This window comes from Hylobates moloch, unplaced genomic scaffold, assembly GCF_009828535.3.
Source record: "Hylobates moloch isolate HMO894 unplaced genomic scaffold, HMol_V3 SCAFFOLD_2, whole genome shotgun sequence".
In the NCBI taxonomy this organism is placed as follows: Eukaryota; Metazoa; Chordata; class Mammalia; order Primates; family Hylobatidae; genus Hylobates; species Hylobates moloch.
In genome coordinates this window covers 2,340,489-2,484,667 of record NW_026652277.1, presented here as the reverse complement: position 1 = coordinate 2,484,667, position 144,179 = coordinate 2,340,489, and the positions used below count along the sequence as shown (strand labels likewise).

Sequence of the window (144,179 nt, the reverse complement as noted above, 5' to 3'; positions counted from 1 at the left end):
ATTGTTGAGAACAGGTCTCAGGGACAACGGTGCAGCCACTGCTGAGCCCATGGCTCCCCTATTGCTCTTTAATGCTGAGCCAATGGTGGGCCTTAGAGGAGAGGTGTCCTACATATCCATGGTTTTGCTTTCTGTGGTTTTAGTTGCCTGCAATCAACTGGAATCCAAAAATATTAAATGAAAAATTTCAGAAACAAACAATGCACAAGTTTTAAATTGAGCTCCATTCTGACTAGTGTGATATAATCTGCCCCCATCCTGCTCTGTCCCACCCAGAACAGGAATCATTGCTTTTTCCAGCGTATCATGCTGCAGACACTACCCGCCCATTAATCACTTAGCAGCTGTCATGGTGATTAGATTGACTGTGCTGATATTGCAGCTGGTGTTCAAGTGACCCTTCTTCTACTTAATAGTGGCCCCATGCGCAAGAGTAGTGAGGCTGACGATTTGGAGATGCCAAAGAGGAGTTATTAAATGCTTCCTTTAAGTGAAACTGCAGAAGTTCTCTTAACTTGAGGAAAGAAAATATATATATATATATATACTGAGGTTGCTAAGATTTCCTGTAAGAATGAATCTTCTGTCCGTGAAATTGTGTAGAAGGAAAAAGAAATTCATGCCAGTTTTGTTGTTACACCTCAGATTGCACAATGTACAGGCACAGTGTGTGATAAACGCTTAGTTAACATAGAAAGGGCATTACATTTGTGGGTGGAAGCCATGAACAGCAATGTATTTCAATTGATGGCAATCCGGGGTTTCAGGCGTCCCCTGGTGGTCCTGGAATATATGCCTGTGGATAAGGGGAGGGAGTGACTGTAGTTACCGGTGCGGACCTCAAATTTGTAATTAATGGATTAACTGAGGAGCTTTCCCCACACTCCTCTGAAGAGTGGCTGCTCATTGGTGCTTTCGGGGACCATGATCCTACGATTCCAGTAGTCACCCCAAACTTCCATTTTATGCCCATGGAAATAGAAATTCCAATGAAAACCGAAATAACCAGAAAACATTATTTAGCGTACTCCGTGATGACTGGTAACAATGAAAGCTTAAATAGAATGTCTCTTCCCCGTTTGATTACAAAATATTGTTATCGGGACACATTAATTAAATATCATTCTGGACTATAATCTCTGCTTATTTTATCAGGGGGTTTATACGAACACTGAAGAGAAAAATTATAACTATAAGATTATCCTTTATTATATTTCTTAAAAAGACAGTTTTTTAAAAAACTAAAAACAATTTTTAACGGAAAACTTGTCAATGTGTTTTCTGACTCATGACACACATTGTTATAAAACATCATCCTAGAGCCTCTGCCAAATTCTAGCACCTGAATTGAGACACTGCTTTGACAAATGCATTGCTAATTACTTTTGGCACCACTCAGCTCTTAGAATGAATGGCTGCTGTAGACAGTATTACCCTGAAACAGAGTGATGCCAAACACTTATTGTAAGAAGGGGCAGGTGGAACACCCAGCCGTCGCCTCCTTTAGTCAGGACAATATGTGATTGCACCTCCTTGTCCTGTAGCTGCAATCCCATCACAGTTCAGTAGTTCAGTCCACGTGCTCCACAATTACGCCACCACTCCCAAGTGTGCACACACATACACCACACACGCACACACACACACACACTCAACCAATAGCAAATTACCACTACCTGGGTGGCTTAAAACAACAGAAATTTATTCTCTCCCAGATCTGCAGACGAGAAGTCCAAAATCACACCTTCTGGAAGCTCAGAGAGAGAGTCTGTTCCATATCTCTCTCCCACCTGTCTCTCTCTGCTCCCTGGAATTCCTTAGCTTCATGGATTTGATCTCTGGGTCCATCTTCACATCACCCTCCTCTTTGTCTCTTTGTCTCTCTGTGTCTCCTTTGTCTCTGCAAAGACTCTTATTTCAAGCACAATCACATTCTGAGGCTTTTGGGGGCACCATTTGACCCACCACACTCACTGAGGACGGACCCCTTGCCTCCGCTCCAGGTTGCAGGAGCTGACTCTTCCATAGCACACTTGAGTTTGTCACTGGCAAATTCGAAAGCTGTTTATGAGGTCCTACACAATTCTCTTCCTTTGCACGTATAAACATTTTCTCAGCATGGCCTCCCCATTCTCTCCCTGACACTGCTATCCAGTGAATTTTGTCATAATTTAAAATATCACTGCTTCCCAAATTGGAATGTACAAAAATTTAATTAAAGTTATTTTTAAAGTGTAGTCTATTTCACATGGGAAAGACACATTGGATGACAATTTCAATGAGTGTCATATTTTCATCACATTTGGCCTGCAAGGCACTAACCACCCTTTGTTCTGGACTATCTTTTCAAGGATGTCTGTGCAGTTAACAGTGTTGGAAGATACAGATGTTGTTTTCCCCGGGAGCCAAGGGCAGCGATGCTCACTGCTCACAATAACATATTTGGGTTCCTAAGTCTCTGAGATTTTCTCCTCTAATGCAACCCACTGTGTACACGTTTCATCGAGGGCGTTCCGCATTATTTTTGTGGGCAAGGAGAACAAATACAAATGTGGGATGCCCAGGCACTGCCATGGTTGATACGGTCCTTTGTCTCTGACCCAGGAATCTTGTGTCTTCTGACAGCATCCTTGAACTTGTGACAGGCTGGTTTGTTAGCTCCACATGGAGTAGAATCTCAGACCATTTACAGCTCTCAACAAGGTATGGTGTGTTTCTTCCTCACTTTTTTCCTTCTTCTTACTAGCGATTTGCAATGAGGTGAAGGGGGCAATGAAAAAAACATGTTAGAATCACTTAGACAAAATTATTAAAATACCTATTTTCATCTCTGTTTGGAGGGCATACTTGTATCTACTTGGTTAGAGTGAGCAGACTGGCCAGGATTATTCAATCAATCACTGATTCATACTTCTTTTTTTTTTTTTTTTTTGAGACGGAGTCTCGCTCTGTCTCCTAGGCTGGAGTGCAGTGGCGCAGTCTCGGCTCACTGCAAGCTCCGCCTCCCGGGTTCACACCATTCTCCTGCCTCAGCCTCTCCGAGTAGCTGGGACTACAGGCGCCCGCCACCACGCCCGGCTAATTTTTTGTATTTTTAGTAGAGACGGGGTTTCACCGTGGTCTCGATCTCCTGACCTCGTGATTCGCCCCCCTCGGCCTCCCAAAGTGCTGGGATTACAAGCGTGAGCCACCACGCCCGGCCCATACTTCTTTCTTTATAATACCTCTATATTCTCAGAGCCTCAAACATCGTTTCTAGGCACAACTATATTTCAAGAAATGGCATCTCCTTAGCACTAGAACTTCTGCCTACCCAAACGTCCATCACAAGCTATATATCTTTTGAGCTCTGTGAACCAAACATGTGATCATCATGGCTTTTACCTCTTTTGTTTTCCCCCCAAACAATTTATTTCGTGTTTCTCATTTATTTCACTGGCATCGTTGTTCTTTTGGTTATGGATAGAACTCTTACATTTATTAATATTTTGGGTCTAGCCATAAATTGAGTGAATGGAATTTGTAATTATAATTTATATTCACACTCATAAATTGAGTGTGAATCCTACACTCCCATTATCTAGGTGAAGAATTAAGCGTTAGAGATGAAGTTGCTTATATAAAGTTACATGAAAACTGCCAGGAGTATGTTACTTCCACTCAGCACTTTGACTCTTATTTTAATATTTTCTGCATTGCAACCCATTTATTTTTGCCATCAGATCCGAAAAGATGACAGATTGATTCTATATTAATGAATCCCCCTAAATTTATCTCTTTCTCTTTGTTCATATATATATTTACATATGTGTATATATATATACACATATATATATATTTTAACAAGGAATGTCATTCGTTATTTATAGTTTGCCTTTTATACTTTTATTATTAGAGTTTTTGCAAGAAATTTTGAATACAATTTCTAAGAAAATATTTGATTTGTGAAAGAGAGTTCCCATTAACTCTGGCACAGTTCTATTTTCTGGCATAAAATGGAACTCCAGAAATTTCAGACTTGTTTTGCAATCCTCTGTCTGATTATGCTGATCTTTCTCCTTATAGATCTTACCTGTGTGGGGTCTAGGCTCACACAGCTTCTTTGAGAATGGATCATGGGGAGGTCTGGGGTCTGCACACACTTAGGCTTGAGATAGCCATAGCTCGGTGGAATGTCCGGGTGGTCTCTGCAGATGCTTTCTGCACAGGACCTGCAGTCCATCTTGTCGCATGAAGAACAGGGCTGCCCGGGTGTCCCATAGCCACCCCTGCCCCACCAGCAGTGGTGGCCTCCAGGTGGCCCTAGAGGGATGCTCACCTGCGGATCCTCACATGTGGACTGCAGATGTATTATTCCCTTGACTAAGCAGCTTCCAAAGCATGTGCTTTGTCGTTTAATGACTACTTGTTTTATGAATTTTTATTAGCACCAGCTGCATTGTGATGGTGTCAATTGCCGTACCTCTGTCTTGATCTTTCTTTCTATCTCCCTCATATTTCTGTCTCCTACCTGGGATTTACTGCAGTGGCCTCTCTGGACTACATTGTAGATCAAGAACAGCTGCCAATATCTGTCTCTAACAGTGGGACCTAACGCTGAGAACCTAAACCAATGTAAGTTACTGTCCCTGTGTTAAGCAGTTCCAGTCTAACCATACATTCATGCTCTTGTAATAAACAACTCTGGGATGAAGGATACTCCCGGACTTTGTGCTAAACACTTCCATGATGAGGCAAATATACCTGGGTTATGGCTTCCAGGAAATACTACTTCTAGAAGATAAGGCTGAGAAGCAACTAAAATAGCGACAGCAGCTTAGTTACCAGAACTGACATCTTCCTCATCACCACTCACCCACAGTCCCTGCCTTGCTCTGCTCACCAACCCAGAGTTATTGCCATAAACTCTCTGAAACCTGAATCAGTTCTTGACCTTGGATAATCTACTTTTAAATCACCATCCTAGGCCTTAAATACCTATAAATATCTTGGTATGATTTTCCCTTTTCCAGGTACTACTAAGACTCTGTTAAGATGTTCGTTTCCCTTATAGCAGTAAGTCTCATTCTTGCTTTATGTGATCCGTGGTCTTTCATGGTGTTCTTTCTGAGGGAGTCAACAGCAAGTGCCTTTCTGGGCTTTCTTACTTGGAGTCATCTTTCTTATATTCACCACTGTGATTAATACTCTCGGCTTCGGCTTCTCCTTGAGATCAGCATTTGTGTTTCCCCTACCATGAAGATATTTTTGAATTATTTAACAGGGGAAAGGTCAAGCGCAGAGATCTGTGCTGCACTGATGTTGTTCTATTCCTGTTGCCATATGCTATGGTCTGAAATGTGTGTGTCCCTCCAAATTTCTATGTTGACATCCTAACCCCAAAGTAGTGGTTTTTCAAGGTGGGGTGTTTGAGAAGTGAGAAGGTCCTGAGGGTGGAGCTCTCATGAATAGGATTAATGCTGTAATAAAAGGGGGTCAAGAGATTTGCCTCACCTCTTTCCCTATGTAAGGGTGAAGTGAGAACTTCCATCTATGAACCAGGAAGTGAACCCTCACCTCACACCAAATCTGCAGGCATCATGATCTTGGACTTCCAGCCTCCAGAACGATAAGCTGTAAATGTCTGTTGTTTAAGCTACCTAGTCCTTGGTGTTTTGTTATGGCAGCCCAGACAGACTGAGACATCCAGCACCAGCACCCCAGTAGACAGTTGCTGATGTATATAAATATATTCCAACTCTAATTTAGTTCTATAAACTATGAAGTATGCTTTGAAAACTTCTCAGATGCCACAGTTCCTTGGCATTGGTTTTAAGTGCTAATTTAAACTGATACGATGTAATTTTTTCTCTACTAAAAATACTGTGAAAATGAAGGTGAGCAAATATATATTAATAGAATTTACTACATTAACCTCCTTATTTTCTCTTTCGGGTTCTTGGCATTTGTTTTAGCAGACTATGGATATCATCTGGTGTCATTTCCTTCTATTACAATACATCTGTGCTATCTTTATGCTGTTAGTGTCAAATACATTGCATTTCTCTTTGTGATAGGCTCAGCAATACAATTACATGCATATTGTTTTATATAACTGATTTTCTATCAGTTAAGAGACAAAATGTGCTTATACAGTCTTTGAAATTACATAGTTACTTATACCAGTTCTCTTAGTTTTATTTTAAATGTGAATTCAGATGCTTATTTTGAATCACTTATTTTTAACCTAAAAAATTTTAAAATATTTACTGTAAGAATGGTCAACGAGCAACAAATTCTTTCAATTTTTACTTATCTTGGAATGTATTTATTTTATCTTATTTTTTAAATGATAGTTTTGCTGGGTATAGATTCTAATATTTTGTTTGTTTGTTTGATTGTTTTTGTTTTTCATTTTTTGTTTCCACCACAGTGAATGTGTCATCCTACTGCCTTCTGGCTTTCATTGTTTCTAATGAGAAGGCAATTCCTAATCTCCTTGGAGGTTTCTTGTTGTTTTATTTTCTTGCTGCTTTCAAATTTTTCCCTTTGTCTTTGCCTTTCAGCAGTTTTTAAATATTGTGGCTGGCTGGGATTTCTTTCATTTATTATACTTGGAGTTCACTGATCTTCTTGGATGTACAGATTAATGCTTTTCCACATTTGGGAAGTTTTTTAACATTATTTTTTCAAAGAAGCTCTCTGTTCTCCTTGTAGGAGCCCCACGATGTGTATATTAAACCACTTGGTCATGCCCCAAAATTCCCTTAGGCTTCATTTCTTTCTCCTCATTCTTTTTTATTTTTGCTTCTCTGACTTGCTATTTGTAAGTGGCCTATCTTCAAGTTTGTTGGGTCTTTCTTCTGCCTGTTCAAATCTGCTATGGATCCCTTCTAATAAATATTTCATTGCAATTATTCTATTTCGTAGCTCCAGTATTTTTGTTTCATACCTTTAAAAAATAATTTATGTCTCCTATTTGATATACTCATTGTGTCTATTTATTGTCTTTCTGATATCTTTGATTTTTTTGTCTATATTTTTCTTTAGCTCTTTGGTTATATTTAAGAGTTTTATTTTAAGTACTTTTTGAGTAAGACTGATATTTGAGTTTCCTGAGGGATGATTTCTGTCAACTTACTTTTTTTCTCTGAAAGCTGATTTTTTTCCCGTTTTTTCTCTATGCTTTGGAATTTCGTGGTTGTTATTGTTGTTGGAGAATGGGCATGTGAAAAACAAAAGCCCTTTCTACATTTTGCACACTGACTTTGTCATTGGCCGGCAGTTCTTCAATTAGCTGGATTTGCTCTGGTCCTGGGGATCTGCTGAAGGAAAAAGCTTAAAGTCTTTTCAGGACTTTTTTGGAACAGGTATCTTTCCTTGGCCTGTGTGTGTGGCTTTCTCAATTCTCCTGTACATGTGGCTGCTTTTGAATGTCTTTTTTCTCCTTAAAGAGTTTCACCCAGTGTTTCCTTAAGCCTTGAGTGTTCTACTGTTTATATCCAGCAGTTATCTCTTGCCCCAGCAATGTTAATCTCACTGCAGCTTCCACAGTAGCACTCAGTACTTTTCCTAACTAGGATTTGAGTTAGGCTATACCAAGATCCATTCTTCAGGTAGCGCCTAGACAGCTTAGAATGTGGGAAATAAGACTGTTTTTCCACATCCTGTAGACCAAGATCACTCTGCACCAGGTAGAGGGTGAGGCAAGAATAAGTAAAATGCTCCAACATTCTTCCTAGCATTTTGATGATGGCTTTTTCTTGATTAGGATTCACCTGGTTGCTCTAAACCCTAGGCTGCTTTCCAGAGCTCCTGTGTATTAGTTTGGTCATTCTCTTGTTGTATTTTGATGTTTTCAAAGGGGAATAAGAGTTGGGACTTCACATCTCCTGCACTGTTGATGTTACTCTCAGGCAAAGGTAGTTTTGAGGACAGTATTTTTTTTTTTTTACTAGTTCTTAATAGTTATATTAGTTATCTCTGATAAACTAGGCAGCATATGCATACTTTATTGCTTTTATTTGCTATAATTATCCACTTAATTGTTTAACACCAAAATATTCTTTGTTTTTAAGACTACCCTTAGGCTGGAACTTCCCCAGATTTTTTCAAATCAAGTCAGTTGCTGTAGGGAGAACACTAGTGCTGCCTGTTCTTATGGATTGCCTCCCCTCTTCTGAGCCACTTTTGTGGGATACAGGGAGCAGGCTCTCGTTCCGTGGAGGGAAGTGGATTCTGGCTCTCTTCACTTGTTTTACTGGCATAGAAAATCTTTCCTGCAGGTGCTGGATCAAGGGCTATCAGGACCCCAGCCCTTTTGCCTGCTGTGCCTGTACAGCCTCCACACTCTACTGGGGGCTGGGTAGAGGAAGGGAACTCCTAACCTCTCAGCCACGAGCACCAGTAATTTAGACTCTGAAACTCAGGGGTTGAGTAGATGAGGCGTGCTGGTGGCATGCCCTTTTTGGTGGGATACTGTAGCCCTTAATTGGGATCTGAGCAAAAGGAGATCCTTATCTCATTGGTCCCAGCCACTGTGAGTGCAGCACTGCCCAGCTGAGTGAGGGAAGGATGGCTGGGGAGCAATCATGGCCCAAGTAGAATAGACTCCTGCCATTCTTACTGAGTCTTCGTAGATTTTCTCAAATAAATGCTTCCTCATTTACTACAATTCAAAAAACTTTATTATTACTATTTTTTAAATAATTTTCATTAGTGATGAGTGGCTCCTCATGCCACCCTCCTATAAGTGGGAGTTCCTTTTATTCTAATAACACAAGTAAACCCTAAGTCTACGCAGTTTTCAGTGAGATCTCATAGAAGTTATGATATAAGCAAGGCCTTTCTCTCGGATGGAAGGGTTACTATTTCCAGTGAAGGAGAGTCCTCAAAACAATATGAAGCTCAGGGAAATGAGCTGAACTTATTTTTGCAGATGGGAGGAATAAAAACGCGTTAGTGTTGTGTTGTTGGCAACCACCATAAAGTGCCTATCTTAATATATCAGTGTTAACAATGACATAATGCACCCAAGGGAGGTACAGCAGCAAAGAAACAATTAACTTACCATTTAGTGCCTTCATTTTGCCTGCAGTGAAAGACTAATGAAATCAGAAGTGGCAGCCCTGTGCAGGCCTGTTCTGCTCTCCCGGCTCATTATCAGCTCACAATGGCTGAGGATAAGGGCAGAGCAGATTACTTCTGTAAAACAGGTATTAGAACAGCTCCGAGTACTCGGGAGCCATCTGCCAGCATTAATGTCTTTTCATTAATTTGTATCAGATTTTCTCCAGTCTGTAAAATAGCTAGACCTGAGACAGATCAGATAGGCTACAGCAAAACTTTGTCTAGGAGGAGCCACGTGTCTGTGCTCAGGACACAGTCCAGGGGTTCCTCATCTTCAGCTCAGAGAAAGGTGGGGAATTCGGTTGAAGGTTCCTTCAAAGTTATTCCATTTTAGAGACGAGGGGACCATAACAAAAAGGGACTGACATAAATGTTTTCTTGATGTTATAGTTACCATTTTCTTTTGTTAATTTCTTTTGTTGTCTGGGCTATTCCAGGAGCAAGGTAATTTTCCTTTCTGGTTATAGAGAATTTATTTTAGTAAATAGTTCACAAGCCCTATCATGACAGGTGAATTCACTTTGTGTTGGGTTCACTCTGATAACTAGTATTCTAAACTCATTGTTGTATTTTGATGTTCTATTCTTGTTTTTGTTTGGAGTGCTTGTTTTGCTTTGAGTGCTTAAATCTTTCCCTTGCTGAAAGTTCTTTTTTTTTTAATCTAGCAAAACTATTTTTTCTGATTCCTTTTTCTGTCATTTGCTCCTGTTTTATCTCGCATGTTTTGTATCCATGCCACCCAAGGTATCAGTGCAGGAAAATTCACTTTCTTTATCTGTGGGTTATATACTGCACGCTGCCACATGACTCTCTTTTTTCTGCTTAATCATGTTGTTTCCAATTTTATTTGTTCATGATTAAGTGGAAAGAACATACTTTTCCTTCTTTTGTACTTTCATCTTTTTTTTTTACTTCATTCACATAATACAGTTAGTGTTCATCACATTACTCTAATTTGTCAACTCTGTCCTTGCTTTCAATGTGTCATATTGAGACAGCATAGAGTTTGGTTTTGTTTGTTGAGTTAATCTCTAATTTTTCTTCTATTGAAAGCATTTATATCATTTAAGGTTTTTGGTGTTTTCTTGCTGTTTGTATTGTTTTCCATTTGCTGCTAGTGAGACAGATTGTGTTTGCTTTTCTTTCCTTTAGTGAATTTAAGGCATACAGCTAACTTTTTATATCATTTATTGATTTTTAAAATTATATTCTACTTTCAAGTGCAATGAAACAGAGAAACTGGATCACAGAATTCTCTTCCCTTCTCTTCATCCCAACCAATCCCTAAGGGAATGAACATGACATAAATTTTAGAACCAATAGAATCAAAGAATGGAGCACCGAGGGTTCAATGCCATTCATCTCCAAAGTTCAAGACCCAGGCAAAAATCAAGTAAGAGTGTGGAGCTGGGAGACATGGCTCACGACTTGCTGTGAGCTCACAGAGCCAAGGTCCTTAACCAAACAGGTTCCAACAATTACTGTGGTTTTCCTCATCGTATTCCTCTTTGCATTGGTCTAGTAGTAGGAGCTGCTGAGAAAAAGCAGGCAAAATTGATCGAAAAACACAAGTTGCTGACTAGGGACATACTCCCGAGTAGTGGCATAGGCCGTGGCTATCGACATGTAACAGAACTTCAAAAGTCAGAAATATACTATTTTTAATTCGTCAAGTTCTGTAACATGGTTTTCTTTCTATGGGTATAATTTTGTCCTTTTTCACCTTAGAACTTGATTTAAATGTGTTGAATGCTCACACAGGGGAATACCTTTTTTGTTTTTGCCGGTCAAAGGAGACTTGTTTATTGCTTTAATACTAAAATATGTGGATGGGTTTAACTGCTCTACCTTTTAAGGATGTGTAGCTATCGGTTTAGTTTAGCAACAATTGCTGCTGCAGAGAACAGGAAGTCTCCCTGAAGTGTCTCTAGAAACGGGTTTTGGCGGGGCGCAGTGGCTCACGCCTGTAATCCCAGCACTTTAGGAGGCCGAGGCAGGTGGATCACGAGGTCAGGAGATCGAGACCATCCTGGCTAACATGGTGAAACCCCGTCTCTACTAAAAATACAAAAAAATTAACCTGGCGTGGTGGCGGGAGCCTGTAGTCCCACCTATTCGCGAGGCTGAGGCAGGAGAATGGCGTGAACTTGGGAGGTGGAGCTTGCAGTGAGCCGAGATCGCGCCACTGCACTCCAACCTGGGCGACAGAGCCAGACTCCGTTTCAAAAAAAAAAAAGAAAGAAAGAAATGGGGTTAGAATGGCCAACAGAATATTATCCCTTGTAGGTATTTTTTTTTCTTTACTTCCAGGAATTCTACATAAATCCATGTTTATTTATAAGTTCAGCTCATTCTGCCCTTCCCAGCTGAAGCTTGGGAATGGGAGGTTGACGTCCTAGCGTGCAGCCTTGGGCTGTGTGAGGCTGATGCTACACATGGCAGGGGGTAAGTTGTGGCTATGACATGTCACCACCTTCCCACTGGAAGGTTAGTTACAAATATCTGGATGTCCATTGGCATTGGGTCTGCAAGTGCAAGAAACTCTTCAACCTCTGTAATTTGGTTTCTTGCAATTTCTGTCTCATTATGAAAAACTAAAATAATATCATGGTATGATGTAGTCCAATGAAAATAAGAATTTCTGAGTTTGTCACATCCTACAGTAACCGGCTAATTCTCCTCTACTGTCTCTTCTAGTAATTATAAAGGCATCTCAATTTTGACTAGATTGTAACCATATGAAGATTAAAACACACTTCTTATTTTCTTTCAGGCTGTCCCTGACAGCCTAATACCTGTCAGGGACTTGGAAAATATTTGTTTGAAAATGACAGAATAGTCCTGTTTTATAATTTCTGAAAGTTTAAGTGACACATTTTACTACATCATATGTTATCATACAGTCATTATTGATCACTCCCTATTTGGAATAACTTCTCAATTAAGGTCAGTGGATAATCTTAATGTTTACAGTAAAAAGCATCTCCACATTTTCAGAGGTGAATCAGTGGAGGCTAAATCAGCCTCTAAGCAGATTTTCACCTTTGTGATGTCTCCATTAATAGGATCAGAAGAATGGAACTCAGAAACAAGCTGACCATCAAATTTACTGCTAGGGGCAAGCAGCTAGTGAGTGCTCTTTGCGGAGTTGATTAGGATCTTGATTACAGCAAATGCATGGTCTTTCAAGCATGAAGAGTAATTCCACTACCTCATTATAAGTAGATGCTCCCTGAAGGCAGGGGAGTCTCACATTTCTTTATGCTTTGCACTCATAGAACTTGAATTAGTGGTAGGCATTTGGTAAACATAAGTTTTTTTTTTGAGGTGGAATCTCACTCTAATGCCCAGGCTGGAGCAACTCTCGGCTCACTGCAACCTCCGTCTCCCATGTTCAAGCGATTCTCCTGCCTCAGCCTCCTGAGTAGCTGGGATTACAGGTGCGTGCCACCATGCCAGTTTAATTTTTGTACTTTTAGTAGAGAGGGGGTTTTGCCATGTTGACCAGGCTGGTCTTGACCTCCTGACCTCAGGTGATAAACAAGTGTTTGGACTAACCTTCAAATAATAATTGAGAGTGTGATAAGTCTTTATAATAATTAGATTACTAGGTTGCTTGTTTGAAATATTTTTTGTGTTTTGGAAGTTTGCCACTATACTTTTTCAATTTCTTGACATTGACCCACTGCTGGGAAGTACCCGTTGAAGAAAAAGCATAAAAAAAAGGTGTGCTGATTATCTCCTACTTTCTCTGGGATCTACGTTTTTAAATCTGTAAATAATTTTTAATCTCAATGTGCATTTCTCATCTGTTACTAATGTGTTAGTTCTGATTGAATAATAATATATTTACTTAATAACACTAAATTTCCTAAATACACTTTTCTTTGAAATAAATACATTATTTCAAATTTAATCATGACTCAAGTTTTAAAGTTTTGTCTTAAAGGAAACAATCAATATTCAATATTTTCTATTCAGTCCTTTAAATAAAATATCACCCTATACATATTAACTCCAACCTTTTCACTCTGCAGGCATGCACAACAGCTCATTGTTTGTGGGGTCTCTGTAACAAGTAGACCTACATGGATGTGTCTCCAGGAATTTATCTGCAAAAAGAATGGAAGGCTCTTCTAGGAAAACACTCTTCAGAAAGCATGAGAAAGAGATTGCAATGTAGAATGGTTTGAAGATCACGAGCCAGTTTTCTGAGAGAATGGGCATTGGATTTGTGTGCATTGTGTCTTCCCTCAGATTCATCCTCAAGCCCAGCTCTTGACAAATACTGGATCCTACATAGAGACAGGCTGTCTTCACAACATGAAAGAATGGCTTCATTAAATGTCCTAGAGAGCCCTGTAAATGCAGAACAGTGGTGCTTTGAGACCCACTTGGCACTGTACAAAGTAGCTATGAGGGCAGAATTCTCCAGGCGTTAGTGGGAAATGAGTGTAATTTTGTTTTGTGTTGCTTTAAAGGAATACCTGAGGCTGGATAATTTATAAAAAAAAGAGGTTTATTTGGCTCACAGTTCTGTAGGCTGTACAGGAAGCATGGCGCCAGCATCTGCTTCTGGTGAGGGCCTCAGGAAGCTTCCAACCATGGTGGAAGCAAGAGGGGAGCTGCATGTACAGAGATCATGTGGCCAGAGAGGATCCGAGATGGTGGGGAAGGCACCAGGCTCTTTTTAATCAATGAGTTCTCAGGGGAGCCCACAGAGCAAGAACTCTCTCATCACGGCCAGGATGGCACCAAACCATTCAAGAGGGATCCACTCCCATAACCTGAACACCTCCCACTAGGCCCCAACTTCAACCTTGGAGACAAAATTTCAACATGAGGTTTAGGGGACAAACATCCAAACTATAGCAGGCCCCAAAGCTTTTAAAGCTTCAGTGATCCCAGCAAGCCTTGGGTGGCTGAAGGCTTCAGTTCATGACTGGCAGCCCTTCTGTGTTCTTGAGAAGAGGGCAGGCTCCGGTGTGGTCTTGGGGGCTGATAGAGGAAGCTCACCTGATTTCAAGGGGGTGGAGGCCTCAGGTGTAGACCACACATTGCAGGGCAGAGCCAGAGAGAAGTCACCTGCAGGTGCTGCTTTGTTGGTGAGATGTCATGCTTGTAAGCATGAGGATAACACCTCCCACCACCATAAAACCCAGATATTTTGGGGGAGAGCTTTGCCCCCAAATGGAAGTTGATTTTTGATTATTTTAATTTTAAAACTATACTGACTATATGGTTTGGCTGTGTCCCCACCCAAATCTCATCTGGAATTATGGTTCCTATAATCTGCACATGTTATGGGAGGGACCCAGTGGAAGGTAATTGAATCAGGGGGTGGTTATTTCCATGCTGTTCTGGTGGTATGAGTGAGTTCTCATGAGATTTGATGGTTTTATAAAGGGCCTCCGCCTCTTCACTCTGCACATCTCCTTGCTGCTGCCATGTGAAGAAGGACATGTTTGCTTCCACTTCCACCATGACTGTAAGTTTCCTGAGGCCTCTCAAGTCCTGTGAAACTGTGAGTCAATTAAACCTCTTTCCTTTATAAATTACCCAGTCTCAGGTATTTCTTTATTAGCAGCATGAGAACAGACTAATACACTGAGAGATCTGTATGTTAATATTGTCACCTCTGCTGTCGATCAAATGTTCTGAAATTGCAGACCTTGTAGTCTATTTCAAGGCATGCCATCAGTCAGTGAGATATTTCAAGACAATTTTCCTTCGATGTAACACTTTGGAGGAAATTATTTAGTGCTCCCTCAATAAGCAAACAAAAATAAATAAATAAATAAAAATCAGTAGAAACCATGAAAACATGAGGAAAATTAAGCCCCTAGATGACAGTTGTGCCTCTGACATGTGATGGACCAGAGGAATGAGCCAGGGACCTACGGAGAAGCCGATGGAATTGATTCAATAAAACAGAAGTGGAAAAATATTGGTGATGTCCTCAATCAAACAATCCCTTTTTCAAGTTCAACAAATGTTACAGAAACTTTATGATTACCATGTAAAGGAAAACACATCTCAAGAGAAGTTTAGTCTATGTGAACAAGAACTAAGTGGGCACAGTTTTGAGAAAATGATGGATTTTAAAATGCTGGCAACGTTTACCCTGGAGTTTGCAGGGTTCTTGACAAATAATTCATGGACAAAGGAGTAATGGTCCCAGCATGGAACTCGACCCTGCACTGAATGATACTCATGTAATTACCATACTGTAATGCACTCTTACATTTTTAATCGTTTAGACTTAAAAGATAAAACCAAAATGTATTGTATTTGTTATCAATAAAACAATGCAAAATGAATATGAAAATGTATATAAATAATATGTTTGACAATATGGGGACAAAATCATAATTGGCAGAAAAAAGGTAATTAAAAAAACCAACTAAGCTAAATCAAATTGAGGAAAAAGGGCTCAAAAATAACATAACTGAATTTAATGCTTATATTTTATAGCAAGATATCTATCTATCTATCTATCTATCTATCTATCTATCTATCTATCTATCTATAGTGGTATGTGTTCATTATTTACTGTTGGGAGAAAATTCTGGAGAAACTGAGTCAGAAACACTTGAAGCGTTTACCCCAGCACAACAGCAAAGGGAGTGAGGTGGTGTTCTATCGCCTTCATATCATTTTTCCTGTATTATTTTTTAGCACAATAACAAAAATAAAACATGACAACCTGTTGGTACAATCTATTCCCTGTTTTTTTTTTGTTTGTTTGTTTTTTAATGATCTTGGCTGTCCAGAAACAACAATAAGGAGACAGTTCCTTCATCACCCCAGCTTTCCACGCAATGAGTGTAGACACGGAGCCATGAAGAGAAGCCTCCCAGCACCTGGACTTGGGGCGCCTGCACCGAGACGGGGACCATACGCCCTGTCTGACTGACTCCGCTCCAAGTAGGCCAGGGCCTGGGGCACCTCACTTCACTTTTCTGCGCCTGATTTATTCTTATTATGAATAAAACTCAGAGTTTAATGAGATTTGTGGTTTCCAAAATATTTTTGCATGCAGAAACATTTCTTTAAAAGGAATTATGAAGTCTACAGGCTGTTTTCCACTAATGCTGCTACCCACCACAGCGATCAGCGCAAGCCTTACGATCAAAATTGTTAAATTTAACTTAGCTCATGGTTTATGTGTTGAACAAATATTACATCCTTTTTATGTAGAGGTCATTTTCTTACTGAACATAATAAATAGTAAAGAAAAGGTTTTACAGAAATTGCTATTGCACCTGGGAAGCTCTGTTCAGATAGAGGTTTTTATTTCCTTCCTATAAGCGATTCAACTGCTGAAAAAATTAGCTACAAATTTATTGAAGACATGTTTTAAATAGCATCACATAAAAGGCATGATGGACATCAGACTTCGTAACTGTCATTAAAATTGTTGTTCATATATTTATTTTCTAAAGTATGTATATTTTTATTAAAATGTTGATTATTAATTTCATCTGTGTAGGTCATATTCATCTGAATTATTAAGCTATATATAGTTTAATTCAGCTATGGACTGTTATACTGGATCTTACTAATAGCCGGTTAATAGGAAAATGTGAAAATTCCATTACAAACAAGTTAATGAGAAAGTGAGAATTCTGCTACAAAGCTAGCTCTGAATGTTTGGAAGCACTGAATAGTTGTAATGACTTGACTTTATTCTTCAAGTGTAGGAAATTATCTCTCATGCATTCATTCTTTTTTCTTTAAACAACAAATAAAACCAACTACTCTTCAAATGTCTTCGTATTCCAGGAACCCTCTATTTACCATACATAAAGAACTGCTGTAGGTGATTATCCCGGTTACTGTGACTGTATGTTTTCAAATCAAGCTACATTTAATTAATAATAAATTACACACCTACAGTAGATATGTTTTCTCACATGATGCACAACTGGTTTAAAGCTATTTTAAATTCTATGTTATATATAATATGTATATATAATATATATATTACTATCTTCAAAACTAAGTTGGTGATGAACCACTTTAATTTCCTTAATTTCTGCCCTGTCATCATTTCGGTTTGTCTACCATTATCCCAGGAGGTTGCCTCTGTCTTTCCTTCTTGGTTTTGCACTGACTTTTTTCCTTTGTTTGTGTCATGTCTAATTTCTACCCCTGGATGACCTATCTAAATGGCAATGACATTCCTTACCTAGCTGGATAAGCCTTCTTCCTGCACAACGTCAGTTCTTCAAATAATCAACAGTAATTCCAAGTTGTAGAAAGCTGGTAGCTTTACCAAAGTTTGTTACCTCATGGAAGGGCAATCTCTGAAACATGTGGGCAACAGAGAGATAGAAATTGATCTTCACTCTGATCTTGAGTGTGAGACAAGTGAGTGGGGGGCTAGGAGCTCCTGGTTCAGGAGATGACAGTTTCTTAATCACCGATTTTGAAAGGTTGGAGCTCTTTATAATTTCACACCCTTGTCTCACCTCCCAACATATATGTCATTTACTACTTTCTCTGCTACCATAGGTTCAATTTTTTTCACTCAAATCCAAATACAGATTACTTTTCTTCTAATGAATGGGAATATTTAAGCAAGAATATGATATTATGCCAATTAAATTTTACTTTATTCAGTTGAAACCACTCTCACATAGAAAGAAAGAAAGAAGGAAAGAAAGGAGAAAAAGAAAGAAAGAGAAAGAAAGAAAGTAAGAAAGAAAGAAGAGAGAGAGGGAGGGAGGGAAGGAAGGAAGGAAGAAGGAAGGAAGGAAGGAAAGGAGAAGGAAGGAAGGAAGGAAGGAAGGAAGGAAGGAAAGAAACATTTCTCCTTGGCTGGGGATGTCTGTACTCATGCTTTCAGGCTGTGGTTTAGACAGTCACTTAGAGTCCTGACAGAAGCACAGCAAACTGAAAATGTTTAAGGGAGAGGCTGAGGGCTGATTCTGAGAAAGAGTAAGGTAGCTTCCTCCCGATAACAATCTTGGTGGAAGCAGTGTTATCAACTGAATTATAAAAATGTTTCTGGCATTTATTGGTTTTTACTTTCCAATTTGATGGAAATATTACTTTTTATATTTTTGCAGAAGCACCAGAACTGTGATCCGTGTTTCAACAGTTTTGTAGCTGACTTCATGTATATTTATAATTTTATCACTTTTAGACAGTTAATATTTTTTCTAATCTCAGATGTTTAAAAATGTTCTGTCTTCTTCCTATCTCATATTAAACTTATGATCTCAGGACCATGTATAAATCATCTGACAATGTTCCCAACTGAGCCTATTAATTGGGAGGTTGGTAAGAAATTGAGACAATAATCAAGCTATCTGCTTAACATCTAAAATATTGGGATATATCGTAGTTAGATGAGCAGGACTAACACGAATGAAACTGTATTGCTTTCATTTTTCCCCAAGCCAGTATTTATAACACTTGGCCTCCTTCGAAAGCAAAGTCATCCAAACAAGGACGTGGGTTTAGGCTGAATAATGGGCCGTTCCTTTGCTATGCCAGAGTGAGTGATGAGAGGGAGATGGCCAGCAAATGTTTAAAACAGGGATGCATTTAAAGGTAGCTGTTCTTGGGGAAAGTGAGTCCACTCCAGGTGAACTCTGAGAAGCACACAGAACACCCTCTCAGAACAGTCTGCACATGGGCACAGCCTGGCTCACTTACACACCAGCTCCACCCTCCAGTGCTCACTTACACACCAGCTCCACCCTCCAGTGCTCACTTACACACCAGCTCCATCCTCCAGTGCCCACTTATACACCAGCTCCACCCTCCAGTGCTCACTTACACACCAGCTCCACCCTCCAGTGCTCACTTACACACCAGCTCCACCCTCCAGTGCCCACTTACACACCAGCTCCCACCCTCCAGTGTTCACTTACACACCAACTCCACTCTTCGGTGCTCACTTACACACCAGCTCCACCCTCCAGTGCTCACTTACACACTAGCTCCCACCCTCCAGTGCTCACTTACACACCAGCTCCACCCTCCAGTACTCACTTGCACACCAGCTCCCATCCTCCAGTACTTATGGCTGCACCACAAACACGTAGCCTCCTGTCCTGTGGGCAGAGCTTGCGTGAGGGTTGAACAGGGTCCCTGTGTCTGGAGAAGGCTATAAGAAAAAGTGGAAAAGCATGAAGTGGAATTTTGTCACTCTAACTCTGAAATTGGACGAAACTGTGTGGTCCAAAACTGGCTGCAGAATCACTCAGGTCATCAGGTCACGTGTGCTAGACTTAGCCTCTCACATCTGTTTCAAGGTGGTATCTGGTCTCAGGTCTATGAAAAGGCTTCAGCCAGGTGCAGTGGCTTACGCCTGTAATCCCAGCACGTTGGGAGGCCAAGGCACGTGACCACTTGTGGTCAGGAGTTCGAGACCAGCCTGACCAATAAGGTGAAACCCCGTCTCTACTAAAAATACAAAAAGTAGCTGAGTATGGTGGTGCACACCTGTAGTCCCAGCTACTTGGGAAGCTGAAGCAGGAGAATTGTTTGAACCCAGGAGGCGGAGGTTGCAGTGAGCCGAGATTGCACCACTGCACTCCAGCTTGGGCGACAGAGTGAGACTCTGTCTCTAAATAAATAAATAAATGGCTTCACATGGGAATGTAATATCTTTCTATATTGCTACTCTTCAGTGATGATATAAATTCTTATAGGTCTGATGACTCTGTTAGATTGATTTCAGAATTTTTCTTCACTGAAGTTAAATAATTCAAATTTTCCCTCACTTTTATATTTTAAAACATTTGGCTACTCTCTTTATTACTCTGTCATCTTTGAAGGGATCATGAAATAAATAATACTTCCCGCTGGCTTTTGAATCAACCAGCATGAACCTGTGATGGAGAGGATGCTTTACCATGTTCCAAATGTATTCAAAAGGGTTTATCAAATACCTTCTGGATGGACCACACTTCATGTGACTGGCACAAGAGTTAAATACGTATTCTGAACTGGTGCTGCCTGGAATTTTAGTATTCTACTCTCCTTAAGTGTATTTTTGTGAAATTCTAAAAATTATCCAAGGTAGTCTATACACGTTTTCAATCTTTAACATAATCTCGTAAATAGAAGATGCACATATAAGTAACAATAAATGCTAATGCTGGGCGCCGTGGCTCACGCCTGTAATCCCAGCACTTTGGGAGGCCGAGGCGAGCGGATTACCTGAGGTCAGGAGTTTGAAACCAGCCTGGCCAACATAGTGAAACCCCATCACTACGAAAAATACAAAAACATTAGCTGGGCGTGGTGATGTGCATCTGTAATCCCAGCTACTCAGGAGGCTGAGGCAGGAGAATCGCTTGAACCGGAGAGGCAGAAGTTGCAGTGAGCCGAGATTGCGCCATTGCACTCCAGTCTGGGTGACAGAGGAAGACTCTATCTCTCAGAAATAAATAAATAACAATAAATAAAATAAATGAATGCTCCTAAAAAGAGTAAGTGATTTTCTTAGCCAAGGACAATGTCGTCTTTTGGAATAATGGCAAACTCTGAAAAACAAAGAGGAGTGCACGGGACGAGGAGAAAGTGTATACAAATGTGGCATCATCTCTGGCTGTAGCCACGTGTAGAGCTGATCAGAAATCAGCACAGTGAAATTCTCCGGGGATTAGCTGGAGGCGTCTCAAATGAGGTAAGTCCTAGGGGTCATTTTTGGTCAGTTATAACAGAGCAAAATGGGGCAGTACCCCAGAGAGGAAAATAGATGCCACCATTCCTAGGTTTCTTGTCTTATTGCTGTATTTTTATATTGGGAGATGTCTTTCCATGTCATCTTTATGCCAAAAATGCCTTAAACAGGCTTTTATAGTATATCCGGATGTTGATAAGGCCGCCATAAAAATCACTCAGACTATCTCCATCATGTTACACCCTCTCCCACCAGTTTGTTCTGATTTGAGATTGAAATCCATTGTCATTTGAAGTTGCGGTCTCTTCAAGTAAAATGTCCTATTTCTGTGGCTGCTTTCAATATTTATTTCCCTTTTTTCGCCTTTGGTTTTCGGAAGTTTAATTATGATGTGTTTGTCGCGGGATCTGGGGTTTTTCCTCTCTAGGTTCACTTAGCCTCTTGAATTGCAGGAGTGTATGTTTCTCCAAATTTGAGATGGCTTCAGGCATTATTTTTTCTAATACTTTTTAGTCTCCTTTTTTGTCAGAAATTCCCATTATATAAATGTTAGCTATCCTGTTACTTTTCTTTAAATTGACACAAAGGTCCTAGATACTGTTCATTTTTGTGGTCGTTGTTCTCCTTTCTCTGCCATGCAGCTTGTTTGATAACTTATCTCAATGTGTCCTCAGAGTCGCTGATTCCATCTTTGTTGTCTCTGCTCTGCTAGCGAGACCATCGAGTGAGGCAATTTTCTGCTTTTTAGGTTTTTTTGTTTGCTTTTGTCCTTTTAATTTTGGTTAATGTAACTTTCAGTTCTATATGATTTCATTGTGGGTTTTTCTGGTTATAATTTCTATGTTTTGCTGAGATTTTCTATTTTTTAGTGTATTTTAAGTAGACACATCTTCTGTTTTGGCAGGTGCTGCTCTGTTGAGGTGGAGGCAGGTCCCGTTGGGCGAGTGTGTGTAGCTTCCCACTGGGGCCCTGACATCTCTCTCCCATGGGGGGCCTTGACTCCCAGCATCTCCTTGCCAGCCTCCCTCGGCCGGGTTGACTCTTTCCCAGGGAAAGTGGGCAGTGACTTGGTTGCCTCGAGTGGGTGGAGGCTCTCCACCTCACTGTACCCTGCTGTGATCGGGGTGGTACAGTCAAGTGCAACCAGCCCTGCTGGCTGCAGAGGGGTGTGGAGGTTCGGAGCTCGCTGGACCCATCTGGAACCTGCTATACCCACCTTGGTAGGGACTCGGAGCTCCCTGCCTTGCCCACCCCCCCCAGTTGTGACTGTGCTGCCACTACCTGCTGTAGCAAGCAGAGATGGCTGGGAGGCCCGCTCCCTGCTGGGCACCCCGACACAGGAGTTGGGTTGTTGTTCTGTTGCAGTTTGGCTGAAGCGGGCTGGGCATTGCCTTCCTTCCGGAAGTGCTCCTTTTCCCCGTGACCTGTTTGGGAGCAGGCTCTCCTTGGAGCTCTTGTGGTCCACGCCTGTTGAAAGTTCTGGGTGGAGGCTTCTGAAGCACCTTGTCCGGGATACGTGAGAAGCCCCCGGAAGCCCAGGGACCCATTGCAGCTTGTTCCTCAGCCCCAAGACCCCCAGGTGCCTCCTGCTTCCACCCTTCAGGGGCCCGCATGTGTGCTGTGCTGCTGCTTGTCCTGTGTGTATGGAGGGCCCGACAGGAGTGGGGCTGCTCCGTCTTGGCTGCAAACCAAAGTCAGCTGATTTTATCTGTAGTCGTGATTTATATGGAGATACCATGGTCAAAAAAAGTGCTTTCTCCTCAGGTTTCCTATCAATACAATTAAAATGAAATAAAAATAAATGTCACACTAGAGAAAGGGATTTCTCTAGAGAAAGGGCTCCTTTTGACATGCAATTTTGTTTTTTACACTCTATTTTCAATATCATACTTTTAAATCTGAAAATCTTATTCTGTGAAAATCATCTCTTCTTTTATTTCGACCTTTATTAAAATGAGGCAGCAATCTATTGCTTAAAAGATGGTTACAGAGCATCAAATAATCCTAAATAACCCAATTTTTGTGCCTTCTCTGAGACCCTACAAGATAAGACAGCTCATGTAAATACTCAGCTATCAATTGCATAGGCTAACTGGGAAAGCCTGTGTCCCCACGCTGACCACGGTCTCTAGGAAGGTCCTGATTTTGACTCCATGGAGCCAAGTCTCCATGGACCACTGTGGGCTGCCATGTCATGTTTTACCTGGAAGTCATGAAAATAGATCGACATACATAAAAATGTAGTTGGTGCTATTATTTCTCAGTGTAATCTGAGCTGCAGATCTCCAGTTCAGATTTGAAAGAGCAATTCCTCTTGTGATTATTCTGAATTCCTTTAAATCACTGTTCTTGAAGAATGAGTGATGGGTAGGAGGAACTTTAAACTTTAAAACACACATAGAAACTAAATTTGACAAACATTTGTATTAGAGGATTGAAGATGATTTACATAGAATTGCAGCTTCAAATATAGATAATATAGAAATGGCTTCTGGATGCTATTTTCCATTAAATAATGACATTTTTTTCCTACCTTTGAATGGGAAAAACAGATATATGCTGATAATCTCTAAAAGACAATATGCTTTATTACCAATGAAATAAAAAGAGTATGCTTATATTAAAATAGTTCCTCTACCACACAAATATAGCATTTCCCAATAATTTATTTTATGCCACTGAAAACTTTATTTTTTTTTTTTTAGATTAAAAGCATTCTACAATTCAAAATTGAAACTTACTGTTTGATATGATGCTTTTTTGGTCAACTTTTAAAAATAGCTCTTAAAATAAAAAGCAACTTTGACATACGTTCTCAAGTCAATAAAATAATTTTTTTCTTCTCCTTTTATTTGTGGTCAGAGACTATGTCCTGAATTAAAGAATCTTAGTTACCGCGAGTCTCTCCTTGCGGCGCTACACTAGAGCAGAGCACGAGTCTGAGGCGGGGGGAGTCACGGCAGGACAAGCGTTTAGAAAGTTTCTTCCACTCTTTGACCGAGTATTGGTTGAAAGGAGTGCTGCTGAAACTGTAACCAAAGGAGGCATTATGCTTCCAGAAAAATCTCAAGGAAAAGTATTGCAAGCAACAGTAGTCGCGGTTGGATCAGGTTCTAAAGGAAAGGGTGGAGAGATTCAACCGGTTAGCGTGAAAGTTGGAGATAAAGTTCTTCTCCCAGAATATGGAGGCACCAAAGTAGTTCTAGATGACAAGGATTATTTCCTATTTAGAGATGGTGACATTCTTGGAAAGTACGTAGACTGAAATAAGTCACTATTGAAATGGCATCAACACGAAGCTGCCCATTCCACTGAAGTTCTGAAATCTTTCGTCATGTAAATAATTTTCATATTTCTCTTTTATAATAAACTAATGATAACTAACGACATCCAGTGTTTCCAAAATTGTTTCCTTGTACTGATATAAACATTTCCAAATAAAAAAAAGAATGTTAGTTAATGAGAACGTGAATAATCCCTGTTTCATGTGTCTCTTTCACCTGTTGTTATGTGTTTGGAATCCAACTTCTCACACTAAGGAAGCCCTCCTGTAGTTTTCATTTTAGCTGTTCTTCATGCTCTGTTCAATCTTTTCCTGAGCAGGTTCATCCCAGGATAGTGTGCAATTCAGTTCAGCAAGTATTCACTGAACAGAGACGCACCATTGTGAGGGGTACGGAACTGAGGACTGTCTTCAGAAACGCTAGGGGAATACTGGAGACATGCATACTAAATCTGACTTGATATTAGAGAGCTTTTGGAGAAAGTTTAAAATTGAGCTGGGCTTTGAAGGACAGTTGGAGCTGAGGTAAATGGAAGTGAAAATCAATGTATTCAAGATAGAAGGTAATACAGGAGAAAGACAAAGTGTGGTAAATCCTGGATCAAAAGTCATTTTCAGTGGAATAGAGATGAATAGCAAGTAGTCTCAAAATACGAGCTTGTGAGGTTGAGCCTGTGTACAGACGACTTCAGATAGAAGAATAATGACTCTGTAATTTATTTAATGGACACTGAAGAATTATGAAAGCTTTGTGAAAGACAGAAACAGATGTTATTTCAAAATATCATCTGAGACATGTTTTAAATAAAACCACAGTGATTATTGGGCACTGACTCAGCTCTCGTCCACACCAACAATAGAAAACCAGAAATGCTAGTCAAATTCAAGATCATGTCTTTCAAACTGTAAGCAGATAACTAGAAATCAGTAAAATGAAAAACAATAAGAAGTGACTATTTTAAGCATTTTACTTTTACAAAAGAAGTATTTCAAAATCAATTTGTTAATTTCTGCCAAAAAAACTCTTTTAGGATTTTTATTGGAATTGCCTTGGGTTTATGAATCAACTCAGGGAGAACTGAATTGTTAATAATGTGAATTTTTTCAATTAATGAATCGTTCATCTATTAATTTAGGTCTTTTAAAAGTACTTTCATAAATCCTTTATAGTTTCCCATATGCAAATCCACAAATATTTTCTTAGAAAAGACCCTCAATATTTTATGTTTTTATGTTTTTAAATTACTATAAATGTTATTCTTTAAATTTTAATTTCCACTGGTTCTTTGCTAACATATAGGAATACATTATTTCTAAACATTGACGTTGTATCCAGTGATTATTTATATTCATTGAGATTTTTATATGGGTGATCATGTATTCTGCAAATAAAAACAATTTTAAAACACTTTAAATCTATATTCCTATTTTTAATTTTAGTCTTATTACGTTGACTAAATGCACCTGTACAATGTTGAATAGAAACCGTGAGAGCAGGAAGGTGTGTTTTCTCCGTCTTTCAGGGGAAAGCATTTGGTCCTATCCCGTCAGGTGTGATGGTAGCTGCTGGTTTTTCGTGGATGCAGGGCAAGGGGCCAGGTTGTCTTTCTGGTATGTGGAGGTTCACTTTCTCCAGAAACATTTGTTGGAAAGTTTATCCCCTTCCCACAGATTCATCTTGGTCTTATTGTTGAAAATGAAGTAACCCTGTATGCACGACTTTAAAATGAATATTGATTTCAGCTTGTCAAGGAAATTTATCATTTCTGAAATAGTGCTTTTCTATTCCAATAATTCATTTGCATGCCCCTTTTGAAAATAATTTTTATAACTATGTTGACAGTCCCCATATGTTCATGCAACACTGTTTCCATTGGATCTCTGACATATTAACTATCGGTTTTACAGTTCTGATTTCATAGTTCTAGTATCTGGGCCATTCTTGCATATGTGTCCACTGATTGATTTTTATCTTGAAAATTAGCAGTTTTTATTCTTTCTGTGTGTGGGAAGATCGCTTGATATTTAATTGAATTCTGGACATCGTGTATGGAAGAACAGTAAAAACTGTGGAAACTAGCCTTTGGGCCTAGAAGAGCGAGCCTTGCTTCCTATCAGGCCTTTAGTAGGAGGCAGGGCTGTGCCAATCCAGTGGGCATTGTATTAGTCCATTTTCACACTGCTGTTAAAGTTGCTGGGCCCAGAGGTTTCCTACCAAGCCCTCAGGTCAGAGTAAATACCTGAGACTGGGTAATTTATAAAGAAAAAGAGGTTTAATAAACTCACAGTTCCACGTGGCTGGGGAGACCTCACAGTCATGGCAGAAAGCAAAAGGAATGTCTTCTTTTTCTTTTTTGAGACTGAGTTTTGCTCTATCACCCAGGCTGGAGTGCAGTGGCACAATATCACCTCACTGCAACCTCCTCCTTCCAGAGTCAAGCAATTATCATGCCTCAGCCTCCCGAGTAGCTGCGATTACAGGCGTGCACCACCACGCATGGCTAATCTTTTGTATTTTTAGTAGAGACGGGGTTTCACCATGTTGGCAAGGCTGGTCTCAAACTCCTGACCTCATGCAATCTGTCTGCCTCGGCCTCCCAAAGTGCTGGGATTACAGGTGTGAGCCACCACACCTGGCCGAAAGTCATGTCTTACATGGCGACAGGCAAGAGGGAGAATGAGACCAAGTGAAACGGGTTTCCCCTTATAAAACCATCAGACCTGGTGAGACTTAGTCACTACCATGAGAAGAGTATGCAAGAAACTGCCACCATGATTCAATGATCTCCCACCAGGTCCCTCTCATAATATGTGGGAATTATAGGAGCTACAATTCATGATGAGATTTGGGTGGGGACACAGCCAAACCATATGAGGCATTGAGCGGGAGCGGAGTTGGGTTTTACTGCTGCAGTCACTTCATCCTTGAGGGGCCGTCCTGTGACTCCCCCTGTGTGTGAGTGGCTCTCGCCTCATGGTCATCCTTGAGCCTGGGATGTGGAAAGGTTGTTCTCATGCCTCCTCTTCTGCCTTGAGCTCACTGTGGTGGCTGTGTTGCCCACCATGGGGTCTGTCTGCACCCACTCCTGAGCTGTGTGTGCAGTGGCCCATGCAGGAGCTGTCTCTGCTCTACTGACACAGCCTTAGCTGTGGCCTCGAGCTCATGGGTCTCAGGAAGAGCCTCCTCAGCATCTCTGTCCTTTGTCCCATCAAAGCCAGACTTCCACTGTGTCTGAGGCTGGTCATGGGCAGCCTTGTTCCTTTGGCTGGGCTCAGAGGATTCGTTCTGTGTGGTGGTTGCCAGGAAAGTGAGGAAAAGCTGGCTGGTGCCATGGTGGGCACTTGTTGGGATCCCATGAAGATGGCACCCACGAGGAGCAGAGAGCAGGCACAGCTGCCGGCCAGCCCTGAGGCTCCTGGCCATAGCTCCCATTACCATTCCCCAGGCTCTCAGTGAAGTCTGCTCCACGGAGAGCTGTGTGGTGGTGCTGGTCTGAACCCATGGACAACGGGGAGGCCCAGGACCAGAGCCTGCTGAGGCTGGAGGTTCAGTCTTTCTCCTCCTCCAAGAGATCCCTCCTTCACTTCTGCTGCCCCCACATGGAAGCTTTTCTGTTAAAGAAGCCAGAGTTTCCTCAAATATGACCATGGAGCATTTTGGATAAACATAAAGTGTGGCTGGAAACTCAGAGTCCACAGGGCCCCTGAGCGTTGGTGCAAAGAGGTGGAAGAGGGCCGTGCGTGGTGGGTCACACCTGTAATCCCAGCACTTTGGGAGGCCGAGGCGGGCAGATCACAAGGTCAGGAGATCGAGACCATTCTGGCTAACACAGTGAAACCCCATCTCTACTAAAAATACAAAAAATTAGCCGGGCGTGGTGGCGGGTGCCTGTAGTCCCAGCTACTCGGGAGGCAGAGGCAGGAGAATGCCCTGAACCCGGGAGGCGGAGCTTGCAGTGAGCCGAGATCGCGCCACTGCAGTCCAGCCTGGGCGACAGAGCCAGACTCTGTCAAAAAAAAAAAAAAAAAAAAGAGGTGGAAGAGGTGCTGTGGCAGGAAATAGGGTGTAGGCACACGAGGCAGGAAATTCACATGGAAAATGCAACGCACAGCACTGGCTATTGCTGTCCTCTGGTCATTTGTGTCTTTGTTGGCTGTGGTCCTGTGCTGAGACAGCAGAACCCAGGATTGGGGAAGGAGGGGGATTTCTTGGAGGGAAGAGTTACCGTTCAGAGATTGAGCCTTCCCAATGGCGATGAGGACTAAAAACAGAGTGAAAGATGTCGTCGCTCTCTTTCTTCATCTGAAGAAGCTCAGGACATGTTTTTGCATGACAATGATTATTCTTCCACGATTTTGCAGAGTTCTCCTCCTGCGCTCTGTCCATCTTTACTGGAGAATGAAACACTGTCGGTGAGTCTCTGCTGCTTGGAAATACCAGCCATGATCTGGGGAAATACTGGATATCCACATGTGTAAAGACACGTTACATCGAAACTGGAGGTGGAGTCAGGATGCAGTTTTGCTAAAAACATAAGGTTACACGGACGCAGCAAAAAGTCTGGCAAGAAGCTAACAAATAGTGACGCTGTTGTTGGTACTTTCCGTACTTCATGTATTTCCCGCAGTGAATGTGAATTACCTTTCTAATCAGAAAAACAAACAGCTGCAAAAGCAAGCTGACTGGTGATCTCTGTGTTTTTACACCATGAGGTTTAAAGTGAGCTAATCTCATATTAGTCCTCATTGTTTATTAATGATGAAGAGACATTTATCTGATATCTCTTTCACAGGAAAATGTTTGCATTTTTAAAAGGAATTTCTGCTGTCTCTCTTCTTAACCTAAGATCCTGGTTGAAATTTCAATGTAAGAAGTGTTTGGCTCAATCGTCACGTTTTTTGTTTTTTTTTTTTTTACAGGACTTCTTTAAAGAACAGTAGTTATTATTCTCTCATTTGATGGTTATAGATTTGAAAGCACAAACAGCAGAAGCATCACTGAAAATGAGATTTAGATTTCCCAACTTTTAGCTCCATCTTGCCAACTCTTAGGAGTGTCACCCCTCATCAATTTTGTTATGATTTAAGAATCACAGAACAATCTGGCGGTCCCTTCCGACAAACATAATCCCCAAATGCCGGCAGACTTTCTTTATCATTAGCTTTCCCCATTAAAGATGTAGACACTGTCAGTGTTTTCCGCTTAACACAGGCATCAAGTGAGCAGGGAACTGAATGTGGCTGCCTTTATGAATCTGCCTGTCTAGATGTGGGCCTGGCTCTCATTCTTCTTCCTAAACTAGGAGCAACGCAGAGCTCTCTGCAACCTACAGAAGCAGGATCTGGAAGAAAGGGAGGGCAGACATATTAACTACTGCCTACCTCTCTCCGTATCAGTGCTCTAGAGAAAACCCAAGCTGAACTTTAGCTCATTCTTAGGGCAGAATTCCCAGAATTACAAAAGCCGTGTGGAGAGGTAATTGAATATATTTAGATTTAGGTCTTAATTACCTTTTGGATGGGAGGTTTATCTTTAGCATGGTATTTTGATAATGTAGGCTGACTAATTATTTTCTGTGATCTCCCACCATGTTAAGGAAATACAGACTGTAATTTTGAGATAAGTGAGTCCTGTGGGAATAATGTTCTAAAAGTGTACCAATGACGGCAGGGTTTTAGTTATATTTTCACCGGTATTGAAGCACTCTCAGATGACTGGCTTTGAACAATGCCTTGCTCATCTTTTGCTTCTGTGTCTGTTGGATGTAAGAGACAGTCACGTGATGTGGGAGGCTAGGGAAGGCTTTAGCACTTAAATGTACGAAAACTGTGCATTAAAGCCTTTAGCACTGAAATTTATGGAAACTGTACTTGAAAACTTTTTTTTTTTTAAGAAAAAAAATTGAACTAATACCACCCATCTTTAGTTAGACACACAGAGCATTAAGGTGGAAATAGAATGCATACAGAAGACGTTCACAGGCTGGAAAAATACAAAAAAAATTCTCCTGCAAGCAAGTGTTAAAAGCCAAGGCTGAGCCCTGAAGTGCCCAGGTCTCCTGCCGCACTCCCCTCGGATGGTGAGAGTGTCCACTCTTACAGATATGCAATGCATCAGACATCCAGTGTGTCCTTGCGAGGCTCAGCAGACCAGAAAGGAGGCCCTCCCAGGCTTCAGAGAGTCCAGAACCATGTCTAGGACATTCTTTGGCCAGGTGAGAAACCTCTATCACGGGAGCAATGCAGGAGAATTTCCACACTTCAGATGAAAGTAGAAACACAATCATATTAGCCTGCCGACAGTTTCCAACAGAGTGCTTCATGCGCTGGGCTGGTGAGGTCCAGGCCACATTCTCCTTTCCTCTGTCCCTGCAGTGCACCTTCCTGCCTGACTCAGCACTCTCTGGTCACCGGGTTTGGCTGCTGCAGTCTGTGATGCACCATGTCAGAGTGGGAGGATCAAAGGGTCGTGGTGTGAAGTCAGGTCCTGTGACCCAGCAGAGTGACAGCCTGGCACCCACCCTTCCCTCCAGAAGTGAGTGGAGATTATATTAGTCCATTCTCACACTGCTAAGACATACCTGAGATGAGTCATTTATAAAGAAGAGGTTTAATGGACTCAGTTCCACATGGCTGGGGAAGACTCACAATCAAGGTGAAAGGCGAAGGAGGAGCAAAGGCAGGTCTTCCGTGGCAGCAGACAAGAGAGTGTGTGCAGGGGAACTGCCTTTTAAAAAACCATCAGATCTCGTGAGACTCACTCATTATCAAGAGAACAGCACAGGAAAGGCCCGCCCCCATGATTCAATTACCCCCTACAGGGTTCCTCCCCCAACACATGGGGATTATGGGAGCTACAGTTCAAGATGAGATTTGGGTGGGGACACAGCCAAACCGGATCAGAGGCGATGGCTCCTCACATGACCCTTGCTTCACCCTGAGTGGGGTCCTCTAAGGAGAAGTTGTGCCCTGATGGGGGCAGGTGCTCCACCTTCTGCAGGGGCGTCCCTGAGCTTTTGGTGCTCCAGAAACGTCATCAGGGATTATATTTTATGGCACATTCAATGCACGGGTTTTGTGTAGTTTCATCTGTGATCTGATTCCCTTTCCTCTTTTAGTGATTTTGGGGAATGTTTACTGTCTCAGGTCCTCACCACATTTGAGTTTGTTTGATAAGCGTGATGAAGCTTTACGTGTATGGCCCTGAAATAACAAACTTGCTGAATCATGTTTCTTCCAGGGCTGTTTCATTGGAAGGAGATTCTATCACCTGTTCCATGATCCCCACGACTGGGTCTGGAGATGGGTGAGGTGAAGTAGCTGGTGAGGGGCAGCCTCCCACAAAAGGCAACTTTATTCTGAGTGTTGAAGGATGAATAGAGGTTGGAAAGGTAAAGAAAGAGGCGTCGGAGGTGGAAAAATCCTCCAGTGAAAGGAAGAATATCTTGCAGTGAGTTCCGGAGGTGGGAGATGGTCCTGAAGTGGCATGCGAGTGTCAGATTCAGAAAGGTTTTCCCGTCTCCTTAGGAATTGGGAGATGGTCCTGAAGAGGCATGGAAGGGTCAGATCCGGAAAGATTTGCCCACCTCCTTAGGAATTGGGAGATGGTTCTGAAGAGGCATGCGAGGGTCAGATCCAGAAAGGTTTGCCCACCTCCTTAGGAATTTGGACTTGCACCTGAAAGCATGCATTGTGTATTATAATCGGTTTCTTCTGTGTTCCTCTCCCCAACAAGATACAGAATTCCCTGAGAGGATGGGAGGTTTCTGCTTTATTTCTGTACTAATTGCAGGTAGTGGAGAGCTGGCCCACATTAGCTTGCCAGTTTTTCTGTTATTTAAACAAATATTTGTTTGATTCAAAGGTATCAGCAATAAGATTATTAGTTCTTCATATAAACACTGTAAATATGGGGTGAAGAAGAACTTGTAGGGGAATGGGTTTCCCCCAAACACTAATCTACAGCAGTTTTCAGAGATGTTGTAACAATCTCAAATTTGATGGGCAAACATTGAGATTTTAAGACAAAATCTGTGTTAGGTTTTTGTGTTAGGTATTAAAATGTCTTTATTCATTGCTTCCACTTACTACCTATATAGCTTATGTTACATTTCTGGAGAACGTGAACCATAAAAGTTCTGATTGTTCTAAAATTTGCATTGTTAATTTGTTCATTTGCTCCAGGCACTGTTGAGGTTCTATCTGCTCAGTGTTTGACTGTGACGTGTGTGTACAAACTGAACATCTTCCTGGTGTGCAGCTGGAAAAACAACACCCAGGGAATCCCCAAATGTGGTTTTCTTGTTGACTGATGTTAAAAAAATACGAGAGAAAAACAAAAGTCAGAGTAAGCTGTATAAATCTGTTTTCATATCTTAGAATGTTCCATCTCAACCTAAAGAATCTTTAGAATTCCCATTCATCCTACATTTATACCTTTTATAAAATATTTGTTATATTTCATACAAGGCAAAATAACTTCAAGTTAAATTTATTTGAAAAAAATTTATTACATACATCACAAAACCCCAGGTTACTTTAAAATCTAAATGGATAATGGAAATGAAACTGACTCAGTAAGGTTATTTTAACAGAAACATCTGTTCTTCATTTACTATTTTTACCATGTTTCTTCACGTAGAAATGCTTTCTGGGTTTGAAGAATGTTGTGCGTCGGTTCACTTCATGTTCTTGCTCCTTACTTCCATGCAATCACTGATGTGCTATTCCAGGTAAAGCGTAGCTACCTCCATGAACACCGTCTGTGGGTGTAAAGCGTCTGGGCTTTGGTGATTATCAGACAATCCAATTTGGTCGTGAATCCACTGAGCTCACTGTTCATACAGAATGACTTTTCTTGCAAAATGAAAACTCTCCCAAAATTATGTTCATAAGAAAAATTTAGAATCCCCAGAACTTTCACTGGAAAGACCCCAAGAGATTATCTGTCAGTTGTCCCAATTAATCAAGGAATTCCCATAACAGCCTTAGGAAACCAGCTACTTCTAGACAATGACTTTGGGAGACACCCTGTTTATTTGTCAACAGTCTTAACTATTCATCATATCACAGGGTCTTAACTATTGACCACTGAAATGTGGTTTCTCCCTTAAAGTTCACCAGAAGCAACAGGGAATATGCTTGGCAGAGCAAAATTGTAGGAATTTAGTCCTTGGAATTAACTTTTCGCACACGGTTATGCAAATTACTTCACGAAATGAAGCCTTTGCCTATGGGAAAAAGATGTCTTCATAGGAATTACTTGAAAGAAAAAGGGCTTCCAAGAGTGAGTTTTTCCAACTTCTTCCGTCCTCCTCTTCTCTCCCCACAAATACACTCACATCGCTGGGTGGGACCCAGACTTGAAATTATTTTCTCTTCCCTTGTGTATTTACATATCGTGAACACTGTTCACACAAATAGTATGTAAAGAAATAAAAGGACCAGGCGCAGTGGCTCATGCCTGTAATCCCAGCACTTTGGGAGGCCGAGGCAGGTGAATCACCTGAGGTCAGGAGTTTGAGACCAGCCTGGCTAACATGGTGAAACCCCATCTCTACTAAAAAATATAAAAAAATTAGCCGGGCGTAGTGGTGGGCTCCTGTAATCCCAGCTACTCATTAGGCTGAGGCAGGAGAGTTGCTTGAACCAAGGAGAGAGAGGTTGCAGTGAACTGACACGGTGCCACTGCACTCCAGCCTGGGTGACAGAGTGAGACTGTCTCAAAACAACAGCAGCAACAACAACAACAACAACAACAACAACAACAACAACATCAGAAACAGTACTTGCAGCTTATTGTCTGTGCTTTTCTTCAGTTTTTAATCAAGACAGAAAGCTATTCATTTCTTCTAAGACTTCAAATCATGGCCATCATTCTTTACATTCTATGCAGAATATGAACACTGCAAGACTAAGAGTTTTAATATGAATTTGATATCCAAGAAAGCAGAAAATATAAAGTATTAAATAGAGGCAGGGAGATCAACAATGATAATATTCCAAATATACTGTGTGAATTTACACCAAGGTCTTGACTTAAGTCAAAATCTTGAAAGAAATTATGTATTTTAAGACATTTTATTTCAAATTAAGTTTTGAAAACACAAGGGAACATATGAGTGAAATTCTAAGAAATAATCAAGCATCACTTAAATCTGATAATAATCCTGCTAGTATTGATTGTGATCATCTCACCCACAGAGAGACTGCTGGGCTCTAGCTACTCCTCTATGGAGGAAATTTTGTGCTATAAAAAAATGAAGCTAACTGTAAGTTATATAATCTTTTATTTACAAAGAGTTGTGGGTTTTTTTTTTTGGTTTTGTAAAATGTAGTTTGTTCAGTAAAGTAAATATCAAAGGTTTATCTTGTATTTTTAATGGTGAAGTGTCCATAATGTAGGGATGGTTCCAGGTATTTAAACCCTGATGGGTCTAAGGAGAATTAAGTTATCCTTATGGATTACAGCCCAGAAAAATAATGCAAGGAGAAAAAACAGAAAGAGGAGAAATAAACATGAGAATAGTACTAGACAAAAAGAAAGAAGTGACCAGGCCTGGCACAGTGGCTGACGCCTGTAATCTCAGCACTTTGGGAGGCTGAGGTGGGTGGATCACTTGAGGTCAGGAGTTTGAGACGAGCCTGGCCAACATGGTGAAACCCTGTCTCTACTAAAAATACAAAAATTAGCTGGGTGTGGTGGCACGCACCTGTAATCCCAGCTACTCAGGAGGCTGAGACAGGAGAATCACTTGAACCCAGGAGGCAGGTTGCAATGAGCCGAGATCACGCCACTGCACTCCAGCTTGAGCAAAAGAGCAACACTCCATCTCAAAAAATAAATAAATAAATAAATAAAAATAAAAATAAATAAAATAGAAGTGACCAAAGCTGGGGCTGTTCTTCAGGAAAACAATTTATCCAGAATAGTTCTTGCGTATTTTGGATGTCTATTATTTTTCATTTAATAAAAGCTTATTTATCATATTAAATTGCGACAGTTTGGTTTTTAAGATGAAGTGTTTACTAATGTGGGAAGCATTTTCAACATGAGGGCTCCTCCATCATGGTCCACTTGAGTCTTCCGGAACATAATTTGGTACCCATAGGTCATCTATTCTTTTAAAAAAGCCATATAAACAAACTTTTCACTTTCTTTTAAACTTGCCATGAGAGTTTTCACTTAAGAACATGCTATTGTGTGGTTTAAAAAATCATTTTGTTCTGGTCAACTGTAATGGAATTTGTCTACAAAAATGTAGGCAAGTTGAAGTGGGATTGTTTCTGAAGGAAATTCCTGGATTTCTCTGCATCTGTCATGAGCTTCATTCTCTTCTTTTATAGGAGCCTTCATAGGAAAAAGTGTATTTCACTACCCCCATCAGCTTTGCATTTCATGTGTGTGTCATAGTGTGACTGAGGTGACTGACTCCACAAATAGCATAAAAAGTACATAATGGAATGATTCTCTTCAATGCTAAAATTGTGTGGCTTGCGAAATTTCTAAGTCATTTTCTAGCTTGCTTATTGACCATCAAAGATAAAAGAACACTCAACTTAATGTTATTATGGATGTCTTTTACTTTATTTTATTTCTTCCACAGACTTTAAAGAATGTAGCCTTTTAAGTTTTGCATGGACATGTGTATATACACACATACACACCACATACACACATACATATACATATATAATATATGTAAAATCAATTTTAGATGGAAATCAGGATAGTTCAGACTTGGGACTTTGGCATCCCTGATAAACTTTTATGAAACGGAATCATATAGCCATTTCACATCGCCATTAGTAATGACAAGATAATTGGAATAGAAGTATCTAAAGGAGCTCCTTTTCTTTTGAATGGGAGAATTCTGAGTAGTAACTTACTAAAGGGTTTGGCTAAACATCTATATGCAGGTAGAAAAATCCATACATGGATATAGAATTATTGATAATATTGATTATAACTTGTAAAAGCTGATACTTATAGAGTATATATAATACACCAAGCATTCCCAATGTCTCTTCAAAATGATCACCTAAGTCACACATTATTAAGTCCCCCTTAGAAATAAAGGTTGTGAGACTTAGGATGAGTAAGTCCAATGCTTTACTGTGTAGCTACTAAGTGGTATATCTGGGATTCCAGCCATGGTGTGTTTAACTAGAAATCCCATATTCCTTTCTTACTGATGAAAATAAGAAACCTTCTAGGTGGACTGTGGAAAAAGAGAAGTAATCTGAGATAGTAAGAATCTATTCCACAACAGGGAGAGAAGGCACCACATTCCTAGTTTAATTCTCACTCCTTCTCAGGGGATGATATGACTCCTACCCCATTTCTTCTGCAATTTTTCACTTGTCTACGAATATTAATTAATTTACAGTAGTTTTAGCAACTGATGAGTAATTTACTTGTTAGTATTTGTTTTTTAAAAGCCACAATAATGGCAATAATAACAAAGGTAAGAAAACAGGCATTGGTCATTGGACGGGGAGACAGATGGTAGCAGCAGTTTCTCTGACTCTCTTCTACTTGTTATTTGACAATGAATAAACCTCCATAAGCATTCCACTGCTAGAATATATGGCTCCTGGTGTAGGAAGATGCACACAAAAGACTCAGCACTGTGTTTGGCATGGAGGAAGCGTTCAATCAAGGTTAGCTGGATGCAAGCGCTTCCATGTCAGACAAGCTAACCAATCATCCACTATTGGAAAATCCTTAAATGCCTAGCATCAGGCAGTCCTCTTGATTTGGACGTCAGAGTTTTATGAAAGCACCTCTCAGGTTGCATCATCTTTCGATTTTTTTACATGCTATGAGCTTACAATATGATTTATTGTTCCTATCAAAATTTCTAGAAAACTCTTGCACATAAATTGCTGTTTGACTGAGTCTTCCCTGACTCTACATGGGTAGTATTTTTAGTTTCTGTCTAAATTATGGATTTCATTTTAGTTTTTCCATTGTCAATTGAAATGCTTATTACACAAAGGACACATATGCCAATACGTTTTCCTTGAGAGAAACAGCAGAAAATGTCCTATGTGCCCTCCATTCCCCATTGTGCCCCCATGTACACTGACATGGACTCCTGTTCCTTCCCATTGCCTTTTCTGGCTGGGTATTCTCTGCCCATCTTGTACAGGGACTCACATAAAGATGACCTCCCAGAGAATTTATGGAAATTACCTCTTTAATATTAAGAACCATACACTGGCTTGTGTGTTGTTTCGCTTTTTGGATTTGCTTTAACTAATAGACTAATTTTTAGAGACGTCTTAGATTTACAAAACAATTGAGCAGAAAATACAGAGTTCCCACCTACTCCTTAACCACCCCCCACCTCATCTTCACACAGGTTCCCCTATTCATCACATCTGCAATGCAGTGCATTTGTTACCATTGATGAGCCAGTGTTGATACATTGTAGTAAAGTCCATATTGTATGTTAGCGTTCACTTTTGTGCTGTACACTCTATAGGTTTTGACAAGTATGTACTGACATGTTCTCAGTATTGTACAGAATAGGTTCACGATCCTAAAAATCCACTGTGCTCTGTTGATCCATTCTTTGCCCTTCCCCCACTTTCCTGGCAACCTCTAATCTTTTTACTACCTCTACAGTTTTTCATTTTCCAGAATGTCATATTGTTGGAAATCGACTGTATGTAGCCTTTTCAGATGCACTTCTTTCACTTAGTAATGTACATGTGTATATATTTATATAATATTTATTTTATTTATATAATGTATATTCAAGGTTCTTCCATGTCTTTTCATGGCTTGATAGCTTATTTCTTTTTTGCTGAATAATATTCTGCTGTAATATTATTTTTAGTATTACAAAACGCTACAGTTTGTTTATCCATTCACCTACTGAAGGGCATCTTGGTTGCTTCCAAATTTGAACAATTATCAATAAAGCTGTTGTAAACATTTGAATGCAGGTTTTGGTGTACACATAAGTCTTCAGCTCCTTTAGGTAAGTAACAAGCACTGTGAATCCTGGTCTGACCAGGAATTCTAGCATGTCATGTCTCAGTCTTCTTTTGAGGCTTACTCTGTCTCTTCAACTTGTGGTTGTGTGTGTGTGTTTGTCTTTTAGTATGCCTTAGAAATTTTTTAAAGCTGAGTAAACATTAAATGTGAAATGTGTCTCCCTCCTAACTCCTCACCCCCAGTTCAGCAAGGCTCTCTAAAATAGTAGGAGAATATGACTGACAAAACTGCATGTCTCAGACATTATTTAAGAAGAAGTCTCTAGGGAAACCCAAAGGCAATGGAGGAGACAAAAACAAGGACATCATAGGGAATTCTAGCCTCTAACACATACAGCTATAGCAAGAAGTAAGCACAGCCTCACCCCTAGTCAGATCAACACAAAACCTCATGCTAAAGGCCTGTTTACCTCAGTTCTTGTTACCAAGTACAACTTATTCAGCTTTTAAAAATTTCTAAGGCATACTAAATACTAAATGTTCATGAAAGGAAATTATTTTATTAGAGTTTAGCAGATTGGAGATTTACAACAGTCTAACTGATACCAAGAAAGGAAAACACATTTTCATGTTCTAAATAGATCTGCTGACCTATTTGTCTGTTCCAAACAAATACTACCCCCTTAAATTAAAAAAAAGTTTTCTTATACTGTACTGTGATATCTGTTAGGATGAATCTCAACTATTTGTTATATTTGCTGTATATTATGGTGTCTGTGCACATTTATTCCTCTATATTAATTTTAGAAGCAGCTTGTCAAGTCCCTTAATGAAAAGGGCTTGATTGGGAGTAAATAAGGAAACATTTTGGATTTTTAAAAATCAAGAAAATGGATATTTTACAAAATTGAATCTTCCAATGAAGGTGGCATGTATCTCCAGGTACTCAGCTTTGTTTTTAAGCTTCCTAAACTTAGATTGTTTTCGGAATCTGGTATCCATGTTTGATGGCCAAAAACTAACAAATTTCTACTACATTTGCTTCTTTAAATGTTCTAGGTCTTTTACAAAAATGTTCTTTCTTCATGAGACAATATTGCTATAAATATATATTTTCCAAGAATCACTTATCAAATAATAAATAATTACTTACATATTATAATAATAAACTAGACTTTTATTCTTGTCATTACTTATTGAACCTCACACAGTGCTTCTTGCTACAGCCTTCCCTTTAGTAATATTCTCAGAGAAGGTCTGGGTTGTTTAAGCATCTTTATCATTTTGCTCTCAATTTAAGTGATAATTATTTTCAGTATGGGAAATGAATCCCAAATTTCTCCCCATACAGATAGCTTTTATACTTTTAATCAGAATACTTAAAATTATTAAGATAATACAGTCTTCAAAATATTTAACATACTTCTTATAACTCTCATATTTGATCTAAAAACCTATCTTACAATAATTTTATCAAGGTCTGAATGCAGAGCAGCCTTGGAACAAAGACTTCACTGCAGCCCTCCCCTGGAAACCTACACTCCACTTAAAAATGTTTTATTCACTAAAATTCTGGCCAACTGTGTTCTAACATAGAATATTTTGCTTAAATATAGGCAAATTTTTCCCCGGTTGCCCATAAAGGTACAATACATTTTTAAGGTACTCAATGTCTACAGAATTTTCTTGTGCTTCAGTCTAGGCATTCTACTAAAAAGTAAGGTGATTTTAGGATAGGGTGATTATTTTCCTGTGATACAGTAATGATTATTTATTGCTTTTTCCCCATGCCTCTTAATATAAAGTTTCAGAAATATTCTGATCATTTAAAGTTCATTTAAAGTTCTAAATGATCATTCTCATCATTTAGAGTTCATGTGGTCAACTCTATTTCTGCCCTTTGAAAATCAGAATATATATATTTTTGTTTTCCATTTTACAAATGATTTTAAATTGATCATTAAAATTATTTTTCTAGTATCATCTGTACCTTTTTAGTGTTATAAGAATATAACATATTAAATCTACATTAATTTAAATTATCATTTTTTCTCTAGCTCCTCATCTAAGCTAGAATTCAGTATCCCTTTAATAATGTAAAGTCTGGCCTGGCGTGGTGGCTCACGCCTGTGGTCCCAGCATCTTGGGAGGCCGAGGCAGGCGAATCACCTGAGGTCAGGAGTTCAAGACCAGTCTGACCATCATGGGGAAACCCTGTCTCTACTAAAAAATGCAAAAATTAGCCAGGTGTAGTGGCGGGTGCCTGTAATCCCAGCTACTTGGGAGGCTGAGGCAGGAGAATCACTTGAACCCTGGAGGCGGAGGTTGCGGTGAGCCGAGATCATGCCATTGCACTCCAGCCTGGGCAACAAGAGCGAAACTCGGTCTCAAAAAAAAATAGTTAATAATAATAATAATAATGTAAGGTCTACTGTGAAAAACCTAAAGAACATTCTTCTATATAAAGATGGAAGAAGGATAGTATTGATAATCAAACATTGTTTATTTTTGCCAATATTTCATTTTTTTTACAACAACCTCTTGGAATAACCATGGAAAAAAAAAACAGCTATCTATCTATCTATCTATCTATCATCTATCTATCTATCTATCTATCATCTATCTATCTGAGGTAGAGAAGTTAACCAGCTTGATTCAGGTCATATAAAGCTTAGAGCATCACATCATGAACTCAAATCCATGCCACACTTACAATATTGTTTTATTGTTTGGATAACTAAAAAAATATTGGTTGTAGAAAAAGATATATAAACTTCATATTCTATTAATCAAATTTTTTCCCATTCGGTTAAGTTATATAAACCCCAATAAATGGAATCACTTTTTCTTTTCTCTTTCTTTTTAATGTCTCTTTAAAAGCTTTAGTTCTTTTTTTAAAACCACACTTGGGTCATTATCAGTGCTTTTTGCAAGCATCAGCTCTTTCTGGGTTTTAATTTGATGTAATTCATTAGTCTTTTTGACACATCTTACAGGTTTGCACCACCCTTTGAAACTGCCCTTGATTGCGTAACCTCCTTGTTCACTTTTTTGACTTACTTTTCTAAAACCTGAGCTCTCCAGTGATTTGGGAGATTTACCCTCATTGGTGACTTGAAGTTTCTTCTTCTTATCTTCTTTGCTAGAATAACTTCTTATTAAAAAATCAGAGCTCATTGTGTTTCCTCACTTCTTCCTGAATCCTATTGCCTTTTATACATTTTAAGAGCAGAATTGAACTAAAGAATAAAAACATGTATTTTTCATGAGAAATTTTCTCTTGATCCTTTCATTGCCTTTGGAAATGGGAAGAAAAGAATGAGAAAGAAAAGAAAAGAATAGCAAAGTAAAGAAAAAATTCTTTTAAAAAGCCCATAGTTAATGATTATGAATATACTGTAAATTTCTTATTAAGTTCTCTTTAAGCTCTACTGTAGATACATGATCCCATTTTGGTTTTTCATATTTGAGTCAGTAGACCATAACATTAAATGTGTAATTTACCCCAGAGTAGTGGAAAGCTCAATTCCATATTACCAGTATTATTTTGCAATCAGACTTCTAGATTTAAGTTGCACCGGGGTGAAATTAGGATGTAAGATTTAGCAAGCAGAAGTGAAGTGCAGGGCACCAACTTTTGTTCCAAATGGAAGGAAGTTTGGAGGCCTAAGTACAATTATTATATTCTGTCTGGATTAACTTCTTATGTCTAGTTTCCAGCTTTTAAAATGGAAAGATCACCGTGATTGTAGCAGCAGTTTAATTACCAGGGACCGTGGTACAGCAAACACAACATCATGTTTCATGCCTACATCTCAGTAATTCCAAGTGCAGTGAACTTGGGCCGAATGAATTGAGTGATCAGTGTTCTCTCCTTCTCATCCTGCAGTTATCCTGCCCATTCATAAGCATCTAATTTCCAATATTCAATTCATTTGTACTTAAAATCTTAGTTTCTACGATCTACTCTGAACACTGGCATTCAATGAGTTTTCAAACTCAGCAATGATTACTACTTATTTCTAGAAACTCTGTTTGTTATTTTGAAATTCATCCTTTTCCCAAATGTTCTGTTCTTTTCTTAGGAATTCTTTTTATATTGACATACATAGTCATTTTTAAAACGTATTTTGTTGTATTACCATCTAAAATAGTTTTATGTATTTTATAGGTAGCATGCTCTTTCATTTCTGCTGCTGCTTTCTCTGGCTTACCTTCTGGATGTGCTGAGAGGGAGAGCAGCGGAGTGGACAGTGACACGCGTCTCTACCGCACCTAATCCTGTTGAGTGTCTCCATCAGTGGCACGTCCCTGTGGCCCTCAGGAGGTCATGGGTGAGTTCTCAGGCCCACTCAGGAGCCTCTCACTGCACAATTCCGTAACTGGTGGGTCTGCTCGGGCGCCATGGCTCCTAGTTCCCCTCAGCTCCAGCCTCCCCTCTGTGGTTGGAAGCCCACTCACTACAGGCTCCTTTGTTACATGCTGGTTCTAGCAACGTGGTTCAGGTCTCCTGGTTCACGGGAAATCTCTGCTTGGTCATGTGGAAATAGCCCAGGTCACTCTATGACTGTCCCATTGACATCTTGCAATCTTGCTCCAGCTCTGGTGTCCGTCTGCTCACACCGGCACCAGGGGTGAGTCAGCGAAACTGAGAGGCCAGCAGATGCTGACAATGGCAGGAGACCCTGGACTTCTCATCGTGCAGACATGGTGACTTTTCTGGAATTCCACTTGCGTGGTTTTTTTTGTTTGTTTGTTTGTTTTGAGACGGAGTCTTGCTCTGTCACCCAGGCTGGAGTGCAGTGGCGCCATCTCGGCTCACTGCAAGCTCCGCCTCCCGGGTTCACGCCATTCTCCTGCCTCAGCCTCTCCGAGTAGCTGGGACTACAGGCGCCCGCCAGCACGCCCGGCTAATTTTTTGTATTTTCAGTAGAGACGGGGTTTCACCGTGTTAGCCAGGATGGTCTCGATCTCCTGACCTTGTGATCCGCCCGCTTCGGCCTCCCAAAGTGCTGGGATTACAGGCGTGAGCCCCCGCGCCCGCGTTTTGAGGAGGAAGGTCAGGGCAAGGCGCCTCTCCAGATAGAAGAAGTGCAGGACGCAGCCTCTCCCCGCAGCAGGTGGCAGCTCTGCCCGGATTCTTCCTGCCTCTGCTCTGCTGCGCACAGCGGCTGTGGTGGGAGGACGCCCAGGCCACTCTCATTATACGCTTTAGCACTGTTTAGAATTGTCGTTACAGAATGACTTTTACCCTCTGTTTTGCACTTTGTAGTTGTTTTCATAGAGTTCATCTTCACCGAGTTGGGTGTTTCTTCCACGTAAATCCCATGGGAATTTAGGTAATTTAGCTATTTAGAATTTGGAATTTACCTATATGCAAATCAAAGGGCGGGTTGTGAGAACCCAGGCAGGTTTTGCATTTTGCATCTGTTTTGTTAGGTACATTGCCCACTGCTAATTTTTTACATTAATCGGAGTCTTGCCTCACAAGGATACATATTTAGATTCTCCCCTTGAGGGAAGTTCAAGCCTGTGATTTTCTTAAAAGCAGTTTACTAATTTTTCATTTCTTTTCACGCAGAGCCTAGGCAGTCAGACACACTTTCTTGTTTGACTCCTGTACTGATAGGGAGATTAGTTTTTCCCTGTCACCATTTTGCTAAAAGTATAGCCTTCTATAGTCCTGGGTTAATACAGGTACTGCAGGACAGGCCAGCCCCCAGATTGAGGCTTAGTCCTGAGGGTTCTTGGCTTAGCCCCAAAAAGAATTCAAAGGCGCGGCAGTGGTGGTCAACAGGAGCTTTGACTGACGTGGCTGTGCTCAGCCCCAGCAGAGGTTCGCTCCTGGCAGAGCAGGGCTGCCCCACAGGCCGTGTGTCCAGAGAGCAGCTCAGAGGCGGGTCTGCACTCATATTTACGCCCACTTTTACCTATATGCAAATCAAAGGGCGGGCTATGACAAATGTCTAGAACCCCAGTAGTAGGGTTGTGTCCGTGGAAGCGGGTGGTAACTTTCTGGTGTTGCCACGGCAATGGTAAACTGACATGACACCGTGGTGGGTGTGTTTTACGGAAAGCTGCTTCATCTGGGACCTGTTCTAGCTAGTCCTCAATTTGGTCCAGTGTCCCAGCCCCATCTCCAGAGTCAAGTCCTGCCTCCTACCTCATAGGGTCTTGGGCTTCAGTTCCAATCCCACCACCACATCTTCAGAAATATTGATATATACGGAATGGCTCTTCTGTGCCAGGCATAGTTCTCCCTCTGGCCCCAGGGCTCTGTTCTTGTCCCTCAGACAATAAAACACCAGCGCTTGAATTTGTATTCCCAGCAATCTACCCTGTCCATCCAGGTACCTTTCCCTCTCAGAGCATCTGCAGCATTTTACCTTTACTTATGAAACATTAGGAATTTCTACCTTTGTCTTTTGTGCTCATCTGAACATTAAAAATGTTTTATTTGGGGGTATTTAAAAGCTACAGGAAGGTTTCAGGTAACTTAGCCTGGCATTTTATGATCCAGAAATCATTATTTCTTTGCAATTACATTCTCATAAGCATATTTTAAATGAAAGATCTGCATCCATGATGTAATTAGCAAATGTTAATGTGATAAATTCTTATTAATTTTGATTTGTAAATTCCGATACAGAGTTAATTCAGAAATTCAAACTCAGAGGGATTGCTGTTCTTCCATGTGTGAATAAAGATTTTACTCTGAGAATTAATGACATAAACAAGTCTATATTAATACACTTACCTAAATAAAGAAAACAACTGTTTGTAGAAGCACTTAGAAAGCTCCATTTATGTAAAAATAGTGGTATGTTAATTACTTATCATTCTTATTAAAGCTTGTCTAAAAATTAGGAATTAGGCCGGGCGCGGTGGCTCACGCTTGTAATCCCAGCACTTTGGGAGGCCGAGGGGGGCGGATCACGAGGTCAGGAGATCGAGACCACGGTGAAACCCCGTCTCTACTAAAAATACCAAAAAAATTAGCCAGGCGTGGTGGCGGGCGCCTGTAGTCCCAGCTACTCGGAGAGGCTGAGGCAGGAGAATGGCGTGAACCCGGGAGGCAGAGCTTGCAGTGAGCCGAGATCGCGCCACTGCACTCCAACCTGGGTGATAGAGCAAGACTCCGTCTCAAAAAAAAAAAAAAAAAAAAAAAAAAATTAGGAATTAGGAAAACCTTTTATTTTATTATGTCTTAATTTTATACATAATAATATTACAGATCTTTGAAAAATTATCTAACTCAAAGGTTCAATGATTCTATTCTCTTCTTCAATTAATCTGAATTTATAGGTTATTATAAGAAAATTGAAATACAAACTCTTAATTATACGTATATACAGACACATGTATCTATGTATGTAAATATATTTTTTACGTAAGAAAGATTCTTTTCTCCATCCTAAATTGTATTTAAAAAGAAATATTTTGAATCACAAGCTATGTTCTCCCTAAGGTGCCCTTCCTCCTCCTGACTCTGTCTCTCTACCGCCCATCCTTTGTCACCCGTTATCTCCCTAAATTCAGTTGGGAACATTTCGGAAAGCTATTAACTAACTTTCTAAACTTTGATATTATGTAATATTGATTGAGTTAAATAAGATTTATGCAGACCTTTCTATAGGATTTTAGATTCCTGACCCCAGCATTAATTTGAAGTTCCTTATCATGGAAAGAGCCTCAGTATTGATATGGAAATAGGAACGCCAAGTTCCGATGTCTTCTGCCTCCTGCTGTCCTTCTTTCAAAAGCCTGACCATGGCTGCAGTTCTGCTTTGCAAGCAAAGATAAAGTTTGTCCAAGGTCACACGGAAGCATGTGGCCTGGTTTGCACCTTAGTAGTTACAGCTCACTGATTCATTGATAAGGTGAAATATATTATTAGTAAAATAAGAACCAAGACTACCTCTCCCACTCCCACAAACAAAGTATATGATGAGTGTAATATTATTTTTTAAGTTGTTGCAAAAGAGAATTTTAATTTTAGTAGTACCAGTTAATATTTCAATACCTCCATTTTGTGGATGAGAAAAAAAATTTTGTGAAGTTGAGTAATCTCATCAATTTATAGTGATAGAATTCACAGAACTGAGGTCACTGCACTCCTAAGTGAATGTTCAATCTTGTCATTCTGGCTCAATGAGTGAATATGTTCAGACATTCACTCCATTCAAGATATGAAAAAAAAAAAACATACACAAGCATCTCTCTCCTGAAATATTTAAATTCTAGCTAGAATATACTTACATAAAATAACCAATGATATACACCTGTATTTGTTGGACTCTTTGGTGCAAGTGTGATTATGGAAGATTTCAGCAAGAAGATGGGAGTTTTGATATGCTTACATTAACAAGTGATGAAGAAAGGAAAATGGAGCTACAAATTCAGCAGCTGGAAAACTGAAGTATTAAAAGATGTATCAGCTATTGCACCACAGTGAAAAGCCAGGCTTTAACATTGTTGCAGATCCAGACACTCAGACTTATGTCCTAGAACATAGAGAGAATTGGCAGCTCATCGCTGCAATCCTATTTACTGTCTCTAGGTCCTAGAACATAGAGAGAATTGACAGCTCATCACTGCAATACTATTTAATGTCTCTTTACACCGAATGCTTTGCTGTAGTTTTCTGGAATCCAAGCACTTTCTAATGACAAATTTATACAAATGTTACTGTTGTTACACCCACTATGAATAAAAAGAAATGTTTCTAAAGTCCTAACCACCACCACCACACACACACACACACACACATACACACACACACATACACACACACAGATAAGAATTGAATTGCTGGTTCAGGAAGGCAGATTGAACTATGCTTAAGCATAAACCTAACACAGGGAAAAGAAGGTAGGCATCAAACATATGTAGGATGTAAACCGATTTCTGTAGCTTAAGATGTTGGTAAAGGATTCTAGACTGAAGCCACGCCTCTCAAAGTATTCATGGAGAAAGACTACTTTTGTTTCAATGTATGTTTTATTTCATTTTTACTTTACAATCTCTTGCAGATCAATACTTTTGTACAATATAATAAAATGGAAATAGTGGAAAAATAAAATGACATAAAAACTCAGGAACAGCATTTTTGCTATTACGTCCAATAGACATAAAATTACTCGTGAAATTGCTGTAGAAAATTCTCAATTGTTTCCCTGAATATCTGGTCTCATCCCATCCTAGAGCAATAACTCACGGTTTGCGAACCTGTGGACATTATTTGAGCATCACCGGTTGTAAGTACGTGGAGGAGGAGAAGATGCAAAAAGAAAAATTGTCTACTTGCAGAGACACAGAGTGCCTGGGACTCAGGAATGCCAGGGAAGACAGAGGGCGTGCGGCTCACAGTGCTCCCAAATGGATAAAACTATAGAAGCCCACCATCCTTTCCTTCCTCGCTTTCAAAATGCCCCCTACAAAACCTACTGTGCATCACAGTGACCCGGCAAGCCAAGAAAAAAATGACTTACAATCCCTGCACATTGTCTAGGAAGGCAGGGAGGCTGCTGATACACAGTTCTGAGGGTTCCTTCCAAAATCATTAGCACACATACTATTTATTATAAGCACATAGCATCTGGGCACGGGGAGACTCCAACATCCAGAGAAGCCCAAGCTGAGATTTTTTTTTCTGCTATTGTTGATTATTCTGGTTGGAGATTTATTAATTTTATGGATGTTTTCAAAGAATCAGCTTTTGTTTTCATTGATTTTCAATATTATACTTTTTTTCCACTTACTTCTGCTCTAATTTGTATATTCATTTTCTTCTGCTTAATTCAGAGTTGCAGTTCTCTTCTTTCTCTAGTTCCAGAGTGAAAGTTTAATTTCTTGATTTTAGGCCTTTCTTCTCTTCAAATATGTGCATTTAATTTCATAAACTTTCCTCTAAGCAGTGCTTTAACTGTATTCCACTAATTCTGATATGTAGTAATTTCATTTTTACTTAGACTGGATATTTCTAGAATTTACCTTGAGATTTTTCTTGACCCAAGTATTACTTAGTAGCGCGTTGTTTAGTTTCCTAATATTTAAATATTTTATGTCTATATTTCTGTTACTGATCTCTAGGTTAATTTTATTATGATCTGAGCATATACTTTGTAAGCTTTATATTATTTTAAATTTGTTTAGTTGAGTGCTGTGACTCATAATGTGGTCTGTCTATCTTGCTGTATGTTCCATGTGAGCTTGGAAGGATGTGTACTATGTTTTGGTGGATGAAATATTCTATAAATGTCAGTTAGATAAAGTTAATTTAAGTGGTGTTATTGGTGATAGATTCCTTCAGTTTTTGTTTTTCTGAGAAAAAAATCATGGTTTATTTTTCAAGTGTAATTTCAATGGACATAAAATTCTAGCTCGAAGATGTTTTTCTTTCAATACTTAACTATTTAAATATCCCACATCACTGTATTTTTGTTTGCATGATATCTGATGAAAAGTCCACTGTAGTTCTTATCAAAGTTTGCTCTCCATATATGAAACACTTACCAATTCAGGAATATATACTATAGGTGCTGTTCTAAAGCAAAACTATATTATCACTATTCCCTTAAGGATATGAATATTTTATTTGGAAACCATTATGAGATGGCAAGAAAATTGATAAAATTTGTAAGGATATGTCTCCAAATACAGACATAAGTGAAAATCAAACTGACTCAAGACTGTCTCTGTCACACATAATGAAATATTACAAATGTTGAGAATGTCGAAACCCTCACGTGTGAGGCTAGCTCAGCTGACCAGGCTGATTTTGCCTTGTCAGATCCTGAGCAGGGAACCCAGTTGAGCCCTTGGGTATCTGAACTCTGTGGCTTAGTAAATGGATGCTGCTGTAAGTAGTAAGTGTGTGGTGATGTGTGATGCAGCAATGGATACAAACAGAGTTTGTTGAAACCACATTCTTCCTACTGTTTCCAGTTGTATCAAGGCACGCTATTCCTGGGACAATACACTTCATGCTAACTCACAATTTTGACTAATTGATCATCTTATGTATCAGTATTAGAACATTTTAAACATAATCATGGTAACTTAATTTCATCCAAAATATTAATACTGTATAAATATCGATTTTTCTGAATTTATAGTTTTGTGATTAAATAATGGTTAATTCATATTTTGGGAATTTTGATTTTATAAGTCAGACAGAAGATGGGCAGAATTTTGTCAGTTTCGTTTTTAAGCTTTCTATAGTTAAGAGTATCAGCTAATCCAACCTGAAACTCTCTTACTGAGTAAACATTGTCAAGCTCATTAGATAATATGCAAAGCAGAACTTAGACTGTTAGATTACACATTCGATGTCCCTTTAATGTAAATTGGATGGTCATATGCAACTACTTGCATCTATACTGTATGTCAAATATGGTATTCCCTTGAGGTCACGTCAATCAAATAAGTCAAATCATATACCTCAATTAAAATATTTTTTCAACTTTCATATTATTTTGTGACACTTAATATTCAATTACAAGTCTGGGCACGGTGGCTCATGCCTGTAATCCCAGCACTTTGGGAGGTCGAGGTGGGTGGATCCTGAGGTCAGGAGATCGAGACCATCCTGGCTAACACAGTGAAACCCCGTCTCTACTAAAAATACAAAAAATTAGCCGGGTGTGGTGGCTACTGCCTGTAATCCCAGCTACTCAGGAGGCTGAGGCAGGAGAATGGCCTGAACCCAGGAGGCGGAGCTTGCAGTGAGCCGAGATTATGCCACTGCACTCCAGCCTGGGGCAAAGAGCGAGACTCCGTCTCAAAAAAAAAAAAAAAAAGTGTATATATATATATATATATATATATTCGATTATGAATTTTAAATTATTTATTTTTATAATGTGGAGCCATTTTATACTCCATAATATCTCGAAGTTTCTTGTCAAACGATTTTAAGTGGTGTTGGGAATAATCTAAATTTAAAGCAAAGGCAATATGTATATAAACATCTATAAAACACTCTGGACCCCCACAGCACATGCACACACACACACACTCAGAATAATGAGTTTGGGAATTCTTGCTGTAATATATCAGTGGTGAGATCAGGCTCCTTTCTGCATTGTGACACTGGAAGGTCTATAATAACTATAGAATAAAATACAGAGCTGGTTATTTGGTGTTAATAGGATTCTACTTTTGGGAAACATGCCGGGAGATTTAGAATAGGCCACAAAGAAAGACTGATACAAATTGGATTTAGCTACTAGTTACATATGAATTTATGGGAGCAATAAAGCAGGTTAAGTTATTTTTGACAGGTTTAGAGGATTGAAACAAGGAAGATCCAAGGCAAAGACTTACGAAACACTAACTTAGAGGCCCAGCAATCACAAACAGCAACAGAAAAATGGGAACTTACTAAAGAAAATGGCAGTCATTTGGGGTATTGCATTTTTCTAAAAGACATCTGAATAAGGAGTTTCGCAAACTGGCATTCCAGGAAAATTAACATTTTACATGAAGGAAACTCTACACACATTTTTACATGAAGGAAACTATTTGTTTCACTGTGGTTTTTATTCTTGCTTAATTCACTGACTACATAATTATATTTGATAATAAGTTTTAAAAAGACACACATATGATTTTGGCATCATCTGAGCAAAACTACATCTTTTAATCTAAATTCTTATGGAAATCGAAGAATTAAGAACTACTAAAACAGGAAACACATTAATTAAGGGTCTACTGTGCTCTTATCAGTTTGCATGACTTGTCTTAGGGAAAGAAGCAAAACTCACATATCATCCCTAGTTTGCAGATGCAGAAACTCAAGCTCAGAGAATGAGTGACTCACATAATTACTTATTTTCAGAAACAGAATTCAAATCCGGTTTGGTCAGCTCACAAATTTCCTGGTTTTTCCGCTAGAATGAACAAGCACAGAAAACTTTTTGTGACTTAATTTTGTAAGTTGTTTACACAAAAATTAGGAACATAAAGTGATCCTTAAGAAAGTCAATCATTTTTAATTAGCACAGAGAAAGCCTCGTGAAGGATTCCAGCCTTAGCAGTGAGGCTCACCAACCCATCCCGCTGAAGAGGGCAGGGCGTTCGTGCTGGCAGTTATGGAGCACTCGTAAGATAACCTTTATGAATGTATCCCCTTGCTTTCATTTCGTTTTTTTTTTTTTTTTTCTAGATCAAATTTTCTAGCACTGGCAACACAGTCCAGCCTTATAGCTGGCAATTTCTTTGTGACGCCAAGTTCTGGAGTCAAAAATCACTGAACATATAATACCATCAGACAGAATAAACTAGAGTCACTGCCCAGACTACCTCTAATTCCAGAAAATTCATTTAAAAATGTCCTATTGATTGAGTTTATTTTCTAGAGTATACAATTTGCATAAATAACAGGCCAGCCCTCTAAGTAGGTTTCATCATTCCTTATGGATTAGGAATCAGGAATCAGGATGGAAGTAAATTTCCCAAAGTTCAAACCGTTTCTCGGTAATGTTGTTGGGCATTATAGCCAAATGTGTCTCTCTTTTTTTTTTTTTTTTTTTTTTTTAGACTGAGTCTCACTCTGTCGCCCAGGCAGGAGTGCAGTGGTGCGCGATCTTGGCTCACTGCAAGCTCAGTCTCCCGGGTTCACGCCATTCTCCTGCCTCAGCCTCCTGAGTAGCTGGGACTACAGGTGCCTGCCACCACGCCCGGCTAATTTTTTTTTGTTGTTGTTGTATTTTTAGTAGAGACGGGGTTTCACCGTGTTAGCCAGGATGGTCTCGATCTCCTGACCTCATAATCTGCCTGCCTCGGCCTCTCGAGGTGCTGGGATTAAAGGCGTGAGCCACCACACCCGGCCAAATGTGTCTCATTTTCAAAGGAATTTTCCAGTGCTCTGTGCTGCTTCCTAAAGGTCACTCTAAACATTAATCAGTTGTTTCATGCTGGAGCTCTTCAAGCAAATATCGAGAGCCTCTGTAGATTCAAACCCACTTCCTGGCACCTTTCCAATGGCCAGTAGGCTCCTTAGGCTGCATGAGAGGATTAATCAACGCTCATCTTCAAATGCTTCAACACAGCTTGGTCTCAAAATACAGACCTCTGATAGCTAAATGCATGTTCTATTATTCAATAACTGACAGCCATAGCCACATCTCTGCCTTATTTTTTTAAAGCAAGTTGCGTGAAAAAGACATTGTTTGAATTCATACAGCACCAACATTTTACTTTTTTATTATTATTATTATACTTTAAGTTTTAGGGTACATGTGCACAACGTGCAGGTTTGTTACATATGTATACATGTGCCATGATTGTGTGCTGCACCCATTAACTCGTCATTTAGCATTAGGTATCATGCATTAAGAAAATGATATTCTCATTTTATGAAAACTGCAAGTAATGGAAATAGACCATGATATGAAAAGACTACAAACATAAGATCCCACCATATAAATTTTAGACAACAAAAGTTTTTCTGGAAAAGCAATTTGAATAGAATTTTGCCACCTCAATTGCATGTGTTAATGATTGGTAAAATCAATATGAAAAATAATGTGTATATTGGTAAAATAGTTCTTCATTGCTAAGTTTGAATCAAAGATATTCTGACCTGGCCAGGGATGCTGAGACCTGTTTGTAGCTATTTTTTATAATATACCAGAGAAATAGATATTTGCAATTGCTAGTGGTTGCTAGGGAAGAAAAATATCTTTTAGTTCAGTGGTGTGAAATTGAATTCTCCATCCACTTCTTTTGCTGTACTAGGCTATTTGAGTTTTGGAAGTGTCTTCCCTATCCAGTGTGTAAATTAAAATAATGCCTTTATTTTTAAGCCACATCATGGTTAATATACATGGTATTTTCTTACACAGTTAAGGCATTTAGAATCTCCTCTTCCTCTCCCCATTTATTCAAGACATTGACCAGCATACAAGGTTGACTTCCATGACAGATTCCACAGAGACACTGCCATTGGAGTGCTTCATTCCAGAGCACTGAGGAGCACCGAGGGTCTGCTTGTAGCTTGTTTGGCTTAGGATGGTACACTGCACTGAAAGTCACAGCTGTTTTCCTTATGAAACTCTGTGATAGATGATGCGAATGACCCCAATTTCTCACCCTCGCTCCCACTTGCACATTCTTGCTCAGGCCAAGATTTGTGACATTGTATCCAAGGAGCTATTAGGAGAGATAAAGGAAGTGGAGGCCTTGAAACGTACTCGAGAAATCCTCCTGTCTCTGTTGACCTTTCCCGTGATTCCAAGAATATATCTGGGTTATCAAGGTGGACGACAGAGTCAATTTCTCCACTCTCCCAGCTCTGGCCCTTCTAGACTGGCTTCCAGCCAGCCCCTGACATGCAGAGGTGCAGATGGGTGCACAGAACAATCCGCAACTCACTGCAGGGGCATGAGTCTCCAGCCAGACCAGCCCCTCACTGGCCCACTCAGCCAGCCACAGGCTGTGAGCCGAGACCACCATTCACTTAATATGCCTCTGACGCTTTTTGACGGTTGTTGTGAAGAATTACTGCGTGAAGAACTGATGCTCAGTACACTCTGCAGTTTTATTACCATGCACGTGACCAATATATTTTTTTCTAACTGTGAGTAGTAATCAACTGAATGCTTATAAACACTTTCTGCAAAAGTTAAAAAGAGCTGGGATTAAAATGTGATAGAAGTAGCATAGTTAATAAAGTGTTGCTTTTTGAAGTGCTCTGTGTGTGTGCACGTGTGTAAGTGTGTCGTTTGCATTGCTAGTTAAGATGAGCTTCCCACGGTGGGTCACGGTCAAAAAGCTGGAAACAACCAGCTGAACCAGCGGGACTCTATGGATGGACTCTGTTGACCGGGTTGCACGCAGGTGCTTTGTGGGGTGACAGGATAACATGGGGAGATGGAGACGCAGGGAAACAAATGAATTGAGTGCCCCTGGAGCTGCGATCACAGGCTCTGCCATCCCGGGTCAGTGGGACCATCTCTGAGCGCGAAGGACAGCAAAACCTTCAGGAATAATGATTCTATAAATTCAAAGCTACATAGTTTATAGGTTTTTCTAATCAGAAAAGACATCTGGGAAATTGGAATGAAAGTGCTCATAAAATGACCTTACCTTTTTTGACAAGTAAATCTAAGGTCGGTCTATTGATAGAAAATAATTAAAAGGCCAATGACACCCAAGAGTGAAATCTGAGTAAGTGTCCCATGTTTTCAGGATATGCATTCAGAATTAGCTTTGATTCCAGAACACAAGACATATGTCCAGGTAACTGAGGAGGGGCAGGCGGCTGTGAGTAATTGGCCTAAGCTACTTCATAGACTCTAAATAAAACGTCAGATACAGAACAGTCAGCTTCTACATTAAACGTAGATCAGAAATCTGCACGTCGGCGATCACTCTCTGGCAGTTCTTCAACCCAGTAGCCTGAGCTGGGCTATTTCTTCCCCATCCTGCGGTCTCGGGTCTCTCACTGCCCGTCCCACTCCAGAGCGTGACTGTCAATGGGACATGTTGCCCCTGGTCTGCAGTGTCGAGATCTGAGGAAAGGAAAAAGAGCCAGTGATCGCTATCATGTAATTAAATACATCAAACCAAATAAGTAGAGCTCAAATCATAATGAAAAGGAAATTGATAGGAGAGGCAAAGGTTGCTTGAAATGTTTGACAAGGCGGTACAATGATCACAACTTACGTTAACGTAGTACTTGAAAGTTTACAGAACCCTTGCATGTAAATAGATATAAGTGCACAACTGCATGGAATAACGTGGTACATTATACTTCTTCTGTGTGTGATTTTGTTACTGTCATTTTACAAGTGAGGCAAATACAGCTGAGATAATTTTATTGAGTTGGGTGATAACTAAGAAGCTGGGATTCCAAATCAGAGTCTCTTTAGTTGCCAATACATTTGTTGCCACTACAGTGAAAGTCTCTATATGCCTCATACATACTAAATGATTGTCCTTTTCAAAGAGATTGGAGACTGATTGATAAACTCTCAGTTCTAGGCATTTCTTTTCTGTAAGGCTAACAACAAAAAAAACACATGCAAAATATGGCCATTTATGTCTCGACATATGCTGTGAATGGTCTTGTCAAAAAGGAAAGAAAATATTTATGAAAGCCTATTCTTAATAATTGGAAAATGTTAGGTGCATATACATTTAAAACACCCATATGATTTCTATTCATAAAAATGATTAAAACCATCAACTCTGATTAGGTTATAAGCTTTGAGACTTGGCCATTGAAGCCTGTTTAAAGCTTTCATTTATGCAAAGAGTCATTTATCCTGTGTTTCAAAATTCAGACTCACTAACATTACCCTGATATATCAATAATCTTTTCCTTCATGAGGCTGTGTAACAAACAGCCAGGAATCTTCAGTGCTAAACAACATCAAGCATGAATTGTGCTTGTGTCTGGGGACAGCGGCTGGGGGAGCCCTGCTGAATGTGTACAGTTCCCTCACCGGCCTGAGTGTCAGCTGGCTGTTGGCTCATTGAGGAGGGCATTCCCTAGGAGACCATGTGGATGCTCGCACCTCTCATTCTTCAGGGCTGGGCATTTTCCCGTAGTGATGGCAGAACGGGGTGCAAGAGAGAGCAAGGGAAATACCAAGGCTTGGACTGACTCACTGCTATTTAGACCACATTCATCATCCAATGACAGACAGGGTGAGCCAGTTTCAAAGAACTGGAAAATAGAATCCACGTCCTCAGAGGAAATGTGGGGTTATCTGGCATTGTGGTTCCACGTTAGGGTAAGGAATGAGGTCTTCAATGTCGTCGTCCACTCCTTTGAGCATTGCTTAGTTAAGGATATAGAAATGAGAACATCCTAGTATATAAGAAGCATGCATAGTGCTTTATGCAGATAAGTTAAAAAACAGACAAGTCTAGACAGGTGTTATAAGCATTCAGGAAGTCAAACCTGACTTTCTGTGTGTGATTAGGTAAGAAGATTTAACACATGATTAAGCAGGAAGATGTGCATGGGTAGGAACTTATGAAGCACATTAAATTGCTTTATTCTCCTTTGATATTTTACAGCATCATATTCTCAGGAGAAGTGCTACAAGTTCCCTTTTAGGAATACATATGAGATCTGCTTTGTCAAGATTCAAGGATGAAAAGAGAAGAAGAAAAAAGTATCATAGTAGATTTTTCTTTTATATATATATATCATAGTAGATTTTTCTAAAATTTTTCATAGTTCATTTATTCATTCCAAGAAGGGAGAAAAAGAAAAAGGAAAAAGAGCAAAAGACTAATGACTTCTTAGCCCCGCATTTTCCACTTGATTGATAAACCAAATTTTCTATTTGAGTTAATTCTGCAAAATGTTAACTCAATAACACTGCAGCCTGATTTAGATAAGACTAATCATTCAAGGAAAGTCCAGTCAACTGACCATTTCTTCTAGTGAATCTCCCATTATTTGGATTCTAATCTTTTAGAGACCCCATTCTGAAGTAGAATTTATGCTTCTCGATGAACCAGCCAGTCAGTGAGACTCACTTTTGTTTTTTAGGTTAGAGAAGAATTTCTTACCTATAAGTGCCACTTGCTGACAGGCAACATTAATTAAGATAAGCATGAATTAAAGGCAATTAAATGTCTGACCAGCTGTATTACAGAACAAGCCAATGAAGTATTTTATTTATTTAGTAGAAATTCGGAATCCATATCATTTCCTCCTGGTCATGTAACTGTAGATCTTAGAGAGGAGGGTAGAATGATGTTCCTGTCCTGACACTGTCTGCAGATGAGTTCCATGTAGCCTGCATAGCCCTAATCATAATACGAGCCTTTGACACCAGTGAAAGATGGAGGACCCAGGAACCTCCTCTTGTGTGAGTTTTCAACACCACATGGTAGCAAACTCACTTTTTCCAATTATAAATTAAGTAAGCATATTTTAATTAAAGTTTCACACCTCATGTAAGGCAATTGTTGTATTTTATTAATGTTTCTGAAGTTACAACCCTTCATTGAGAAACTCAGATGGGAGTATGTCAAATAAATCCCATTTCACATGGGGAACATAAAAAAGGATAACACTCCGGCCCTTGCAAGAATCAAGAAAACTAATTGTTAAAATGATACAATTACAGGATTTGTTTTTGTTTTTGAGATGGAGTCTCACTCTGTCATCCAGGTTGGAGTGCAGTGATGCGATCTCCGCTCACTGCAACCTCTGTCTCCCAGGTTCAAGTGATTCTCCACCCTCAGCCTCCTGAGCAGCTGGGACTACAGGTGGGTGTGTGCCACAACACCAGCTAAATTTTTATATTTTTAGTAGAAATTTTTATATTTTTAGTAGCCATGTTGGCCAGGCTGGTCTTGAACTCCTGACCTCAAGTGATCTGCCCAACTTGGCCTCCCAAAGTGCTGGGATTACAGGCGTGAGCAACTGTCCCCAGCCAATTACAGGATTTTTATAATTGATATCCTGATACAAAATGACCTATTAATCTGCTATTTATGGTGTTGGGATTGAGCATCATGGTTGAAGAAAGGAAGTCTGAAAATGCTAAAAATCAATGAGAAATTGGCTGATATTTCACTACCTGATTTCTTCTTTCCTAAGTGGCAGCTATAGCAACAATGCCCAACTCCCGGGCCTTCCTTTTCTCATTTGCCCAGAAATAGTCTGGATTGTTGAGGACCAAATCCTTCATTTTGGTGATGAGCTCATCAGCAATCTCCTGGGCATTGAAGTGGACAAATGAGAAATCCCTGAACCAATTTCATGGTACAGTCTCTTCCAGGGCAGTCTTCTCCAGGGTAGAAAATGGATGACAAAATGCCTTGAAGTCAATGCATTTGTACAGTTTACAAATGAAGGCATCTTTAATTTCAACACTTTTCCCAGAAGAAGTCTCACTATTACATTGTCTATATTGACATTCACTTTGCAAGAAATATTTAATTAAAATATAACAAAAACCATTTGATTGTTGTCTCTCTCATTGCTAGCTAAAATAATCAATTAGAAAGCTGGATCAAAGAAAATATACATTTCTGACAAGGGCAAAGTTTAGAAACACATGTCTTATTTTTACACAAATTATCATATAATTTAACTCAATTTAAAAAAGTCTTTTTTTCTTGTCTTAGACAAGCTATTCCTAAAGTTAATATGAGAAAAGGAAAATGCATAGTCAAAAAGTTTCTGACAAATATGAATAATGAAAATATTTTAACTGTGTAGGAGGTAAAAACATGTTATAAAGAGACTGTGATTAAAAGAGTTTGGTGCTAGAATGGACACACGAGTAGAGTCCACAGATAGCCACACATGTGCCATGAGATGAAAACTGCTTTAGGTAGAAACAGCTCATTATTTAAACAATGGCATGTGTACAATTGACACTGTAGTGTATTATCTCACTAAATAAAGTTAGGGTATTGTCTCATATCTTTGGTAAAAAATTTCTAGATGAGTAAAAGATTAAAAATAGAATTAAAACAACAAAATAGTATGTAAAATGTGGATTTATTTTAAATAAAAACAAAACCCAGAAGTTACAGATTAAAGGTACACAACAATATGTATAACGTGCGACTCTTAAAAAATGATGATTTAATATACAGATATGCTTCTGTGTTCATAAAATAATCCTGGAAAGACCTATGAGAGTAGGACCAGTTGTCGCTTTGCTGGATGGAATAGGGTGAAGGACAAGTGATAATGAGGAAATGTAAATTCACTACATGACACTTTTGTGCATCTTAGGTGTTTAATCCCGTGTGTATACTGCGTTAGCAAGTAAATAAAAGACAGTTTGCAAATTTCAAAGGGAGACTTTGTTTCCTGTAGGACACGGAATAAACTTGGAAGTGTTCACTCCCTTCTTCACAACAAGAAAAAAGCTTAACAGACTGAAAAACCAACAGCTCTTCTTAGATCTTGGAGAAAACTGACATCATAGGGCAAACGCTTCCCCTGACCTTGGAGAGACAGGCAGGTGAGCACAGATAACTGCAGCTTACTGAAGTGGAATCCTCCGTGGGAACCACAGCTATGGCAGGGAGACCTAAACTGCAATTGCTGAGTTTCTGGAGACTGAGTGGACAAGTCTGATGGTTAAAATCTCGAGGGGGAAACTGCATTGGGGTGGAGATCCCAGGGGGATATACTGTATAGTGGGGTGGAGATCCCAGGGGGATATACTGTGAATCTGGGTGGAGATCCCAGGCGGATATACTGTGAATCTGGGTGGAGATCCCAGGGGGATATACTGTGAATCTGGGTGGAGATCCCAGGGGGATATACTGTGAATCTGGGTGGAGATCCCAGGGGGATATACTGTATAGTGGGGTGGAGATCCCAGGGGGATATACTGTATATTGGGGTGGAGATCCCAGGGGGATATACTATATATTGGGGTGGAGATCCCAGGGGGATATACTGTATAGTGGGGTGGAGATCCCAGGGGGATATACTGTGTAGTGGGGTGGAGATCCCAGGGGGATATACTGTGAATCTGGGTGGAGATCCCAGGGGGACATACTGTGAATCTGGGTGGAGATCCCAGGGGGATATACTGTGAATCTGGGTGGAAATCCCAGGGGGATATATTTTATATTGGCGTGGAGATCCCACAGTTTTGCAAGGTTTACCCCCAGAAACTCAACCAGGTTCTGACAGTGAAAACCAGAGAAAAATCCCTGGAGAAAAAGGAAACATTTGGAAATATGCCATGGTACTCTCTTTTTCTTAACTAATCTGCTCTCAGGAGAAACTCTTAAATCAAGCCTAACCTGCTGGGGTATTATCAGAGCCCACCTGACCTGGGAGAAGAGAAATAAATTCCCAACTCCAGCCCACTGTAGGCAACGTGCCCCAGCTAAGGGGGGAAAAATGGAAACCTTGACAAATACTTGCGAAGGTCACAGGCTCTCTAGTGACGGGGACCTACTCACATGCCAATAGACAGCTTCCTCTCCCTCCACAGCCTACCACCTCATCAGTGGGGTCCCCTCCTTCTACAAGTGCCCTCCCTATCTTTTTTGCTATACCACTCATGTATTGGTCAAAGTGGTTTATTACAATACCATGTTCATCTAAGCGTGGGGCACTAGGACGTTTGTCCACCTTCACATTTATTATTTGGCTGAGGGTTTTCCCAGCCCTTTTCTATATTCTAGTATTAAGAGCAAATGTCTTGCTTAGATTCAGGATTAATTGTTTGAACACAAAAGGATTCACAGGCAAGGCTACGAGCTTTCCCATTCATCACATTATTTGCCACAGTTTCTGATTGTCCCACTTTACTGATACCAAAGTTAAATCAGTGTGCTCAGCCTCATATTCCCAGCGGAAAGTTTCACATCAAAGTTTTGGTTAATGGTTTTAGCAGCTATTTTTGATAGTTTCTTTTAAAAAAGATTTCATCAGGAATTGTAAAATTGTGATGTTCTAATACTGTTAGTCCTTCTATAATTAATTGGAATTTGTCTATAATGAAGGATTTCTTTCCCATCAACTACTTGCATGCACCAAAGTAATAGCTCAGAGAAGGCAGGATACCTACTAGCTTTTCTCTCTATTTGTCAACTGTAAGAATAATGATTCAGTACCCTTGGGTCCACCACAACATCTTATACCTCATATAAACTAAAAATGCTTGTTCAAAATTATATTAAATTTTTATTTTTTGCTAAATTGTTTGCTAAGCCTCTTAAGTATTTTTTGAATTTCTGTCTTCTTCCTACTTAATGATTTCATTTTCACATGAATCAGTATATTCAAGATTTTTCTATGTGATTATATTTTATAAAGAACCAGACTTCTTTTTTATTTTCTTACAACTTTAACTTTACATTTTCTAATATATTATTTGTTTTTAAAATTTTATTTTCCTTTTTTCTTATGCAACTTTTTAATTTTAGAACAATTTTTAAGAAAAAAAACAGTAGATTCCTATATACCCCACGTTCTCTTTTCTTACATTAGTATAATTCTTTACATTAGTATGGTATTTTGATATAAATAATAAATCAATATTGACATATTATTGTTAACTAAAGTGCATACTGCATTGAGATTACTTTATTGCACACCTAAGGGCCTTTTTCTTCTCTAGGATTGTATCTATAACTGTGATGCTGTCTTAAGCTCACCTTGTCTGAGACAGATTCTCAAACTTGTCTTTGATGACCTTGTCATATTTGAGGAGTACTGTCCAGGTGTTTAATACAATGTCCCTCACCTGGTATTAGTCTGCTGTTTTTCTTATGACTAGATTGGGGTTGTGTGTTTTGGAGAGAGAAACTAGAGTTAAAATACCATTTTTTTAACATCACATTAACAGTACAGACTATAAATATCGTGTTTTCCTTGATTTGTTTTTCTGTTGCTGTTGTTTTGAGAACTTCCTTATTTTCTGACACCACAAGATGCTCTGGAATTATCTTATATTTTTTTTCTGCTTCAGTCCTAGAATCTACCATTTCTTGAAAGTGTGCTGGTTCATTTTATTGGACAATGGTCTTAGAAACCAAGATGGGTGTTATGTGTGTTTGCTGCCACTGGGGTATTGTTGCCACTGGGTGCTTTGGTTTTTATTTAACATATTTTTGAACTTAAGAAATATAAGGTGAAGACTTAGATTGTTTTTATTGCATAAAAATATTTGAACAAGTTTCTTATTGCTGCGTAACAAATTACTGTAACCTTATGGCTTAAAACAGCATAAACTTTATTGTCCTACCATTTTAGAGCTCAGAAGTCCTAAATAGGTATCACTGGGATGAAATCAGAGTATCAGCAAGGCTGTGTTCCTCCTGCAGGTGATAGGCAAGAATCTGTTGACATGCCTTCTCCAGCTTCTGTTAGGTTGGTGCAAAAGTAATTGTGCTTTTTGATGTATTAAAATGGCAAGAAGTGCAGTTACTTTTGTACCAATCTGATAGAAGTCACCTGTATTCCTGGACTCGCAGCCCCTTCTCCAGCCTTCAAAGCTAGCCATGTCTGTTCAAGTCCTTCTCAAGACCCCATCTCTCTGGTTCTGTCTTTTGGTTTTCTCCTCCACTTTAAGGACCCTGTTCCTGACATTAGGCCCACCTGGATGATACAGAACAATTTCCCCTTCTTACGGTCAGAGGCTTAGCAAACAATTTCATCTGCAACCCGGATTTCCATTTGCCATGTTTCCTAACCTAGAAGTAGGTTTTAAGAATCCTTTCATTAAACATATTTTTGGTAGCCATAACATGCCTGCCATAACTATGTTGGGTATATATTGATACACAGAGGTTTTTTTCATTGTTTTTCAAATACTTTGATATTATTTTTCTGATTTCTTTGACCAAACAATGATTTTGGATCTTTTTAAAAACTTACTTGTATTTGTAGAAAACTCTCTTATTAAAGAGCTGCAATTAATTTCCAGATATATTAAAATATGATCAGCAAGAATTGATTTTTCAGTTTGTGAACATTTGGATAGATTTTGTTAGAGCCTAGTACAGAATGAATTATTGGTGGTTGCTTTAAACAAACTTTCTACCTAGGAACAACTTTTAATAGCTTTAAAAATATTTTTATTGTTTATTCGTATTACCTCTGTTTTGTCTGCATGATGATTATTTGTGTGGATATCCAGGGAACTCACATGAAGCTTAGGATAAGCTCAAAATAATTGGACAACACTGTGCCAGAAGAAAGATAGGCAGGCATCAGTGAGCTCCTCTGCTGCTAAACTAAATCCCTGCTTTTAGGTTTGTGGATTGCAACAAAATGCAGTTATTATTATATAAACAAGCTCATAAAAGTTTTGGTGTTACCTTTAAATACTATGCCTTGTGTGATGAATTTGATACTGAATAGAGAAATAACTGACTTGAGGGGCAAATGCATCTCAGTCGGGATTGAGAGAGCTGCCATATATCTATGTGCTTATTTTCAGTGGCATAACATCAGCAGTATTTTCCTTAAACATGCCTACTCCTACCAAAGCTCAGAGACAGAATAATACAAGAAATGTTGTTTCTAAAAAGTGGCATTAATATTTATGATAAATAATTAGTCCAAGTCAGTACTTTTTTTTTTTTTTTTTTTTGAGACGGAGTCTTGCTCTGTCACCCAGGCTGGAGTGCAATGGCATGCTTTTGGTTCAGTGTAAACTCCACCTGCTGGGTTAGAGCAATTCTCCCACCTCAGCCTCCTGAGAAGCTGGGACTACAGGTGCCCACCACCACATCCAGCTAATGTTTGTATTTTTAGTAGAAATGGGGTTTCACCATGTTGACCAGGCTGGTCTCGAACTCCTGACCTCAGGTGATCCTCCTGCCTCGCCCGCCCAAAGTGCTGGGATTACAGGCGTGAGCCACCACACCCAGCCCAGCACATTTTTATAAATGTACTTAAAGGAAAAATCTCTTTTGATTCTAATTTTGTTTCACAAACATTGATATTAAAGGTTATTTTATTATTTTGTTGGCATTCCTGTCTTTTGGGACATATTTCTATTTTTGGAAATAAAAAAGGAATAAAGTTAATGGAGTTACAGCTTCAAGTTAATAAAGTTTCTGGAAAACTGAAATATACTATATATATAATTTACACAGATAATATGTGACTAAAATACTAAAGCATATATGCTAAATGTTTTTTATCTATGTTGTCGATTGCCTTTTAAAAAGTGAGGACCATATACCTTAATTACCTTGGCATTTTTTTGTTAACTAAATACACACAGAAATAAAAAATAGGGCCAAAGGAGGAAAAAGAATAAGAGAGAAGGAAGGAGGCTTAGTTCAGACATCTTATTTCACTGAAAGTAGTTGCTGCTGTTTCATACGATAATACCCATCAATTTCTATAACATTTTTTGCCAAAAAGTCTTGATGAAAGTTGAGTTTACTTTCATCTTAGGGTATAAAGTCTGTGTGGCATATTTGTTTTTTAAAAAACTGCTGAAAAGTATCCATTTTTTTTTTTTAACTAATATTAGGGGCTAAATGCTCATGTTATTATTCTCACTCAAACCTAAGCACAGACACACACACATGTGTGCACACACACCCCACTGTTAATGGTTTCTGGCCATGTTCTTTCACTTCCCTGTATACATAACCAATAAACAGAATGCACAGTGCACCTTTGTGTTAAATTATGAGCCTGGGCTGATTTGATTGAAAAATGGTCCATTTCCTATAACTTAATTTTGTTTAAGTAAGCATATTATTTCATAAAAATCAGTGACTAGTAAGGCTTAAACTCTGGAAAGGGTCAAAATATTCAGGGAAAAAATTAATTGACATTTTATTTGAAGAGAAACAATTAAACAACAGTTTACATTAATATGCTCATGTGTTTTTAGTGAATTAACATTCAAATATTAAAACAAGGACTCTCAAAATTTCTCATAATACACATTCATTGCTATCACTGTAACAAAACATCTGGCAGATGGATGAATATATAATTTCATGATTTTTTTCAAATTAAACATTATTGGGCAACTAATCATCTCTAACTTCAGCATAATTTTAAATTATTGCTACTTATTGAAGAGTTCTGAATTTTCTCTTATTTTATACATAGCTTCATATAGTGAAAAATAAGTTTAATCTGTTGGAAAGAAAGAAATAAAATTGTCTTTGCTCACAGGTGAAATGACTAAGTAGAAAATCTGAAAGAATTGACAAAAATCTTCTGGAACTACATAAGCAATTATAACAAGGTTACAGGATACAAGGTTAAAGTACAAGTCAATCCTTTTTACCAGCAATGAACAAGTGAAATTTGAAATAAAAAAAAAGCACTAATACTTAATTAACACCCCTCCAAAATGAAATATTTATGTATAAATCTATCAAAATATGCACAAGATCTATGTTAGGAAAACTACAAAACTCAGATGAAATATATTAAAGAATAACTAAATAAATGGAACGATATTCCATGTTTATGGATAGGATGACTCAATGTTGTCAAGATGTCAGTTTTTCCCAACCTCATATATACATTCATCACAATCCCGAACAAAATCTCAGCAAGTTATTTTGTAGATATTACCAAACTCATTCTAAACATTATAGAGAGAGTGGTAAAAGATCCAGAATAGCCAGTACATCACTGAAAGAGAAGAACAAAGTTGAAAGCTAACACTATCTGACTTCAAGGCTTACTAAAAGGCTCTGATAATCAAGACAGTGTGGTATTGGTAAATAATAGAAAAAGAGATAATTAAAACATAATATAATGTAGAAACAAGTATAAACTCAACCAACCAAATAAATAAAACAATGAAATTCAAGACATTGGTGTCTGGCAAGGAAGGACAGTAATTCTTGAGAAACTAGAAATAAACTAGCTGGCCCAGGAAGAGCACAACATCTCCCAGCCAGGAGAGAAATGACCTGGGAATCCAGAGAAGCCACAGAACCCAGAGTTTCCAGGGCAATGTACTGAGGAGGAGAGTTCTGCAGAGAAAGAATGACTTACATCTAAAGGGAACCCATGTTGAGCTGAGTGCCAATCACACACGCATGTGAGAAGATACCAGACTCCAGAGAAATAACCTGGGAGACTAAGGCAGACTTGTTCACTCTCAACATCTTTAGCCTCTTACACCCTAATCTCCTAAAAAATACTTAATAAAATCACAGGTAAGAAATGATACCTAACTCATTAGCCAAGATTTTAAGAAATACTTGGAAATTTGATATTTGAAATTAGCATTATGTTGATACATGGCATTAAAAAAGCTCTGATTGGCCTTTAACTTACATCAAAAGTTAGCTTTTCTTTTGCAATATGTTATTGTAAATTTAATAAGAAGCCACCAAACATGACTTTTATCTCAGTGAATTAATAAACATACATAATTTCTTTCTTTGAGGATAATATTTTGTGCAGTGTTACCGGTACTTACGAAATCATGAAATACTTCCCTAAGTTTTTCATTCTATTTGCAACATCGTAATTATCTATTTCTATTAATCAATACATCTGTGAGGGAAGAAAGCCAAAAACTTCTATAGAATATTATTTTCCTCAAGCTTCAAACAAAATTCCTATAAGAAAAAATAATAAAAGACATTACATCCAACAAAGTATTAGTGTACTTAAGAGGCAGGCCTGCCAATAAACATTAGCTGGTTAAATAAACACACTAAACAGCCACAATTTTGTCATTACAAAGATATATCGAACAGCATTGCCCTTTAGGGGTTATAGAGAATAGAACTGAACTACTAAAAATGGAAATTTATTCTTCAACATATTGCTGCTTAAATGGGGGAATATTCTGATGTCTCTAAGGCTTTTCTGGATAATTTTATCAGTTTATGACCCTAATACTTCAAGGCCACAGAATAGCTTTTCTTTTATTTCTTCTTTAGAATAAGTTAGAGTATGTCATCTTTCCTATGATTACCACATCTTTATGTCATGCAGGTTGTTGTCCCTTGATCTAATAAAAATCATATCACATTATTTAGTAGCGTTTTCTATTATTTGATGGCATCTGCTAACAAATACATAATAAAGTAATGTACAAATAAAGTTCAATAATAAAGTCACCATAAATTGTTATGCAATTTTCTTTACTGACATTTTTTTTAATATAAGCATATTGAAAAAGGATTTCTTGGCACTTCTCTGGTCTCTTGTGTATTAAATGGCTAGCACAGTGTTTAATTAAATGTGCCCAGGGCTATGAAAGCACGATTGCTGTAACAGCAACACATTCATAACAAAATCAAAAGATGGCAACATTCACACCAGAGGCGGCAATACTGAGCCCTGTTAATTTTCTTTATCCTTAGGTTGAAACATTTATTTAGATCAAGAGAAGCTTATGATTTTATGTATATCATTTAATAATTTAAAAAATTGATTATAACTCTTAAATTTCTTTTATACCTATGTCTTTATTCAAATGACTTTTCATTTTGGAGCTTCTCTGAATGTCATAGAGGTTCTGTGGTGAAGATAATTTTGTTTAGCAAGCATGTCTGATATTCTTTTATGTTTTTAAAAACATAATGGAAATACACTATGTCTAATTTGATCTTCCTATCATTTAGTTACAAATAATGCTATTTGTAGCATTAATTATCATCCCTTCAATGACTGCATTACTAATTTTACCCAATGACTTGTAGGTTTTGTAGCTATGAGAACTTAAAATTCTATGTGCAGATTCTAGGAAAAAGAATTTTAAGAAGACTGGAGAAGTACTAGTCTCTGTTTAACCAGACATAACTTTTAAAAAACTTAAAATACATGTCATGCTTTTAGCTGATTTCTGAATGTAAGAGTTAATTCTCTTTGATATCTGTAAAGTTTAAGAACTCCTAGTTCACAGGAAGATCTAGAAAATTATTCTTCAGCAAGGACAGACGATGTCAGCATCATATACACAGGACATTCCCTTCAGAGCAAAATGAGGGGCTGTTACTTATCTATAATTGTCCTAGAGATATGCAAATATTAATAAAACTTCTCATATGTAATTTGCTCAATCCTTATCCAACTGGCATCTCCTCGTTTCTCTCTCAGCCCTGGATGACCATAGCATTCAAATAAGCAAATCCTGTTCCTGCCACATTTCTCTGGATGAAATGGCTTCAGTGAAGCCTGGTATGGAGGCCCTTCTGAAATGACAAGTGGCTCCACAGGGCTGATCAGCTTGAGGGCAGCATGCCGTGGGAGGCGGTCAGTGCATCCGGCCTCACTGGCATTGGGCTCCACTAATGGTCTCTAAGGTCCTCTCAGGAAAAGCACATGTTCCTGACTATTCAGACCTAGGTCATGGGAACGGGCCATCAGACCGAATCATTCCCACTGGGCTCACTTCCCTCTCCATACAAGCCACTGCCTCACCGTCCACTCTTCAGGTATGAGTGGAAACCGTTGTGGGCCTGTCCAGGTGTTCACAGTGGCCCAGGTACAATGCAGGGAGCCCCAGACAGGGATTGCATTGGCAAGGATTGGAAAGGAGCCCAGGCAGAGACTGTGAGAACAGAAATCTGGGCAATTCCACACAGACAGCAGCATCTGAATCAGTGCCAGAAAAGTGGACGTACATTTCTTCCCAGCTCAGCAGGCATCCTGCTGTCTATGATCATGGTATATGATCCGAATTCTTCAACACCGCCAATCCAATGAGTGTGGAATGCAATTTCTCTTTGATCTCCCTTTGCACACACCTCATTGCTGCCTACGTGGTGCCTTTAACAGGATAATAGATTGATGGGCTTCTTCGTTTCCTACAAAAAATTGGTCATCATTTTTTGTCCATTTGTCAGTGAACTCTTTTGCATGTCATCTTTCAGTTTGTCATTTGTCTTTTCACTTTTGATGGTACTTATTTATTAATAAATAGTTGTTCATTTATTCTTTAATTAACAAATGTTACTGACTACTTGCTACGTCCCATCACTGTACTAAGTGTCTACCACTTAGTAAACGCATTACACTGAAGAGTCAGAAGCTTGTGCTCTTGAAGAACTTACATTCTTTTGAGGCTATACCAACAATAAAAAGACAGAGAAGTGGCCGGATGTGGTGTCTCACACCTGTAATCCCAGCATTTTGGGAGGCCGAGGCAGGCGGATCACCTGAGGTCAGGAGTTTGAGACCAGCCTGGCCAATATGGCGAAACCCCATCTCTACTGAAAAAAAAATACAAAAAATTAGCCAAGCGTGGTGGTAGGCACCTGTAATCCCAGCTACTCAGGAGGCTGAGGCAGGAGAATCACTGATGTTTGTCAAGGAGTGGTCAAATTCTGGATATGCTTCCAAGGTAAAGACCACAGCTTTTGCTGAAAGAGATTGGATGCACTACTATATAAGATCAATAAACAAATCAAAGATGAGGCTGGATTTGGGTCCCAATTTATTTTTTGTAATTGAGAATTTAACATTCTGAAGTTCTATAGGGAGAGACGTCTTAATCTATGGCTTATTTTAATGGCTGTATCTCACTGATGATGGCTTTGTGTGCATGTGCTTGTTGACTCTCCAGCTCCTATTTGTTTGTTTTCCATCTGTGCTAATCCAGCACATCTAAATTGAAGAGTCTCCTCCAGAGATAATGTGTGATTCCCAACGCGGGAAGCCAAGGGTGGTCATGAATTGAGACCATGGCCGTCCATGTGCCAAATGCCTACAGGTGCCCATCCCAGCACCCTCTCTATTCTTTCACCAGTAGCAACACCTCATCCCGGCTTCCTGACTGTACTCTTGGATTCTGTGCCCAAGGTGTCTGGGACACTAAGGTTTGGGGCTCATCCATGCTCAACTTGAAAGGGTGTGGGATGTAACCTCTCATGATCAAAACCTTGACCCTTGGGAGCTAGGATCCACTGGATGAATTCATTTCTCTTCCATCCTTTGGGCAGAGGATTTTGATCCACCATTTATCAGCACCTTAATGGGCCCTAGATGATTGGCATTCAGTTCCTGATGGTGATGGCCATTTCAATAACATGACTTACCTAGTATTTCCTGTTTTTGGAATTTTTTCTTAAATTATACCACTTGGATGAAAACCTTTGTTTTACCCCTGCTTTCTGGAAGGTACTTCAGCTAAAAGATTTCACCTCCAGTTTCCTAGACATAATGTGGGAATGTCAGACTCAGCTCTTCCATGCATGCTCAAAGACCTCGTCTATTGATCATATTGATTATATTGGCATTGGCCTTCAGTGCAGTGCCACCTGTTGGGTTTAGTTGCTATTTTGTGGCCTCCACTCTTGTTTTGGTCATTAGCTTCTTTATTCATTTTTGAAGGTAGAAATTTTCAGGGATTACATTTCTTGTGAGTTTACCAATATATTGATAAAGTATGTTTTATTGATAATCAATTAGTGTTATAGTGGGAATATCTTCTAAATTATCTAGTCTACCATACTAGTTGTATGTCTTTAGTGAGTGATTAAATCTTTGTGCTTTAATTTATTCAACTGTAAAATAAAGGTATTAATTACATTCACTTTCCAATACTAGTTTGATAATTAATTGTGTTTGTATGTGTAAAGCCCTTAAACGGTGCTTGACATATAGTAAGAAATAAATAAGTATGAGCTATCCTTGTTGTCATTCTTATTATTGTTAAGCATTCATGGAATGAATGATGGGTATGGAGTAGACTTCATATTTGCAGTGATCAAAGGTTTTCAGTGGAAGGGTTGTTAAGAAGTTTAATAGCAGCAGGAAGAAAAGGGAATGGTAAAAAATGTGTTAAAAGATACAAGTAATGTCATGCAAAACACTGCTCCTTTAAATATATGTAAAAATAGTTATAGTAACTGAATGAATTTAAGTAAGACAACCAAAGAATTAAAACAAAAAAATAGAAGGTGCATTCGAAAGCAGACTGTATTATTTAAAGATTCTTGGCAGTTCTTGGAAATATTTGATCTGGTATACATTAAGCTATCAAATAATCTCTTAAAAAACTTTTATTTTAAGTTCAGAGGTACATGTGCAGGTTTGTTACATAGGTGAACATGGGTCATGGGGGTTCGTTGTACAGATTATTTCATCACCCAGGTATTAAGCCTAAGACTCATTAGTTATTTTTCCTGAACTTCTCCCTCCTTCCGCCTTCCACTCTCCAATAGGCTGCAGTGTGTGTGAAGCTGTGGTAAACACTAGCTCTGAACATTTCCAGGAAGAAATTTCTCAGGGGAAGATGCCTAAGCTTTCCTTTGATAAGGATGGTGACAGCAGCTCCTGGAGGCAAGGGTCTTTTTTCTGTCCGTGGTATAACTCCAACACTAGGAGGAGTGCTGGGCCCAGAGCAGGTGTGCACGGGTGATGGTGAATCAATGAACAAACTCCAACACTAGAAGCAGTGCTTGGCCCAGAGCAGGTGTGCAAGGGTGATGTTGAATCAATGAGCAAACTCCAACACTAGGAGAAGTGCTGGGCCCAGAGCAGGTGTGCACGGGTGATGTTGAATCAATGAACAAACTAATGAGGAAATCCCATGACTTTGTGAGTGCCCTGAAATTTATTTATTGGTTTATTTGAACCAATGAGTACTGTGCTAATCCACCAGTGTATTGATATTTGGTCTCTTAAGGAACTCCCCAACACTGTCTCTCACTCTCTCTGTTTCTCTCTCTGACTTTCTCTCTGCCCCTCTCTCTGCCCCCTCTTTATCTTTGCTCCTCTCTCTCTCTTCTCTCTTTCTCTCTCTCCCTCTCTGTCTCTTTGTTTCTCTCTCCCTCTCTGTTTTTCTCTCTCTTTCTCTGTCTCTTTCTCTCCCTTTCTCTGTTTCTGTCTCTGTCTCTCTGTCTTCATCTGGGTTTGTGAGCCATCCGTTACCACACAGCAGACATTGCTCCTTCAACCTCATTCTATCTGGTCACTTCAGAAAGTTTCAGCACAATTCTGAGCCATCTGATCAAAGGACAGGGGTCTAGTCAATCAAATTACTTCTAATTTTATTCAATCTTCCTTCTCATGGATCGAGAGGCACTTTAGACAGAAATTTGAGTTATCACTGGATAGTTAATTTCCTCCTGCCTACTGGTTGTGAATTATAGTGTTTGGTTTATTTCAAATCAAACGGGAAACCTTGCTCCACTGACTGAATTCAAGATTTTTACATTTTCATTTAACATAAAATTCTGATCAAGTATTAAGTTAGTAAAAATATATGTCAGGTGCTTTTTTTAATTGTGCAGTCAAAATAATTTTCCTGACGATTTCATCTGCAACAACTTATTTGCTATTCCACAGACTCTCCCTGTGTTTGGGCATGAAAGGAATAGAGGCGGCTGTAAGTCACAGAAGAGCCAGGAAAGCCGTCTTCAACCTTAGCGTTTTCCACACAGAGGGCAAGTCCGTATTCAAAATCCCCTGCCGTCCTAATGGATTCATTCTTATGAAATTTGCAGATAAACTTTATGACCACAACTTTCTGCTTATCTCTTCCATTGTACTTCTTTGTGCTATATTTATGAGTGACATTTGAATAGCTAAGGATTTTCTTTGAAATTATTTTTCCATTAAGATCAGCAATCACTTGCAAACTGAATTCATTAAAACTTATTTTGAAAGAGAGTGGTTATATTAATGCAGAAATACTGACAAGAGTGGAGTGTGATTGAACCTGAGTGCTTCTAGATTCCTTTGGAGAATTTTCAATAAAATTTATTTCAGTTAGTTTCAGATTCAAATTCAAACCTGAATTGAAATGCTAATCACCAATTCTACTTCTTCAGGGGTTAAAGTAATTACATGAAAAATATAGACAATCAACATGAAAGATTATTAATCCTTTTGAGAAGGGCATAAAAGTGTATGCAATTTTGTTTTCATGACCCTGTATTTCACAGATTTAATTTTTTATGTGAATAATAAAATTATGTAGGTATTTTATTAAAATATGCCAATACTCTTTTTATTTATTTTAGTTTCTCTTTATTATTTCTGCTTAAGAAAGCAACACAAGCTTGTAGCTCGAATTACAAGAGATTATATTTTGTTAAAATGCTCATCTATTTTGTTATTTATTTGTTAGGACATGCAGATTGATTTCCTAGTGTTAATAATAAAACTTGGTGGACTATTTTATTAGCATATTCGCTTTTTTATGTACAGTATTTGGTATAATTTTAACTCATTGCTTTAAATAAGAGGAACACTTTATGTTTTTAAATGTGTCCTTTAAAGAATAAATAAATATATGGTTGCTTCTTAATGTATTTCTATGTGAACCCTACATGTTCTAAAATTTGAAACTTACTTATCTCTTTGTAAGTAGTCATTTTTCAGAGGTAGTCAAGTTTGCTAAAATATCTCCAGGTCTCTAGAGTATATGGCTAAATTCTATCATACAATCCATAGAGAAATGCCTTGCTTTGGCAATAGGTTTTTCAGTTTTAGAAAACCCAAAACCTCTGTTCAATAGATGCAATTTATGAAATGTCATGGATGGGGTCATATGACCAGCAGCATAAGCAAAGAATTCCTTTCACATGATCAGGAGGCTGAAAGGTTAATGCCTGACAGATACTACATGGAAGAAAGCTATTACAAAGTGCTTTTCAATCAATGAGATGTTATTATCAGCCATAGATCCAATTTCTTTTAATCAATGGATGTTTTTACTACATTTACTAAGAGATATTCTATGGAATTCTTATAGGATATTCTTCCCCAGGCTAAAGGTCATGCTTCCCTTTTTATTCAGATTTTATCCTAACATCAGGTTTTACTCCTATTAAAGTATACTTTTTACTTTTAACAATTTTTTATCTAAAGATTTATTGAACACTATGCTTTAAGAAATTATTTGAATACCAACTATATGCTAGGAAGTGAACTAGGATGGGGCATTAAAATTCCAGACTCTCGAAGATGTTACAGAGTTACGGAGAAACAAACATTCTTAACTAGTGTCATTCTATACCACACTTTGATTATCTTTTCTCTGGAGGTGAGTAATTCATTCTTCTGGGACAAGGATGGGTGCAATCTACAGGAAGCCAGGAGACGTCGAGAGCCAGGAATACCTCAAGAGAAGGCAAACTTTGCCAGATTTTGTCAGGTTTAAAAATGACAAAAACATCCCACACAGGGCACCCCTGTGAATGATAGAAAGGCATACATTTCTTTATCTTGGTTTCCCAGGTCTGCAAGATTGATATCCTTTGAGGTCTTCTGATAATGCATCATTGACTTTCCTTTGCCTAAGCTTCAAATACATAAAGTAATCTTGAAGTTACTAATTTACTCTTCAAACTGTTATTAAGCTATTACTTTGGACTGGATGTTATTATGGGTGTTGGGGATACATCAACAATTATAGGTTGGTCTTCACCTTGAAGGCTTTTCCGATTCTTGGGGCAAACAGACAACTACAGTTACAGTTACATACAAAGGGATAAGTTGAATCTCCACTTTGTCTTTATTGAAGTACATAAATGCCCATCATACTATAATTCAATTAGGATATTTACTTATAATAATAAAGCAGATCGTGTGCTTGTTGGTAAAATAAGAGGAATGTATCTCAGGGTATGAACTCTTAACAAGACTGCCTGGGTTTGCACCACGGCTCTGAAACTTACCAGCTATTTCACCTTTATCATGTTGCCTGATATTTTCTTTTCTTGAAATATGGGGGATAATATTAGCATATACCCCACTCTCCACACCACACAGACACACAGAGCCATAAACACCACTGATATAAACACATGGGTGATTTTACCATCAAGAAACTCTTTGTTAATTCCTTATTATTTATTTATTTATTTATTTATTTTGAGACAGAGTCTCTCTCTGTCACCGAGGCTGGAGTTCAGTGGTACAATCTAGGCTCACTGCAGCCTCTGCCTCCCGGGTTCATGTGATTCTCGTTTTTCAGCCTCCCGAGGAGCTAGGACTACAGGCATGAGCCAATATGCCCAGCTAAGTTTTGGGACTTAGTAGAGACAGGTTTTCACCATGTTGGCCAGGCTGGTCTTAAACTTCTGACTTCAGGTGGTCCACCTGTCTCAGCCTCCCAAAGTACTGGGATTACAAGTGTGAGTCACTGCCCTGCACTCGTTAACTCTTTTTAATGTAATGTATAATTATTATCAATTCCATTATTATCTTTAGCTTCTTGAAAGGCATCAATGTCTGCAAAAATCAAACTTAGAGATACTCTGCAGCTCCAGCATTATTAGACTATATAACACCTGATCATGTAACATGTAACAGCTATTGACCAAAAATCAACAGCAAACTGAGAAACAGCCCACTGCTAATAGCACAGGAAGATCCTAAAAATAATTGTATCCTAAAGTTACGAAAATGATTATCTTAAATACTCTCCACTAGCAGTGGACAGCTGTAGTTGAACTATCCCCGTCTTCCTTGGGTTTTTTTGCAGACATTCTGTGAGGGTTTGGCTCATGTGAAACTAATTAATGGAGTTACTGACATCTCATGCCCATCTTCATGCATGCATTGTCTTTAAATCTCCTCCAACTGCTGTTGAAGATTCATTTTGAAGTAGTTGCCATTTCTCATCTCCAAAATGAGGGTATCAAGATTATATTTTCTATAAAATTTAAACAAAGGAAATGCAAAGGACAATAGATTTTGCAGGTCTGAAAAGGAAAAACGAGTCTGGCATATCAAACTGAATTAAAATATGAAGGCATAGAAGAAAAATAAGTGGGGTTTGCTGTATTCTATTGAAGGGTTATCAAAAAGGCATTATAAACATTTTCCCAAGATTATTCATTCATAAAGCAAAGCCAAGGCAACCTATCTATATAAGTTAGTTCTGACATTAGGATAATAAAATAGAATATGTGGCAGAAGTCAGATCACAGCGACTGTGCACACTATTCCAATAAGAATACATTTGAATAGGTTTTCTTATGTGGGCCAGGGGAAGCCCCTGAAAGGTTTGAAATAGAGGACTGAGGATCTCTCCTTCTCGCTCTCACACACACACTCTCTCTCTCTGTCTTTTTCTCTCTCTCCCTCCACCCCTTTCTGGCCAGTGAGCTCTATGGCAATCTAGGAATTGGTAATTAGGGCCTGAAATGAGGTGGGGGTGGCGCACATTAGCTTTCGTGTGCATCATCCTTAAGGCATACATGGAAGACAAAAGTGGAGGCCAGGAGCGGTGGCTCACGCCTGTAATCCCAGCACTTTGGAAGGCCTAGGCGGGCGGATCACGAGGTCAGGAGATCGAGACCATCATGTCTAACACGGTGAAACCCCGTCTCTATTAAAAATACAAAAAATTAGCCAGGCGTGGTGGCAGGCACCTGTAGTCCCAGCTACTCAGGAGGCTGAGGCAGGAGAATGGCATGAACCCGAGAGGCGGAGCTTGCAGTGAGCTGAGATAGTGCCACTGCAGTCCAGCCTGGGCAAAAGAGAGAGACTCCATCTCAAAAAAAAAAAAGTGGAAATAGTTGGTTTCCTTATTGAATAAGTGAGTATTGCTGTGGCTGGGAAAGTTTAGACAAGTCAATACCATCACCTGAACCCAAATTTGTCAAGTAATAAAATGCTAGAGAGAAATAAGTACATTTTTAAGTCAGGAAGATATTTTGTCACCAGAACTAGGACTTGTGTTTCCCATTGAAGTAGCTGTGATTTTTTGGATTCCTGGGACAATTTAAAGGACCCCAGAGATAACTGAGCAGAAATTTGTAAGGAGATTTCGTTGGATGTGTATCTTCCAGCATGCCATATAAAATATTAATGAAAAAAACACAGAGATTTATCAGATATTGATAGTACAGTCTTAGCTGTTATTCCCCAAAAATGTTTTCCTCACAACACCATTGCAATCCATTTAACAAAAGAGACAAAAAAATAGATATACTGTCCAATATTTTCAAGAATCATTGTATCTGTGTTTCTGTGTGTGCATGCGTGGTTTTTTGTTTTGTTTTGTTTTTTTTTTTTTTTTTTGACAGATTCTGGCTCTGATGCCCAGGCTGGAGTGCAGTAGCATGATCTCGGCTCACTGTAACCTCCACCTCCCAGGTTCAAGTGATTCTCCTGCCTCAGCCTCCAGAGTAGCTGGAATTACAGGCACTTACCACCATGCCCAGCTAATTTTTGTATTTTCAGTAAAGATGGGATTTCACCATGTTGGCCAGGCTGGTCTGGAACTCCTGAGGTCAAGTGATCTGCCCACCTTGGCCTCCCAAAGCACTGGCGTTACAGGCTTGAACCTCCACGCCTGACCTGTATCTCTTTGCTGGTCCCAAATTTTGCCCCATGATCAATAGTTAGACCACTGTACTTTGAAGATCCTGTATGATGAAATGCAACATGTCAGCTTATTGGAATCATGTAGTAATAGTCATCATGTTTGAAGAAAAATAATTGGCAAGTTTGCATATGTACTGAGATGGTTGCCTAGAATAGCTCTTTCAACCAACTCATCGGAAGAACTGGTGAGCTTCTGATTCTGTTTAGAATGTAAGCTGGAATGAGTGTTGTTCCCACACTAAGCACAATAAAATAGCAGAAGAACTTACAAAAACATCACTTTTTCAACCATCAGAGAGCCAAGTTCTCAATGAAACCAAGCAGGCTGAATTCCAGGAAGAAACAAGACACTGAATGTGCACAGATCCACACATGGTGGAGCACAGGACACAGATATGCCACCGCACAGGGAGGAAGAAGTCATAAAATGTACAGCTCAACAGCAGATGCCCAGCCTAGGTTGGGGTAAAGTATAAAACCCCTGGGAATTCAGACAAAAGCAAGTTTGCATTTATTTGTAAATTATCTCAAATGGACCCCACCAGGAACTCACAAGAGTGATTGGAGGCGGCACAGTGGATTGGAGAGAGTCTCCTAGAGGTGCAGGTGCAGAGAAGGCAGGAAAGGCATGAACACAGCCTGGATTCATCTCTCATTTGGAACAAAGATTTTAGGCTGCTAAGGGAAAGACTACGAATCCTGTAGCTCATCGAACACAGCAGACCATTGTTACTGAGGAAAAAATAAAAGTCAAAATCCTCCACCCACGGTGAAGGGACTGGAAGTCATCTCAACCTCAGGCTGAGGGTAGTGCCCTCAGAGGTCGCCTACCACATGGGGAACAGCAGGGACCACTCTCCTAAAAAAGCCCCACAGATAGAGGAACCACGGGGCTGCCACGATGAGAAGGGGCAAGAGCATTGGGAAAGTTCCATTGAGGAGACCCAGAGGCGCAGCCAACTTAAAGGGACAGCTGGACTAGGGAGCTAGAGAGCACGCTGGACACCTGACTCCGGCCGGCACACACCTGCTAGGCAGAGGTGCTCCACTGCGGGAGGAGGGCAGCAAAGGAGAGGCCCCGTGTGGTGAAACAGCTTAAAGGAAAGGTCGGACAAAACATTCAAAAAATACAAACACAGCAAAGTCACCCAAGTAACCTCTCAGGGTGAGGTGAATGTGCATCACGCCCTAGTTTCATACTGAGTACGTAGCACTATGAGAGAAATTAGTCTTTCATGCTCTGGCAATTAGCATAGAAATCAGACAATACAAACTAGACTTAACTACCACCCAGGCTGACTTCAACCCACACCAGCGACCTGGTAGAAGGGGTATCATCATTCCCAAGTGTGCATGCTATTTATTAATATTATAGATTTTAGTGTGCTGAGTATGATGTTCAGAATGCAAGAAAAAATTATAACATACACCTAAGAAGGACAAAAAGGGGCAAAAATCAAGTAGGTGAGATTCAGAGCAGACTCAACTGCTGCAAAAATTTTATTGTAATTTTTAAAAATAACCAAATCATTATGTTGAAGGCTTTAATGAAAAAGGTGAATAATATGAATGTGTGGTTGGAGGATGTTACTACATAAAGGGAAATGTAAGCATGAGTTGAATAGAAAGGTAGGTTAAGAATATATGCTTTCAAAGATGAAGAATCCCCTCAATGAACTCATCAGTAGAATGGACACAGCAAGGAGAAAATCAGTGAACTTGAAAATAGGTCAATAAAAATTAGACCAATTAAAACAAAAATAATTAAAGAATGGTGTAAAAATACTAAGCATCCAAGGTCTGTGATAAAATATAAAGTGAGCTAAAATGCATTTGGAATCTAAAAAGAGAGATAAAATGAAATATAAGAAATATTTGTGGAGTTAATAGCCAATAATTTTTTAAAAATAATGGAAGACATCAAACCACAAAACCAAGAGGTAAAGTCCAACCCAAATAAATACAATACACACACACACACACACACACACACACACACACACACACACACACAAAGACACACACACACAGAGAGAGAGAGAGAGAGAGAAATGATACTCAAACTATTGAAAATGAAGAGTACAGATAAAATTTAAGAGCAGCCAAAAAATCACATGTAGAATTGAGAGTGAAGATTTACAAATATAAGAATTTAATATATAACAATTACAGCGTACTTCTCATTAAAATTTATGTAATCAAAAAGAAAATGGTGTAACACCTCTGGAAGACTGAAAAGGAGATTCTCTAGATGGAATTCAATACCTCTGAATATGTTTTCAAATTGCATGGTGGAATAAAGGTGCTTCCAGATGAAGAAAATCTGACAGAATTCACTGGAACATGTCTGAGCTACAAGTAAATTAAATAAAGTTTTTTAGGCTGAAGAATTATGATCCCTTAAAGAACCAGAATTAAAACGATGAAAGCAAATACCCCAGAATTGATATAAACAAAGAAAAATGTACAAGATGCATGTTTTTGCAAATGTTATGGCTGTAGATCAAAGTCAGCCCACCAGCCCCAGCTCCCCTAAACTCTCCACATCTCCAGACCAGAGTTAAGTAACAGAATCCTCAAAGTCCCAGAGAGAACACTGGGTTTGTAATGAGAGTCCTGCGTATAAAGTCCTCCCCAGTGTAAAACCCCTGGTGCAGTCTAACCCTGTTTGCTCAGATGTACTGTGTAAAATCACCATCTCACCCGCCTGTTGTGAAGATCAAATACTACAATACTGAAGGCTTCACGTTCCTTTCTGAAGGTAATTGCCATTATAATTAAGTCAAGAAAAGCCCCATGAGCACTGCAGAGGACTTGTTGAAGAGCCGTGCCAGACATGCGTTATTGAGCAACAACAAAAAAGAAATCAAAGTTTTACTTCTCAGAACAATGATACTTCTAGAGTTATCATAATAAAGAAAATTCAAAGTTAAATTTTGCTGATTCTTCTATGTTAGACAGCAAAGATGTAAAAATATATTTTAGAACTGAAATTCATGCAAGCTTAGAGGGTAAAAAGAACTAGGTTCAAATGTTACTCTCACAACCTACCAACTGTGTCTGTCGCTTTGGAAAATACTTGAGCACTAAGTCTGAGTTTGCTTTCCCTCACCATGGGGTTAAGACAGGTGAAATACTCTGTACCTGGCTAGACGCCCCGTACCACATCCTGACTACTGACAGCAGGAGGTTGTGAATTTATCTACCACATTGCTGAAGCACAGGAAATGCTTAATTATTGTCTATCAAAGGGACTGAGAGATTGCTGTTAAATATTGTTTAATGTAGTGAATACTTAGCAGTAAGCTTTATTTCAGGAAAACGCAGCATTGTGTTCCTAAGCGATGTTAAATCCTGAAGGTCCCAAAAACCACAGTTAGAACTAGCCAGGTAATGAAGTCTGCCTATTTGGCAAAATAAATTCATAATCCATGGTAGAATTTCTGAAAGCTCTTTGTGTAATGAGGCATTGGTAGCTAAGTCACTCTGTGTCTTGTTTTCTCTTTTGTTCAAGCTTTCCTGGAAATGCAGTTATTAGGTGATCTAGTGGTTTAGTCTCTCTCCTTACAATGGCTATTCTGATGCCTACCTGCTACAAGGTTGATATTTTTAGGATATTTGCAGAGAGGAAATCTTGACTCTTTTTTCAATGGAGAGTGAGCTTGGAGGATGTCATTTCTCTGGTTGTAAAAGACTGCAGCGATTCTAAATACATGCTGTGAAACTCAAATGAAAAGTCCCTCTGATAGAATAGGAAGAAAGTGTCGTTGCAGTTGGCAGCTTTACTCTTGTTTCTTTTAGAAATTTGTTCAGTAATTAAAAATAATTTTTAAAATGATAAAGCTCGGTTTCATTCCACTTAGTTTTTGTGTAACTTCTTTGGCCTCACTGTACAATCACGATGTTTTATTTACTGTTAATCTCGACATTGTTAACAACTTACATACGTGTGTGTGCACACGGGTGTGTGTGTACATATGAAAAACCTAAGACCCAGATAAATTGTGATCATATATACACTTCCCTGATAATGTAGTCTCTATCAGAATTTTACTTGGACTGTCTTATGCTTATTAATAATCATGATTAGTCAACAGTCACTTTTACTTTGTGTCTGTAAAAAGTGGGTTTCCTTGTATCACCCAACTGGTGTCAGAGGACCAAAATTGTTGGGAGAGGTTTTGATCACTTCACCCAGGGTTGGGAGGGGCACCCACTCCGGGGTTAGGGAGGAGGCTGGCTTCATCTTTGGAGTGAGTCAATGCTGGTGCTGTTTCTGTCAAATGCCCCCAGGTTGGCCGCTCATTGGAAGGCCCTCCTAGAGAGCATCAGGAAGCATGGGACACATCTCTCTGTGCCCAGAAGGCCCATGCTGTTTGCTTCTTCTGTGTCCCCTCTCTTCTTCTGCAAATCTCTATAAGAAATGCCTTTTAAAAATTGTCCTTTTTTTTTTTTTTATGGAGTCTCGCTCTGTCACCCAGGCTGGAGTGCAGTGGCGTGATCTCAGCTCACTACAACCTCCACCTCCCGGGTTCCAGCAGTTCTCCTGCCTCAGCCTCCCAAGTAGCTGGGACTATAGGTGCATGCCACCACGCCTGGCTAATTTTTACATTTTTTTAGTAGAGATGAGGTTTTACCATATTGGCCAGGCTGGTCTTGAACTCCTGACCTCGTGATCCATCTGCTTCAGCCTCCCAAAGTGCTGAGATTACAGGCGTCAGCCACCACGCCCGGCCCTGATTTTTACATTTGCTCAAGAAACAGTTGAAAAGATGCTGAAGTATTTGAACTTGGAAAACTGACAATACAAAAGTAAAGACAATCTGACGTTGGGATCACCACAGTAATGAAAGCCCGAAGGTTCCACTGATTTTAGATCAGGGCTTTGTGCCTTTGGCAACTCCTCTCAGTCATTTTAGTATTAGAGATTCTGCGAGTAAATCCACAGCTGGTTGCTGGGAGAAGGATGCTCTGTCTTCTGTTACTTAAACTCTTATCGTGTTGGGAACTCGATTTGCCTCCAAATGTATTTTACTTCACGGGGGGCACCTAAGGAATACTTGGTGAGCTTCCCAGGCATCCACCACAAACATTTCAGTCTCCTGAATAATTCACTGTGGTTAATGTGCCCATAAAAGGATCACAATGTTTGGAAATATATTTCCATTTTTAGCTGTAACATTTTCTTCTTTAGCTTTTCTTTTTCTGTTTTCTGTAATTTTGTAGCTATGAGATGAGAGACCATCTATAGTTTACTTGCCTTTTTCTTTATGATTGTGCAGATTTAAACTCTATTATTCTTTGACTTCAGCCTTCCTTGGAAATCTTCTAAGCCTTTTCTTATGTGGCAGCCCTTCTTGTTGTTTTGATTATTTCAATTATTTCTTTTCTTTTCTTTCTTTCTTTTTTGAGACAGAGTCTTACTCTGTCACTCAGGCTGGAGTGCAGTGGCGCAATCTCGGCTCACTGCAACCTCCGCCTCCCAGGTTCAAGCAATTCTGTGCCTCAGCCTCCCAAGTAGCTGGGATTACAGGCGCCCACCACCACACCTGGTTAATTTTTGTATTTTTTTTTTTTGTTTTGAGATGGAGTCTTGCTCTGTCGCCTAGGCTGGAGTGCAGTGGCGCGATCTCGGCTCACTGCAAGCTCCACCTCCCAGGTTCACGCCAGTCTCCTGACTCAGCCTCCTGAGTAGCTGGGACTACAGGCGCCCGCCACCATGCCCGGCTAATTATTTTGTATTTTTTTAGTAGAGATGGGGTTTCACCGTGTTTGCCAGGATGGTCTTGATCTCCTGACCTCGTGATCAGCCCACCTCGGACTCTCAAAGTGCTGGGATTACAGGCGTGAGCCACAGCATCTGGTCTAATGTTTGTATTTTTAGAAGAGACATGGTTTCACCATCTTGGCTAGGCTGGTCTCAAACTCCTGACCTCAAGTAATCCACCCGCCTCGGCCTCCCAAACTGTTGGGATTACAGGCGTGAGCCACTGCCCCTGGCCTATTATTTCTCTTTTTAACCATCTTGTGTTTTCTATGGATTGGCATAATCACAAGCCTTGAATAGGCACGACCCCCAGGACAACCTCAACTATTTATTTAACTCCAATTATATATCAGGGTCCACATCAGCTGGGGATGCAGTGATGAGAAAGAGAGAGAGGCTTTCTTCTTTGTGCAGATTATGTAGGTCAGAAATGCCCATTGTCCTGGAGATGTGGAAAGTGTCAAGGCTATTTGTTCATGTGAAATGTGGGATGCCTTGGAATTCAGGGGAACCTGTGGGATAAATAGGGACTGCTATGACTGCAGCGCCATGATGGTACCAATGTGACCATCGTCTATCTCACTGCTACAGTGAGATGAAAAAGGAAGAAGGGGAAACTGTGTAGTGTTTCCATTCTCCCAAGCACAGGAGTGATTGATTAGATGTAGCTGAATGCCCTAGAATAAGCAGGGCTCATCTGCTCTAAAGAGGTTAGCTTTGAGTCACGGCACTCCAAATCCGCTGCTTCTCCTCTTGACCCTGGATGAGAAGTCTCACGTGTCTACACACAATGCCTCACCTGGTCCATTCTTTGTTGTCACTGCTTGGAGGGACCAGGGACTGGGAAGGACAGCTGCTCACTTCTCTGGCCCCCAAAGATGACAATCAGAGGCACGGGGGCTCACTGCTGCCTATAGTCAGAGAGAGGAATAAAACAGGATTCAGTCCTTCCTGCTCTCAGGAGCTGTGGGCTAGTGGAGAAGAGTGCCACAAAGAATTCAGCGAACAACTTCAAATCAATGCACCCTCCTGCTCTTCCACTGGATTCCAAAGCCCACCTCCTCCACGAAGCCTGCTTTGATTTCTCTAATCACTCTATGCCACCTCTGAACCTTCTAATTCTTGCTTATATTACTTTTACAGAATTTACCATACTGTCTTATATTCTTGTGTTATGTCTTCTATTAGTCTAGAAACTCTGTTCTTATGTCTTCTATTCATCTAAAAACTCATGGAATATAGGAATCTGTATTACTTATTTTTTCATTTATTGCAATATCTACTTAATGTGCTTTTGTAGTGAGGAACCTAATTATCTATGCAACTGTCTGTCTATCTAGCTATCTATCTGTGTGTATACCCATCTAAAGAAGACATTCCTCCACATATATTTATTGCAACTTGTCTTTTTGTTTTGTTTTGTTTTTTGAGATGGAGTCTTGCTCTGTCACCTGGGCTGGAGTGTAGTGGCATGATCTCAGGTGACTGCAACCTCCTCCTCCCAGGTTCAAGCGATTCTGCTGCCTCAGCCTCCTGACTATCTGGGACTACAGGCGTGTGCCACCACACCTGGCTAATTTTTGTATTTTTAGTGGAGACAGGGTTTCACCACGTTGGCCAGGTTGGTTTCGAATCCCTGACCTCAGGCGATCCGCCCTAATCTTAGCACTCAGCTTCCCAAAGTGCTGGGGTTACAGGCTGAACCACTGTGCCCAACCTATTTATTGCAACTTTTCTGATGATAGCTCTGTAATTTCCATTTTTAAGGCAAAGCTACACATCAGACTGGTATCAGCAGGAAACTTCCTAATCTTTTTTTTTCAAACACTGACAAATCACCATTTTCAACTTTTTTTTCCTTAAATGTACAGCTTTTACGATTTATTGATATAATTTTATTTAAAAATTATTTTAAACTATTAATAGATGCAAATGAATATTCATGATGTAGGCAGCGTATAAAGGACACTCAGAGGCTCTGTACCCACTGTGTGGCTTAAGGGATACAGAACTGGAAAAATGGAATTTCCTTTGTAGGCTTTTCCTTCTGCACCTGCTACCATCTCTTCCCTGAATGGGAGCCCCAATTCCCACTCTTGTGTTGGTTGTTCTCTGGTTTTCTCCACGAGTTTTACAGTGCACATCTATTTTCCTAAGCAATTCACTGTGTAGCTACTCATGTTCTTCATATCATGTAAAGAAAAAACATTGTGTAGGATCTTTGGGAATATTTTTGTTTGCTGTTGTTCCAATCGAGTGTCTATTGTTTTATTTTCTCCTTCATCTACTCATAGAAAAATTTGTGTTAAATATTTCATTATGTTAGACTTGTCTATTTTTATTAACAGTAGGTTGAGCCATATGTAATTACTGTTCCTGGAGGTCAAAAGCATTGGGTATCTCCAGTTTAGCGTAATTATCTTGTCAATTCTAGGTATTTCTGTTCCAAGGCTGTGTTAAAAGCCCAGGAGTCAATAACTGTTAGGTTTCCTGAAGAACTGAAACTCTTATTATGTGAGAGCTCTTTTAACCCTAGCCAAGATTCTGCCTTGAAGTCTCTTTTTGAGATATTAAAAAGGCCACGAAATGCCCCTGGGCCCTTTCAGCAGAGGTGTTACTCCAGACCCTGACCTCCTGCCTTCCCTTCTTGGGTTTCAGCCACCTCTGGTGACAACACACACGCTGGCCTGCTCTCCACTCCTGGGGACCTGGATCCACCTTCACTGTTTTATTTCTGGTTACACAGGTTCAGCACCTTGCATGTCTTTTTCTTTTCTTTTTTTTCTTTTCTTCTCTTTTCTTCCCTCCCCTCCCCTCCCCTTCCCTTCTTTTTTTCTTTAGATGGAGTCTCTCTCTGCCACCCTGGCCAGAGTGCAGTGGCGTGATCTTGGCTCATTACAACCTCTGCCTCCCCGGTTCAAGCAATTCTCCTGCCTCAGCCTCACGAGTAGCTGGGATTACAGGTGTGCGCCACCATACCTGGCTAATTTTTATATTTTTAGTAGAGACAAGGTTTCACCGTGTTGCCCAGGCTGGTCTCGAACTCCTGACCTCAGGTGATCCACCTGCCTCAGTATCCCAAAGTGCTTGGATTACAGGTGTTAGCCACTGCGTCGGCCCCGTGGCTTTCTGCTCTCCTTTTGGATTTATTTAGTAAATTTTCTTCAGTATTTTTCTTATACTAATTTGGAAAGTAGCTGCTTTAGTTCTCATTTTATTCGTGTTCATCTGCATATTTTGGTTTGAAATTTGATGCAAGGAAATTAAGAACGCTTCTACTCCATGACACCTTCCCAACCTGGAAAAAATTCACAGGGGGTGTGTTTTTCATCCTAGAGGAGCTTCTCAACCTTGAAGAACACATTGGCAATGTTTGTTTAAGTTCCCAAAACTGTAGCCTCTGCTGGACATGCCTCTTGCACCTCACACTCAGCTTCTGTGATGTAGCTTTTCCTATGTCGGAAACGGAATTTAGAAGTTCCTTTCATTAGGGGACAGTGACGGCAAAAACAGTTTGTTTGTTTCATTAATTTCCTGAGAAGCCTTGATTTTTGCCCTCACTCCTGAAACATACTTTCCCATGGCACACGGTCCCGAGCTGACATTTATTATTCCACCAACGTATTGAAGATGCTTACTGATTCACGGCTTCCACTATTGTCATTGAAAAACCAACCTCAGCACAAGTTTATTTCATTTGTAGGTCATCTATCTATCTAGCCGCTTTTATGACATGTTGCCTTGCTTTGGTTATGGTATTCTTTAGTTTCTCTATGATGCAGTGGATTTTTTTTTTTTTTGTATATTTAAGTTGGGGTCTTTTTGTAATTCCTGACTTTGAAGAGCAATTTCTTTTACCAATTTATACACACACACACACACACACCTCAAGACACACACAGATATTAGTGCTTTATGTTTTGTTTATCTTTCTTTTCTTTTTATGACTCCAATTCTATGCATGATCATTTCTTTCAAACTAGAATTTTTGCCCTTAATTTCTCAACGTTTTCCCAATGTTGTCCCTCTATGTTGAATTTTGGATGTTTTTGTAATTACTTCCACTTTAAATATTCTCTCTTCAAATACCTCTAATCTGTGGTTAGATTCATGTAATAAGATTTTAATTTTAATTTTTTTAAATTTATATATATTTTATTTGATACTTTACTTTTTTCAAATCTACCTGATGATTTTTGATAGACTCATGGCCTTTGCTAATATTTAATACTTTCTTTTTGTTAAACATTTTAGCATCCATTTTATATTCTGCCAGTGTTATAATATTTGGAGGCTTTTCAGTTTTGATTCTGTTTTTTATTGTTCCTTCTGGCTCTTGTTCCTAGTATGCTGTTTTTGTTTGGTTACCTTGACTATTAACTATGAACTTGCACTGTTTATGGAAGTTTTTCTCTGAGAAGTGATTGAGGTTAAAAGTAGAATCTTGTAGGGAAAATCACAGTTGATTTTGCAATTTCACTGTGCATATTGCCAGTTGGGTTTTCTGAATTAAATTTCCAGGTGAGTTTTCATTTTACCCACCCAGGTATGGAGTAGGCAAGTGGCAGACCCGTGTGCGGCTCCACAGTGCGTGCGAGTTCTTGGCATGACAGAGCGACCTCTCCACCCAGTGATAAAACTGATTTACACACATTTCTTTCCTCTTTTCCCAGAGTGGTAAGTCTTAGTTCAACATGACCCTTACAAGTGTTTCCCTGGGTTCCAGTTTATTATAAGGTGTCCTATCCGATGTATCATTTTTAGGGGCTGGTAGACTTAATCTCCTGTCTCTAGCTTCCTTCAAAGCTCTGAAAAAGGTTAAATTCACTTGGGTTTGGAAAATGTCTTCAGGGTGAAAGACAAGTCAGAGCTTTGTCTCTTTTCCTCCTGTTTTTACTCAGTGTTCACCTCTGCAGAATCCTCTTGGTATTAAAAAAATATTGGCGCAATAAAAATAATATTAAAGTGTATTTTATTAATATTCTGTCCATTTAGTTTCCAATTGGAGGGTCAGTTTCCATATTGAGTTGGCTATGCAGCTGGAAACAGAATTCCTGCATTGCCACTGCAGCTGGTCGTAGAGAAGGCCACGAGGCACCTGCCCCATCCCTGTCAGGCTGAGGATTTATTCGCCAAGCTGCTGTGACTGTAGCCAGAAGAAGCTCAGCTTTCAGCCACCTTCAGGGATTGCTTGGCTGAAGAAAGTCAGCTGCTCCCAGACAGACTCCATCAATTGCTTGTGGATGCAGGGGTAACCTAGGCTGTCCAGCCTCTGCATCTTGCAGGCTCTCCTGAAGCACTGGTGGAGAAGGCATCAGAGGCCAACTTTTCTCCTGCGACGTTACTCCCTTCCAGCTTCTTCCCTTCCAGAATGGCTATGCCCAGAGCACACACTGGGGAGCACAGTGCAGGCCAATCTCCATATCAGAGAAGCTGCACATGCAGCTAGGGGCTGCTGCTTTGTGAGACCCTCCACCACATTGAAAAACTCAAAAAACTTGGTGGCATCCATTAACACCTCATTTCCTAGCTAAATAATAATAATAAAAAAGATATCTGCCTACTCTTTCCTACTGTTCACAGCCAGAAAGTTACTTCTTTATCTCACCCTTGGCTTGATTTACACTGACAATTTCTAATTCATGCAAAATTACTTGTATTCTCAGTCCATATTGGCTAAGGTATATTTTAAAATCTTCATTGCTTTCTTTGCATTAATTTGTTTTTATAGAAGGCTTTTTAGAAGGACACAACTTCTAACATATGGTGTCACTCACTTCAGAGTCAGAGTGGTAAGCTGTTTCATCTCCAACCAATTTTGCTCAGAAAAGAGATTGTCCCAGCCAAGCATGGTGGCTCATACCTATAATCCCAGCACTTTGAGAGGCTGAGGTGGGCTGTAGTCTCACTTGAGACTAGGAGTTCGAGATCAGCCTGGCCAACATGGTGAAACTCTGTCTCTACTAAAAATATAAAAATTAACTGGGCATTGTGGTGTGTACCTGTAATCCCAGCTACTCCAGAGGCTTAGGTGGGAGGATGGCTTGAACCCCAGAAGTGGAGGTTTCAGTGAGCTGATATCAAACCACTGCACTCCAGCCTGGGTGACAGAGCAAGACTCCATGTCAAAAAAAAAAAAAAAAAAAAAAGAAAAGAAAAGAGTGATTGTCTGTGCTCACAATGCAATTCTCCACAACACTGGGGCAGGAGGCTGTGGCCATCTGGGTCCCACTGCTGCCCCCACCCTCCCCCAGAAGCTGTTTACCCCATCTAACAAAATGGCAACCTCCTTGCAATTGCAAATACATCAACACATCCACTAACACTTCAGCACAATCAGCGGCAGTTTTGCAAATAATCGAGCAGTATTTATTAATCCTGCACATGCTTCACATTACTCTTGAGGCACCTTTGTAGTATCATCATTAATTAGGATAATCAAATTTCTCTTTTATCTTCATTCTGTGATTACTAAGCCATTTTGTCAGGCATACACAATTCATTCATTATTATGAAAAAATTTATTTCTTACAAACTTCAAACAACATCTTCCTTATCTTCAATAGCACATAGTCTATTAGGAAACAGATACCATTTTCCACACTGAATAAGTATAATTCAGAAGGACATTTCTAAATAATACCTCATCTGGTTTTATGTTCAGTCTATCCTATTTCAATGCTTCATTTGACTGGAATCTACAAAGTGATATAATTCATCTTTAAAGTTAGGATAATTTTCCTCTTCTCCTTTGGAAAGGCCTTTTGATGGATATATTCTTGTCTGAAAGTCATTTGGCACTTTTGAAAAATTCAGTGTTAGTTAAGTCTTAGTTAACATTACATATGCATATTTTTCTTATTAAGAAATTAGTGATAATGAGTGTGAACGATTAGACTAAAGGAAAAAACTGCCTCTGATAAGGAGATCCCTTTCACCTCATTTAAATTTTACTTATAAAGTTAATTGTACAGTTTTAATATTTTATTGTGAAGCACCTATTTTTTTTTTTTGTTTAATATGGTTTAGTGCCTTGTAATTTGTGGACCTTGCATGAGAATCACCCTGAGGAATTTTTTTTTTTTTTTTTTTTGAGATGGAGTCTCGCTCTGTCCCCCAGGCTGGAGTGCAGTGGTGCGATCTCGGCTCACTGCAAGCTCTGCCTCCCGGGTTCACGCCATTCTGCTTCAGCCTCCCGAGTAGCTGGGACTACAGGCGTCTGCCACCATGCCCGGCTAATTATTTGTAGTTTTAGTAGAGACAGGGTTTCACTGTGTTAGCCAGGATGGTCTCGGTCTCTTGACCTCGTGATCTGCCCCCGCTCGGCCTCCCAAAGTGCTGGGATTACAGGGGTGAGCCACCGTGTGCCCAGCTGAGGAACTTATGGTGATTCTCATTCCCAGCCTCAATTCAGTTAGAAGTTTGTTGGACATTTTTCTAATTTGCATTTAGTGTGCTTTGCATGTGATATTCTGCACATTAAGATTCTGAAAACTATGAGTTTGGTGGTCAGGAGTCACGTAGTTCTAAAACTCACCTACTGTCCACTTCTTTGAATAAGGAAAACTGCGTCATCTCTGGAGTCCTCAGTCCCATTGTCTACAGAATATGGACCATACTGGGACCCACCACACAGTCTTGCTTTCTGTCCAGGCAGTTTTGTGCCTCAAAAGCTTTTTATTCCTAATGTGTGGTTTCCTTGGTAAGTGGAAGAAGACCCACTTGCTTTCAGTCAGCCCCATGTGCCAGGATACATTCTGTATTTTCTACCAACTGGAATTCTAATGTCTTCTGTATTTATTGCCTCTTTGCAACTGAGATATTACATTGAGACCATTTGAACCAGGATGTGGGAAGGCCACAGCCTTAATCAGATTCAGTGTTTTTGTTCATTTGAGAAGTCTTTCTGGGTGTCTGTTACTTTAAGTCTTTTTGAGTCTTATTCCTTAATATTTAAGGTCCAAGAATATTCAGTATTTCCTACCCCGTCAGGCTCCTGCTGTCTGAACTTAGTTGCTGTTGATCTCTTTTTGAGATAACGGTTTTGCAATACTTTCTAGGAGAAACCAAATAATATCCAATACACATAAACATGTTATTTCCAGCTGTTGGTTTATAACTACACTCTGGAATTGTGTGGTCTGTTTTCTTGGTCTATGCAAGAGATGGGTTTATTACCTGTTTTGCATAACTTGAGCCTACAACTTTCTCGATTCCTACATCAGATGTTTTGTCATCCATTTCCTTATCGGTAAGTTAACACCACGTGGTTTAGGTTTTCCATTATGGCAACACTCATCATGGTACAATTTTATATGCTAGACGGGAATGCTAGATATGTTCTCAGGTAAGTCTCCAAGCCTCAGGAGTTTACAGTAACAGAAATGTGAATCGCCCTCAGCTGAAATTGAAAACACATGCTCCTGGTTGTGTGGGGTGACCCTTCTCTAAGGGGTGGTTCAGGGACATGGTGCCCTTCTACCCTACGGCCCTGTGTCCCTCGTAACCAGCTTTCCAGCTGCCCTGTGGAGCCTCACTAAATCAGCCACGGGGTGACAAGTATGTTCAGAAGGCTAATTGCTAATTGCTCCCCAAGCCTCTGGGCTGGGAAGTGGCAGAGCTCAGACCTCATTTCCATTTGTGTTCCATCTGGGAGAACAACCACTAACGCCCACTTAGGTGTGTGCTGGGAGAGAAATGTGGTTCCTGGGTGCCTCTTCTCGGAAGAAACACTTTGATACAAAGAAAAGTAGAGAGATAGGTGGGCAGCTGTTTGTGCCAAGAGGCCTTCCAAGAGCTCTCCAAACGAAAAGGGATGACACAGCAAAAACTTGGAGCGTGTCCTCGGTTGAATTCTTTTGTGAGTTATAATGGAATAAATGGACTGCAGGGTAAGTTTTCCAGAGGCCCAGTGGAAGACAGAACCTAAACTGTAAGCCGTCATTCAATGCCTGTTAAATTAGGCTACAGTGTGAGGAAAGGAATGCGGAGACGTTGCCTTAAGGGACATCCCTCCAAAATTCACATATGGAACCCTAAACCACAGTGCAATTATACCAAGCGGTGAGGCCTTTGCAAGGTGATCCAATCATGAGGGTTGAGCCCTCATAAATGGGATTAGTGCTCTTATAAAGAGACTCCCAAAAGGAATTTGCCTTCTTTCCCCTACCTGAGGAGCCAGAAAGAAGTGAGCAGGCTGGCCCGGGCACGGTGGCTCACGCCTGTAATCCCAGCACTTTTGGAGGCTGAGGTGGGTGGATTGCCAGAGGTTGAGAATTCTAGACCAGTCTGGCCAGCACGGTGAAACCTCATCTCTACTAAAAATACAAAAAAAAAAAAAAAAAATTAGATGGGCATGGTGACATACACCTGTAATCCCAGCCTACTTGGGAGGCTGAGGCAAGGAAATTACTTGAACCAGGGAGGTGGAGGTTGCAGTGAGCCAAGATCACACCACTGCAGTCCAGCCTGGGTGACAGAGCAAGACTCTGTTTCAAGAAAGAAAAAAAAAAGGGAGCAGACTGCCACTTGGAAGTCAGCCTCACCAGGACCCAACCACGCCGGCTCCCTGACCTCAGACTCCCAGCCTTCTGAGCTGGGAAAAATCCATGTGTGCTGTTTACAGGCCTCCTTGACACATGGAACACAACACATATGTCAGTGTTTCTAGCAAATTCAAAGTGGTACTTTGCCATAGCAGCTGGAACTGACTGAGAGAGCTGTTTTGTAACCTGAGGTCCTAAAGCAGCCTTGATATGGAATTTGATTTCTGTGCATGTGCATTTTTTTTCTTTTTCTGGGAGAATTCCCATTGTTTTCTTTAGCTCAAAATCTCAGTGAGTCTCTGTGCTAGGTATTTGGAATAAGGGGCAGTGGTTAAGATTGCCTGTTGTAACTCACCCTGACTGAGTTCAGGTCTCGGTTCTGTTTCTCTCTGGTGGAGTGACTGCAAACAAGTTACTTATCCTAAGTATCTCGTTTGGTATTTACAAATTGGAGGTAATACCTGCGTCACCTTCACTCAGTGGCTGGGAGAATTAAATGGATATGGATCAATATGAGCTGTCCTTGTAGCAGTGGCCAGCATATAGTATGCTCAGTAAATGTTAGCTATTATTACCATCAAATGTAAATGTATCCATTTCACAGATGCCTGTATGAATGAGGAAAGAAACGAAACATAAGAGGTTGCTGCCACTGAGAGAGAATAGAACAGAAGAGACAGATGCAGAAGAGATAGTAAAGTGGCCTGCAATTTTGTAGAAGCCCTCGGTTGAAATATATTTGTGGCATTATGAAGTGAGTCTTTTTATAGCACCAGTTTTCCAGTAATTTGCATAACATTAACTATAATTATCACCGCTATTACTATTACAATGACTATTATTGTTTGGCTGTCTTCTAAACTAAATGAGTATCTGTTCTAGGAGGGCCTGACAGTTCCGATTACTGAGTTATCAGCTGGAGCAGAGTTTGAAATTCCAGCATATACAAAAATAACAAGGTGCTATTTTCATGTATACTGCTTGGAGCTAATAGGTGGATGCTGTGGGGAGTCCAGTTTTCTTTGCTACATCAAAGAACTTATCAGGCATATTGTAAAAGGAAAAGCCGTGACAGGCACTGTCCAAAAGCACTTTTGTAGGAGAAATGCCCGAACCTGTCCGTCCGCCAGCAACAGGTGGTGACCGAACCCGTGAAATGTGGCTGGTGGGGCTGAAACCCTGGGTTTTTAATTGTATTTAATTTGAATTAATTCCACTTAGATTTAAATGGCCACATGTTGCCTGTGGACGCAGGATTTGCCAGCACAGCTATGGTGCATGAAATTTGCTGTAGGAAGTCGATGCTCGAACAGTTTCCACGGAGTAAGTGAAGCTGAATGAGGGGCACAGAGGTGGGTTGTCATGCGAGGAAACTCACGCTGGGAGGGGTCAGCTGGGAACAACCAAATGCCATCTTGGTGAATCCAGGCTTCCTTCTTACGGACGTCCTCTGAAAACATCACCTTTCTCTGTCACATTTATAGGAGTATTTGGCTTGTATTTATGTACTTTGGTGGAATGGATTTTAAAATGCCAGTTACAAAAAATGAGACACCATTATTGACAATTTGATAGAACTCAACTTTTTTTTTTTAAGAGATGGAGTCTTGCTCTGTTGCCCAGGCTGGAGTACAGTGGCTTGATCTTGGCTCAAGTATATTTGTGGCATTATGAAGCACTAGTTTTCCAGTAATTTTCATAACATTATTATTATCACCGCTATTACTATTACAATGACTATTATTGTTTGGCTGTCTTCTAAACTAAATGAGTACCTGTTCTAGGAGGGCCTGACAGTTCTGATTACTGAGTTAACAGCTAGACCAGAGTTTGAAACCCTCATGAATGCCTCCCGGGTTCAAGCAATTCTCCTGCCTCAGCCTCCCAAGTAGCTAGGATTACAGGCGTGCTGCCACATGCAGCTAATTTCTGTTTTCGTATTTTAGTAGAGACGGGGTTTCACCATCTTGCCCAGGCTGGTCTGGAACTTCTGAGCTCAGTCAATCCGCCTGCCTCGGCCTCCCAAAGTGCTAGGATTATAGGCATGAGCCAACCGTGCCCAGCCGCAATTGTATGTTGTTTGTTTTAAAGAGCTGACCTGTAATTGCAATTTGAGGGATTCAAAACACCTGAGAAATCCAACTTAGTCACTAGTTTAGTCTCTTCAAAGTGATGTTCTTCTGCAAATATCGTCAATAAGTAATATTATACTAAGGTGTGGCTTAGCCATCCGTTTTAATCAGACCTCCTTTTACATATCCGAGGATGTTTCTGCCCGAAGAGTTCATTTCCTAACTCTTCTGTCTCTGGAAAAACACAAGTCTGCAGTTTCCTCACCAGAACAGGTTTGTTCGGATGTTTAGACAGTTGTGTTGGCTTTGGACTTTAATTATTAAAGTCTCATGAATTTCTTCCTCATGCCAAGACGAGCAAAAACGGTAGAAGTCTTTTTAACAAATTGAAAGACAGATGAACGAGAATGACTGTGATTCCTGGAGGAAATGTTTCCCCATGTGACTGGGGCGGAGGGGGCTACAGAGGGCATGGGGTACCTCCCACTGGAAGTACTTGGGATTTGAACACATGTTCCAAGAGCAGTGGGGAACCCATGGCATCTGTCCAGCATGGGGCGTCATCCTTACATTTCACTGGAGGCTGTTGAGCTTGAATTGACAGTGGGTCCTGCCTGCCCTGTGTGGGGCTTCTCCTCACAGTGTCAAAACATGAAGACCCTTGATCCACTGAAGCCGCCTTTCGTGCCATGGGGGGATGAAAGGAGGAGTGTCAGGGACTCCTGAGGGTGCTGTGGAAATGCTGGAACCCGGACACTGAACTACACTAAAAGGAAATGAAGACACGAAAAATCTGAACTTCAAAGCTGGCAGCTTGTAAACCACAGAGCAAGGATTTGAATACTTGGGTAAGACAGGTCTACACACTGCCTTCGGTGGCTCTGCCTCCTGAGAGGCTATTCTAGAATCCATGGCCTCCTGCAAGCACCATTAGGAGTAACTTGGGTACCCACCCCAGCATTTTTTTTTTTTTTTTTGGCCTGAAAGCACCATCCTGTCAAACTCTAGAAATGTATTGTAAACAGTAAATGCGAGGCAGAAGCCGCTTTCTTCAGTGGAAAAACCCAGGCTTGTTTCTTCATCTTCCGCTATATTCCTCTCAATCAAACTTCTGCAGCCTCCCCTGCCTTTCTTGTGCCCTTGAAATAACCTGGCACGGCATGAGCAGCACCTGGTTCCTTCAGGAAATTGATTATTCTTTGATTTCACACTCTCTTAGCTTCCTTTCTAGTTAGTGTGATACTGGCTGAATATTCCTGCCTTCCTGGCTTTTTTGTTTCATAATTCTCATTTGTACCGAGTTACAATAGTGAGACATCGTTCAGTAATATTTGGAAGTCTTTTACAACAAGCTCCTTTTGATAATAGAATGCAAGGAAAATGACAACTAAAATGTCCTTATTTTAAAGTGGGTATTTTCTACTTTTGGTATTTGGTACAAGAATTTGATGCCAGAATGAGAACAATAAAATTACATGGAAAATTGTTATTATGAATCATTGAATATTTAACGAGTTATGGAAATAAAACTGTCAAACACCAGAACTGGGATGAGAAGCTGTGAAGGGAAATTGATAAAACCAGAAACCTGAAACGTTGCAATTCTGCTGAACGCCGCAGCAGCAAGAGGCACAGCCCTGAGTTTCTGTGGGTTCTCACCCTTGCAAGAGAATGCCACAGTGCATTTGGTTTGGTGACTTTGTTGGAAACAGCTTCACTAAAGAGAGGAATAAGACCTTCCCTCTTAAGGTTTTTGTTGGCCCTTCTTGTGAACTTGGGTTTGGTGTTCAAGCTTAATACCAGGGAATTAATTTTTTATTAATTTTTATTGCATCCTTTGCTACAATCAAAGCTATGTGAAGGGCACTGACAGGATCCACTGCATCTCACGGCATCTTCTCTTCCTTTCAGAGCCGAATGCCCTGCATCTTGCGGAAAGTATATTCTAAATTCTTTGTTTCTGATAATCCAACGTCCTTTCCTATATTCGACTGGGTAACTAGTGTTGAAGGGACTTCAGTTCTCTCAGAATTTCAGCCTAAGTCACCTAAGTTGAAGACAATGTGTATCATTAATGTGTATCATTACCCTGGGAGTCTAAAGAGAGTGAAATGCTTTCCACTAAGAACTGACCCTCATCTGTCCCCTGCCCAAACAAATGATGACCGGGGTCCCAGGAGCTGGAGCGGCTGTCTTTGCCAGTTCAGGTGCTATAAGAGAATACTGTAGATGGGGGGTTACAAATCTAAATGTAGCTCTCTGAGTTCAGGATGCTGAAAGTCCGGGATCAAGATGCCGGTGGTTCCGTGTCTGATCTGGGCCTGCACCCGGGTTTGCCACCTTCTCACTTGGACGTCGGAGACGAAGCTGCTGGTAGTTCCGTGTCTGATCTGGGCCTGCACTTGGGTTTGCCACCTTTTGACCTGGAAGTCTGAGATGATGCTGCGGTGGTTCCATGTCTGATCTTCTCACCTGGAGGGAAGCAGGGGAGGAAGTACACTCTCTCCCCGTGTCCCTGCTTAGAAGGACACTGAGCCCATCACAGGGCGCCACCTTATGACCTCGTCACCTCCCAAAGGCCCCACCTCCTCATTGGGGATTGGGGTTCCAACACATGAGTTTGGGGGGACACAGACCTGCAGTCCATAGCATTTGTCATCCAGTAATGAGTTGCTGGCTGAGGCAGAGTGTGCTTTTTCCCTTCCCCTAGCATTGGAGCCAAGTGAAGGGTCACCCAGCTGGAGATTCCGGGTGCCAGGCAGAAGGAGAGCCCGGAGCTGTCTCCATGGCTGAAGGCAGCTGAGTTGCAGAAGCCCTCAGGGCTATGAGTCCTGGAGCCACGGACTCTCCATCCTTGCAGTGGGGCAGGAGGTGGGGGAGATCTTGCAGACGTGGAAGTGGGAGCAGCTGGGATGGGGGACAATAGGCAGGGTCCCCTGCTGCTCCTGGTGCTTTAGGATGCAGGATTCCAAGGAAGCGTGGGTGCTGCAGTCGCAGCGGGGCTGGCCTCAGCTTGGCTGTCCCTCCCTGGGGAGCAAGGGGGCTGGTAGTGGCTTCCCAGCAAGTCATAGTAAGTAGTTGAGGGGCAGGTGCCCATGGGATTCTTAAAGTATCTTCCACTCGTGAGGCCTGCTGTGCTGAGGTCCCTGGGGTCTTGAGAAGAGCCTGCCTCATTCCCAGCGCGTGAGCCTGAGCATGGGTCTCAGATGGGGTGGGGCACCAGTCTGGTGGACGCTGATCTCCAGGAGGGCCCAGGATCTTCCTCTGTCAGGTACTTCAGCACAGCGCAGCCTGGTCACCCACTGTAGGAAGTGGTTCTCATTCCTGTCCCCGCGACTGTGGGTGGGGCTCTAGCTATTTTAACAGGTAGAGAAGAGTGGGAGTGAGCTATGGGACCCTGGAGGCTAAGTCATGAAGGCAGTACCGTATCCACTCTTTCTGCTAAGCTGCTCTAACTTGGAGCTCAGATCCCCCCACCCGCAGAAGGAGTCTGAGGACCTCCAGGACCCAGCTGTAGGGAAGCCCAGCCCCACAGAGAGGCCGCAGGAGGCATGGGGAACCATCCCCATCTTGAAGCCACCCCCAGCCCAGACACTGAGCCTGGGAGGGATGAAGGCTCCAAGGTCCCCAGCTCTGCATTGAAGTCATCCTCAGTCACCAAGTCTTCCCAGCCGAAGTCCGAGACAAAGCAGAGACCACTCTCACTCTGCTCTTCCTGATGCCTCCCTTGCTGCGTGGATGCCTGGACACCAACACCTGCCCTCAGGTCATGAGGTCTGGGGGAGCTCCTTGCAGAGCTAGAGTCACCTTGTTAACGCCTTTACTCCATTTCTGCTAAACGCCCTCTTCTCCTCCCTGACTTGGAAGAATTAAAAGCAGCAACGGAAAACTGTAAAGCTGGGAGTGAAATGGCAGAGCAAACCAGGAGCAGGCCTCCCCCTCAGCGGATCTTCAACAGATTTGGAGCTGAACTGGGGATGAGAGGGTGGGGAGGAAATAGGAGATGCTTTGGCTGGCTTTGAGAATGATATTTTAAATGATTTAAATTACTAAAGTAGGACTCACATTTTTACTGAAAGATGATCAGAAAGCTGTAAGTTTTATCCCAGATGAACTCAGGGAACAGGAAGAGAAGATACAAAAAGCCACTTTGCCAACAGGATACTTTCTTTTTTTTTTTTTTTTTGAGACGGAATCTCGATCTGTCGCCCAGGCTGGAGTGCAGTGGCGCAATCTCGGCTCACTGCAAGCTCCGCCTCCCGGGTTCACGACATTCTCCTGCCTCAGCCTCTCCGAGTAGCTGGGACTACAGGCGCCCACCACCACGCCCGGCTAATTTTTTTGTATTTTTAGTAGAGACGGGGTTTCACCATGGTCTCGATCTCCTGACCTCGTGATCCGCCCGCCTCGGCCTCCCAAAGTGCTGGGATTACAAGCGTGAGCCACCACGCCCAGCCGCCAACAGGATACTTTCTGAATGCATCCCACAGAACTCATAGAACTGGATACACTTCAAGCTGTTTTAGTTTCCTAGTGTGTTAATTACTTTTATCAGTTAGGTTAGCCCAGGTTCTTACGCATTAACATAACAATGCCCACCTTTTAGTGGATTAAAGAACTAAGCTGTATTTTTCATCCCTACTGCAAATGCACAGCAAGCTAGCTGGGGGCTCTGTTTATTGGAGTTTCTCAAGAACCCAAGCTGTCAGTGCAGCTACCACCTTAGACACTGAAGGTCACTTTGCCAGAAGGAAATAGAACTCTGGAGAGCTTCACACCAGCACCTAAATGCTTCATGCTCAAAATGACATGCAATTATTTCTGCTCACAATTTGTTAGGTAAGATTAATCACGTGGCACCTCCCAATTGCAAGAGATCACAGAGTGCAATTATGGCATGGCCAGGAAGGCCAAAATTTATAAATACTTGGTGAGCCACAGTGACCACCATAGCTATTCTAGGTTGGAGAGTTACAGCAAAAATAAAGTAAGCATGTTTTGTGGTGATTCTGAGCAAAGTGATGAGGCTTAAATGGAAAAGAAGAACGACAATTGTTTTAAATGCTAAAATAAGAAAGTTGGAACCTGGAAGAATACCCAGGGAGTTGCAGTGATTCAGGAAAATAAAAAACACACTGAGGAAAACGAGTAAGTGTTGACATCAGTCCTGGGAGCAAAGCGAGGAGAGGGAGGAGGGGACAAAGGAGAGGGATAGACTTAAAATCTATTACTGGTACAAAGTTATCTGTGATTATTGATACTTTGCATGTCCACTGTTAGAATAATTTATTTCATTTAAAAAATGTAGCTCAATACATTGTAATGATAGTGGGAAAATACCAGTTGAATTCTTTTGCCACATTCTCCTAATGGCGAAAGAGTATGCGTCTATACAATGGAAGATCAGGTTTTGGGCATGATATTTTCATTTAGAGCACAGTTAGCATCTGCTTGTGAAAATGGGGCTGAATCTATGGTGCATTAGTTGTGAGGAATCAAGTTCATTACTTTTCAGATTTTTTTTTTTAGCAAGATCACTTCTTTAAGAAAATCTAGCCCACAGAAAAGCAGAAGACTTGGCAAAGAACTCACCTGGATAAGGTGTGGATGTGAGTGTCACCCAGATAAGGTGTGGAGGTGGGTGTCGCCTGGATAAGGTGTGGGTGTGGGTGTCGTCTGGATAAGGTGTGGACGTGGGTGTCACCTGGATAAGGCGTGGGTGTGGATGTCACCCAGATAAGGTGTGGACGTGGGTGTCACCCGGAAAAGGTGTGGGTGTGGGTGTCGCCGGATAAGGTGGGGGTGTGGGTGTCACCTGGATAAGGTGTTGGTGTGGGTGTCACTCAGATAAGGTGTGGGTGTCACCTGGATAAGGTGTGGACGTGTCACCTGGATAAGGTGTGGATGTGGGTGTCACCTGGATAAGGTGTGGATGCGGGTGTCACCTGGATAAGACGTGGGCATGGGCGTCGCCTGGATAAGGTGTGAGTGTGGGTGTCACCCGGATAAGGTGTGGACCTGGGTGTTGCCCGGATAAGGTGTGGACCTGGGTGTCGCCGGGATAAGGTGTGGGTGTGGGTGTCACCTGGGTAAGGTATGGATGTGGGTGTCACCTGGGTAAGGTGTGGATGTGGGTGTCGCCTGGATAAGGTGTGGATGTGGGTGTCGCCTGGATAAGGTGTGGGTGTGGGTGTCACCTGGATAAGGTGTGGATGTGGTTGTTGGTGAGTGTGGGTGGGGGTTCTGCATCCCCCTTTAGTGCTAATTCTGCCTCCAGTTTCCCCCTGCGCTTGGGCATCATGGGCAGTTCCCTAGAGGTCAGGTTGAAAATTGCCAGACACCTTTTATACAGGGGAAAGCTAATGCCAAGAAATATTAAGTATTTTACTTAAGGCCAGACAGGTAATTAGTGGCTGATCTTGGACTATTGATTCCCAGCCCAGGGATTTTTTTCCCTAATCAAATATTAATAATAACTAGAGAATTGTTCTTTACTTTTCTATCATTATTATACTTAAGCAAAGATTTTTCCTTCAGCCCCTTTGACATAGTTAAATAACTAATGACTTAATTCCAGATGTGAAATCTTGGGGGGCATTCTTGGTGTCTCTAGCGGCTTCCTGACACTCACCAGCAATTCCTTCAGGCGGCTTTTGATGTTTTCTGGCTTCATTACCTCTTTGCTATCTGCTGCTTTGATGAAAGGGCCACAGAGAGAGAGTGACTTCGCACGTTTTCTGACAGCGCTGGAGATTTCTTTTCTAACACCTTCCTAGTACATTCTGCTCCTCTGATTATGCCAGCTCCTTTATTCAGGCATCCGTCCTTGTCTCGCCCAATCAATGGAATTTCTCAATCAACGTTAGCAGGCTCACATCATTCGTTTCCATTGGACTGTCTCCTGATTTCCATACTCATCTTCCCTCCACGGTGCTGAATGTTTCATGCATCGTCCACGGCTCTGTCCTGGGACACAGTCATGCAGTCCATTCTATTCTGCAGATCATTCTTCTGGAAACTTCTCAGAGCCTCACTTGCAGCTTTATCCTCTATTGAAATGAATTCTGCTTTTCTGATAACTCTGAAACACTTACAATAAGGAGTCATCATTGATCTTCCTCAAAATAAATTTTCTATATGGATTTTTTTGACTGTGCACTACTTGAGATGCAATTATTCATTTGACCGTACATGAATAGACTTTACCAATGGCACTAAAGAGTTTCTGAAGACACTATTCGAACTTTAGGAAGGTATAGTTGATGACTGAGACAGTCATATATTTTCCCTGATCTCAGCCCTGTGTCTTCTTTGATGAGCCTTTATGTTCTCAGACGTTGGGCAGCATTAAACTGTGAATGTTAGAATTATCTCAGGCCTATTCAAGTGGTTTAGTGGAGGTGAACTTATGATCCAGAACCTGATACTTTTGTCTAAGGACAACAGCCCCCATGGCCTAGGAGAACCAAGTTCTCTGTTTACGTGAACTGCTAGAAGCCACTTCTAAGTCAAGTGATGCCATGATGGTGCAATGAGGGCTATTTTAATGAGACATATCTTGCTGACTCTTTCAGCAACCTTGGTATTTTAAAGGTCATTTGTATTCTCTTTTCTGGTAGAATTATCAGATCATTACCACATGACAGACATGTAGATAAAACACCTCTGCCAACAATGCATACAATACATCAGGGTACATTTTCCTGTACCTGTTGGCCGTGTATATGTCTTCTTTAGAGAAATGTCTATTCAAGCCCTTTGCCTTTTTTCAAGTCCAGTTTATTATTATTATCATTATTATTATGTTGCTATTGAGTTTTAGGAGACCCTTGTATGTTTGGATATTAGGTGACTGGATATTAAGCTCTTCAAAGCTGACAGAATGAGCAAGGTCCTCCAGGCCCCACCGTTGCTAAGGAAACCTCTGCCCCTGGCAATCACCACGATCCAAGCACTGGGCAAGAGATCTAAGGTGGGCGTCACTAATTCGCTATCAGCCCTAGAGTGTGCTCTGTGATGAGCTGCACTACAACCAGCAAGTGTTTAAGCTCTGCCATAACTGGTACGAATCTATCTGCACATGTAGGTTAAGCTGAAAAGCATACAGCATAGTTTAACTCATGCCCCAAATCTTAATTATTAATATATTTAATATTCTAGTTAAAACTGAATTACCCAGAGCTGCGTCTCACTTCATGAACACGCACACGGAGATGAAAGTGTCCTTAATCATCAACTTCAATTTGTCTAGATTTGAATTTTTAAGGACATTTTCTTTGGTAGCAGCACATTTCTTCTCCTCCCCACCCCTTCTTCTTCCTCCTCTTCCTCTTCCTCTTCCACATGAAAACTCAAGTACAAGCTGGAGATGTAAGGTCAGGACATCTGACACTGATTGGTTAAAAGCAGAGACTGGGCTCAGAGTCCTGCGGCCGTTACCTCCTCACCATGTTCCACCCTTTTCTGCAGCAGTTCCTAAGGTACTCTGAGAACTTTCACATGCCCAGGAAACCAGTTTCCAAAATCTTTGCTCTCAATCACAAACTGCTTAGGTGACTTAATGTGTGCCTGCAATGAATCATGATTAAATCATGCAACTCATGAAATAACAAAGCACAAGACAGCAATTCCAATCTCCCATTCTCTCATGTGGGCTACAAAATTGTGGGCTACATTAGTCTTAAAAAGCATATATTTAGCACCTGCTGTGTATGAGAAAGAGTGTCAGGGCTGTGGACACAATGTGAACAGGAAAGACACAGTCCCTGTTCTCAGAGGTCTTATAGTCCAGTGGAAGATTAGTGTGATATGAGGAAAATCAATTTAAAAATGTATTTTTAAAATGAGTGTTATGAAAGAATAAAATCAGGGGTAAAAATAAAACCATAGACTAAGAGGTTAGGAAAAGCCAGGACATGAAAGCTAAACAGAGACTTACAGGAAGAGAAAGAACTGGTCAGTCATGGGGGTTGGGGAGGATGGGCCTGGGGTGAGGAGGCCTCTCAGAGGAGACCAAGCACTGGTGCCACTGAGAGGAAGGAGCCCTGCTGTGTTTGAGAAGCTGTGGGGGTGTCCTGATTGCGGCTGTGATTTGCATTTCCCTGACGATGAGTGATGTTGAGCCACTTTTCTTATACCTGCTGGACATGTGTATGTCTTCTTTGGAGACATGTCTGTTCAGGCCATTTGCCCATTTTCAAGTAAGATGATGATGATAATGATGATGATGACAATGATTCTGCTATTGAGTTTTAGGAGATCCTCATGTGTTTGGACATTGACCCCTTATCAGCTGTATGGTTTGCAAATATTTTCTGCCATTTTGTAGGCTTTTCACTCTATGAATTGTTTTCTCTGGTGTGCAGAAACTTTGTAGTTTGATGTAGTTTCACTTTGCTTTTGTGTTTGCTTTTGTTGCCTGTGCTTTTGGTATCATATTCAAGAAACTGTCAAGACCAATGTCATGAAGCTTTTCTCCTATATTTTTCTAGGAATAATGGCTATTATCAGAAAACAAAAGATAACAAATGTCGATGACGAGGATGCAGAGAAATTGGAAACTTGTGGACAAAATGACTCAGTCACTGTGAAAAACAGTAAGGCAGTGCCTCAAAAAATTAAAAATAGAACTATTATACGATTCAGCAATCTCACTTCATTTCTGGGAGTGTATCCAGAAGAACTGAAGTCAGGATCTTGAAGAAATATCTGTTCTTCCTTATTTATTGCAGCATTATCCATAATAGCCAAGATATGGAAACAACTTAAGTGTCCATTGATGGATGAAGAAAATGCAGTGTGTGTGTGTGTGTGTGTGTGTATGTGTGTATGTGTGTGTGTGTGTGTGTGTGTGTATGTATATATATATATATATATGCAATGGAATATTATTCAGCTTTAAAAAAGAAGGGAATCCTGTCACGTGGGACAACATGGATAAACCTGCAAGATGTGACTCAGCAAGACATAGAAAGACAAATACTGCATAATCTCACTTATATGAGGTTTCTAAAGACGTTAGATTCAGAGAGTAGCATGGTGCTTAGCAGTGACTGAGGGCAGGTGGACTGAGGCATTTCTGTTCAAAGGTATAAAGTTTCAGGAATGGAAGATGCGTAAGTTCTAGAGATCTGCTGTGCACCATGCCCACAGCTAATAATACTGTACACTTAAAAATCTGTTAATAGGGCAGACTTCAAGTTTAGTGTTCTTACCAGAATAAAAGAAGCAGGATAAGGAAGAAGGCAGGGGGAGGGACAATGGAAAGAAGGAGGGGGAGGGGAGGAGGAGGAGGAAGAGGGGAGAAGAAGGAGGAAGAGAGGAGGAGATAAGCAGTGTGTGTGTAGCTTCCTGAACAAAGAGTGCAGGATTGAAGATAAATTTAGAGAGACTGACAAGGAAGGAGTCTCAGGCAGCTAGAATGGAAAGGTTTCAGGTATGGGAATGTTGCTGTTTAATGTATTCTTAAAAGATGTGCTCCGATTCTGCATGGTAAATAGATTAGATGATGGGAACCATCAAAAATAAAAGTAGAGGAGCCAGAAGTGCATCGTTTTAATCAGCAGAGCAGTGGCCATATGATGTGGCCTGTTTTAGGGAGGGATTCTACCCCTAGACTTGTAGACATGGTGCAGAGACAAGAGAACTTTGCTTTCTCCTCTCTGGAAAACTAAATATTAATGAACTTAAGTTGAATAAATAAAAACAAAAATACTCTTTCAGAAAGCATATGGGAGGGAAGACACCTGTGACAAAGCCCTGTGACACCAGCCAGAGTATTATTTAAGGAAACATTGTTTGTCATACGTTGGAGAAGGACATGGCCTCTTTGACGCAGAAGGAGAAAACCAAGGTGAGAGATGAGGAGGAGGAGGAACAACAAAAGGTTTGAAGATAAAAATAAAATGTTTTAACAATTAATGTTAGCAGAAATCACATTGCAGTGTAAGAGATAATAAATGACTTAACTTCTAATCTCATGCTTCATCCATAGAATTAATGTCACTATGACTGTTAAATGGCATCTGTTTTTGAGATATTATTTGGATGATAGTATTTTTTCTTTGAGTGCTGTTAAAGAAAAAAATTATTTCGACACTTGTTAGAACAGTAAGGAAACCTTCATTCAAGACTGTCTGAAAAATTAATATAATAGTAAAATTAACATAAGGAGAAGTTGGTTCATTAAAATACATCATGAGGTTTTCCATGACTATTAAAGTTGAATTTCAGGATGGACTCTGGATTTTCTAGTGACTGAAACAAAGAGGAAAATATTGTCACAGAAAGGCTTCCATTTTTCACAGAATGAAAGTAAAGCTTTTCTAAGCATGAAGGCCCCACTTATTATCTGTAATAATTAATGTTATGGCTGCATATTCTTCTTTACATACATTTGTAAAATAAAAGCTAATTCAAGCTTAAAAGCAATGATGCTGATTTAATATCATTGAGTCTTTCTTGATTATTATATAACAGGCTGCATCTATAGTTTCTCCTTCTATTAAGGGGTTCTATTTCTTATCAAATATAATATGATTTAACTAAAAAAGGAAATAAAAATTCAACTTGGATGGATGTTACAAAATTTATATTTTAAATCATTTCTAATTATAACATATAATGAAGACAAAAAAACATCCTTTTTCTTTTTACCATCAGTCTATCACATAACAAATCAGATGTGTTCATGTCTCTTTGTTTCAGCAACCCAGAAACTCAGAATCATTTGAAATGCCACTTCAGTAGTCACAAAGGTTTTTAGGTGTATCTCTTTTTGCAACTGAGAAAAATGATTTTTCCTCTTCAGCTGCATGATGTGATGGATTACATTGCCTATTTTCAAATTTTAAACTAGGCTCACATGGCTGGTAAATGCTACTTTTTTAAGGTTTCTAATTATTTTTATGCATTGTTGGGTTCATTTTGCTAATATATTTCTGATAATTTGCATCTACGGTCAAGAGTGATGCTGGTGCAGATTTAGGTTTTCTTGCATTGTGTAACTGATTTTTACATCAGGATAATGCTTGCCTCATAGAGTAAGTCAGAATGTGTTCCTTCTGTTTTCCCAAATTTCTGGAAGAAATTGTTCGGTACTGCAATTATTTCTATATTAAATCTTTGGTAGAATTCACCAGTAAAACCATCGGGGCCTGGTGTTTTCTTTTTTGGAAGATTATTAATTATTAATTCAATTCATTAATATATATTGGTCTATTCACATTGTCTGTTTCTCCTTGGGTGAGTTTTGGTTGATTGTCATTCAAGGAATTGGCCTATTTTATGTAAGCTATCAAAATTGTGGGCAGAAAATTGTTTGTGGTCTACGTTTATTTTCCTTTTAATGACCAAGAGATCAGTAGTGATGGCCCCACTTTCATTTTTCACGTTGGTAATTTACCATTGTAATTCTCCCTCTTTTCTTGTGAGCCTAGGTAGAGGTTTATTGATTTAAATGATCTTTTTCAAACAACCAGATTTTTTTTTTTTTTTTTGACAGGATCTCGTTTTTTCACCCAGGCTGGAGTGCAGTGTCAAGATCACAGCTCAATGATGCCTGGAACTCTTGACCTCTAGTGATCCTCCTGTCTCGGCCTCCCAAAGCACAGGGGTGCAGGTTCTAGTCACCATGCCTGGCCTTCCAGCTTTTGTTTTCTTTGATTTTCTGTATTGTTTTTCTACTTTCGATTTTATTGGCTTCTGTTCTAATTTTTGTTACTTTTTCTTCCAAGTACCTTAGCTTTAAATTGGTCTTCTTTCCTTAGTTCCCTAAGGTTGAAGCTTAGGTTATTGATTTTAGATCTTTATTATTTTCTAATGTATACATTTCATACTAAACATTTTCTTCTGATCACTGCCACACATTTATGTAAGTTTTTCTTTAATAATTTAGATCACATATATTTTAATTTATCTTGAGACTTCTGCTTTGACCCATAGGAGTTCTTCTGTTTAGTTTCTAAATATTTAGGAATTTTCCAGTTAAGACACTGTTGTTGACTTTTACTTTAATTCCATTCTGGTCTGAAAATACATCTTACACGAGTTTTTAAAATTGTTTGTTTCATGTCCCAGAATATGGCTTATCTTGGTAAATGTTCCAGGTGGTCCTGAGAAGAGTGTGTATTCTGCTGTGGTTGGATGAAGTCACCATAATGTCCCATTACTTGATGGTGCTGCTGAGTTCTCATCTGTTTTTCCTGAATTCCTGCCTGCGGGCTCTGTCCATCTCTGATAGAGGGCTGTTGTGGTCTCCAGCTATTGTAGTGGATCCATCTATTTCTTGTTCTAGTTCTGTGAGATTTTGCCTCACGCATTTTGGTGCTCTGTGCTTAGGTGCCTACAATTTAAGGATTTTTATGTCTTTTTGAAAAGTTGACCCCTTTATTATTATGTAGTGCTGTGCTTTATCCATGATCATTTTCCTTGCTCTGAAGTTGGCTGTGTGTGAAATTAACATAGTTCCTCCAGTTTCTTTTGATTAGGGTTATGATGGTATATCTTTCTCTATCATTTTACTGTTAATTGATGTAATTCTTTATATTCCAGTGGAAGTCTTTTAGATAGCATATCATTTGGTCCTTTTTTAAATTCACTCTGACAATTTGTGTCTTTTAATCGAAATTCATTGTCTGAGTCAAGAGGTTCTGCTGTGCCCCCGTGTCATGCCCTGCTCGCAGTGTGTGTATATTCATTACCTCATGGATTTTTTAATGCTACAAGATGCCTGGGCTAACAACCACACCTTCACCACACCCATGACCACCACACCTGCACCACACCTGCCACCTGCACACCTCCTTAAAATACCTGCACCACACCTGCCACCTCCACACCAACTCAAAACACCTGCACTACAGCTGCCACCTCCACACCTGCCACTTCCAGACCTCCTCAAAACACCTGCACCACACCTACCACCTCCACACCTGCTACCACCACAGCTCTTCAGTATACCTGTACCACAACTGCCACCTCCACACCTGCAACCTCCACACCTCCTCAATACACCTGTACCACACCTGCCACCTTCACACCTGCCACCTCCACACCTCCTCAATACACCTGCACCACACCTACTACTTTGTCTACGGATAAAAGGCAACTAATAATGTTCTGAGAAACATGAATAACCAAGAAACTCCATCATGTCCCTTCTTATTTGTGTAGCTTCTTTGTATGACCCAACCATTTGTGCTAAAGAGAATGACCTAGGATGAAAAGAAAAAAATGGTGAAACCCAAAGGTCTTCTAACAGGCAGAGGTGCCATGGCAAGATGTGTGGACATCACCCTTCCAGCTCCTTCTTTTCCTCCTCTGGCATTTTTCTGAGATAAGTACTTGACTCTCTCTCTCAATGCATTGATCTGGGATTGAAAGTGAAGTTTATGTAACAGACACGTTGATCTTCACTTCTGTTGCAGTTTTATGCTCAGCTATGTGTCTCTGGTTTAATTGTTATGATATCCCAAATTAGAACAAAGGTTCTGGTTTAATTTTTATAATTCCCAAATTAGAACAAGAGGACAGAATCTCTATCTTAGAAAAGGCTGTGCTTATGTGTGTGTGAGCACATTTGCTTACGTCATTTCCTTCACAAAGCAGGCAGAAAAAGAGGAAGAATTACATAGATATGTTATAAAACCCAGGGCTTGGTTTTTTTCTATGAGAATAATTTTCTTGTCCTGTTATGTAAAAAAGAAACCCTTACTTTCCCAATGGTACTACTAGGTACTATGTACTAATTAAGGTTCATACATATTTAAACCATTCTCAGAGATTTTCTTTCAAAAATCAGTTAACTATGTTTGTAAAAGAACTCCTAAATAGAAAAAAAATTACTTTCATTGGAGCAGGTTAACCTGCATTCACAATACAAATCCAATATTTACTGCGTGCCTTTAACCAAGTTACTTAATTAATCTGAGCCTTATTTTTTAAATATTTAAAATAGGAAAAACAATTCTCATCTTGAAAATTCTTGTATGAATTAGAGATAATAAATAGAAAAACTTTTAGTGCTTATGGTAGCAAATGTTACATACATAATCAATGATCGTTATTACCAGTGATGCTAATAGCATTGATAAAATGTTTCAGATCAATACACTTAAAAGGCTATTGAATGGTGATTTAAAGAGAAGTCATCATATTTGATGTTACAGAGTGCCCAAGAGACCTTCAATTTTGTTATTGTAATTGTTTTAATAATACCACCAAATTGATCTGATAATATTGACTATGGTATTAAAAAGATTTGATTTTAACACAAAATTGTTGTCTGTTCCTCATGATGTATGGCCAGAAGCTCATGGGTGACTAAGAACATTCTTACTGGGTTTTTGTTTGTGTTTTGCATTTTTTGGTAGGTTTTCCTCTGCCTGAATTTCTCTCATTGACTTTTTTTTCTGTTTTAAAATATTATACATTTTTATCATATAAAATTTGAAAATTAATAAAAATAATTTTAGATCAATCAACTTATTTCTGGAATATAATTCCTTTCAGTGTTGTAATATGTCCTGAGATTTATGTGCTTAGTTTCTCTGAGATTCACCTTGGCCTCTTCCTGTTTTCCTGGATGCATTCTCATCTCTGGGTAGCGTCATCATTACCCAGAGCTGCAAAGAACAAGCATCTTAGGGTTGACTCGGAATAATATTTTTCCTAGCTTGATTTTTTAAATGATAGGTAGATAGAGCACACATACATACACACACACATTATATATATGTATATGTGTATTAATATATACGAATATATTTATGTATCTTGATATAGTTTTACTCCGTGTCCCCACCCAAATCTCACCTTGAACTGCAATCCCGATAATCCCCACATGTGAAGGGCAGGACCAGGTGGAGGTAATTGGATCATGGGGGTGGTTTCCCCCTTGCTGGTCTTGTGAGAGGGAGCTAGTCTCATGAGATCTGATGGTTTGATAAGCGTCTGTCATTTACCCCGCTTGCACTCACTCCTACCTGCTGTCCTGTGAAGAAGGTGCCTGCCACTCCTTTGCTTTCTGCCATGATTGTAAGTTTCCTGAGGCATCCCCAGCCATGTGGAACTGTGAGTCAATTAAATCTCTTTTCTTTATAAATTACTCAGTCTTGGGTATTTCTTCATAGCAGTGTGAGAAAGGGCTGATACATATCTCCTCTGGCTATTCCACAGGCTTCTCAAAACTAATGTAGCATCTCTATCAGTGTGATTTTTTAGATGAATTTCCTCAAGAGGTTAATTTATTTCATTGAATATTACAGGGTTCCATCTCCCCTTTTCTTAGCTTTTCTTGCAGAATATGAACTATTTAAAAGGTTAATTATAGGACTTTTTGATTGAAACATTAAGTATGCAGAATGAAATGAGCTTATGTTTAAATCTTCATTCACCTTACCTGGCTGTTGCTACCATGACTCTCGTTAGATCCATTAGAGAAACAAAATGGATTTTTTGTGTGTATCTGTTTTAAGGTGTCACAATTTCTTTGCTGCCTTGGAATAGCGATGGGTGTATTCTGCCTTTTTTTTTTTTTTCTCTGAAACCCCAGGTACACACATTTTATCACAGCATAGTGCTCACTTCTACAGAGATAGGCTTGCACTCAAACATCCTAGCATCGAATACGGGCATTTGCAGGGTAAGCCCTGGTTCTGTGCACTGTCAGCCAGCCAGTTTTCAGGAGACAGCAGATCACGATGGTTCCAGTTACAGAAGAACTGGACCTCCTTTTCCAAGTCCCAGCTCCAGGTTACAGAACCACTGTTGTGTCTCCCACGTGAGGGGAAGTGGTTTGAACTGTTGCTGGTGGCCTTCACTTCTGTGCTTGTCAGCCATGACCTTTCCTCTACCCTGAGATGTTCGATTTTCCTTCCCTTTCTTCTGCTTCTCCAGTTCCCCGCAAGGACCTCTCTGCATAGTTGGACCTTCAAACACTTTTTAAGTACACGCCTGTGTTTCGTTTTTACTTACACATGCCCAGAACTACACCTCCTTTCTCTTTCATATGTCCTCCTTCAGCTGCTCCTTACCGCTCACCGTGGTACACCAAGGGCCTGATGGAAGAGTCTGTGGTCATCTCATGTGGCTCAGCTGTTCTGTATCGCTCACTCTGGCACATCAAGGACCTCATGGAAGGGTTCGCGGTCATCTCGTATAGCTCAGCTTTCTCCCAACTCTGCACACAAAAATCACTCACTAATTCATGTTAAATCTCTCTTCAGAATGTTTTTACATAACTCTAATCAGTGTTCAGACCATGGTTCCAGTACATCGTCTGTGGAATCTCTTAATAGCTCCCTTACTAATTTTCCAATCTTCTAGATTTATTTTCCCCTTATTATTTTCCTTCCAGTAAAAATCTTCCTAATGTTCAGTCTGCTTATATCCCATCTGATATGGTGTACATTCTGTCCCACCAAATTTATATGTCAAAGCCCTAACTCCCAATGTGGCCTTTAAGGAGGTGATGAAGGCTCAATGAGATATAAGGGTGGGGCCCTCGCTCGGCCTGTAGAACTGGTGCCCTTATAAGATGAGGCATTGGATCTGTTTCTCTCTCTCTCTCTCGCTCTGTCTGTCTGTCTCTTTGTACACACAGAGAAGAAACAGGTACAGCCAGGTGCGTGTGAGTGAAGATGACACAGTGAGTATGTGGCCCCCTGTATGCCAGACAGCAAGACCTCACCAGGAACCAACTCTGATGACACCTGGGTCCTGGAGTTCTAGCTCCCAGGACTGAGAAATATGCTTTTGAGTTTAAGTTGTGAATCTGTGGTATTCTGTACAGCAGTTTCCACGTTCACTATGGGTCAGTGAGTAATCATTCCTGAGGTTGACTCAGCATATTTTATAAGTGCCAGATGGTCTCCAAACAGCAATTAAACAATTCTCTCCTACAGCCGAGGGAAGACTGCTGAAAATAAGGCTCCAGATCTGGTTATAGGAGTCGTGGATATATAAAGAAGCTCAATTGACAGCTGTCCTGCTGTGAGTATTATATCTCATAGGGAATGAATAGAACTCTGAAATAAGGGATGGACGATACCCTCAAACTCCCGGATTCCCCTGGACCCTCTGAGTCAGCAGATGTAGCCCAAACCTCTGCCCCAGAGACGCAGACTTTCTTTCCCTTTCCCTGGAGCCCCTGCAATGGCTGCTTACGGGATGGGTTACAATCATCAGTCCAAGATTCACTCCACTCTCCCTTTTCATCTGAGCCAACACACAGGACGAAGCCTCCTAATGAGACCCAGGTATTGTCCTCATGGGCATCCAAAAGAAGTGTTATGTGGCTCTGTGCTTTCTAGTGGGAATTCAGGAGCGGCTAATGATTTATGGGACCAAGGATGATCCTTGGTACTTTCCACACAACAAACCCATTGGAAACCCTGCTAAGATTGCCAGAGGCCAAGACCGCGTGACCTGCCAACCTCTGGTTTGGCAGCTTCGCATAAGAGCACAGTATGAAAATATTGGAAACATGTTTAGATAATAAAAACAATGCCAGAGTCAAGCCTAAGAGTTATCAGTGGGGTCCACAGTGACCGAAAAAGCAAACAAAACAAGTGACATGTGGAGATCTCTAGAAAAATGGCAGAATTAAAAAAAAAGTAATGTTCCCATTATCTAACTTCAGTAATTATCAATATTCACAAATCTTGTTTCTTCTTTTATAACACATTGTTTTTTATTTATTTAAATATGTTAAAGCAAACTTCAGCCATCATATAATTTCTCCCATAATTATTTAGAATTTCTAATAGATTAGTGCTTTTTAAAATAAACATAACTATAATACTATCCTCACACTTAAAATAAATAATTTTTAAATATTCTATATCAAAACTATTTTCATTTGGTTAACATGTTTCTTAAGTATCTTTCTTCTATAAAGTTCATTTTTTACTTATGCTCTGAAAAAAATGTCCAGTTATTCTACTTTTCATTGTAATTAACTAATGATCAGTGGTTTAAAGTGTTGTCAGTCTGACCCATCTATTACAAAGTTTCCATCCATCTTTCACCTAATTGTTCAAGCAACTCTGGATTATCATATATATATATATATTTTTTATATATATTATAATATATTTTGTTATCTGTATATTTGTTATCTGTATATTTGCTAATTTGTTGTAGGCTAATATATATAATATGTATAACTATATGTATTTGTTATGAGCTAATTTATTAGGTATAATAAATTAGTTTATAACAAATTTGCAAGTACACAAATTATTAGCTAATATATATTATATATAAACATAACGTATATATAACATAACATATAACATTATATATAATCATATATATAACATTATATTGTTAAAGCAAACTTCAGCCATAATTGTATTAGCTAAACTAATATAATTGCTTATTCTTTTATTTGCTGAGGTAATCCTTTTCTGCAATCTCCGCTAATATAATTGTTTATTCTTTTATTCATTTATTTGCTGAGGTAACCCTGTTCTGCAATCTCTGCTAATATGATGGTTTATTCTTTTATTTGCTGAGGTAACCCTATTCTGCAATCTCAAATTGGGCGCTTTATAAGACAGAAACAGCCTTGCTAGTCTTGCTTTCAATGATGTTCTGCCTGGGTGGCTCTTTTCTTAGTGCCATGAAATTGTCAGTTTGGTTTCAAAATTGAGGATGAAACACACAACATTGTAAAGACAAAATCTGGTGCCACCTATGCCCGTTAAGTATAAAGAGTCACAGGAACTGGAGGTCCCACAATCAATGTATCTCCCTCGGCAAACACAGAATCAAGTTCTAGGGAAGAAGACCGTAGAATAGGAGAGAGAAAGCCTGAGATGTCCCCGGGAGCATCCAAAATAAGAGTGAGAGGCTTTCCTCCTTTTCAGAGGGATGATGGAGGAGGGGGCCCTGTCCTAGCTGCCCACACTACAGCAGGCCCAAGGAAAGGAGACCTGGCGTCTCACTCCGTGGCTTGGCAACCATCAGTGTGGAAACATCCAGGCTCCTTTTTACTGACCAATTCACAGGAAGTGCTGCCACCTGGGTAAGGTGGTATCACAGGGCATGCTACCAGGCACAAAAGAGAGATTTACTTAACAATTTTGGGGGCAATGATTACAGAAAAATTTTAGAGCTACTTTGTGTAAAACACCCAGTCTGGAAAATTCAGCAAGTCTTCCCACCAGAATGACTGATTTCTAGATATGCTCAAGGGAGCTGGGGGCCCACGGCTTGGAATATCTGATGTTTGTGCCCCTCAAAAACAGAGTTCTTGTGGGAGAGCTTAGCTGGAGTAAGAAAGACCTGTATGCTTCACATGCATATATTTTCAAATTTCATATGAAGGCATTACAGGCTTATTTTTTAGTTGATCACAGCATAGAAGAGAAGATCTGGTCTAATCTTCCAAGAAATAAAAATACAAAAAAAGAGATTAAGTTTGGCAGACATAAATGTTAACATCTTTGAAAAAAGTAAAATGTCCCATAGAAAAATTTCAAATTTGGTGTATTTTACAGTATATGTTCTCTACTGCAAAACAGCATATATAGCATGAATATTTATTTTTATGAATTTGGTTATTTATTTACCAAGACAGGGTCTTGCTCTGTCACTCAGACGAAAGTACATTGGTACAATCCCAGCTCACTGCAGCCTCAACCTCCTGGGCTCAAGCAATCCTCCCACCTCAGCCTCCTGAGTAGCTTGGACCACAGGCACGTGACCACACCTAACTAATTTATTGTTATTGTTATTATTATTTTGTAGAAAAGGGGTTTCTCTATATTGCCCAGGCTGGTTTTGAACTCCTGGCCTCAAGCAATCCTCCTGCCCCCAAAGTGTTGGATTTCAGGCATGGGCCACTGCACCTAGCTAGCACGTACATTTATTACCCTAAATGCTAAGGAACTATGTAACAGCTTCAAGCATTCTTGTTGAGCAATGACAAATTCTATCTGAGAAGCCATCTGTTTTTAAGGCTGAGTGCTTAGAAATTATTCTAAAATAGTCAAGTTACATTTCCATCACAAGTAAGTACAGACTAATAATCATATCTTCTTAATGACTGAAATACTTGAGGTTCATAGAGTAATCGCTCAGAAACCCCATTTCATTGTAGAGACAGCATAGATACTTAGGTTGATTTTTCAGTAAAGGATATAGGTATTTTTTGTTTGAATTTCTGATCAGGCTTACTTGATTAAGATTTGGTGAGCTACCTACAACTTCAGGGAGAATTTGGATTGATTAATAATTAGGCTTTCCCTGTGTTACAGCCCAAGTCATTGGGTAGGGAGCCCACCATCCCAGGTTTAGTATAAAATTCCTGGCTGGGAAGGACAGATTCTTTCTTAATGCCCTGGGAGGAGCGATGATGACATGGTGTGGTTTTCACGGATGTCACAAATAGAAAAATTACTTCTCAGCTCTCCTATCAGTCAATTTTTTGGTTCTTTGTTCAGCATAAAATGAAAGGCCCACTGTTGGGGATGGTGTGGTCCATTTAGAATATTCTTTAGTATAATAAAGGGAAAATGTAGCTGCTTTTGGTGGTGAGTTATTTGTGATCCTTTCTCCTTAGTTCCCCTCTATATATGAAATAAAATTAGAGTAATGGACATAATTAACTCTGAGTCTCATCTCAGAAGGATAATTTATTACCAGGTTAAAACCCCTTGAACCAGAACTCTAAGTGATTTGTAGTGATTATTATACAACACTTCCACAATTTTGCTGACCTAGTTTTCTTTTTAAAAAAGAAGGAGAGAAACTAAATTATGGAATAAAAATGAGCCTTAGCTATTTCACTGAACGAACTGGTTTTGTCAGCCTATTTTTTTTAAAGCACCTTAAAATCATTGCATTCTTAACTCATCGGCTATGTCAAGGTAACTAAGATTTTAGTACCACTGGTCTTTGAGATGGTGTTCAGAATGCCATGACAAAGTACGTCAACCAGTTGTATTATCTGTTCCACCGGGCCCCTGGTTCTGCAGTGCAACCTGAACCTTTTCTCAAGGAGGCTGTACTCAGGTCAAGAGGTGAAAAGCCAGAAAACAAATTTAGAAATAATATGAAATTCAGAACAAAATGTCCATACCTTATAACATCTATAGTAATAAAATAGAATTAAAATTATGATTGACCTATTGGTTTTCAAAGCCTAGTGCTCAATATCCAAGCAAGGCTAAGGTGAGAACGCCTTCATAGCACGACAGCAAGTTGGGGGAACCAGACTGATTTCTGAGAAATTCAGTAACAGCACATGTTTAAATGGCAATATGGAACCAAGAATAAGGTCAATCCAAACCACATATAGAGAGAAATGGACAGACAGCTGGCATGGGTTCTATGCACCGTGAGTTCAATAAAAATGTGCACAATGAGGAGACTGTGGAAAAGCCTTATGAAGGCAGCATTCTAGTGTTACGGTTTATTCCTGTGCCTTGAAGCAGCCTGGAATGTGTTATAGGAAAAGTGGGGCTGGGCTCAAGATTTCAGTCTTCTGCGGGACCTCGTCCATTTACAATCGAGGACAGTCTTTTACTATTCTGTGTGTGCTGCTCCTGCCAATTTCCGTTCACATCAGGGACAGGTGAGGGTACTCATTCTAATTTCCCTGATTGGAATTGTTTGTATTCTGTGTCAATTACTATTTGGAGAACTCTAGAATTAAAAGCTGAAAATTGAAGTCCCTCTTCCCCCTTTAACATAATTGACTCTAATTATATAACTAATTTGAATTTTATTGCAAAAGTTTTCAGTGTTAACTATTCAGAAGAGAATGATTATCAGTGAAGACAGAGAGGGAGAATGATAATAAAAATTCATCAGAACGTCTTTAAGCATATTTTTTCAAGCTCCTTTTCTACAAAAAAGAGGAAATAATTTAGCGAATCTAGCTTCTATTTCTTGCTCTTCACAGGATGTTAATGTTCTAACAGGAGTTGGAAGAGAAATAAGAGAACTGGATTTGCTGCATTCCTAAATGTGCTTGTATTTCTATTTGTTCTCAGCTTTGCCATATTTCAGAGGTGAAGACAATTCTTTGCTTAAATCACTTTCCGTTCAGATCAATAGCAAACTGATAAGCATGCACCTGAGAGGCCCTGGATAGAGGAATGACTGCTGACAAATCAAGATCTCCAGCTTAATGACCTGCTGGGTTAAACGTACAGAGAATCTGATCTATTCTGGCATATGGGATCTTTAACACCAAAGCGAAGGCTTTACTTTGAACCACACGGGGAGCACACAGCCACGGAATATACCAATAAACCATTTGCATAATTATTTTGCTCAAACCTTTTGCAGGCAGAACACTGCAGCCTCAGCGGTGTCCTCTTCTTAGAGATGTGCCAGGGATGTGCTTTCCAGACAAGTGGTGCTTGAGGGCAGAGTGCCAATGTCCTTGTCTCACCTGTGTACTGTTCAGAGGGTCTACTGTTCAGAGGGTCCACCTGTGTACTGCTCAGAAGGTCCACCTGTGTACTGTTCAGAGGGTCCACTTGTGTACTGTTCAGAGGGTCTACTGTTCAGAGGGTCCACCTGCGTTCTGTTCAGAGAGTCTGCCGACCTCTCTCCAGGGTGTGTCCTGTTCAGAGGTCTACTTTTCAGAGGGTCTGCCTGTGTCCTGTTCAGAGGGTCTGCCAACCTATCCCCAAGGTGTGTCCTATTCAGAGGGTCTGCCAACCTGTCCCCAGGGTGTGTCCTGGTCAGAGGGTCTGCCAACCTGTCCTCAGGGTGTGTCCTGTTCAGAGGGTCTGCCAACCTGTCCCCAGGCTGTGTCCTGTTCAGAGTGTCTGCCAACCTGCCCCCAGGGAATCTTGCCTGGTGTTTTGCCATCCTCATGCTGAGAATGAGTAAGGAGCCCTTTTCTGTGCTTGCAGTGGAGTTATAGATTATTTTCTATATCCCTTAGCAGTGAATACCTGAGCTACCATTCCTCTAAGGAACTGATTTAATGCACACTACCAAAATGTGTTTTCCCATCCCTTGTATGATAGCTATTATGTTATTTTCAACTGAAATATGTATTTGGCCTAAAATAAAGTATTGCTTTGTTCTTATCTTATAAGCTCTGACATTTTCACTAGGAAAAGTTATTTTTTTTTTTACTTACTAATCTAATCTTTTATTACCCCTGGCACAGTCATGGAAAAATAAGTAACCCATATTTGTTTCTCAGATCATCCATATAAATATTTTGAGCAAATAAATATTTTGTGGCATGCATCAAGAAACATTTTCCCAGACATATTTGGTTTTATTTGTTTTCCCAAATGTATGAAAATATTTTAACTAAGTGATCCTAATCACCTTCATATAACCACTGACATACAGACCTTTGGATAGCATTTACCTATTGTTTGTTTAGATATTTGTTTTCTAATGCTTTTTTACAGGGTTTTATGTGTCTTGCTTATAGGTGACAAGGACAGCAAATCAGATCGAGCAAGCAGTTTATCATGATCGAGATCTTTTGCAGTTGAAAAAAAACTAATAAAAAACGAAAAATTAGGAAGGCATTTTAGGCAACATGAAATTTTGAAACCCATCATTCTATCTTCACCTCTAAAGATTTTGTTGGTAGTTAGGCAAATTATATATGCGCGTGTTTATACATACACACACAACAGGCAAATGCATTAGTCTGACAGTATTCTTAAGCTTGTCTTTCTTTTTCTTCTTTTTGGCATTGAAAATCCAAGTCTCTCTAAAATTATTGAAGCAGGGTCCCTGAGTAAGGATCCTTTCCAAAATATACACTCATTTAAAAAAAATTCATTCTGTTTACATTAATAAAAAGCAAAAGTTTCAATTACTGAAAATATTTGAAAATTACCATTCTGAGGCAAGACCACTGTTTTTCTTTTCTTTTTTTTTTTTTTTTTGAGAAGGCGAGCTTTGCTATCCCCCCCGGGCTGAGTGCGAGGGGGCCCGCCCCACTGCAAGCTCCGCCTCCCGGGTTCCCGCCATTCTCCTGCCTCAGCCTCTCAGAGTAGCTGGGACTACAGGCGCCCGCCACCACGCCCGGCTAGTTTTTTTGTATTTTTAGTAGAGACGGGGTTTCACCGTGGTCTCGATCTCCTGACCTCGTGATCCGCCCGCCTCGGCCTCCCAAAGTGCTGGGATTACAAGCGTGAGCCACCGCGCCCGGCCTGTTTTTCTTTTAATACATATGGTGTGGTTAAGCAGAAAGAGCCCACGAAGCATTCAGCCCTCACCAAAACCCTTTGCACAACATGGAGAGAGTCCAGCCAGGACACGAGATTTCTTGTCACGGATTCTTAGATTCCTTATTAGTAAAATACATATAATATTTTTTATTTATCAGAAACATTGGCCAACTGAAGGTGGTGAAATACTATGTCACACCACACAGAAGGTGCTTCTTAATGGGCACTTCTTTCTCATTATTACTTCACCACCGATTAAGGACCACTGGTACGTAGCCTTTCGCAGGGCGTAACACAGGCAACATGGAAAAAGCTGGCTTGAGAGCTCCTGCTTACCAGAAGGCTCAGTTGCCCAAGAGACAAAGGCGTTGTGGGGCACGAACCAGGCTTTGGTGAATTTATCTCATTATACACCAGGACTTATAATTTAAAAACCAATGTCATATAAAGAAGAAAAAAGATAAGGTGACATACAATACCATTAACACTTCTTCAGAAACGGATTTTAAAGCAGAACTTCCATGACTGTGAAATCCAACCGGGTGCACCATCGCGAGGAAGGAAACCGCGCTTTGCTGGTGAGGTGAGCCGGGTGCGCGACCACGAGGAAAGATGGCGAGGGAGGAAACCGCGCTTTATTGGTGAGGTGAGCCGGGTGCGCGATCAGGAGGAAGGATGGCGAGGGAGGAAACCGCGCTTTGCTGGTGAGGTGAGCCGGGTGCGCGATCAGGAGGAAGGATGGCGAGGGAGGAAACCGCGCTTTGCTGGTGAGGTGAGCCGAGTGCGCGACCACAAGGAAAGATGGCGAGGGAGGAAACCGCGCTTTGCTGGTGAGGTGAGCCGGGTGCGCGACCACGAGGAAAGATGGCGAGGGAGGAAACCGCGCTTTATTGGTGAGGTGAGCCGGGTGCGCGATCAGGAGGAAGGATGGCGAGGGAGGATAGCGCTGCTTGCTGGTGAGGTGAGCTTCACATTCAGCGACCCGTTAGAATTCGTTCTGATGAGCAGGATTCTTTCACAGCGTTACATGAAGAGTGGGGCGATTGTACTTTGTGTTTCTTTTAGTTCCAGAGAAGAGTGATTTTTTTTGCATTTGAAATAAGTAAAGATTATATTACCTTGAAATGAGCATAATTCAGAAAAGAAGGCACTGAATTTATGCTTAAATCATGGTCTGGGGCCTAAAATGCTTGCTCAAATAACGTAGCTCCAGTGTGTTTGAGGATGTGTACGTTTGAGAGAGTGTGTGTGTGAGTGTGTTTGAGCCTGTGTGTTTTACTGTGTGTTTGCGCCTGTGTGTTTGAGTGTGTGTGTGTGTGTGTGAGAGCCTGTGTGTTTTAGTGTGTGACTGTGTTTGAGCTTGGGTGGGTATATATGTTTGGGCGTGTGTTTGAGCCTGTGTGTTTGAGTGTGCGTGTGTTTGAGCAGGTGTGTGAGTGTGTGTGTTTGCACAGGTGTGTGTCTGAGGCTGTGTTTATTGTGTGTGTTTGAGCATGTGTGTGTTTGAGCCTGTGTGTGTTTGAGCCTGTGTGTTTGAGTGTGTGTGTGTGTGTAAGCCTGTGGGCGTCTGAACGTGTGTGCACTGGGGGTGGTTCCCTGAGTTTACAATCCCTCATTGGCTTATACTGTTATACAGAGAAGCAGCTACAGTTTTTTTGTCTGTTCTTACATTTCCTACTTATTCCAGGCACCTGTGTCTAGTTTTCCCTCTGTTGTTGGTTACCTTTGCTGGACTCTGCTGTGACACACTAGATGTGCTAGCTGAGGAAGTGAGGTCAGAAGCAATATTCCTGTACTTTGGGGTCACCTCTCGCCCACTCTTCTTCCCGGTGCTACCATAGCATTTGCTCCACGAACCCTGAAGTCACTGATGGACATCACACATTCCACTTTCAAGGATTCCTATAAGCTTATGAAGAAGGACAAGGCAATATCATGGAATGTTGAAATATATATAGGTGATCTGACAAAACAGGGTTCTTTACAAGTTACTTTAGAGAAGGGAAAAATGTAGAAGAGCATGTCACACATCTTTTTGGCTTAGCTCAATCTGCAGAAAAATTTAAATTTCCTTTCCTATGACTTTTGTTCTAATGTATCCTCAGAGGAGAAATACACTGAAAGCCAAGGGAAAGACCGCGGGTGTTGGAATCCACGTGACTTCCATGGTATTCAACGGAGCTGCCGGCTAAGAACTTCCATTTCTTTTCTCAGGGAACTCCCATCTTATTTAAGGCACAGAATAAGGAGTTCCATTAACTTTAGACAGGTTGTTTTAAATCAAAAATTAAGAAAAAAATGATTGAAAACAAAGCCCTAAGCTGGAACACATGAATTTTAAAATATATTTAAATTGTGACCACTGTGTTTAAGCTGTGATAGGGCTTGATTTTCCAAATCTCAGAATAAAATTTCTTACCGAATTATTTATGATGTCCTCAAAATAACCCATTAAAATCACATGTAAATCTGGTTGCCCCTGGCATAGGTCTGTGAGTTTTTGAATTCAGAGTCAGAAAACCTGGGTTTGAGTCTTAGCTGTAAGGTTACTGACTATGCTAGCTTGGTTAACGTGTTTAACCCTCTGTTCATCTTTTTCGTCAACTGTGGACGAGGGATTAGTACAGCAATTGAGTCACAACCTGATAAGATGTGTAAAGAGACTATGCGAGTGTCACGTGCTATGCCCATCTCTCTTTCTTTTGTCCTGGACTGGTCCTTAGCCAGATGCTTGAATACATGTTAGATTTATTGGCTTGCTTTTCCATTGCCCCCTTCCTTCCCATAAACAAGTATAATGCTGCCATTGCTACACATCCCTGCACCTTGCACAAATCTCTCTCTACCCTTGCAATGTGGATTTCAGTACCAGTGACAGTGAGTGAAACTTCTCAGGTTGTTTAACTTTCCTGTACTTCTTGATGGTTGCACTACATTAATTAGAAAATAGCGGGTGAAATGATGGTCCTGGACCTGGTATCACAGGCTTAGGTTGAAGCAACATAACAAACACTACTGTGAAGTCATCCAGTCCAAGCTCTCATATTTCGGTAGGAGCATATTGACTCTATCATTAACTCAGAGTTATTAAATTAAATTGAATTAAAACCTTGTAAAATTCTTTAGGACCTCACTGCCTTCCTTCGTCGGTGTTTTCACTATTTTCTGACTCAGGAGAAATATAACTGAGTGACCATGGCCCCTGCCCATTTACAAACTTACAGAATTTGTTTTAAAGCACCAGGATGCAATAAAATCGATGTTTTGTGTACTGCTTAATTGTAACATCTAAATGAGCATTTAATGTACTGTATTCTCCTACTTATTAATCAAATCAGATTTATACGTTAGATTATTAGATTAGATTAGATTAATAGATTAGATTATTTGTGTTTTTTGCAGTTAATGAAAATGTCAAAAGAACCTTCATATGTGAATGAAAATCCTTCCACTTCCTGTGCTGTGGAGAATTCCACTTACTGCTCTGAAACCAGTGATTCTCAGAAGACCCTTTTTTATTCCTCTGACCTTTTGGATAGCCGGTGGCTGCCGTTTTAATTTATACTTTTCCAAGATACTGTTATTATTCTCCTTATTTTTTTTTTCTTACCAACTTCTATCATTCCTGTTCGGTAAAATGCCCTTGTGTGATTTAATGTCTGGCAGTGGCCTGTGGAAACCTTTCAAGTCAAACTTTCATCTTTTCTTCCTTGGCAATCTCCTATTCTTCAGGTTTTAAGCAGTGACTAGTTTTTACATTTTGAGCACCTTATACATTTAATAGTGGATTAAAAATCCTGATGTGACTTTTGCTTTTGTCATCATGCATCTGTGGTTAATGAGCCTAATTTATTTTGTATTGCAGTAATCTTTATAAGGATTTTAGAAAAATTGTGCGGAGAAAACAATTGTAAAACAATGAAGCAGGAAGCCCTCTCCCCACACCTTTCACAGTGTGAAAATGCTAAGAAATGCTAGAAGCGAATTAGCCCTTAAATTGTCTCCTCCTCCAGTCCCTCCTACGGCGTTATGGAGAGAGGACACATTTCCAGGACAAAAATGCTTCCGCTGAGGACTGTTTCAATACAAAAACTCACCAACTTCCACGCGGTGTCTTGTCTTATCACTTCTGAACAGACCTTGGTGTTTGAAAGGGTTTAGAAATTTGCTTAACTTGCCATTTCCTGACATAATGAGGAAATCAATGTGTCTTGCCTTTCAAAATGCTTGTGAGTTCAGAATAATTCAACAAGAGTATGCGATGATAAGCAGAAATGAGACTGCAAGAATGTGCTCATCAACTCAGAATCAGTGATAACTGACAGATAAAACAATGTTAATTGACTAAGGGAGAACCTACAACATTCTGTATCTAGAGGAACAAACTTTGGCATTTTGTTAAAGGTTGATTTGGCAATTTTGAGTGATATTCTAGGAAACACAGGTCTGCTTTGATGCCACTAAGACTTTGAGTAGGGACACCAATGACTTTCAGATAAACATATGCCCCTTTCCCTGTTTCCATCGTCTTCTACTTATTCGAATAGTTTAAGGAGGCAAGCTGTCTGCTGATAGGGTGCAAAAGAACAGACCTCTGTGACCTTCCAGGAACCTTAAATCATCTCTCTGCAGCAGGGAACCAAGGGGTCTGTGAGTGGAATTAATGCCAGGTGTGTGCTCGTGGCTCAGAGCCACTTCTGTTTGGGGCGAGTATATTCTCAGCATCCAAAAGAGTTCCCACCCTGGGCTGTGGTATGGATGAAAATCCATCTTGGATTTTCTAATCCTCAAAAACTTGTTTCAATGCACATATTTAATATGAAATAAACACGATTGGAGAAATCTAACCCATTCCTTACTTTTAAAAAGTTATTGGCCAGGTGTGGTGGCTCACACCTGTAATTCTAGCACATTGGGAGGCCGAGGCGGGTGGATCACCTGAGATCAAGGGATCGAGACCAGCCTGGCCAACATGGAGAAACCCCATCTCTACTAAAAATAAAAAATAAAAAAAAATAGCTGGGCGTGGGGGTGCACGCCTGTAGTCCCAGCTACTGGGGAGGCTAAGGCAGGAGACTTGCTTGAGCCCAGGAGGCGGAGGTTGCAGTGAGCCGAGATGGTGCCACTGCACTCCAGCCTGGCGACAGAGCAAGACTCCATCTCAAAAACAGAAAAAAAAAAGTAATTGATATGTTTTCTCAGCCCCCAGCCCCTGCACAACTCTCCTGTCAGCTTCCAGCCTTCCTCCAGGTCTCTCACACCTGCCACCTCTAAGCCCACAACTCCAACACAGCCTTCCTAAATATACTTCCTAATGTAGGACAGTCTTACATTTACCAAAAAGGTGAAAGGACAGAGTTTCCATGAATCTCACATTCAGCTGTTTCTACTGTGAGTATCCTTCTTTGGTATAGCACATTTCTTACAATTACTGAATAGTGTGTTCTACAAAGATGAATACATTGTTATTTATTATTAACAAAATATCTATGGTATTCAGATTTTCTGAGTTATGGCTTCATCTTGCCTCTCTCTTCCACATTATAGTCAATCATCTTGGCTCTCTAGCATCCTCTTGGCTGTGGCAGTGTGTGTGTATGTGTGTGTGTGTGTGTATATATATGTATATACATATATAATTTAAAAAAACAAAAAAAAAATATATATATATATATATATATATATAAATGTCTAATATATATAACCCAATATATATTTGTTTTACTTTTCTTGTCTTCCATGACCTTAACAGTTTTGAGGAGGGTTGGTCAGGTGTTTTGTAGAATATCCCCTCAGCTGGGAGTGTTCTGATGTTTTTAGACTAAGGTTAGATGTTTTGGGGAAGAATAGAGTCCAACATATTCATTAGTCTGACTGGTGTTGAGTTCTAGTCTTGAATGCTGTAGTCCCAAAGAATAATCTCCTAGTCCTGGAATTTTGGGGTACAGGAGCCAATAGATGGTCACCACATAAAAAGGAAAGCCGCAGCCGGGCGCAGTGGCTACACCTCAAATCCCAGCACTTTGGGAGGCCAAGGTGGGTGGATCACCTGAGGTCAGGAGTTTGAGACCAGGCTGGCCAACATGGTGAAATCCCATCTCTACTAAAAGTACAAAAATCAGCTGGGTGTGGTGGTGGGCACCTGTCATCCCAGCTACTAGGGAGGCTGAGACAGGAGAATCGCTTGAACTCTGGAGGCGGAGGTTGCAGTGAACCCAAATCATGCCATTGCATTCCAGTCTGGGCAACAAGAGCAAAACTCCATCTCACAAAAAAAAAAAAAAAAAAGGAAAGCCACATCTCAGCACATCCCACACTGACACTGAGGTGGGCGAAGGCCTGACAGAGGCATCCCAGTCAGATGCCCCCAAGCTTCCTACTCCTGGGTTCACGTTCTGTGTGGTCTTGTCTGTTGTGTGCAGCCTGAGCTTGTGAATATCATGGAATGTCACTGTCGTGAATAGGCTACTCAGTTCATCAAAAGGGAGATTGTCCTGGTCTCACCAACCTCATCGGTGAGTCACTGGACGGTACTGCACCCTTCCTGAAAAAGGAATTGGAAACAAGAGGGGTCACATGGAGGAGCCCATGTGGCACGGAGCTGGGTGTCCGCTGAGAGCTGACACGGGACCATTGCTGAGCCAGCGAGAGGTCAGTGGCCTCAGCCTCACAACTGAAAGGCAGTGATTCTGCTGACAACCAGCTGAACGTGAATGCGACCACCTAGCTCCAGAAAGAAACAGGCTGGCTGACACCTTGACTGCAGCCAGGGGAGACAAGAGCACAGGGCCCAGCTCGACCATGGACAGAACTGTGGGAAAGTACATTGCATGTAGCCTAAGCTTCTACAATGGTGGTAATTGGTTACACAGCAATAGAAAACAAACACAGACACACAGAGACATCCCAGTCACACTCCCCATTTAGGAGAAGCTCTATAGGAAAACTGAAGCAGGGAATTGGATACACACCATCTGTGTCCTTTGTCACAAGGTGAGGGATTAACCGGCTAGATTTGAATCCAAGAAAGTAATAAAAAATGGGTAGGCTCAGGTTTGGTCCAGAAAAATGTCTGTCTTTGCTTCGTTTCCATGTATTTAAAAAATACGTTGGGTTTTGTCTATGCTATGTTGATGTTTTTGAGGGGAGAAATTATTGTCTTTCTTGGTAGCATAATAAAATGGAAGGAAAGCTTTCATTCAGATTTCAGTTTGGACATCAGGTCAGCTGAACTTTGGGTCAGGGTTGCAGTTTGGCTCAGTTTCCTTGGGTATATTCAATTCCTCAACAGCAAAAATTCATTAAAATTCCTAAAAAAATGGATTATCTTTTCCGTATCTGTGAAGTATCATGAGGGTTGTTTGGATTTAAGGTGAGAGAAGCGTGAGGAAAGCAGACCTCCCTCCTCTGAGTCACCTGGTAAAGGGCCCCCCACAGATCTGTGATGAGAGCATGGAAGCCACCGTCTTCAGCTCCCATCCCTGGCCACTGTCACAAAACAAGCCTGCTAAAGGGTGTAAGCGAAGGCATCCGGGGGAAGGCGTGGGGAAGGGTAAATGAATATCAGCCTTCCCGGAGGGCACAGGATGGACCTCATGGAAGTCAGAACTGCACTGAGTCATCAGTAAGAAGATTGATGACTTCTTTAATGCAGTCACATGCTTGCCAAAGACTCAGAAAATTAAAGTTAGTCATCCAGCACTTTGCTGAGAAAGTAGTAATTTTATAATTTTAATTCACTGGGTAAGTTTTTGACTCAGTGTTACTTCAGAGGGTAATTTATATGATACCAAAGAAAAGTGTACTTTGCAAAAACCCTCTCAAAATAGAAACATTTTTTACTGGAAGTGTCGGGGTCATTTTAAAATGCACTCAGTAAATATACAAGCATTTTGACAAAGAAAATACCTTTGCATTTTCTTGTGTAGATGTAACCTGTGTGGACTTTTCCAAGCTTGTAATTAGAAAGATTTGTCACAACACAAAGTGCAGGATCTAACTGTGGGAACTTCCATACTTAATTGTGACCTTATACATGTCCTATTACTTATTCTAGGAAGTAAAAATAGAACATATATTCCAAAAATAACAAATAGCAGGCAAAATTGCAGATACACTCTTGAAATCACTAAACTGTGAAAATGGTTGACAAGCCAATGAATATAGTTTAGAGACCCAAGAAACCAATTATAATAATTTTTCAGTAGCTTTTTGAACTATTTAGTATCTGTGAGCAACAAAACACAGCATATATCAATCAGAAAATTGAAACGTTCCTGCTTTAACACTTTAGTGGTTTGTATTTCTCACATTAAAACTGGAGGCAGAAATGATTGTTTCTGACTTACATAAAATTTTCAGTTTCCAGTTATTACAATAATCTCGTATGAAAAGAAAAACATAGCATATAAGAACATTTTTATTTTCATTAACAATATTATCAATATGAATAGACAGTCCTGATTGGTTCAATGTGCCAATCTTCACCTAAAGAACAGAACATAAACAATGCTGGTCCCCTTTTTGGCTTGGGTGGTCTAAGACCTCCCTGAGGCACACTGTGACACTTGGCATGGTTTTGACAAATTAGTTCACAGAGGAAACACCTTTCATGGAAAGTAAACAAGTGACAGCTAATGATAAATTTCTTTGGAGATACACACACACACACACACACACACACACACACACACGTGCTTATGGACATCCATAAGCCCATGCACTCTCTAAGGTTACATCTATTTCCTGCTACATGGTATCACACAGGAATTATTAACAGCAAGAGTTAACATTAGCCACATATAAAAGCAACTGCCAGTCAGGGTGTCCATGGGCCGCCTCTGCCGTCCTCAATCTCACTGCCTCCGTCTTCACATGAGCCACTGGCACATGGGCAGACAGTGCACCCAGGGGACTGTCTTCCCTAATGCTGTCCCTAACACTGTAGCAGGGAGGCCATGGAAGAACACCCTGTCAATACCAATGGAGTGATCTCCATACCCACACCTACATCCAGAGCTGATCAACATCATCGATGAGGACATTTCAATACCTTTAAGAACATAGGATGGCAACCAGGTCATTTCTTCATTTGTTCAACTTATAATTGTAGCATAGCTAGTACATTCCCAGCACTGCATAAGACACTATGGTTTTACATTTGAGTAAGATTTGAGTAAGAAAAAGCTCTTGCTGCACAGAACGCACCGACTCCCTGATCTCAGAGAAAACCTGACCTTGATTACAAAACAGGGTCTTTTTTTTTTTTAATCTTTTGAAAAGTTCTCTACCCAGAAAAGTCCACTTTGCACTCATGGTAAATCTAATCCTTATAGGATTCTTCTATTATTTTTATAATCTGTCTGGTGCTTTTTCATTTTCCCTCTTGGTACTGCAAATATAGGAATCCTTAAGCATTCTAACTACATAGAAAATAAGGTTAAAAATAAAAATATACCTGTCACGGCTTTATTTTTATAAACTCTTCTGATGATCAAATTGCAAAGATAGCTTGCTTATACATATAAAAATTCAAAATTAGGTTTCAATACCCCTTACATAAAAATCAATTCCAAGTAAGTTAAACAATTAAATATGAATGACAAACCATTAAAACTTTTAGAACATAATATACAAGAACGCTGTTTATCTTAGGAGACTTAACACTGGTTCCTAAACAAGATACAGCACCCTTTCTTTTTGTCTTTGATAAACGACATTTTCTAATTTGATAGTTAAGCATCTCAATCTTTGTCTTTATAATTTGTGCAGTTCACGGTCTGAATCTCAGAAGCCCCATGTCCTTTTCTACATCTGTTTTTTGGGTTGTTTCGTCTTCCAGCTCATGCTTATGCTGCCTTGTTTTCCTGAGTGTGTGTGTGTGTGTACGTGTGTGTTTGTGTATGCACGTGTGTGGGATTCCATGTGTGAGTGCATGTGTGTATGTGAGTGGATGTGTGGGTGGGTGTGAGTGTGAGTGCATGTGTATGAGAGTGTGTTTGCGTATGGATGTGCGGGTGTGTGGAGAGTACGTGTGTGAGTGCGTGTGTGTGTGTGTGTGTATGTGAGTGGGTGAGTGTGTGTGTGTTTGTATGTGCATGTGTGGGTGTGTGTGTGACAGTATGTGTGTGTGAGTGCATGTGTGTGTGTATGTGAGTGGGTGAGTCTGTGTGTGTGTGTTTGTATGTGCATGTGTGGGTGTGTATGTGACAGTATGTGTGTGTGAGTGCATGTGTATGTGAGTGGGTGTGTGAGTCTGTGTGCGTGTGTTTAAGAGCGTTTATATTAAGTCCTTGTTCAATTGTGCTTTATCTTTGGGAACACTGGGATTGTTGGTTGAACCACATTTCTCTCAAGTATTTGCCTTTATGTGTGTGAAGTGCAAACCCAGGATCATTTTAAAGCAAGTTCATATTTTGAGGTTTTCTTCATGACACATCGGCTGTGTGTTTTCAGGTCTCAACTCTGCGTGAGACTGGACAGAGGAAGCCATGAAACATCAGGGCACAGCTGCTGGGGCTCCAGGTCTCCTGCTTCTGTTTACATGCAGACCCTGTACCCTGAGAAGGCGCTGCCCCAGATCCCTGCAGTACTAACCTGGGGACGCTTACCCACACTGGGAACCTTCTTGGGGAAACCTCATCTCTGTTCATTTCTTACCCCTGGGGTTTCCTACCTTTTCCCCTCTCATTTATGAACGTCTCAGTTAAGTATTTACAACATATCTTTTAAAATATTTATTCAGCCCAGAATTATAATCAGTTTACTGTGTTATGTGTGCTTAGGAATTTTTTTCCACCACACTATGAGAAAGACTTTGATCATTATTTTTTATTGTTTTCCTTTTACAATTATATTTTCCTTCTCTTTGCTTTTTTCTTTTCTTTTTTTTTTGTTTCAGATGGAGTCTCACTCCTGTCATCCAAGCTGGAGTTCAGTGGTGCAATCTTGGCTCACTGCAATCTCTGCAGTGACTCTTGTGCCTCCGCCTCCCAAGTAGCTGGGATTACAGGCACATGCCACCACACCTGGCTAATTTTTTGTACTTTTAGTAGAGATGGGGTTTCACCACGTTGGCCAGGTTGGGCTCGAACGACTGACCTCAGGTGATTCACCCACCTCAGCCTCCCAAAGTGCTGGGATTACAGGCGTGGGCCACCGTGCCTGGCCCTCCTTCTCTTTGCTTTTAAATTGCCATTTATTCTCTGAGTTCTTTGAAAATTTCATTATCTGCTTTCTTCACTCTTTGTACCTACAGAAATACAATTCAGAGTTGTTTTAAAAATGCAGTTCAATAAATATTTTCAAGGAGTGTGAGAGATGATGAATGTAGAAATGAGAGTGTATCTATTAACAGCAGTGTCATGTTTAGCTCTGCAAAAGAATAACTAAATATGATATGAGCAAACCTTTGTTTTTAATACCAAATTACTGATGTATAAATGGTAAAACTGGAATACATTTCCACAGTCTTTAGTCTGGAATTTTCTCTATTAAAATGTCTATCCATATTATTTGATAATCTACAAATTCATATTTTTTTGCAGCAGAAGCATAACTGTTTTCTATAAGGCATCGAGGTTTAAATGCTTGATGATTTAATGTCATGTTATTTGACAATTGTTAAAAAAAAAAAGGCAGCTGTAAGCAGCTTGTGGTGTGAATGACAGAATAGGAGACTCGCTCAGAGTGTTTATGGCCATGGGGACCCCAACAGTGAAGGGTGAAAGTGTGGTGGCCAGTGGGGTGTGGTGGCTCTGAACGGCGTCAAAAGGCACGCATGCTTTGCTGGAAATCAGAGAGCACCGTGGCTATTGTGGCTGCAAATCTCATCTCCGAATTAGACACACAGCTCCTGCTGCTCACCGTGCACCTTCACGGGCAAAGCGGTTTTCTGTGACGTAGTTTGAGAGCATCTACCTTACGAGCCACTCAGGAGCAATACTGAAAATTCAATCATTGAGCAGTGCCATTGTATACATTTGGAGAAACAGCATTTTGGAAGAAAAATTAATTCTTTTCACTCTCAAGTTAAACTTAAGTAAGCTTACCTGGAAGTCTACTATTTGTGTTAGACTTTTGTTCTACACATAGAGAGAGAGCTAAAGATCTTGTATTGAGGCGAAACAGGGCATTTGAAATATGGTTTCACGGTATAGAAACATTCATATTTTTTTCAGGACTCTGTAGTTATTGTGGTATCTACAGTTAACATGTTATCTGTAGTCTGTTATTTACAGTTAATGTGTTACCTGTAGGTAATATGTCATCTATGATGTACTAGATAACATAATATGGAAGACGGAGGTAATCATCACAGTGTTGATATACGAAGCAAAGCTGTGGAATTACTGACCTTGGCTAGGAATAGCTTTCTGACTTTCTAATGTTCTAACTCTCCAGTTCTCACCACGTGGAAAGCATACGTATTTTTTAAATTGACAATTATCATTTTAATCTCCATGAGGGGTTTAAAACCTTTGCTTGCACTGAATCAGTGTGACTTTAAGCAAAAGTCCATTTATTAAATCTTTTATTAGGCTTTTCATTATGCATGCTTGTAAAGATCTTAATAGAGATGTTAAGTAATGAAATTTTGCAAGTTTCTAAAATCTTCATAAATCTCCATAAATTGACTCTTTATGAGAAACCTGCTTTCATTGTCTGATTTTTATTCATATGCAACCAAAATGTTAATATACTTTAATTAGAGTTAATATGATTTATCTCTTCTCTCATTATGTAAGTTAATTTTCTTCTAAAGAAGTCCTGTTTTCAAATTCTCTCCAGCAGAGTAGAATTAAAGTAATTATAGTTTGGCTCAGGAAATTAGTCATGAAGTTTCATGAATGCTAAAATAAACTGGAGTTTTCACAGGATAGATTAGCCATATGCTTTACAGAAGGAAAAAGGAGAGAGGAAATGATTTCTGTTACTCTGTTTCCTACTGAGGATGTCATCTCTGGAGGGATGGAAGGTGATTAAGCAGAAGTTCTGATATTGCAAAACCGAGGGCAAATAGAATGGTCATTGTTTTTACCGCCTCCCATCGACAAAACCAGTTTAGAATGTACACATTTAGGATCCAGCATGAATCTAGTACTGAACAGCCAACTGTTCTGAGCTCAACATCTGTTTCTGTAAAGTTTTTGGCTTCATTTGAGTGATGAGCTATAAAAATGTTCTAAGATTTACCGGAAATATTTTATTATGTTATGTCTATTGTTGCAAGTATAGAATTTAAGATGGTTTTTCCCTAAGTTTTCAAACGATGCCATTTCACCTTATCCTTCTTCCTATTGCACCTTTGCAATATTACAAAACTATGTTCCCCAAGTAGCTTCCTGTCATTGTCATCATAAAAATCAAAATTAAATTTACAGTGATATTACTGTGTGCCTCTCGCACATAAAAGAAATTCCTACTAAAACACCTTATAGGCACTAAAATTTGTCCACAAATAATGAATTTCTTTGGTTCTAAAATTAAGAATCAGAATATATATATTTTAATTGGACAACACTTTAATAGAAATATCCCTTGTTATTTAAAAAAAAGAAAAAGTATTTCCGGAAAGGACTTCTATTGTGGATACCATTTATATCCTGCGCACACAAAGATTGTGGGCAAACAGAAAGCATTCATAGAAAAATAAACTGATAACAATATAAAGAAAGTAGAAATCCTGAGAAACAGAAAGCAAAATTCACTTCAATACTATACTGCTAATAGTATCGTATCATAGGAAGGCTATTTCCAGTATTTTCTTCCTGTGTATTAATTTCTGTATGTAATTTTTAATTCCTGTGTATAGATGATGATTTTAAATGACTTAATTATTTGTTATGCTTCCTACATAAATCATAGTCCCTTATACCTTTCTGATGTGTAATCAATGAAAAAATCATGCTGTGAGATCATCCCCTTGGTCTTTCCCATTGACTATTTATTATCTCTTGTGATAGAGAATTAAGCATCTCTAGTGTTAGGGATTACTGTGTTGGTGAGAAGGTATTTGTGCAAGCTTCTTTTGGCTAAATGATGGATGCTTCTCATACATTGTGAATACTCAGTGATTGATGATAAACTAAGTATTTCACATCATGCTATTTATCATGCAGATTTCCTATTAATAGTTCTTAAGCTGTAAGTTCATGGATGAGAAATTCTGCCTAGTGCTAATCATGCCCCATTATAGAATAAGTTATTAGGCATCTCTAGAATTTAGCGTGTTGAGTATATTCAGAAACACGCCGTTCATTTTCATCTCATTTGTCCCTGTTTTTTAGAACATTCATACCAAGAAGGTCATAAAACACTGTGCTAAAGTGGGTTCTGGAGTCTGCATTAGGTTTGCGTTTTGGTTAACTACCTGTTGGCTTTGCGGCTGAGAGTACATTACATCCAAATTGTATTTTTCATCTACCAAGTGGGTATAATAATATCTATGTTGCAGGGTTGCTCTGAGCATTGTAGATAAAGTGCCTGCTCTAGTGCCTGGGACAGGGCAGGATCTCAAGATGGTGAATGTGTTCTCCTTCACTCTTTCATTAACAATGTAGGCAACATAACATGGTGATTGTGCTGTGGGTTTTCCAGTGAGAAGATCTCAATTCAAGTCCAGTTTCTGCCTCTTCACGTCCATAGAAAGCACTCAGCATCTTTGTCCTAGAAACATGGAACAGGCCAAGAAGGTGAGCCAGAGATTTAACTTCAGGCTTTCTAGTAGCCACATGAAACGTGGAAAAAAAATGGGTAAAGTGAATTTTATCAATTTTTTAAAATTTTCACATGATGCATACATCATAATTTTAGAAATGTAACCCATATAAAATATAATAAACTATTTTCCATTCTTTTCTTCATAGTCTTTAAAACCCAGGGTGGGTTGGGCACTTTCAGCACATTTGAACTTAGAGTTGGCTGCATTTCAGGGCTCAAACACCACGTGTTGCTCCTGGCTACTGTATTGAAGAGTGTAGACTTCCAGAAACACCTGGCATCTAGGAAATTTTTGTCTGAATATTATATTTCAGAATATGTTTGTATGTATTAAATACTATAGTATCTACTTATAAAACCAAAGACATTCATGGCCAGCCTGGCCAGCATGGTGAAACCCTGTCTCTACTGAAAATACAAAAAATTAGCTGGGTGTGGTGGTGGGCAACTGTAATCCCAGCTACTCGGGAGGCTGAGGCACGAGAATCGCTTGAACCCGGGAGGCAGACGCTTCGGTGAGCCGAGACCACGCCGCTGCACTCCAGCCTGGGCGACAGAGTGAGACTCTGTCTCAAAAAACAAAAACAAACAAACGAAAAAACAAAGACAGCAAGGTGCAGTAGATAATGCACTTAGCACAGCCTCTGGCATTCTGTTCGTGTTCACTATGCTGTTATATACTGTTATTGCTTGTGAGAAACCCTGCAGGGCCCCGTGGTCACAAATAGGATGAAAATCCAGCCCTGGCCCTGGAGGAGGCTGATGGTAAACACGGACCTTTGGGAGTTTATTTAGACGTCGCTGGAGTAAATGAATGCACATGTAGCAGCAGCTTCTCCAATTTGCTCTTTCAGATTCATTCTCTTTACTTCTCTATCACGTTGTGAAGGCAGGAAGGCTGAATCCCACAGATTGTGTGTCTGGGCTCAATGGTCGGCTGGAGTCACCATGGTTGAGCCAATGGGAGGACCAACAGAAGCCGGGCAACCCTGGAAAGCGAGGTGGCAGAGGCATCCCCACGTGTCTTCTCTGTTTGGACACCATGTCTTGGGGTCACATGGCCACAGCTCTCTCTGGGCAGTGACTTTTCTATGGTTCTACCTTACAGGCTGCCAGGAACCTCCTGCCCACCCTGGGCTTCCATCCCTGAGAGTGGTGGCTGCATCTCACCTTTGCCAGGCCCTCATTCCTTGTTTCTTCCTCTAACCGTGCCCACCCCTCCACAGAGTCCCTTCATCACAGCCTCTGCATTTGAGCCATTTAACCACTGGTGGTGAACTTGGCTTCCTCCTCGCACTGTCATTGAATCTATAGCTAAGTTCACACTTTTTTCGAATTCCCAAAGTCCAGGATTTGTCTTTTTTTTTTTCATCTAGGAGATTCCAAACTTTGCATTTAACTTTTGACTCCTCATTTTCACCTCACCCTTAAAAGACAAGCACATTGTCAATGGGTGTGGAATTGCATAAATTCCCCATTTAGAATAAAGCAGATGAAGCAGGTGTTCCAGAAGCAGTAAGACCTTGGGAACTCAGTCCTCTCAGAGTAAACTAAGGAGCATGGACTAACGTGCAGCTCACAGGTTCCACAAGTTCAGGATTTTTTGACTTCTATAGTTTGGGGGAGTGACTTACAGGTAAAACAGTTGACTCGGGAGGCTTGGACTCACTTCCCAGTTTTCTCAGACGTGCTCCAAGGCTGTTCCCTGGAAATGTAACCCCCTTTTCTACACCTTTCTGCTTGAAATTCCAGGGCATGGTCCCTGAAATCCAGCACACACAGTCACAGGATCCTTGAGCTCAAGACTTGGAAGCCTTCCCCTGAATGAGATCTTCGCATAAATTCCACTCTTAGATCCCAGAAGTCTTTCAGTAACCAACCCTTTACCTATTCCTGTCTCCTTTTTTTTTCCTTTAATATTTTCCCTTAATGAGTTACATAGTAACTTGAAAAGATAACTAGCCGTATTATTATCCTGTGGCTGCTTTAACAAATTAGCACAAACTGGGGGGTTAAAACAGCAAAAATTTACCTCCTCATTTTCTGGGAGCCGAAATCCAAAATCAAGACTTTGCTGGACGGCGCTCCATCTGAAGGCTCTAGGTAGCATCACACCCTTTCTCTGCCGGCTTCTGGGGTTTCTGGGGATCCTGGTGTTCTCTGGCTTGTAGATGTCTTGCTCTCTTCTCTGCCTCCATCCTCCATGGCCTCACTCTAGTGTGCTTGTCTTTTATCTTCTTCTTCTTCATCTTTTTTTTTAAGATGGAGTTTTGCTCTTGTTGCCCAGGCTGGAGTGCAATGGCACAATCTCGGCTCATGGCAACCTTTGCCTCTGGGGTTCAAGCGATTCTCCTGCCTCAGCCTCCCAAGTAGCTGGGATTACACGCATGCGCCACCATGCCCGGCTAATTTTGTATTTTTAGTAGAGACGGGGTTTCTCCATGTTGATCAGGCTGGTCTTGAACTCCTGTCCTCAGGTGATTCGCCTGCCTCGGCCTCCCAAAGTGCTGGTATTGCAGGCATGAGCCACCATGCCAGGCCATTGCGTTTTATCTTCTTAAAGGACACCAGCCCTTAGATTAAGCTTCATCTTATGCCAAGGACAAATATGCCTTAACTTAAATTACTCTGAAAAGACTCCGTTTCTGAATAAGGCCACGTTTACAAATTCTGGGTGAATATTTGAAGGACACTATTCAATGCAGTATAGTTACAAAATCATTTTTATCATAATATAGTTTCTTCTGAACTTTTTTGCTCTAAATTTTATGAAATTTGAATCTTTCTGAGCTATTAACATATATGTTCAAATTATACAAAGTTTAGTGTGTCTAGCATTTTTGGTAATCTTGTATTCTTTTTTTCTGCATACTCAGTGTGTACTATAGTGTTTAATAGCATTTTAAATATCTGTATTTTTCTTCAGGAGAACACATCAAAGATGAGATTTTCCTTTTAGGTTTGTCAGTTAAAATCTTCTCTTTCGCCATAGTTTATTTATAGTTCCTGGCTTATGTAAGTAATAGGTTCAGTATTTTATAATGACACATGAGAACAGCTTATGAAATAAGATATAAACCATGGAAGTATAATGTGCTGTTCTTCTGTGGTTCTTCTAATAAACTGAATCAGACAGCAATCTGCTTGAAGATACAACTCACAGTTGAGAAATAAAATTTTTAAAGGAGATAAGTTCCAAGAGAAAGAATGTAAATAATAAGCTTACTCTCAGGTTGAACTTGGGAAAAAAATATAGGAAATCTAATGACAAGTTTGATAATAAGTGGAGTGAACAAAGTGGAGATTTGAGAGGATCTATTTCTTTTTTTTTTTTTTTTTTTGAGATGGAGTCTCACTCTGTCGTCCAGGCTGGAGTGCAGTGGCCCTATCTCGGCTCACTGCAAGCTCCGCCTCCCAGGTTCATGCCATTCTCCTGGCTCAGCCTCCTGAGTAGCTGGGACTACAGGCGCCCGCCACCATGCCCAGCTAATTTTTTGTATTTTCAGTAGAGACGGGGTTTCACCGTGTTAGCTAGGATGGTCTCGATCTCCTGACCTTGTGATCCGCCTGCCTCGGCCTCCCAAAGTGCTGGGATTATAGGCATGAGCCACCGCGCCCAGCCGAGAGGACCTATTTCTACAAATTACCACTTCATTGAATTGGAAAAATATTTTAAATGATATTTAGAATTTAAAAATATAATACTACATATTTTTAGATAATTAAATTATATGGTATTATATATAAGATTATATTTAGTGTTATATAATACATATAAATTAATATATAATGCTATATTTTATAATACTTAACTAATATATTATATATATGAATGCATTATGAATAACAATATACTATTAATATTCTATATGATATAATATATGTATATAAAATGTAAGTATATTTATATAATATGTATTTATAGTACTACTACATATTACCATAATTTAACTAATACTATTACTAATACTAGTTATATTAGTATATTATAACTAATACTAATATCTCAGTATTGTAATACTAATAGATATGTTTATGTAGATATATTTATATAACTATATAAAAAACACAAGAATAATGAATGAAACAGAGAAATGGGATAGAGACCAACAGAAGAGACACAGTGGCTTTTTCAACATAGTGGCCAAGTGAGGACTCTGTCATGTTTAATATGGTGGCCAAGTGAAGCCTCTGTGTCATTTTCAATATGGTGGCCAAGTGAAGACTCTGTGTCATTTTCAATATGGTGGCCAAGTGAAGCTTCTGTGTCATTTTCAATATGGTGGCCAAGTGAGGACTCTGTGTCATTTTCAATATGGTGGCCAAGTGAAGCCTCTGTGTCATTTTCAATATGGTGGCCAAGTGAGGACTCTGTGACATTTTCAGTATGGTGGCCAAGTGAAGCTTCTGTGTCATTTTCAATATGGTGGCCAAGTGAAGCTTCTGTGTCATTTTCAATATGGTGGCCAAGTGAAGCCCCTGTGTCATTTTCAATATGGTGGCCAAGCGAAGCCTCATTGTGTAGGTAAGAGCTGTCCTACAGCAGGAGGGATGAAGGAGAGATGTCTGAGGGAAGGGCTTCTCAGAAAAAGGAAACAATAGACAGCAGGGGAAGATGAGTGTTTAGTGACAGGGATGTTAGGTTGTGAGCGTGGCCAGGGAAGAGCCCAGGAATGAGGACAGTCACCTGCGACAACACAAAGCCCAGAATGGCCACCTGGCCCCTCACATGCAGGGCCTTCAGCCACTGGAAAGGCAATGGCTTTTAGGGAGTTAGGTGGGAAGCCACACAGGGTTTGAGCAGTGGTGTGGATGACTCTTCTGCTCCTGTGCTGAGAATCCTGTGAGAAATCAGCTGTGGAGGTGGGAGACTAGCAGGACTATGCCATGAAAACATAGATGGAGAGGAATGAGACGTGCATGAGTGTTGGGGCAATGGAAATCATGAGAACTGGTCCCAGTCTGGGTAAGTTCTGATGGAAAAGTCAACACTATTTGGTGACAAGTTTTTTGAGGGATGCAAAAGAAATAGAGTAGTGAGGAGGAATTCCTGTTGAGAATTAAGATGAGAGCATCAGTGAAAATATAGTAAGTCAAGAGCCACACTCTTTCATGGAGACCAACAGGTTGTATAAAAATGTGTGAAATGGGGTCACTTGCATAATGGGATGAAGTGGAAGTGACACAGGGACCCCTACAGATGGTGGGATCAGGGGGAACAGAGAGTTTGATGATATAAGATAAAGAGCAGAAGCCTGAAATTTCTGCTTCTGATCATGATGGAATAGTAGAGACCCACCTTCTACCATAAACACACCAGCAAAACACATGAAATAACAGTGTTCAGACATTGGAGCACAGACTGAGTGCTGGCCAGGACGCGGGGAATGAGAACTCTCTTTAATGCTGCTGGGAGTGGACAATTGAATAGGACCTTTGGAAAACTGTGGGGTCATTTACTATAAATTTAAACATGTTCTTAACATATGGTACAGTCATCTCACTGTTAGATGGTTATTGAAGAGACGTGAAACTTACGTGCTCTCAAAAACCTGTGTACATGAATGTTTTTAGCAGCTTTATTGATAATGGCCAAATACTAGAAATAACCCAAATGTCCATCACATCCACTGTGGCACATCCACACAGTGGAATCCTACTTGGCGATATAGAAGAATGAACTAGTGATCTATGCAACAGCATGGTTGTATCTTGAATGCATTTTGCTAAGTGAAAGAAAAACTAAAAAGTTGCATGTATACAATCCATTTATGTGACATTAGGGAAAAGGCAGAATTTTAAGAAAGAGAAGCATACTACTTGGGGGAAGGTCTCACCACAGAGGAGCTGCACCAGGAAAATTTTGGAGGGATTAACTGAACTTTTCTACATCGTTCATTTTGTTTTTTTTAGAGACAGGGTCTCACTGATGCCTAGGCTGGAATGCAGTAGTGCCATCATAGCTCACTGCAGCCTTGAACTTACAGGCTCAAGTGATCCTCCTGCCTCAGCCTCCCAAGTCACTGGGACTACAGGCATTCACCACCACTCCTGGCTAATTAAAAAAAAAAAAAAAAATGTAGAGACAGGATCTCTTGCTGTGTTTCCTAGGCTGACCTTGAACTTCTGGCTTCCAGTGATCCTCCTGCCTTGGCCTCCTAAAATACTGGGATTACAGGTTGTGAGCCACTGTGCCCAGCTTCTACATTTTGATTGTGGTGTTTACATAAATTTTATACATTGTCTAAATTCATATGAATATATGCTACAAAGATTGAATTTTCCTGTGTGTAAATTTTAAAAATGCTAAGTGAAATGATCAATTTCCTGGAAAAATATTAGTTCCTAAAATGGACTCAAGGAATGGTAAGCTTGGATAGAAAAATAACTATAGAAGGAATTTATGAATGCAAGTCAAAAACACACATCCAACTGAACAGATAAAAGGATATATGCCCAATTGATTATTGACAGAGGCATAAAGTAAATTAAATGAAAGAAAACATTTCAGCACATGGGTGCTGGAGCATTAGACAAAAATAGGCAAAATAAAAAATAAAAGAAAAGAACCTTGAGCTAAATTTTGCACCTTTTACAAAAATCAACTCAAAATGAATCATGGACTTAAATGTAAGACCTGCAGCTATAACGCTTTTAGGGAAAAGCACACACACAGAAGAAAACTTTGGGACCTCAGGCTATGCAAAGCTTGACACTGAAAGCATTATCTGTAAAAAAGAAGACTGATGATTTGGACTTCATCAAAATCAAAAGCTTTTTCCCTGAGAAAGTCCTTGTGCAAAGGACAAAAAGTCAAGCTACAGACTAGGGAAAATACTTGCAAATACCTATCTGACAAAGACCTTGGACCTAAGATTTATGAAGAACTCTAAGAACTCAAAGGTAAAACAGAAACATTCCAACTAGAAAATGGACAAAAGACATGAAGAGACATTTCACTGAAAAGCATACACAGGTGGAGAGTAAGCACATAGAAAGATAGAGAGAAACACAAATTAAAATAACAATCAGATATCACTAAAGACCTGACATAATAGCTAAAATTTTTAAAATGGTGATGATTTTAAATGCTGGAGAAGGTACTGATACATTGAATCACTCATGTATTGCTGAGAGGAATGTGGAATGGTGAAGTATGCAGAATACATTTTGGCAGTTTCTTCTAAAACTAAACACATACTTAACACATGACCCAGAAATCACTTTCACACTAAATCCTGCACTTGAATGTTCATAGCAACTCCATGTATAAGAGCTAGAAATTGAAAACACCAGAAATGTCCTTCAGGGGACGGAGGGTTAAAACCAACTGTGGTACAAACATCTTGGGAGGATCTCAAGGAAGTTATGCTGAACAAAGAAAGCTGATTTCCAAATGTTGCATATCATAAGTTTCCATTTATATAATATTTGAAATTAGAAAATTATGGACATGCAGACAGATTAGTGGATGTCTCAGTTAGCAATGGGGTGGAGGGGGTGTGACCAACGGGAACCTCCTGGTGATGGAGCCGTTCTGTGTACTGATTGTGGAGGTGGTGGCATGAATCTGCTCGTGGAATAGCACTGCATAAATCTACACACACACCAAACCCATGTGTATAAAACTAATACAATCTGAATAAGCGCCAAGGATTCTATCAATGTCAAGTTTCTGGTTCTGAGGCTGTATTATAGTTATGTATAATATCACCATTGTCTGTTTGGGGAAATTGAGTCAAAAAGACATGGAATCGGCCAGGCGCAGTGGCTCACTCCTGTAATCCTAGCACTTCGGGAGGCCAAGGCGGGACAATCATGAGGTCAGGAGTTCGAGACCAGCCTGGCCAACATGGTGAAACCCCGTCTTTACTAAAAATACAAAAATTAGCCAGGCATGGTGGCGGATGCCTGTGATCCCAGCTACTCAGGAGGCTGAGGCAGGAGAATTGCTTGAAACCAGAAGGCGGAGGTTGCAGTGAGCCAAGATCAGGAGATTGCACTCCAGCTTGGGTGAAAGAGCAAAACTCCATCTCAAAAAAAAAAAAAAAAAAAATGGGATCTCCCCATGCATTTTCTTTGCAACATTCTGTGAATTGGATCTATAATTATTTCAAAATAAAAAATTAAAAGAAATCTACCTGTAAACAAGTACTAATGAATTTTTGTGTGAATACCATCAAACTGCTCATAATAGTCAACCTAAGTCTCATTTTAGAACTTAATTTAAATCCAGGCTCCTGGAGTCTCTCTGAATCTGCTGTGATTCTGGGGGCTGTCCAATTCAGGAATCGTTCATTGCTCAATTAAACCCCTTTAAATTTAATTTGGCTGAAGGTTTTTTTTTAACACTTCCTTCTCTGTTCCATACCAATACATCAGGAATGAATGCCACCTGAAATTGAGAATGGCTGCTTGGAAACATGCGATGACTTCTCATCACAGCAAATGCCCATGTGCAATGTGATGTGAGCAGGCAGATCTTAGCTGTGTTATGAAGGATGGCTGGGTGCCACAAACAGTGCTTCAAAAGCCAGCCGGGGCCACAGGCTCAAAGTCAGACCTGGTAAGCATGGAACACAAAGGCAGCCACCTGCCAGCCCCTTGGAAGGCATCCCTGGTATTTGCATGTTATTCACTAGGGAGGGTGTCCCAGTGTGAGCTGAAGATGCAGAGCTGAGCGACCCCTCTGCCCTGCACCCCTGAGGCCACTGAGAGCAGGTGCAGAGGACATGCCATCTGGAGAGACAGACATTGGATAATGAATTGGGGACAGCCAAATAGTTCCAGGTCATATTCAGTGAGAGGCCTGCTGGGCCCTGGGCCTCAGGTTTCCAAGATGTTGAGTCTGAATAGCCCAGAGGCCCATAATTCTCTCTCTCCTTCTGGCTTTGTCTCACCCATGGCCAAGCAAGCCCTGGAAATGACTTCACCGTGTACCAGGAGCCTGGACGCCTCATGGCCTTTTCAACGACCACAGAGACGTCTGGAAAAAATCTTGCTAGATTCCCGTGCAGTGATTTTCACTCTGCCGACCACTTACCTCCCAAGGTTATCATCAGCGTGGTTTATCATTCATCTCTGCCACGTGGCTCTATGTTAACTGTGGAGAGAATGACAACAATGGTCAGGTTATTGCTAAACAAGATAAATTGTTATAAATTATGATTTTCCTTTAACACATTTTTAACAGTGTGTTAACTAATAAGACACAATGGAAGGAAAAGAAAAGAGCAGTTGCCAAGGAAACAGTAGGTTTCTAAATGAGCATCGCAATGAATAGGCAGGTAAAATGCAAAACTGGCAATGAAATTAAGTTCTCTCCGTATTTCAAAACCAAGAGTACCATGTCCTGCAAAAAAACGATGGGACCTATTTTCTTATCAGCCTCCGTCCCAGATGAAACAATGAGTCAGAGAAGATAGAATCTGTTCCTCCTGACCGAGCTTCATAATTCCCAGTCATAACTTGGGTGGTGCCTGTGCAGTAAATCATATAGTTCACAAGTATAAGTTTCACTCATTCTCTTGTGTTCGAACTTTGCACTGGGAAAAACACAGTGAAGCACAGACCTCAATCCAGGACCACCCCACCTCGTCTTCTGTCCATTGGCCCACAGGGGAAAAACCTTACAGCCTGCAGAACTGGAGTGCTCTCCATCTGTGAGCCACCTGGCCTCCCTCAGGTTCCTAAAACCCCAAACACTGACATATTCAAAACTACCTGTGAGATGTGTTTTCATTAAATGAGGTCTTAAATGAGACACCTGAGAATTGCCTGGCTGACTTCCTGACACGGAACACGGGTTTTGCCTTCTTCCTTCTTTTGGTTTCTTTCAGGTTAAAAACAACAACATAACAATCAGCTTTCATTTGGTCACTCGAGGCCATGCCTTTATGGTGACTGATGGTCCAGGGAAGAGAGAGGGTGATGAACTGAGAGAAAATCGACACTAGGAAAAGGACACATGAGAGAGAGAACAGAACAGAATAATGAGAAGGGCATGGGGTTTGTGCGAAGGGAACACGCAGGCAGGAGGGCCAGCAGGGAGAGCCAAGAGAGAAGCCAGGCCTGAGCGCCACGTGAAGCCACGAAGAGGCAGATCTTGTGAGTCTCTGGTGCTCCAGAAACGTTCCTTACTAATTCTGGGAAACTCACAGCAAGCCAGGAAATTAGGAAGTAAAAGTGTCATAGTATAAATTTAAAAAAAAAGAAAAGAAAAGAAAAGCTCAGA

The 144,179-nt window shown here is 40.1% G+C and overlaps 1 protein-coding gene and 1 long non-coding RNA gene across 2 annotated transcripts; one reads left to right on the top strand and one right to left on the bottom strand.

Annotated features, from left to right (window-relative positions):
* The first annotated feature begins 23,108 nt into the window (after positions 1 to 23,108).
* Positions 23,109 to 24,056, top strand: LOC116474468 (10 kDa heat shock protein, mitochondrial-like). Its single transcript, XM_058435450.1, has 2 exons — positions 23,109 to 23,119; positions 23,636 to 24,056. The coding sequence occupies exons 1-2, from the start codon at positions 23,109 to 23,111 to the stop codon at positions 24,015 to 24,017; spliced, it is 393 nt and encodes a 130-aa protein (XP_058291433.1). The 3' UTR covers positions 24,018 to 24,056.
* A 29,515-nt stretch (positions 24,057 to 53,571) lies between these two features.
* Positions 53,572 to 119,767, bottom strand: LOC131381466 (uncharacterized). The gene is made up of 3 exons (XR_009210217.1): positions 119,704 to 119,767; positions 83,241 to 83,352; positions 53,572 to 54,499 (listed from the first exon to the last, which is right to left on the bottom strand). It is a non-coding gene; the product is annotated as an uncharacterized LOC131381466 (long non-coding RNA).
* Between the last annotated feature and the right edge of the window lie 24,412 nt (positions 119,768 to 144,179).